Source organism: Selaginella moellendorffii, unplaced genomic scaffold (assembly GCF_000143415.4).
Source record: "Selaginella moellendorffii unplaced genomic scaffold, v1.0 SELMOscaffold_29, whole genome shotgun sequence".
NCBI classification, from domain to species: domain Eukaryota; kingdom Viridiplantae; phylum Streptophyta; class Lycopodiopsida; order Selaginellales; family Selaginellaceae; genus Selaginella; species Selaginella moellendorffii.
The window spans coordinates 1,630,166-1,757,222 of NW_003314290.1; the positions used below are offsets into that span (position 1 = coordinate 1,630,166).

The window sequence follows — 127,057 nt, forward strand, 5'->3', positions numbered from 1 at the left end:
GAGCCCGGTCTCGTCGAGAACACCAGCTCCGCCGGACGCGTAGTTGACACCTTTGAGGATGGCAGTCCCGTTGGTGCTTGGATCCAGATACGGCGGTGCTAGTGGAAGTCCAAGCTCCTGGGCTGTTGAGAAAGGAGACAAGGCAGCACAGGGTGGAAGTTAGGAGGATGGTAGCGCTGACGATACTATTTAGTGCTACTCGGCGCTTACCAACAACGTCGGTCACGGTGAGGCCATTGCAGAAGCGCCCGGTTGCAACGCTGCCCTGGAAGTCGATGCCGTTGTGGGAGTGATTGGCCTGGGAGAGCGACTGGAGGAACTTGTTATTGCCAGAGTCGACCAGGGAATCGCCAAAGACGAAGAATGCTGGGACTTGAGGAGCTTCGGCTGCGCGGATGGTCTCGAGGGACGCGAGAAACAAGAGAAGGAGCGAAGTGGAAAGGGCGGCGAGAGTGATTGTCGCCTCCTCCATGGCAGCGAAGTGGCGGGGCGGCGAGCTTCCACTCCTCTCCAGCACCGGCGTTTTACTTATATGTACATTTGGAGCGGTGTAGATTAATTAGGTGAAGACTAGCGACTAACCGGAAACTAAGGGTAAAGATTTATTGATTTATTACCAAGGTATTACTATTTTCTCTAGAGATAGGGCATAATTATAACTTTATATCCTTTTAAATTTGTCATATGAAAGTAGTGGGATGCTAAATTAATTAATTTGTCAAGTGGTAAAAATTATGAAGAGAGGATTTGCAGTGCATCAGATATATATATATATATACATATATACATACATATATATGTTTATATGTTTAATTCAGATTACTATATATTAGTGATATTGTAGTTGAAATCAAGAATAATAATATTATTTCTAAACCATGACCAAAATAATTTGATACTTATGGTGCATAATACAAACATGAAATTTCAGTATAAAAACTCTTTTATTGCTTCAAGTATAAATGATAAACCTGATTTATTAAAGTAATTACTTTATATATTATATTTAGTTTTATAAATATATTAATATTTTATTCTGTTAAGAAAGGCTATAGTGTTAATCCATAAGGACAATAGATTTCATACATAATTAATTATTAATTATTTTTATTTTGTGTTGTAATATTTTATTTCAAATTGGTGTGATATCTCAAGTTGTTATCTACTAATAATATTATTAGTTTCATAAAATCTAAATTGCTAGATATTGCCAATATTATTAACTCCATTATTTAATTTTACTTATATAAATATGTTAATTCTTCTTTTTTTTTGAGATGAGAAAGGTTATGATTTTTTTTTTCATAAACACAACTTTAGCACCACTCTATTTATATAAGCTAATTATTTTTTTTAGTTTTCTTAAAAAGTATTTTATTTTTAAAAAATAATATTTTTCATTATAAAAAAACAACTCTACCTTCTCATGTTTAAATTGTCATCTAGGTTTTTCCTACAAACAAGTGGAATAAAAGATATTGGGATGAATACTTCATAAAACTTTAGCTCTACACTTGCATGATCCATTAGTCAAAGTTTGTAATCCATGATTGTTCATTATCATTTGTGGCATATGTAAAACTTTATTTAAGTCAAAGAATTGACTTCTTTACTTTTAGTGTTACTCATAGCATTTATATAATAGGGATATAATCATCTTATAGTTAATCACTTGATGGATAATTATATTGTGATTATGATTTAAAGAAAAAATTAATCACATAATTACATATTAGTTTTATATGTGCATTAATTGCCAAGTATGATTATAAAAGAAGGCACTCTCAAGTTTCACACCCATCTATATATTTTCTATAAACATTTATACTTATATAAATAAATAAATGAATAAATAAAAATTATAATGTATCCACTTTTATAGCTCATTTTAAATAATTAAAGTGAAGAGCTTGAAAGATAGTCTTCTAGATTTTTTTTAATATATATATATATAATCCCATGAATAAATAATGTACCATTTTTATATTTATTGGTTAAAGGTTTTGAAATACATGAAGTAAACTATTTTTTAGGTTTAAGTAGTGTTAGTCCACAAAGTTTAAATACAACAGTTTACACTCTTTGAATTCATGATGATAAAATGTTAGTATTCTGATAATTATCATATTATTCTTTACTTTGGTGATTATCATAATTAATGCACTAAATGTTTTGTGATACTGTAGTCTATAATTTCTAAATATAATAGTAAAAATCTTAAAATAAAATTTATTATAATACACTTATATTTTGCTATTAATGTTGAAGGGCATAAATATATTAACTTAAAACCTAACTATATATGTGTGTGTTTTATAATGTATTTAAATTAAATTATTGTATGTTAGTGATTTTGTAGCTCTATGTGATTTAAATTGCTTTAAGTTAGGGACATTGTCATATTCATTTGCAAAACTTGATACATGATCTATATCAAGGAATGTTTTTTTTTTTATTTTTTTATATATAAATTGATTATTATTTTTCTTCATTTGAGAAAATCAATAGTTTTTATACATCCATAGTTATTTATTAATCTTAACATTTTTCAAGTATATTTTATTTCTTATTGATATGAATTTCAAGGTTATAATATACTTTCAGTTAAGATCCATGTTGTTGCATGTTAGTAACATTATTAAACTTATTACCTCTACTTGTTTCATGATTATTTTTAGGTGAATTTTTTTTTCTTTATTTTACTCTTATAAATATGTTGATTGTTCAGCTAATTTAGCTAAGAAAGACCATAGCTTTTATGCATAAGCTTAAAATTAACATCACTTTATCTATATGAGGTAATTGCTAGATTTTTCAGTTTAAGATATTTTATTTTAAAAAACTTCTTCTTTATTCTTAAATTAAAATTTGTTTTTGAATGTTATGTTATTAACAATCATGATAAATGTAGCAAGCTGATATGGTTGAATATTGAAGGTATAAAGATTAGTAATAGTGGTAGTGCTGATGGCATTGAAAATATAAATTCTAAAGTTTATTTTAATTCTTTATTTGTAAGCTTTCACTACTATTGCAAAATATTTATTCAATCATTCATTTATATATTGCTTACAAGGTCTTGCAACACCTCTGAAGAAACATGAGATGGATGGGTTCAAATATGCCACAGTGACAATTACTGTGATTGTTTGTCATCCAATAAAGATATGTATAAAGAAATTTAGATGGGATAAAGGTGCTTTAAATCCCACTTGATAGCAACTTGTGCATTGGGGATACCTTAATTGTGAGATATATACAAATAGATTATGATAAGTAGACAAAGTTAATCTTATATGTTAATATGATTATATTTTATGTATTAGCTCAGTTACATTACTTTGGAGGTCATTATCAATTCGAGTTTTGAACTTACACATGGCTGCTGGTTTAAGCTGGACACGACCAGCCCTTTGACCAAACGAATTAGAGAAAGTTTAAACCATAATAAAGGTTAGATTGAGCTATATCCTAGAATATATTTGAATATTCATGATTTAATCTTTATAACGATCAATATTGACAAGGGAAGGGCGATTTAAAACATATACGCCAGAAAGGAGGTCAAGCCGAGCGGCTCGATTAAAAAATACCAACACTTGGCTCTTCCTTGATCAGCCACGTGGACGTAATTAGGGTTCTTGCGTGATGTTCCCATCTTTTTACCTTATAAGGCCCTAGCGCATCGCATTTATAACTCTTCAGGATGGTCTTTATGGTGGTATTGATCTTGGCCGTGGGATTGCAGATTCTCTCCGACTGGGAGATATAAATGCTGGCCCTTGGTAATTTGTTTTGAATAGGATCCCATAGCTTGGGAGTGAGAGAGAGAGAGAGAGAGGAAATCCAAAGCTATGGTGGAACTAGGATCCCTGCTGTGGTGTGTTGCTCTGCTGGGCTTGGTTGTATACAAGGGAATTTGCATCCATCTGAGGCGCCAGCGAGCAGAGTTTATAGCATCTCTAGATCCCGTACGAGATGCGCACAAGATCGTGTGGTATCTCTATGCGGTGGAGTTCCCATTTCTCTCCCAGAAAGCTCTCGAGTTTGGCACCATCCAAACCCTGGGCATTCCCTCCATCACCAAGCTCCTGTACAAGACCAAGTATGGGCTCAAGGATCCCCAGAAGCGCGCCGCCGAGACCAACATCTTGGTGAGCGAGTTCCTCCACCACCACGTCGATAGCGACCGTGGATCCTACGCGCTGAGGAGATTGAATGGCATCCACGCCCAATTCAAGATCCCAAATCACGAGTTTGTCTATGTGCTCTGCTTGAACGTCGTCAAGCCCATGGATTTTTGCCGCGAGTAAGTGACTAAGTGGTAGTGGTTCTTTCGATGTGTTCTTCCGGTGTTCTTGGAATAGATCTCACACAATGTATGTATATGTTGTTTGATCAATGCAGGTTTGGATTCCGGGCGTGGACGCCCCGCGAGGAGCTCGCGTCCTACACGCTCTGGCACGACATTGGGCTCCGGATGGGACTGAAAGACATCCCGGAGAACATCCAGGCGATGCGCGACTACATCGACGAATTCGAGGAGAAGTACGCCAAATTCGACGAGAAGAACAAGTCCATCGTCCAGGAGCTCAAGCACCTGGTGCTCGACTCCTTCCCGCGCCGCGTCCAGCCGGTGGTGGAGACGGGCATCTGCGCGCTCATCGGCGAGCGCATCCGGATCGCCACCGGGCTGCCAAAGCCACGCGCGATCGTCGAGTGGGCGGTGCTGTCGGCGCTCAAGCTCCTGTCGGGCACGATGGTGTCGATCTTCATGCCGCCCAGGACCGTCGCGGGGGCCAAGGGGAGCATCGACGTGGACTGGAGCCCCAACCCGGAAGCTCGCCCGGAGGAGCTCCGCCCGCTCAACGTCAATGTGTATCGCCCGCCGAGCTTCGAGAAGGGGTACAAGCTCGCGGAGCTGGGAGCGCTCAAGCCGGGGAAGATCGGGCCGCGCTATGGCGATGGAGCTCTGCTGTGCCCATTGTTTCGCGCCTAGAAATTTCACATGGTTTCTTACAATCATAAACTATGTGATGATTTTTCCAGCGATTAAAATTCGTGGAGGGGGGAGTCCCACATGTATCACGGTACCATGGATTTGTCTGTACTACATCAGGAAATCCTGCCACCCATGTTCACGTAAATAAATTTGTAAGCTTTCCTCATATGTATTTCTTGCTTGAATCAGAGATAATTTAAGCCCGATCTTCCGAGTGGAGGCTTTTTCGACGATTTTTTTTTGTGTGGATCTTATGTGGAGGATCTTCTCTAAGTCGTATGATTCTAATGTGATCGCCTTCAATGGCCAGGATTTATTTTCATAGCAATGATGTCAAGTATAAGTATTCCATCAGCTTATCTTGGAGCCACGAGCTCGATGTTGTTCGTCGAGAGTACGTCGAGCTCGTCGATCCTGGCGGACGACGACGATCCAGCCACGGCATCACCCTCGGACACATCAAACCCGCCCGACTTGGCTTTGGTCCCCAGTGGCTGGCTGTGATCGTCGTCGAACGAGTAAGCCCAGCTCGCCATTGCCTTCCATATGTCTTCCAAGTTTCGGACCACCCCCCGGATGGAAGGCCGCTCGTCTGGATTGTCCGCGCAGCATGTCAGCGCTAGCCTCACGAATGGCTCCATGGCTTCCGACGGATATGGTCCCATGAGCGGATCCACGATTGACAAGGCTACTCCAGCTTCATAAGCACCTCGAACCTGACGAAAAGAAAAGAAATGCAAGCCGGCTCAATGCAACAAGGAAACCAAAGAGAGATCTTGGCTTACCTCTCTGACTAAGTTTTTCCCGTGCGAGATTGCTTGCCTTCCCGTGACCAGCTCCAGCATGACAACTCCAAAGCTGTAGATGTCACTCTTGTCGCTCAGTTTCCGTGTCAGGAAGTATTCAGGATCCAGGTACCCCTGCATGCATGAAACAAAAAGGGAGCTGTCTTTCCTCCTTTCTCACGCGAAGAAGCACAACCTACCGGAGTTCCCTTCACTACGGTTGAGAGCTGGCCAAAAACGCCATCGCCGTCCTCCTCCGGAGCAAGCTTTGACAAGCCAAAGTCGGCCACTTTCGCATTGTCCCTGTCTCCGATGAGAATGTTTGTGCCTTTGATGTCCCTGTGAATTATCCGGGGCTCAGCTTCAGTGTGCAAATACATGATGCCCCTCGCAGCTCCCAGCGCTATGTACACACGCCTTTTGAAGTTCAATGGAGGTTTTTCTGAAAGAAGCAAGAAGAAGTTAATCTCTGCAAACAAACACGTCAAACTTACCAACGAGGCGAGAAGAAAGATTCCCTCCTCCGATATACTCATACACAAGCATCTGTATACAGAGGAACTAAGTATGAAAAACTACTAGAACGTGACATACGAACCTGTTCTTGGCCATCGAGACAGAAGCCGACGAGAGAGACGAGGTTTCGATGGTGGATGCGCGATAAAAGCTCGATTTCCGTGAAGAACTCGGTCTCCCCTTGATGAGACTCCTCGTCCGCCCGTTTTATAGCAACCACTTGCTTGTCGTCCAAAATTCCCTTGTAAACTTTGCCGTAGCCACCTTTGCCAATTTGTCGTGCTTCACTGAATGAATCCGTTGCCACTCCCATCTCATGAAAAGTAAAGGCCTTCACATTGTCAATCTTGACAGATGTTGTGCCTCTGCTAACTGTGCCAAATACAAAAGAGAGGGAGAAGCACCATCAGTCGAACCTACTCGAGGATTTAAATCGTACTCACGCTTACGAAGGCTTTTCTTCGATGGTGATACCAGGAACCGACGCCTCGAAGCACACTTAAAGGCACTGAATCCCACGACTAGTGCAGTGGCTAGGACAGCACCAACCAAAACTCCAGCGAGGACAGCCTTGGAAAAGTGTTTCTTTTTGCCTCCAGAGCTAGATCCAAAAATGTCTGATCGGAAACAACCCAGGCTTTAGCAGGAGAACACTTTAAAAAATGGTTCGTACCTATGTTGCCAGGGGCAATGAATGCAATCAGCTCGCGAGGGCCAAAAATCGGACTGTCTCTGATCTTCCACCCGGCGAACCTCTCATAAACTCGTAGAACTTCCGAAGAGTTTAACTCCCTGTCTCTAGGTGCATCGGTGGTCGCCGGAGGAAATATTTTCACGAGAATGAAGAGCCTCGGGCCGGGTTCCCATAGAGATTGGTCGACGAACACCTGGCTCGGTAGCAAACTTAGATTGCTTGCCAAGTAATCCGAGAAAAGTTGACGGTACAATGAGAAGAAAGTGAAGCCAGGACTCTTCAAGCGGCATTGCACCTGAATTGGAGCAGCACACCTGCACTTGCCGTCATAAGCCAAGGCCGGAATCATCTCGCTTCCGGTACTACAAGTCTGCGATGTGCAAACGTTCGTAACATTGTCTCGAACCGTGTCAATCTGCTGCAGAGCAGGAGGTTCTGGGGAACAGAGCGTTGGCAGGCTGTTTCGAGTACAAACTCGCGAGTTTCCGCTCAGGCTGAGAAAGAAGAAAAGCTAGCATTTTAGATATAAGCGTTTTGTGCGGAGATATTGACCTGATAGACATATTAGCATCGACGTTGCCATCAAAATCCCCGTCAAACCCAGTAAGCAAGTTGTTCCTGAGATCTCTGCGAAAGAACCGCGCAAGGAAGTGTGAGACGCAAAGATATCTTGTAAGCCCAATACTTACAAGATAAACTTTTGAGAAGTAACGTTACGATTGACGAAGTCAATAGGAATTAAACCGCTCAGCTGATTGTTTTGCAGCAGCCTAAAGACCGTCAAAAAGTTTAAGAATTAAAATGTAAGGGACTACTGTGGCTTACAAGGCTTGGAGCTTGGAACCGTGAGCTAGCGACGAAGGAAGCTGTCCGCCAAAATTGTTGTTTGCCAGGTTTCTAACCAAGGAAAAAAAAAAAGCAATCAAGGATAAGCAAGGAGATTAGAGAACGTACATCGTTGTTACATTCGGAGGTAGAACCGACTGTGAAATATTGCCCCCCATGCTGTTACCACTCACGTCACTGCAGAATAAACGAGAAAACATGGTGAGCTCCTTACAGAGATAAAACAGAAACTGACAGATATTCCAAACTTTCAAATCCACGGATGTCAGGAAGCATTCCTCCAAGGTTGCAATTTCTCATACTCCTGCAAAATGCGTGGCCGGGTAACTGAAGCAATAAAAATCACGAGACATACAATTTCAAAAGCTTTTTCATCTGGACATATGATGGAGGAACTGATGCATTGCCAAAGTTGTTGTTGTCAAGCTGACTGAGTCGAGAACAAGGCATCAGCTCCGATAAAACATCGAGAAACTCACATGATTTGCATGCTCGCGACGTTTGACAGTTCCGCAGGCAGCGGTCCGCTGAGATTGTTATTGTCTGCGAGACTGCAGAGAGAACAATATACAAGATGAATACACACACACACAAAAGAAAACAAGAATTACATGTGGAAGAGAGTTGGAAGCCGGCCTAGTTCAGGAGGAATGATACCGGTCAAAGAGTTATTGTTCATATGCCTGGTAAAGATGATCTTTTCAGAACTTAGAAGCACAAGAGACTCCCTTACAGGTGCTTTATGGAAACAAGATTGCCAAACGTAGAGGGTATACTCCCTGAGATTTGGTTCTCGTCAATCTGGAACCGGTTCAATTTCATCAGATTGCCAATTTCTTCAGGAATTGTCCCGGTTAACTTGTTGCCATTCAACAATCTGTCCAGCAAACATGTTCAAGAGAGAAGAGTAATGATTCAACCGCTAAGCTTACAGCAACTCGAGGTTTCCAGCATTGCCAAGATTGGCGGGTATGGTTCCAGTTATACCGTTCCACATGAGGTTTCTGCTCGAGAAAACAACCAGATTATAATTAAGAAACGTAACAGCAAGCATACAAGATTTGAAGGTTGGCCATGTCGCCGACTTCCGGAGCTATAGTTCCCGTTAGATTACAGTTCATCAAGTGACTGACGCAGAAGAAAAGAAAAAGAGAAAAAGTTAAAACTATTAACAAGAAAGCAAAGCACTTTTTACATTTCAAGCACCGATCGACTCGTCCTGTTTGAGAGATCCGAATCGCTGCATATGATGCCTTCCCAGTAGTCATTGCAAGGGTCTCCATTATTCCAGGACTGCAGCCTTCCAGCGGTGTCTTTAAGACTCTTATGTAACGCGTTTAACGCTCGGACTTGGACACAGAGAAGCGACAACAGTCAGCAAATTACTATAGCGTCAATCGTAATCTGCTTACCATCTCCTGGATCTGTATTAGCTGCAGCGGCAGAGGGCATTAATGCCGCAAGAGCAAAGGGCAGCAGGAAAATCTTGAAGAACGTTTCAGCTGCCATGACGTCGAACTAGTTCTTGCCGTGCTTGAGCTTCAATTGAGGAAGTAGGAGCAAAATCTCAGCTGCCAAGACATAATTTTCTTTGAGAAGAGTAAACTGTGAATTGCAAATTTGATGCTGAAGGCATACCTGTAGGCGCGTCTTTGAGCTCTTCCATACCGCCTGGCGCCCTTGCGGCCTAGTGCTTGACTTCACCAGTGAATATGCGGGATAAGATCCTGTTAGAAATTGTCAGAACAGTCGGTTTCTTTTCTGGGACCTCCCGAGCCCAAAGATTTTCTGTCAAAGAGGCTAAAGGCAGAAAGAAAGAACTGTAGCGAAAACAGTGTTTAGCCAGAAGATTCTGGACAAATCAGCCATTTTGTCGCATCTTACTTCATGCAGTGCAAAGTACAAAACTTCCGTATGAGAGATTATTCCAATTTATCACCTGAAAAGCCGTTGGAGCGTGAGCTGAAAGAAGCTATCAACTTGAAAAGCTTACTATCTAGGAAGAACCACTCCGATGCACTGCGAGTCATCGTTCTCCGCCAGCTTCTCCGACAGCACGATACTGCTGTCCAATCTCCTGAAAGAACTTCCTGGCTCGCTATCAGCTAGGGAGTCAGGCCTGGTTGCAGCGAGACGAAGGGCCTCTAGATCGCGTACGACGTCGGACATTGAAGGACGAGCCTGTGGCTCGTCGCTCGAGCAGGCCAACGCTAGCCGCACGAACCGTTCTAGCAGCTCGGAAGCGAGTGGTCCCATGCGGGAATCTACCACGTTCAGAATCATTCCCGCCTCGAATGCCAATCTCACCTGCATTAAACAAAGAAAAGTCAATCTCCCAAACAGAAACACGGTCTTTCACCTCTCGGACAATGTTTTTTCCATGAGAGATTGGTGGCATTCCCGTTAGGAGCTCCAGCAGCACCACACCAAAGCTGTAAACGTCGCTCTTGTCTGTCAGCTTATGGGTCAGAAAGTATTCTGGATCCAGGTACCCCTGCTCAAACCATGGAAATGGCTCGTAAAAGACAGCCTGAGTTTGAAAATTAATACTTACCGGTGTGCCTCTCACAACTGTTGAAACGTGTCCTGACAGTCCGTCAGCGTCTGAAACAGGTGCAAGCTTGGAAAGGCCAAAATCAGCAACCTTCGGATTGTTCTTCTCGTCCAAAAGAATGTTGGTCGATTTAATATCGCGATGAAAAATGGGAGGGTTAGCTTCCGTGTGAAGATACAGTATGCCTCTTGCCGCGCCCAAAGCTATAACCAAGCGAGACCTGACATTCAGCGGTCTTGTAAATGTCGCTGTAAGAGCAGACAATGTCAAAAAAGGATAGAAGTCAAGCCAATTGCAGAAAAACGTACGTGATAGATGATCCCGTAAAGTTCCTCCACTCATGAATTCATACACGAGCATCTGTCGCAATGAAGACCCAGTGATCGAGCCGTCAGTTCTAGATTTCCGGCCTACCTGTTCGTCGTCGTCCACATAGTAGCCAATAAGCGAAACCAGATTTCGATGATGAAGTCTCGACAGCAACTGTATTTCATTGTGAAACTCATTGGTTCCGTTTCGAGAGGCCTCCTCAGCACGCTTGATAGCAACAACAGTCCCGTCGTCCAGAACTCCTCTGTAAACTTTTCCATAGCCACCCTGACCAATCTGGTTAGATTCGTGAAAGGATTCTGTGGCTCTATCCATCTCCTCCCATGTGAAGCTTGTGACGCCTTCAACTTTGAAAGATAGGTTCCTTCTCTTCTTCCACGCTGCAAGCAATGGTACACATCTCAGAGCTAAAACATAGAAGATGCAGAAGACTTACAGTTATTTTGGTCGTCCTTGAGTTTCTGAACAAAACAGATTAGAACGGTAGCAACGAAGCCTACAACTCCAACAAGAACACCAACAAAGACGGGAATAGCACTGGCGAAAAATTTCTTTCTCGAAGGTAAAATTCCACTCGTAAAAAGTTCTGTAAGAAAACAAAACAAACAAACTAAGTGTTACAGCAAAGAAAGAAAGAAACAGAACACTTACCAATCCCATAAGGAGGATCGAAGCTGAGGAGCTCTCTTGGCCCAAATAAGGCATTATCAGGGATTGACCACTCCGTGAAAGCAAGAAAGATTCTTTTCACCTCTGGTTGATTGAACCTTCGATCATCACCTAGCATTGAAGGAAATATACTCAGCTTCACGAGGAGTCTCTGCCCGGCCCAGGAATACGAGGTCACCGAAAGATGCGACACTCCCAATCCAGCAGCCATGTACTTCTCGTAAGCTCGAAGATGCGGTTCAAAGAAGCGGAAGCCCGGACTCTTCAAACGAACAAGGACCCGAATCGGAGAAGCACACTTGCAATTACCATCGGCTGCCAAACCGGGGACAAGTTCGTCAATGTCAGGATTACAGATGTCCTTCGCGCAGTTATTGATGTTGCTGCTATCAGATGGCCCGTGGTCAGGTACATTATCGAGGCTCTGATGCTCGCAAAACTTGAATGCGGCCTGCCAGACGCACACTTGCGCGTTTCCAAAGACCCTGCAACAAGTATAAACTGTAGGTAAGTAGATCCGCACGGCCAACATGGCACAGTACCAAAGTTTGATATTGCTGGAGAAACTAAAACTCGGGAACGATGATACAGTCAGCGAGTTCCCTTGGAGATCCCTGTCGTGATTACAGTAGACGATTAGACGAGTTGGATAGCAAAAACTGAAGTACATACAGCACAAGTAATTTGTCGCTCGTTCTACCACGGAGGGTGATTAAAAGCTGATCCAGAGAACCATTCAAGAGATTGCTCTGTAAAGACCTGGATTTTCCACGAAGTGTAAGCTACCAAGAGAACGCAGTGACTCACATCAATTCTAGAGTCTCGATGCCCGCAGCTTCGACTGGAATGTCGCCAGTAAACTGATTATTTGAGAGATCTCTGTCAACCAAACTGTTAAAGGGCGGATTTTCCAGTGCATCTTACATCGTTATTAGCGAGGGCAAACTCATGTTCGGAAAGACTCCGTCCATTTGATTTTTGCTCAAATCCCTGCCGGAAAAAGGACGAATCTGTAAAAAGAACTGCATGCTTAATTCTGCCACTCACAGAGACTGTAGCTTGGTGAGTGCAGAGAGATCGGGCATCGATCCTCGCAAGTTGCAGTTTTTCATGCTCCTGTAAGGTAAGACTTGAATCGAGCACAACACCATCGTTCATCAACTTACAGCTTGATAAGCTGTACAAGCGACGTCGTATACGTGCTCGGAATCTCCTGTGCATCAAAAGGATTGTTGTCCAACTGCCTGTAACAGAGGAGGATCAGTTTATGACTATGCATCGAGTCTGTATACAGTATCTGGAGTTGCGATATGTTGCCAATGTCGGGTGGAAGCTTCCCAGTTAAATTATTGTTATCTAAAAGTCTTCGCTACCAAAATATCAGTTCGACTTAAACAGGAAAATCAGGACACGTACATATGGATTGCGGGTATCCTTCCCAAACCAGATGGAATACTGCCGTCAAAGGCATTGTCGTTCATGTGCCTGAAAAGTGGAAGGCTTAAAACATTATCCTGGCAGTGTCTGACGCTTACAGGTGCTTTGCATTAACTAGCTTTGTCAAGGTTGATGGAATCGGCCCCGAAAATTTGTTTTGATCAACTTGAAGCCGATCAAGGTTCACAAGGTTTCCAATTTCATCCGGAAGATGACCAGTGAAAGAATTCCCGTTAAGAAGCCTACGAAGAAAAGAAATTTATTCGAGGAACAGCGAAAACGAGGACAACTTACAAAAGCTCCAGCGACAACAGATTCCCGATAGATGGAGGAATGCTTCCACTCAGACTGTTCCACATAAGGTCCCTAGCGAGAAAACACAAAAGCCAGTGAGTGATGTCCAGCAGCACAAGAGGTTGCTTACAATGCTTTGAGAGAGCTCAGGGATCCAATATCAGGAGAAAGAACTCCCGAAAAGTTCGAGTTTAGCAAATGGCTGTTCAAGGAAAAATCAAACAATCAAAGAAAGAACAAACGATCAACGAGCTCTTACATCTCCGTTACGTGATTGACTCCCGCAGCATCTGGAGCACAAATAATCCCCTCCCAGCCCTGTCCACAAGGATCATCGCCTTTCCAGCTCTCAAGCTTAGACAATGGGTCTTGAACACCCCGTTGGAAGCCCCGGAGTGCTTCAGCTGGAACACAACATGGGCATAAGCTCAACAAAGAAAAGAAAGGAAAAGAAAAAACACGAAAACTTACTATCCTTCGCATTCGTGTCAGCTTCCCCGCGATCCAGCAGAAGAAAAACTACACAAATCAACCAGACACTCATTCTCCTCCGAAGGAAGAAATCCTAGCGCAAGAAATCCAAAGCCTAGAAATTCCTAGAGAATGCATCGGCCACGCAAGAAGGAATGAGGACAAAATACCAGCGCCTAGGAAATATGGATCGCATAGCTGGATAATGAAATGCGATGCAAAGATTACCTCAGCTACATCGCCGCAGCGGTCGCTGCCGAAGCACGCAATCGGACAAGCCAAGCATTGCTCGCTCTCCATTTCTCGTCCTCTAGCCAGAAACCCTAAAAGGAAGAACAACAATAATCATCAGGTAAATAAAGTTACTTGAAGTAAAAACCATTTTTACAACAGTATAAAAGTCCTCTCTCACAGCACACTCTTCTCAGTGTAACCTCGTCATCTCCTCTACACGCTTGCAAAGCTCTTCCACGGACACGCTCATGGCCGCCGAGACTTCGTCCATCTTGGCCCGGTTTAAATCCAGGAACGACTCGATGAGATCGCCGTCGAGGAAGTTCTTGGCGTCGGCGTTCTTCCTCTCGCTGCTAAACGATCGCCACTGCTCGTGGCTCAGCCCCCCGACGCCTTTGATCACCTTGGCCAGGCAGTGCTGGAGCCGCTGGAGGAAGTTGAACTGTTCTTGCTGGAGCGAGGCCACCACTCCGATCACTCCGTTGACGGTGCCGAAGATCACAGTCGGGATCTGGCTCGTCTCGTTGTCCGGCAAGCGCATCACCAGCGAGCCATGCCGGAACCGGTTGACAAACTCGCCAAGGTGGTACTCTCCCACCACTTCCAGCCGGCCTCTCTCCTCGTCCGTCGCAGCGTCGCTGTTCTTCCTCACCGTGAAGAGGTTGAAGCTGTTCTCGGCTCCGAGGTAGATGTCGTCGTCCAGGATCTCCACAGCAGTCATCCAGTTTGCGTTGTAATCCCGCGCGCGTTCTTCGATCGCTCCTTCCTCCGGCTGTGAAGTAGTAAACAGTCCATAAGCAAGAAAACACTCTGTACAAAGAGCATACCTTGTAGAGAAGTAGCGATATGCTCTTCATGAGATCGCCCACGACGATGAAATCTCCGCGAGATTGCACGTAGAGTGCTAGGATGTGGCCGTGGTGACCGCACTCCGACTGAAGCTCCCGAGTGCTATCCCGCTGTGTCCATTTGTAGAGCTGGATTTTCTGGTTGATGCCCGCTAGGAGCTTCCCGTTGAAGGCGTTTAGATTGTACACAGCTCCTTTCGTTTCCTTCTCAGTAACGAGTTGGAACTTGCCATCTTCTACAGTGAAGATCAATATACGTCCCTAGAGAAGCAAAGAAGAAGCTCAGCAGAGACCTTTAGGAAAAGCATTTGCTTCGTACCTTGCTTGGTTCGTTTTCCTCGGGTAGAGCATAGGCTGTTCCAACGCAGTAATACGTAGCCGGGTCATCAGTGAAGCTGCACGTAATGATCGTGCAGCCGTTCTCGAATGTGTCCAGGTTATACGAGCCTAAAACTTCGAAGGTCTGGTCGTCCAGCAACTTTACGAAATGGCTTTCGTGATCCTCCCCGTTTGGGTTGCTATAAAACCTTGCGGTGCAAAGGCCAAACGTCCGAGTCTGCTCCTGGTGACAGATCCTGCGAGGGTGTTCCCCAAGTGCCACCGTGCGTATATGTAGCTTCTGGATATCATCAATCGTTCCGATTGTGAGCTCTCCCTCCTTTCCAATTGCCAGGCTGATTACGACAAACAAAAGCTTGTTAATAGAGCTCACAAAAGAGAACTAGAAACAGACCTGTCGGGAAAAGATGCAGAGTTGAAAGGACACATGTGATTCACCTCCTTCAGATTCACGTTGCTGTAAAGCAGCTTCTTGTTGCTACTGTAAATGACCGTAGGCCGATCCGACGCCGCAAACACATGAGTTGCATTCTTAGATCTGAAAGTCCGGAGCATGATCGGCTGTGTGCCCAAGGAAATCTTTTTTCTGTCGGAAAGTTGACCGGTACTGGTGTCGATCAGAAAATTGAAAAGATGGCCGTCTCCTAAAGCGCAAAGCAAATATGAGACCTGCCAGAGAGAGTTAGTGTCTGGTTTGCAAGAAAAGTCCTGTGAACTTACTCCTTCAAATGCACATATTAAAACCGAGCGTGGTATAATTTCACCGCCGAGACTTTCTTTCGCCAAAACCTCAAGGTTGGGTAAAGAAAAAACTTGCACACTGATATCCGTCCACATTCCCACCGCTGCTATATTGCTACGATCGGGATCGGTACCAATCGGATTTATATCCAGACACGATATCTCATTCTGGAGTTGTACGTGCTTCACTTCCGTCAGAGACCCGCGACCGATTTCAATATAAACAAGATTTCCACCACCAGTCGCGAGAAGAACCTGTTAAACAAAGCTGGTTGTACATACATGGATTAACTGCACAATACCTGCGAAGCATTGGCTGTGGCCACGTTTATTGCAACTCCAGACGGAGTTCTCCACTCCGTCAATTGCCGTCGAGAAGTGGCATCAACCAGCCTCAAAGAAGTCGAAGTTACCTGCATAAAAAATCCCAGTAAATTCCATCCAGCGGTGTCTAGAATCTCGTACCTGAATAATCTGGTCGTGAATAGCGTTATGGCAGAAGAGAGTTTGTGCTTCGGAATCAAAACCTTCAATCTCAGTTTCCTCGAGTTCATCATCCATATTCATGGCCAGGATTCTTGTCTCGCTGATGAAACTGACCACCAGGAATATGTCAAAGACATCCTTGGACGTGGCTCGTAAAGACCACATGCCTTTAATACCTTGAAGCTCAGCAGAGGCCTATGATATCAGCAAGGTTAGAACAGGGAACCATAGCGGAAAGCATTACCTGCTCGTTGATGCCGATACCATTTCTGACAATACGCAAGGATCCATCCTTGTATGCACCAGAGCACGTCACTACTTGCCCTTGACCTTGCCTCTCCAGGTCCACTACGCAGAGATCGACAATTGGCCCAAGATTGACAAAACTCTCTAGAACCTCCACATAAGAGTTTCTTGAGTCTACTTGCGCGTTCAGTTTTATGAGCTGCAGCATCACAACCACTTCAGAATTTTTAAAACGAGAAAAATCCTGTCGACTCACCTGTGAATCCCCGTAGCTGGAGCCAACATAAACAACCCCGTTGTCAAGGTAGGAAAGACTTGATGCAGCGGAGGTCTCCCCGAGCAGTTCAACTTTCAAACCCAGTACCCTGTATCAAGAAATTTGATACCATAAGAAAATCTAGCTCGTCTTCAAACCTGTCCCTCTCGTGAGTGATCACAAGCAAATGTAGCGATCCAGTATGATCACTGAGCAAATACCGTGATCCATCAGCATCCACTTTCCCATATGCTTTCGTGATTGACTGCAACATACAATATCAGTTGCTGTAAACCTTGCTCGCTTTACAACTTACAGGCCGGATGGGAATAGCCTTGAATGCTGAACCGCTGTAGTAAACGATGGTTTGCTCACCAATTATTATAACGCCACCAAGGGGTGTTGGCACGGGAATAAGCATACCGGCTCCATTGTCGAGGTTATTCTGCAACCATGGCCCCTCACCAAAATCCTTCTCTTTCAGTTGTATCTCGTATGTTTTGACGTGACGAGCATCTTTGTTGTCCTGTCAAATGAAGCAAACATTCGCCAAGTTTTTTCCTAAAAGGATATTGAAGGAAACCGAACCTGGTAAAGGACAGCAATTGTTGGTTTCGAGCAGCCATACAGGAACTTTATGTCCAGCACTTGCAGTTCTTCCAGCCTAAGATTGACAATCCTAAGCGTTGCACACAGGAAAAACATTCTTACCTGATGTTAAACGCCTCTTTCAGCTGTCCTTTGTTGTCGATCGGTATTACCTTTATCCAGGCAACCACAATCACGGTCAGCTATCAGAAGTAGCGCTGAAACAAGTTTACTTTGAACAAGCCATCGTAGAGGTGAAGACCAATCAGCCTACACTCTGGATCAACAATGCCGATCTGAAAGACAAAAAAAAAAAAAAAAAACACGATGCGTCATATAGAACTCAGAGAGTTACACTGCAACCTGTCCATTATCCGTCGGCCGACCAATTCGATCTGAAACGTCACCCATTGCCCTGTCCAAACAGGAAACAAAAATGAGACTTGCTCTTGAAAAACTCAAGGTAACCTCGTGACAAGTTCCGTCGTCTCCGAATCCCATTGTAAGACACAAAACTTGTATCTCTCCGTGGAGACGAACAGGACATCCTGGGTCTCTCCCTGTGGTGCGAGAAAATGAGAAAAGATCCGAGACGAGAAAGATTCATACCGGAGGCCTGAAGAGCTCCAAGGTTGCAATCCGGCCATAGATTGGCACGTCCAAAAGAGGCTGGAGGAGAACGAGAGACACTTAGAACTAAACGAAAAACAAAGAGCAGGCGTGAAAGAGTACCTGGAGACCTTGAGCTGTGAGCAAGTGAAATTCAATCCGTGTACATTTTCTGGAGGAAATGATTGAGTGAGAGGAGAAGCGCAAGAGGAGCTAAACAGGGACTTACGCGATGATGAGATTGAGCTCGTGGGGGCTCGTGAAATTTCCAACGCACGAGTGCGTCACATTGGTTGGCTTGTGCGCAGTGACGACGTAATTCCAGACGCTCATCGCTGCCCTTCCACGCCCAGGCGGAGCCTTTGATGCCCTACCTAGCTCCCCAAAAACCCTAGACTCGAAGATTAAAAATAAAAGTTCAATAAAAAAGCGTGAGTAATTGAGAACTTTTAGGTTATTTTATGTAAAACTAAAAAATTAAAGATTATTAGTTTTATTTGATAGAAATTAAGAATTTGTAAGTATTTTAATGATATAAAAGAGTTTAAATATTTAAAAATCTATTTCATAATTTAAATATAAAGATGTGTGATAAGGAGATTTGTGATTGCAAAATTAAATGATTAAGTGTGTGAGGACCATTTGCTTTATATAAGCTAAGGTTTTTAAGTTAATTATATTTCTGTATCTTATGCACTCACATTAATGAAGTACATCTCCATTATTAAATAGCAAAACGCTTATAATTGTTACTTCTTCACCAATACTTTCAACTAGGGTTTATATAAGTGAATACATGTTAAAAGAGGAAACATTATAGAATTTTTTTTTTTATAATTCACCCCATTAGAAAATAACAACAATGCATATGAATAGAAGAAGAAGATTTCAAAAAGGCCATTAAATGATGGGCTAAATAAAAAGGTTACATTTAAAAAATATAACATTTTAAAGTCATTGTTATCAGCTTAGAGAGATGGAATTCAAAAGAAAAAATTTAAAAATTTAAAATTATGCTTATACTTGAAAATGCAATCCTTGAAAAACTCTTTATAATTTGCCAAAAAATTAAGTAACTAATGTGGAAAATCAGTGTTATAAAAGTAATAGTTTTTTTTAGCTCCCACGAAGAACCAAACCCATTCTCCCATAGAATACTTGAAAGATTGTGATAAAGTGGATTTTTAAAACACCATCTAAAACTCATATATAAAATTGTAAAATCATTAGGAATTAACTGCATAAAGTTTATAAACAAGTCTGTCATAGATGCAACCTACCAAAACTTAAAGAGTATATACACCATTACAAGATACATACTAGAGAGAATATAGAACTATGATGAAGTTGTAATATTTATTAGTCAAATTCAAGGTGTGAAGGTGTTAACTCTATAAAGTTTTAAATTGTTTTACATAATCACTCTAAATAATATTGAGTATCTCACTACACTGACATATTGCAATGCAGGAGATAAATAATTCTAAATATATACATCTTCCAAACAGATTAAAGAATGGCTAACTAGATAATAGGTTGTTAGTCAAGTGTATTAACTATTAGTGAAAAAGCATGGATCAATAATGTTTTATATCTTAGTTGTTTTGACTACTTTGTAAAATTTATAGACTGTACACTTACACATTTTTATAGTAGATGGTCATAAAAGCTATTGCAACTTTGTGGCTTTGGTGAAAATAGCATCCCTAGGCATTAACATAACACTAATCCCACCTATACATCACAAAAACTATATGTTTTTAGATCATTCAAAATTAGTTTTTAAGAATTTTGTTATCGATAAAGATGGATGATGAATATAATACTTACAAAAAAGGATATTGCTTAATTGGTTTCAAAAGTGTCACTTATTGCACTTAAAGAGTAACATCAAAGCTAGGTTCATACATTATCTATTAAACAACATAAGAATGAATAATGAGTATAGAGTGAATGCATTATACACAACCACCTTGGAAGAAATTTAATGTAAGAAATTAAAGAGAATAACTCAAGAGACACTCTATAAGGGTTTAAATATAGAAGAAAAAGGCTTATGAACAAAAATGCACCCTTTTTTTCAATTAATTAATGATTTTAAAATATTTAGAGTTAAATGTCCTTAAGTTTGAATACTACTAGGCTAGATGACTTTTTGGGAAGCTTAAATTTATAAGCTTATATTCAAGTAGTAAAGGACTTAATGATGATGACTGAAGACTATAACAATGAAAGAAATAACAAAAAAACCATAAAGGAAATCAAGATAACAAAGCAAAACTAGCAAAACTAGTATTCAAAACTTGCAATGTTTCATCACCAAGACTTCTAAGCTTGCTTATTATAATAGGCATTGCAATTAACTTAAAGAAATTTTATGTTAAGCTTACAAAAAAAATTGAAAAGAAGGCACATATAGACGAAGAGAAAAAGTAAAGAAAGAACACTAAGAAACAACAACTCAAACAAAAGGCTCACAAACAAAACAAAGCTAAAAGAAAAAAAAAAAGGGAGAAATACATGTTGGAATTTACAACTTAATTAAGACACATCTTTTATATACTTGGAAAGAATGAGTAAAGATCACCACCACCTCCAAAAAATGAGTTAAGCAAACTTCAATCTCAAGCTACAAGAAGCTGTAAGATCTACATGAGGAGGCTAGAGAGAGAATCACAATATAGACAATAATGAAATCTATATTCCTACTCAAACACAAGAACTTGCAAAACCAAACAAAAGAAATGAATCAATCATCAAGTTAAAGGTAAAAACGCTTAAAACTAATGTTTACTTCTAACTTTTACTATGTTAAACTAAGGCACTTCAAGATCATTCAATCATAGGCACTTTGAGCTCAGCCAATCATAGATGTTTCAAAACATTAAACTTCTAAATAAAAGCTAGAAATGAAATAAAATCTTAAAGCTCTTTATAGATTTAAGAATCTTAGAGACCCTTAAGGATTTCAAACAAGATCTTGGAACTCCACAAACCTAAAGATTTAGAGATTGTTTCAAGATTTAGGAACTTTGAGACTTTATTTTTCTAAGATCCTTGCAATGCAAAGATCAAATAAAAAACATGCACAAAAGAAGAAGGAAACAAAAGGTCAAACCATCTCTCACAAAAGTCCCAAATAGCCCAAAGTCAAAGCATGACCAACATCTTAGCAAAAGAAAAGATTGATAATGATGGCTTGAAGAGGGAGAGATGTAGCCATGCAAGTGGAAAGAAAATGGCAGCCCAAGTACAAGGAGATGGTGAAAGAAGCAAAAGAGATGGTAGGCCAAGTATAATAAGATTGTGAGGGAAAGGAGATGGCTACAAAGTGTGAAAGAAATGGCTATGATTGGGAGAGGAGATGGTTATCCACATGTTGCCCAATGGTGGAAGAAGGTGTATCAACCAAAAACCCAAGCTCAAGGGACTCCGACCTTGAACCCAAGGTTGCATCGGAGCCATAGATTGGATCATGCACAACATATACCATTTATTAGCATATGCTGGCAGTTAGAACTGCCAGCCTTTCAAAGGGGGGAATCCGAATTGTGGATCCCCATCTCCACTCATCATTTTCATATCAATACACAGCATTCATTCACTCGTCTAACTCTGACAAACTAGTCTCGGACATCCATGAAGAATATGACAACTACACAACACCACCAGACACACCACCAGCAGGACCCTCAACAGCACCCATTGAAGTGCCCGAGCCTGACCAAACATTTGAGCAGTTGACACAAACTACGCTCGAGCAACAAAACATTTTTCAAGCAGCATACAACCACTTCAAAGGTACATTCACCAACCCCATCTACAGTGACAACGAACGACCAAGTTTCCTGCCCAGCTTTACAGACTTCACCAGACTGGTACCATTTTCACCATACCAACCAATCTTCACAACACCGATATATCCCATATTTGCATCCAACTTCTACTGAAGCCTGCTATCAGCCAAACCTTTCGAACACGCTTTCAACTTTAACACACTGACAAGACAACAACTTGACTTCACCCACTATAGTCGCACTCCGATATACCTAGTCAATAGCGGTAAAGACGAACAACCTGAATCATCCAATAGTCAAGCACTCGACGAAGAAGTCGACCACTCACACTGAGTTGATGAACAACTATAATCATCCAACAACAATGAGGTTGACGAACCAATCGTCGACGACAATAATCTTCAACAGCAACCACAATCATCACACAACTATACACTCGAAGAACTCTTCGACAATCTAGAAGAACCACCACAACCAACACAACATAACTCTGACAAGTACTTTGACAACAAGTTCAACTAGCATCTTCCGAAAATCAACATTGACAAGCAACCAAACACTGACGACACACTCGATAAAAGTCCCAAGAAAGAAGAAAAAACAGAGGAGAGTCCACTAAACAACAACAACAATTCACCAGCTCCCTCCTACACCAACTTTGCTGTCGACCCCGACAACCCCTTGCTCCAAATCACCTTCGGACTCCATGGTGAGAACCCAATAAAACAACCTTGACAATACCGACATTACTACCAACAGCAAATGGCAGTCACTACTGCCGTAGCCAACATACCCGTCAGAAGACATGTCTCCTATCCACTATTTCATGGTCTGAAGTTGGAAGACACCAAGAAACATGTTGAACAGTTCTAAGAAGCAATCTGTATCAACGGCCACACAACCGAACTCCCATACTACTTCCGATGTACCCTTCGAAAGTGAGCCAACGAATGGGCTCAAATGCTTCCTCAAAATACAAGTTTCGATGACCTCACACTCAAGCTCATTGACCGATTCAAGTCTTCCCTCACTCAAAGCCAACAACTTCACAAGATCCCAAAACTCAAGTAGAAGTCTGGTCAATCCATTGATGACTACACTCAAACCTTCACTCGACATGCCAGCAAATGCAGCAACAGTGCCACTGAAACTTTACTTTACCAATGGTACATGCAAGGCCTCCAATAATCCTTCCAAAAAGCTGCAATACACATCAATGTCACCACTTACCTCAAACTCGCAAGAGCCCTTCAAGATGTTCAAGCTCGACAAATGACAGCACAAGTCGACGACATAGACAACTCAGATTCTGACAGCAGTTCTGACGATGACTCCAATGATGAACTTGGAGAGAGCGCCAAGTCAAAACTTTGGAAACTCAGGAAAACAATCGACAAGATCAAGGGAAAAGCCAAGGCTGACATCAAAGAATTTCAATCTGGAATTTGGTGTACTAGCAAGAATGAAGGACATCTGGCAAGTGACTGCAAACTCCAAATCTCCAAATGCCAGATCTGTGCCAAAGGTGGTCATGACGCCAAGACTTGCAGATTTCAAAATTCTCCGAAAGTTTGATAAATCTTGAACTATCCCTGACAGCAATTTCAACAACCATATCCAAATCAATACTTTGACAACTACTTGACACCACCTTTGATAAATTGGAGAACACCAAGAAACAACTTCCAACAGTAGAGTCAACAATGGAAAGATCAACCTTGCTACAACAACTACAACAACAATTACAACAACGACTACAACAACAACTACAATGATTGACAATACCCGCCAAACCGAAACTATGCAGCAAACCAAGACAACTACAACCTAGGATACCAACAATACTCAAGATACCAGAACCGACAATACCAAGGTCAAGGTTATCAAAACCAAGGCTACCAAGGCAACTACAACAACCGGCCATGGCAACCTCAACTTCAAAACCAAGGAGGTCCGTCGAGACTTGGTCCACCACCTCCTTGACAACAAGATCAAAACCAGCAGCGACCACCAACAACAAGGATGGTCAAGACTGACAAACTACCTTATGCTGATAATTACAACTCCGATCCTCAAGTCATGGCAGTACAAACTCGAGAGCAAAAAAACAACAACAACCGAATAGAGATTCTGAAGATAGTGAAGAGAAGGGCCCACAAAACTCCGGGAATGGAAAAAGAAGTAGAAGATAGCCGCCAAGATACAATGGCAACTCACTCTACAACCATCCAAATTAGTGATTTTACACTCCGACAATGAAGCTCAACCATCACTAGCTAAACAACAATGCCAAGACTCAATATCAGAAAACCGACAGACAAATTGTTTGACATTGACACTAACACCGACACTGGCACACAATTCAACAAACTTCAAGGAAATACAAGAAGTAGCAGAGACTATCCTTCACCAAAATATTTAGATCACCATTGGCCAACTGCTGAAGATTGCACCCTACCTCACTAAACAACTCACCGATCTGACATCTGCATTGAACAACGCTCTAACAGACTCACCCAAACTCAACCCGACATGGACAGTTGTCAACACTCGAACCGAGATTCAACCAGGCAATTGCAATAATGATGTTCCGACAATCGACCTACAACTTGATAAACACCTTGTTTCCAGAGCCATAATTGATGGCGGCTCCAATGTCAATATTATTGAAGAGAGTCTTGTTCACCAACTCAACATCAGCCTAGTCCACCGAACACCTTTCAACATCCGAATGGCCAACCACCAATCTGTTCAACCCAAAGGCATCATCCAAAAAGTCAACACTAGCATTCAAGGCATTGAAATACTAGTTAACTATGTTGTCCTCAAACTACTGGAGCAGAGTGATGGATACTCGATTCTCCTTGGTCGACCTTGGCTCTAAAGTGCCCAAGTTTATCAAGACTGGCCCAACAACAATCTTATCCTTCGAGGACCAGACGGACCGACAACCATGTCGACAAAAGCAACCAAATCACTATCCAATCACAACCGACTTATCAACTTGGAAGAATATAATATCTCAAAGATGGCCTCAACGACTATGAAGAACAACAAATCCTCAAAGCCTACCCTGATTTTGAACCTTTGGCTAAGATTGACCTTTTCCGAATCGTCACCGACTTCCATCGAGAATGACTACCAATTACATTAGCACTGAAAAATCCAGTCACTCAAAAATACAAAACTCAAAGCGCCACCAGCATTCATAGTCGACAACCAAAACAAAGTTGCCTACATTCTGACAATTCCAGCCAATCAAAAACTCGAAAAAGTCAGCCTTGCTGATGATGGCAACAAACACTTTGTACTTGCCACTGACATCTCAGCAAGTTTTCGAGACAAAGGCATCAAACTTCTCCAAAAGAAGAAACACTTGTTCACTTAGAGTTACCAAGACCTTAAGGGAGTTTCACCGAAACTCAACCTTCACACCATTAACCTTCTTCCGAACTCAAAACTGAGAAGACAAGCAGCCTACCGGATGAATCTGAATCTGATGGAACAAGTCAAGAAAGAACTCAACAAGCTTCTCCAAGTTGAGTACATCTACCCAATTCAGAATCCAATTTGGCTTTCACCACTGGTGGTTGTGCCGAAGAAAAACGGCAAACTTCAAATCTATGTCAACTATAAACATCTCAATGACGCCACCAAAAAATATGTCTTCCCGATACCATTTACCAACGAAGTTCTTGACGCAGTCACCGGACACGAGATGTACTCCTTCCTCCGGCTACAACCAAATCCACATTGCTGAAGAAGATCAGCACAAGACAGCATTTATCAGTCCATGGGGAGCCTATGCTTACCGATGAATGCTTTTTGGACTCTGCAACGCCCCGTTTACCTTCCAAAGACTCGTCACCAACACGTTCCGAGACTACCTCACCGACTTCATGAGAGTCTTCATGGACGACTTCAGCATCTTCAGTTTAGAAGATTGACATCTTGAATGCCTCGAGAAATGTCTCGACAAGTGCAAGGAGCACAACATAGCACTCAACCCCGACAAATGTGCTTTCTTTGTCAAATCTGGAGTACTTCTCAGCCATGTTGTCTGCAAAGATGGCATTCTCATCGACAAGGACAAAGTTGACGTCATCTCCAAACTCAAACCGCCGAAGAATCAGAAAGAACTTCGACGCTTCCTCGGCAAAGTCGGATATCACTGACGCTTCATCCACAAGTATGCTCACTTTGCCAACCACTCACAGACGGACCGAAGCAAGATACCCAATGGACATGGACAATTGAACAGCAACAAGCATTCAACAATCTCCGACTCAAACTCACAACAGCACCGATCCTTGCCAAACCCGACTGGACACAAGAGTTCCACATTCATGTCGACACTTCCGATGTTGCCACTGGCGCAATTCTTAGCCAAACTCAGCATGACAACCAAGATCAACCAATCTACTACACCAGCCAACTACTCAACCCAGCTGAACGAAACTACACTACCATCGAGAAAGAAGCTCTCAGCATGGTCTACTCACTCCAGAAGTTCCGACACTACATACTATCAACCAAAGTTGTCCTTTTTGTCGACCACAAGGCACTCCTTTACCTCATCAACAAGCCGATACTATCTAGTCAAATATCAAGATGGTTCCTTTTACTACAAGAATACAACTTCAAAATTGTCCACAAACCCAGAAAAAATCATGAGCAAGCAGACTATCTCAGCCAGATCACCATTGGCAACAAACCCAAAAGACTCACCGATGACTTACTCGACTCAAACCTATTCCAAATTTCAATACCAACAACCTAGCTCAAAGACGTCTTCAGTTACCTGAACTTAGCAAAAGTTCCAGATCAGTACACCACATCTGACCAAAAGAAGCTTTTGTCGCTAAGACCCGTCGATACTCAATCATCAGGGGCAGTCTCTACAAACTTGGCATCAACAACATTCTTCGCTGATGCATCCAATTGCCAAGCACAACTCAAATCATCAAGGAAGCTCACGCTGGACCTTCTGGCGGACACTTCACTGCCGACACCACAACTCGGAAGATTCTTCAAGCCGACCTTTGGTGGCTGACACTCTGGCACGACACCAAAGAATTCTGCAAACGCTGTGACACATGTCAATGACACTGATTACTGCCGAAAACTCAGACTCAACAACTCAACTCAACATTCTCGATGGCACCATTTCAGAAATGGGGACCCAACTTTGTCAGACCCCAAGTCAGTACCCGTCAACGAAATCAGTACATCGTTGTTGCCACTAATTACACTACCAAGTGGGCTGAAGCAATTCCTCTCCAATACACCATAGCGAAAGCAACAGCAACCTTCATCTACGAAAATATCATCATTCATTTCGGCACACCACTCAAACTCGTCACCAATAGAGGTACCCACTTCATCAACAAAACAATTGAACATCTCGCCACCGAGTTCAAAATCCGACACAAAACGTCGACACCATACTATCCTCAAGGTAATGGTCAAGCAGAAGCAACGAACAAAACACTGAAGCATCCTCAAAAAAGTCATCAACGATTCAGACAAAGACTGGGATGAAAAACTTCTTAACGTACTTTGGGCCTATCGAACTGTGTATAAAGTCACCACCGACATGATGCCATTCAAACTCACCTTTGGAACAGAAGCCAATTGAATTCATCGTCCCAAGCATGCGAGTCACCATCAAGTATAATCTCAATACCCAACATGCAATTTGAGAAAGGCTTCAGCAACTCAAATGTCTCAACGAACTTTGACTCAACGCCCTCTAGACACTTCACGCCATCCAAAAACAGAGAAAAGCTCGGCACGAATGACAAGCATCCCGAAACAACATTCCGAAATACAGCGTTGATGATCATGTTCTCTGGTACCAGGGACCCATTGGCAAACTTGGCTGAAAACTCCACACCAACTGGCAAGGACCTTTCAAAATCATTACACTCTACCCCAACGGCACTACCAAAGTCAGCACACTTGCCAAAGACTTCACTGAGATAGTAAACCTGTAGCGCACGTGGTTTTGACCCTTTATCCTATGGTGATTTACCATAGGATAACACCACGAAGCGGAACCTAAACCCTCTTTGTGCCACGTGACAGATGCCACGTGTCACATGCCACGTGTCCATGCCACGTGTCCACAGGAACCCAAGGTTCAGGGCCTTGGGCCACTGAACGAAGGAACGGTGCCAAACTCCCAAGCACGAAGCCAAGGAGTGACGGAACCGAACCACGGAACAACTCCCGAGCATAAAGCCCAAGGAGCGAAGGGACAGGAGCCCGGAGCAACTTGGAACAGTCTTGGAGCAACCAACATCCCAATGCCAGGACCAGCACACAAAACGGAGCCAAACAGAGTCTGGCGCTATTTCGGCATACCGGTGGCCTAACGTGAGGACATGGGTACTCCACCAACTAGCATGGAATGGAACTTGGGCTTAGACCCAAGCCGGACGCAGAACAAGGACAGGCACGCAAGCGGGAGCTAGACTATGCCTCAGGTTGGTCGGCCATGCCCGACCTACCCACTATCCCTACTATACATTTGGAACCCCCCACAGCCCCCCCCCCCTTGAGGAACACACGCTTTGGGCTTTCACCCCAAGCCTCCCTTAGTATCAGGAGTTAGTCTCTGGGACAAGCTCGAAACTTACTAAATATGGAATGTCCTTAGATTGCGAATTTGGACACGGGACGAACACCATTGTGTTCAGGCCGATCTCTACATTCCGTAGATATGCCAAATGAGCAAATCTGGACACTTTCCATAAATAGCATTTGGGACCGAAATGAGACTAACACAAAGGGCATGATAGCGAGGGTGTTTGGCAGACACGGTAAGCTATCATCCAGCGATATTGAGGGACCAATCTCAATACGCGAGGGTTCTTGTCAAGCCAGTGCAAGACAGAGCAAAAGAGAACTAACAAGCCGGGCCAAGTATGCTCAGCTAAATAGACACTTAGGAATTCCTTCCTTATGCTCATCCGGCCAAGTACAGATGCAAAGTCCAGTTTACTAACACTTGAACAAGAAGGGCCAATAAAGGGAACCAGCAGTACCGACCTCCTGCCATCGTGGCAGTAAGGTAAGGGTGTCCGTAAGGACTAGTCGACAGGTAACTTTCGATACCCGAAGTCACATGCGCGACAAAACCTCAACAAGCTTCGACCATATCACGTCCACATGTTCAGCATCACCACCTCAGCAAGTTTCCAACCCAAACCAACAAACACCCCGAAACCAACAGTAGACAATCACCCCAACAGACAAACTTCAACTCAACTCAGTTCAACACACCTCAACTCGACTGAACATGAACTTGCCCACCAACTTCAGCAACAAACCGCAGCAAAAATCTCTAAGTCCAAAGCTACCATTGGATCAACGCCACCTCATCAGATCTCAACAGTTGAACTTAAGTTAACTTCATCACCAATCTCCACCATTGATCTTTCATTAAGACAAGTCAAACAAGCTCAATTCAATCAACAAATCTAGACCATTCATCACCAGCAATTGAGTGCCACACAATTAGCCAACCAACTTAACAGGGAAAACACTTTGATCACAGAAAATGAAGAGAAAGATGCAAGTTTATCCACCTTGCCGTCACAGGACCATGGATTCGAGCTCCTCCACAAGGCCTTTTCGACACACTCTGACCAAGAGCTGGCGAGGAAGTTGGCTGCCTCCTTCAACCCCAAGAACAGCACCATAACCGACGGCACCAACAAGATCACCCTCAACCCAGCAAGAATCGCTTCTGTTTTCAAAATCTCCAACAAGGGTTTGCTCCAATTCTTAGGAGAAGTTCCACAGCAAATCATCAAGGCGAATCGAGAGACTACATTCACACCGAGGACGGTGTCTAGTTCTGTCAGGGGAGTAGAGTGTATCAACCAAAAACCCAGGCTCATGGGACTCCAACCCTTAGTGAGAAAAACAAAGGAGAAAAGGGCCCAATTTCCAAGGGCTGAGAAGAAAGACGAGTGAATGAATGTTGTGTATTGATATGAAAATGATGAATGGAAATGGGGATCCACAATTCAGATTCCCCCCCTTGGCAGTTCAAACTGCCAGCATATGCTAATGAATAGTATATGCTGTGCATGATCCAATCTATGGCTCCAATGCAGCCTTGGGTTCGCCGTAGATATCCAGCGAAGAGGAGTTTTCACACCTCTTCAGAAGGAGAGGAGATGGCCACAAAGTGCGAGAGAAGTGGTTGTGAGTGGGAGAGGAGTGGCCACAAGTGAAAGAGGAGATGGTTGCCCATATGCTACACAATAGTGAAAGAGGGAAAGAAGATGGATGTTGAAGTGGGAGAGGAGTGGTTGCAAAAGAGAGAGGAGATGGCCATTGTAAATGGAGAGGAGTAGTTGTGTTTGGAAGAGGAATGGCTATATGAATGGGAGGAGTGGCTTGCAACACACATACAAAAGGCCAAAAAGGGAAATGAAAATGCTAGCAATTAGAACTCAATCAAATAGTCATTCCCAAAACCTTACCCTAAAGCATGTTGGTGTTGTCTTGTGCCTAATTTTGATTAAAAATTCTAATCACATTATTAATCATTTATTAGTATTGTTATATAAAATTTATATAAATATAAATATATAGTATTTGTACAATGTCACAAAACTTTATATAAAGTAGTATTCAACCATATTGGAGGTGGAGAATAACATATTTTTCAAGCTTGGTATGCATCACAACATTCATTTCTAGCTAAGTTTCTAAGCTCAAATGTGAACCATCACTTAACCAACTTATGTTGTTGGAAAGAAGATGTCTGTGGTGATCACATATCTAGATTGGCTACTAAATTAATTCCCATAGCACATTGTATTCAAAGTGTTTAAAATTAATCCTCTCTCTCTCTAATATCAATTACAGTATTCTATTCTATTCTTTAACACCTCCTTTAAACAAGTGGTATATTCATAAATGTTTTATTTGAGCTCAAATCTTCAAACCAAATTTGCTTCCACTGCCTGTTAATCCATTCCATGAGTTTATACCACCTCATTGGCTTTAACAATCCTATGTATAGTTTGTCATCCCAGGCTTTAATAGAGTACTTCAATTTACTAGCGTTAGTAATATCATCTATTCCTCCCAAGCATGCAATCTCTTCCTCTCCATCCCCCATCACTTTGTAAAGCCTGAGAAGCCCAGGATCATACCTAGCAACTACAAAGCCATCATGCCAGCTCTCAAGTTTAACATGTTCTGGTGCACAATGGATAATTTCATTGCAGACCCTTGAAACGTCCACAAACCTTCCATCATCTTTATACATGACCACTCCTGATCCAGACTTCAATGCATAGCATTCCCCTCCATGGGAAATTGAACTGTTAATGTAATATTTTTCAGCAAAATCAACCTCCTCCCATTTGTAAGTACCAGAGTCAAACACAAAAACGGAATTACATATACAAAACCCAGCTGTTGAAATCATTGGTACAACAATTCTGTAATGCCGTAAGTCATCCCTATCAATCAGTATGGAGATCCCTCCCGGACATTGCTTCCGAGTTTCAAAAGTTGGCAAGGCCTTTATGTGCTCTACTATGGGATCACATAAGACTACCATCCATTCTGCCTGGGATCCTTCCCATCTTGCAAATATGAAGCAACCCAGATTAATATCGTGATCGTATGCAGCACAGTTTTCAAAAGTAAAACGATTCTGCTTAAGTATGGTGGAAGTTTGATGTTCTGGGGCAGCGCTTTGTCTTGATGCAAAATCCACCACAAACTCTAGTGATATATTCTTTTGAGATAAATTCCCATGATCTGATGTAACAAGACAAAGATGAATGGAATTTTTGAGTTCTTGCTTTGAGATACGGAGATCATAATACATTTCAGAGTATGTGAGGCTCCCTTGGATCTGGCACAACCCTTTTTTAAGAGATTCACGCCTTTCTCTTCGAATTACACGTACACATGCAGCCCATTCTCTTGAAACTAGATTAGCCGCAGTCAAATCTTGACCTGAAAGCTTTGAAACTATCTGCTTCAGTACATCCCCAAACATATCCATCGTCAAGATACCTAGCTCACTAATGTCTATATATAGATGTTTCTAAAGGGCTTTGAGAATATTCAATCTTTTATGCTTTTTTCTTAAAATCGTTGTTCGTTTACGCTACATACCAGACAACGATGATCTTTGGAAAGTAGTGGCCTCTTTCCCACAAGAAGCTCCAGCATAATTGCATTAGCATTGTATTTCTGGGTGGTGTTATTGTTAGCTAAATACAATTTCCCATCGCTTCTCAGGTTATGCTGATGGGTGATAGCGTGATAGCAAGACGAAATTCTCTAGCCACTGGTTTCTGGCAGTTGATACCGCATAAAACCGTTATGCACGTATTAGCTTGAGCCAGCCAGGTTTAATCATCACGCCTTTAGGACAACGTGAAACGTAGAGTTCTCCTCGCGCTCCCTCTCCGCCTCTCGCAAGCCCTCCATTCCTTCTCCATGGCAGCAATTTTTCTCAAGCAAGGCACCAAGAACGACGTGTATGCAGTCCCGGCAATCCATGTCGCGATCAAGATTCCCACGAACAGCCACGGGAATCTGCAGGAGGAGTTCGAGATCCATACCAGGGTCAGGGTGTAGCACACAAGGCAGCAAGAAAGAGAGAGGGAGGAGAGCTAGAGGGAGAGGGCCTTCGAGTTGTCAAGCCGAAAGTATTTGTGGCGATCATCGGTGAGCCAGCGGCTGGGCAGAATGAAATCTCGGCTCCTCTCATCGCCCTCAACCCAGCGCTGGCTGCCAAACCGGCGTTCGTGATCGAGCTTCTCCACCCGCCCAAGTCGTCTCCTTGCCTCATCAAAGTGCGCATGACGGACAAGGGATTCCGTCGACTCGAAGGCCAGGGACACAACACGCATGCGATCTGTACCGAGATCGGCTTCTTTTACGCCGTCTTGCTGCTCAGCCTGGGCCTGAACGGTAAAGACTGTGAATTTTTTGTGACAAGCCAGGGGTTGCGAGTGATCGATTTGGATCTCGTTGCTCCTCACGATGGCAAGCATTCTTGCCATGGTAAATGCGATCACCAATCAGAAAATGGGTTTCGCCGCTCGGAGGGACTTATGGGAGGGTTTCACGTCCGGGTTTCTTCTTACTGGGCGATAGCCAATTCAGCCATAGAGGCCACCCAGAAGGCCTTTGGGTTTTAACGATCGGGTGTTTTAGAGCTACATTTCAAATGCTTTATACCTTTGAGTAATTCGCTCTTCTGGTTCTAAATCTTCCAATCTCCGTTGTTTAGACTAGCGCACAAAATGGTGTCGTTGCTTCTCGTAAGTTAGAGGAAATGTACGCCAGGCCTGGAACGTAGAGATTCATGCGGGGCTTGCAAGGCTTGAATCGATTGACTTGCGGCACCAAACACTATTAAATCGTGGTCAACAATTGGTTCATCTTTTTCAGAGATAACAGTGGGAGAAGAAGAATCGAAACATAGAAAAATTACGATAATAAGTTACTTTTCCAAGTTAACCCTATTTTGAGTAAAGGTGAAAAGAGTTTTAGGGTTCTTGGCAGCCGATGAAGAAGGTACGACCGGGTCTCTACATTGGCAACCAGTTTGACGCATTCTACTTCCTTACTGGTAAGCACAGGGGCGTCACTCACATCCTTTCGGTGGTGCCCCTATGCCCAGGCCACGAATTCTCCACGCCCCTGGGGCCTCCAAGGGATAACGCCATCCTCTACAAGATCGCCGCTGAGCTTGACACCAAGCGCGCCGAGTTTGATGGAGCTATCGTCAGGAAAGTGATCCCAGTGGAGGATAGCCACGACGAAAATCTGCTGGAGCACCTCGAGGACGCGCTCAAGTTCATCGACGAGGGCGTGAACAAGGGGATCGTGCTGGTACACTGTGGTGGTGGTATCTCCCGCAGGTAACTCCAAACTTCTCTCTCTCTCTCCCTCTCAGTTTTTTTAATTTTTGCGCTTTCGGTTCTTGCAGTGCATCCGTGGTGATTGCGTACCTTATGTGGAAAGAGAAGCTCTCGGCCAGTGGTTAGTTTTCGTGAGCCCATACTTAAGTTTTGAGATCTATGCTGTTTGTAGAGGCGTTGGCGTCGCTCAGGAAGTGCAGCCCGACTGTGAAGCCAAACAGTGGATTCATGAAGCAGGTGAAAAAATATAAAAAATAAAAAATCTCGGCAATGTTTTGCTTACTTGTTATTTATTTTATTTTTTTGCAGTTGCAGGTGTTTGAGTCGTCTGGTTGCGTGGTCCGGGTGCATGGCAAAAAGGAGCACAAGCGAAGGACAAAGGCGATGAAAACCTGCAGGATATGCAATCGAGTGGCACCAAGTGAAGAGTTCCTTATATGCCCCTAGTGGTTTTCTCCAGCGTTAGCTTTGGAGTATCAACGCTTTGCAGATAACGTTTGCTCGCTCCAGTTCTCGTAGCTCTAGTAATCGTTGGCGTGAATGAACAAATACTCTCGAGCGAGCTCCCCTAGACATTTTGAAAAAACTTCAAACTCATTCCAAAACTTCGCACCGCGTCTGTACACTTGCAAGGACGTGCTAAGCAGCAAACAAGAGGTTTCTGCCAAGGCAGTCACCCACGCGGTTAGAAGGCTCTAGAAAAGAAGTGTGCCAAACTCACTTCGAGTAATCGAGGTGATAGCTCACCACGCCGCTGAACAGGAACTCCGTCGAATAAATCTTAATCCCTGAAGTACCACCAGGCATAACTACACTCTCAAAACAAATCTTACTATATAATCGTACCCTTCTTGATAAGTGGTAAGCAATACTTTCGATCCTCCTCGCAAGAGATCACTAGACAACCCCCAGTGGCTTCGTTCTTCTTGACAATCTGCGTAACAGCAGTCAATACTTCCAATTCACACACATACACACACCTTTCCTCCCGCAGCTTTTACAACGGACTCCACCATGTCCAGTGGCTTCGTATTTGGAGTTATGTGCACTGGGATTCCCTGTTGATTTTGTCAAGCTTCATCGGTTCTGAGAGAAAAAGACGTGTGACTATACCTCCAACAGTAGCCTTTGCTGAGCAGAAATATACGTTGAATGCATAGAAAACCCGAGCTCCTTCTCCTTCTTAGAGTCATCCACGATGAATTTCTTCTCGTCCACCGCGCACCCTGCCACGCTGCAGCTCTCTATCCACGCCAAATCCACAACGGGCTTTCCCGCAGCCAGGACTTCCAGCATATTGGCTGTTCTCAAGAACCTGTCCGTGATGAAGTGTGTGCATTCCGCAGCTTTTTCCACGACCTGGAACTTGAGCTTCTTCAGCACCTAGCAGAACGTAACCGGTTACAAAAACTTGACAGGACCAGCTACAAACATGCTTACTTTCTTCTGCTCCTCGATCGTATCCTTGCCGAGGGAGTGACTAAACAGAACTTTAACTGGCCGTCGTCTGCTCCTTCTCGGTGTGTCGTCGGCTATGATCAGCTTCTCCGCCTCACTTTTTCGCTTCCTAGCCGTCGACTTGCTGCCCTTCGTTACAGCTTCAGCAGAAACGGCATCGTTACTCGTGCTTTTAGGAGTCTGTGGATCTACTTGCGGTGCTGTAAAAACTACCTGATCAGCGCGCCTTGGGGAAGCCTTTCTACGCCTTTTACCTCTAGCGGTACTGCGTGGAGGCGCGGTTTTCCGTTTGTTCGTGCTCGGCTTACTTCCCGTCGCCACCGAAAGAGGCGTTTTACCCTGTTCTTCAAGCGCCTCAGAGACTTTTTCTTCATCCAAAACCTGCGCTGGCTGGTCACCTTCTGCTGCTAGCACCCCGGCTTTCATGAGCGGATCCTCCTGGCTCGTTACGAAATCATATACTGAAGAAGGGTCGTCCCGCTGGAGCTGTACGATGCGAGAGGCGAGCACGTTCATCTTCTTGTTTTCCACGTCAAAGTCACCGAGTTGAGCCTCTTGAGAGAAATCGCCGTTTGTGGACACCAACCGTTCCAGCGCCTCAAGAGCAATGGCCTGCGACTCCTCTCCCGGATCCTGAGAATTAAGATAGCTGAGCTCCCTCACGGGAGCTACGATCGCACTCAGAGGTTGCGCAGGGTGACGGTGATCTTCGCCTGGAACACTCTTCCCATCGAACAAGACCTTTCGAATTTTGTCCAGAGAATTCTCCTGCTGAGGACTAGCCGAGTCCGACTTTTTGTCCCGGTTCTCTGTCGACTTCTTGTTGTTCGAGCACAATGCCGGGACAAGGCTGATGTTCTTGAGAGTTTGAGAGACGGGAGTTGACGCTGAGCAACTGGCTCCACCGTTCGAAGTCACCAGATTCTCTTCCACAAGCGATGGCGCTGGCTTGAAGACGTCGAAAGCAATCGTGGAAGTCTTGGCCTGCTTAATACCCCATTGCAAGACAAACTTGGCCGAATCGTCCACTTCAACTTTTTCCTGTGGATCCTTCTCTAGCTCTAGCTTGGATACCAACCTCTCGTAAGCCGCCATGGCTGATCCACGCAGCGACTGCACACGTATCGACGCCAAGCTCTTTGCTTTTTTCTCTTCCACCGGATTTTCCAGCCCTGCGTGCTCCATGCCAAAAATTTGGGTGCTCTCGTACTGGGGACTCTCCAGCAGCTGCGTCCCAAGAATCAGGGTCGGTTGGACTGCCAAGAAACCAAGAATCTCTCTCAATCGCATGCCGCGAGAAGCACAGCCATACCTTCATCGTCGTGCTCCTGAATCTTGGACGAGGCCGTGTCCTGGACGCCTCCAGCTCCAGCTTCTTCGTCATCCACAGTGGTGGCATCGGACAGCGCCTTCTCGACGCCATCGCCCCGGGCATCGACAACGCAATCGCCGCCGCCGCCGCCGCCGCCATCGCTGTGCGCCTCCTGCTGGGTGTCGTTGCCAAGAATCAGGGTTGGCTGGAAGTCGTCGTCACAGCTCTCGTCCCCGCCCATGGCAAAAGGCCCAGAAACAAATATTCCGTCGCCTCGTTTTTGCAGGAAGCATATTCTGTTAGGGCGTTGGCAAATTCCGTTAGTTTTGAAAAGCATTTGGCGCCAATTTGAAAATGCTCCATAAGGAAAACTCTAAGCCAGTAGTAAATTTTATGGCGCTTGCCAAGTAATATAATTCGTTTTAAGAGACTTTTGATTGTCTGCTAGCATCCCATGAATGAATTATGAATGAGTTCTCTTGGCAAATGCAAACATCATTATTGCATCGGCAAGCCCTAATGTTTCCAAATTGTCAATGGTTTTTCTAGCTATTGGTTGTGATAGAGAAAACTACATAGCAGCATTCTCAAATTAATTTAATTTGCACCTCTCATAGCCAAGGTTTGTTTGAAAGGCGAAAACAATAAAAAACTATCTTGAGAAGGCACTCGGGACTGAATATCACTAAATAATATCTTTTTCCTTATATATCGCTGTTGTAACATCATCTTTCACCAGTTTCTTCCCATCCTCTAGCGCTAGCAGCAGCTTGTGCTGCATCAAGAGAACCCTTACTTTCAAGCCCCTTCAGGAACAAGTCTGTTTGGCCAGGATTGATTCGGTATGGAGTGTATGCATGACAAGGAAAAGCACCACTGGAGACCTCTGCGCGATATTTGGCGAGGCCTTCTTGAATAACATCTCCCACTTTAGCAAATTGTTTACAAAACTTGGGTGCAACCTATCACAAGAATGCAATTAAGCCAAAAGAAAATATGAGATATTGTTTTACCTTTGTGTGCTGAGGATGCATCATTCCTAGAAGATCATGATAAACTAGGACCTGGTATTGTATGTTTTTAATATACGACTTGTAAATAAACCATAAGTTTACCTGGCCACTGCAAAAGGGTCCGGCTCCTATTCCAATTGTTGGTATTTTCAGTGATGAAGTTATCGCAGCGCCAACGGGCGAAGGTACACACTCGAGAACAATAGCGAAGCACCCAGCAGCTTCCAAGAGTAATGCTTGCTCCAGCAACTAAAGTCACAGAAACACAATCAGAATATAGTTGAGAAGAGATTTCATTTACCTTCGTAGCATCTTCAGAAGTCAGCCCTTGTGGTCGGAAGCCACCAAGAACACCGATTGACTGTGGTGTGAGACCAATGTGTCCCATGACAGCAATTCCAGCATCGTGAATTGCCTTCACTGCTGTGATTCGAGATGCACTACCACCCTCTAGCTTAATTGCATCCATTCCTCCTTCCTTGACAAGGCTCACTGCGCTCTCTACGGCCTGATAGATCAAACAAACGATAAGGCAAAACAACATTTGATATATAGCATGGAATCAAAGCAAACCTGCTGGGGTGCCTGTTCGTAGCTCCCGAAAGGAAGATCCCCAACAAGGAACGATTTGTTGGCTCCTCGTTTAACAGCCTTACAGTGTGACAACATCTCTGTCATGGTTACTGGTAGTGTTGTATCATAGCCATGGGCAACCATTCCTATAGAAAAAAAAAAGGAGTACACTTCAGAAAATACTGTGACCTTACCTGCAGAATCCCCAACTAAACACATATCTATGCCTGCCTGATTTACGTGAACTGCACTAGGATAATCATATGCTGTAACCATAGTGATTGGTTCCTTTCTTGCGTACTTCGATTGCAAGTACCTCATAGTCACCTTTTGAGCCATGACACAAACTTTAAAACCTAAAAAGTTTATACGAAAAGGGTTGAATTTATAACCGTGGATTTAGACACATGACAGATTCAATCTGGAGCGTCGGATACGGTGCATCGACGGCTGAGAGCCAACAATCTTATTAGGGTTTCTCTGCTCTTTGAGTTAGTTTAATTTTAGTTTTACGCTTTTAAACTTTTAAAGTTAATTTAAGATTCCCATCGATAGAATTGTCAATGCTTCCAAAAAGGCGAATCTTGACGCTTTCGGTCCCGGGCACTCCAAGCAAATCCCTCTCCCACGTTCTCTTTGTTCAATGCTGGTTTCCAGTAGTTTATAGATTTCTATCTTGAACATTTCTTCCATATCGAAGCTAGCGCTAGTAGCTCGCAGCAGCTTCCCCAAGTCTTTTGATCCCCCACCGCAAGAACTCCTCTTGCTCCTGCCGGTTCTTGGTGCTCCTGGAGCTCATCTGGAACGACCAGCGCACCAGAGTGGTGGTGGTTCCGGCCCGCGAGAGCTCGAGCGTGGCATCGTACTCCTCCAATCCCATGTTTCCTTCCACCATCTCGTAGGACAGGCAGTGATTCTCATCATCCAGCCTCACCATCCTCTCCTTGACCCAGGTCACTTGCCCATCGGGCCGCGGAAACGATCTCACGAGCCTCACGCCCTCTTCGATCCGGAGGCACTCCTCCACCGTCGGCACCCATCGCCCAAGCTCGTAGAAGTCCGCCGCGATCCGCCACACCGTCTCCACCGGCGCCGCAATGCTTCCAAGCACCATTCCTTGCGCTCTATATGCTCCACACTGGCAGTCCATGGTATGGAGAATGGAGGAGAAAAAAGAAATCGAGCGAGCGAGCTAGAGAGAAATCCAGAGATCTTGATTCTTGATCGCGAGAAAACCCCAGCAACTGGGAGAAACGCAGAGTTTATGGATAGATAACTGTTTATGAGACAAACACCCGAGAGAGGTGCATTTAAACCAGATACTGCGGGACCAGATACTAGCAACGTGGCCACATTCCAGCCATCCACAACGCCAGCCACGTGGTACAATCGCCTTCGTTGCATCGCTGGCCGTTTTGACACATCTGGGCCGTCCGGCGGGGCCAGATCGTGTATCGCATGACACACGTGGCCAGTGGTCACTAATCCACTTGTGCCACGTGGATGATAGAGAAGTTCTTGCGTCACTGCTTAGTGTGAATGAAAGATCCAGCCAAACAATGTGCGTATTCTAATTGCAGTGGAACACAAATTTTAATAGCGACAGCGCAATTACCCCCAGAGGTCCCGGCGGCCAAAGCGCTTGCCGGATCTTCCGTGTTCATCCCAGCTTCTTCCAAGTTTCTTCCAAATTTTGTTCTTCCAGGACTTTTTTCCTCCAGAGACTTGTTCTTCGCATGGAGCTCGCGAATCGCAATGCTAGCCCTTCTCCCAGGAATCGCAAGCACCACCACAAGAGAGTTCACGGATTGGTAGCCGCGACGATCTCAGTCCCACTCCACAAAGCCTGGAAGATCGTGTCGGATTTTTACGACCTCGCGTCCTGGGTGCCAACGATTCGAAAGTGTTACGAGATCAAACCGGGAGTCCGCTACGCTGAGTCTGTTCCAAGCAGCAATGGTAAGTTCCGGTGGGTGGAGGAGGAACTCACGGCCTTCTCCGCCGCCAGGTACAGCATGAGCTACAAGATAATTGCAGGGAACTTTGGCCTCCAAGACTACTCCGCCACTGTCAAGCTCGCCAAGAGCTGCGATGGGAGCAAAACGATCGTCCGCTGGTCTTTTGGAATGAGCATCATGAGTGAGAAAACGAAGGAGCAGCAAGAGCTTTACCTCAGGCAGGGAATCCGGAGCCTCGAGAGAGCGGCGACGAAGATCTCGTAAAATCCTGCCTGTCCTGTGATGCTTTTATATCTCTGACGATATTTGTCTGGTTGTCTGGTTGTTGATCACGGGATCGAAGAAATAAATTTCATGGGAAAGTTTTTAGTTTATACTTGTTTGTTTCGAGATCTCCTGGCCAAGGAATCAAACAACGAAAGAGAAAGCACGAGCGTAGAAGTTTTAAAGAAAGTTTAACAGCGAAGTGGAGCTGGAGTGCCAAATTTCATGGCGTGCGCGGCATCAAACGCTGGCCGGAGCTCGCTGATAACTTGAGCATCCAGGTAACTATCGCAAGCGAAACACCATACGGACAAATCCCTGCCAGATTCGCAAGAGAAAAACAAGGAAGCTCATGAGCGAACAAGGCAAAAAACCAAGAGAGAAAGACACAGAAATTCCACCTGTAGCTTAAAGCCGATGGATGACCAAACTCTTGGAAGTGTGACAACATATGTCCATTGATGAATCGTCCACACAAGACTTTTCGGCAGCTCAAGCACACCCAATTCTCGCGATGATCGCCGCAGCTGCGGACGAAAGGAAAAAAACAAATCAAGGAAAACAACAAACAAGCGATGGGAGAGAAAAGAGAAAGATCAGTCAAGCACTCAATCCCGAGGGATTGTCAGGAAATGGAGATCCCACCCACATACATTGCACAGGGCGCATCAAATCGAGGCAAGAGAGGCGCGTTGCAAACTCGATCGAGATGCGGACAGCTCGTCCTGGCCTCCACCCAGCCAGAGTCCTCGCCGCATCCTGACAAAGCCTACACAAAATCGAGCTAGAGCAAGAAAATTTCTCTGGCGGACAGACCTCAAGGCCTCCCTGGCTGCCGCTAGTAGAGCCTGCCATAGCCACAGCCCGCACAACCCTAAACCCCTAAAGCAAGACGAAGTGTTCCGGTTGACGTGGCAAACGGCCCACTCCGCTTTTTCCCACGTGTGATGAACAGTGTACAGGTAAAGAGCTGCCCCATTGTAGCTATATAGTTTATTGATAGTATTTTTCGTTTTTGATGTCCAGAATGGAAATCAGAATGCAACAGTTGGAGGCGGATCTGGAGGCAGAAACAACCAATTTCCAAGAAGCACGAAGAAGATTCAACTGGCAATTTACGAGGAGATTGCAAAAGTTTTCCTCTTCAACTAATTAACAAGCTTTGGAGCAGTTGGTTCAAAGCTTAAGTGAGAAGGGAGACGATGGAACCTTACACCCAATTCAGAACAGTTTTGGAAATTCTCTGAAGAGGACAATTCCTCTGGTTGAGAAAATATGCAACGCAAAACTGGAGTGCAAAAAAGTCTCTAACACTAAGCTTGAATTTTGTTTTTGTTGGGCTTATTTCAAGTGAGCTGTTAAGTGTTTTGTGACACCAAGTCGATTGCCTTGGCACCGCCGGTCACTGTAGAGATTTGTGAAGGGATACAGCAGAGTAGGCAGAGTGTTGCATCAAACTATCTGAGCTTCTTAGGGCTATGATAAAAACGATCGCATCGTGCAAACGTGTAGCCTACATCACCAAGAGCGTGGAATTCAGCCTCTACCACAGGAATGCTGGCGAAGTAGCGTGGCTGCGTGGTAGTCTCGCTAATGGGTTGTCATTTCCAATAGTTTAAGTATGAAGAAATTATATAATTAGGTTTGGTTGCCGCTTCACCTTAAAAATCTTATAAACCTTATCTTTCTCCCCTTTGTTCTGGGGTCAGTCCACCTTTGCCACATCTTGGGCAGCTCACATATCCAAAGCCTTGGCAATCAAAGCATCTGGAGAGTAGAATTTAGTGCTTCCATGAGGGATTCGCAAGGAATTGTGCCAAAGTTCTTACTTCCATCGCTCGAAAACATTGCCATTCTTCTTGTTCTTGCCAGTTCCCTGCAACCCAATTCGATTGCCACATTGTTTTGTCAAGGGGGTTTTTGGAGTCGAGTTCTCACCTTGCATCCCTTGCACTCCATGGCGCCTTTGCCTTTGCAAGTCGCGCAATTTCCCCCCTGGAATGTATGGCAATCGCAGCACTCGCATAAAATCATCCGGGGGAACTTACCTTGTCGAGCGCTGCTCGAGAGATTACTCCATCGCGTTTCCTCCCTCCCAATTTCGCGTTCCAGGGGAGGGAGACGCTCGGAGAACAAAACGAAAGCATCGCCATAGCCACTTTAAAACTTTTGGCGCCAGAAATTTAAAAATGTCGTGGATAGGGGCTGATGTGGGCACATGTCGACGCGCCAAGTGGATAGGTTTTAAGTCTTGCGTGGCAATCCGGCGAGAATGCCGCCCTGCTCCGGAGCTCGATTGCGATGGCGGCCGCCTCCTCCAGCCCCAGCCCTACGCCCAATGCCAACGCCAGCGTCGGCGCATTTGAGGCGCTCCACGACTGCACTGCCGTCGACTCGCCCGATCGATGGCTCACTTGCAACATGGAGTATGGAAATTTCTACAAGCTCTCCCGCCCAGCGTCGGCGGCGGTGGCCAGGCGCGCCGAGGTACGCTTCCAGCCCTAGGCTAGATCCCCCAGAGTGATCGATCATGGGTCGCCAGGGTTTTTGAGTAGCCGTGATTTCAATGGGCGCAAGCAAGCGACTAAACGAAACGATGGAAATTTTTTGTTTCTTGGTTTCTTGTTCTAGGCGCTGGCGGAGAAGCAAAAGCAGCAGCAGCAGCAGCGGCCACAGACCGTGCCCAATCTAAATCTCGAGGCGCTGCACGAGAAATGCGAGAAGAAATGGGAGTTGCTTACCAAGCAGCTGGAGGAGTGCCGGAGCGAGGTGGAGCAACTCCGGCTACAAAAACGCGATCAAAAGCCTGGTGATCTCTTGTGATCTCTCTTCCAACATCCCAAGTTCGGTAAAAAATAAAAAGTCAATTGATCGAAGTTGCTGATTGTTTCTTCTTCTTTTTATTTCAGAGAGTCCTAGAATCAGTCCTCGCAGCAATAAAAGCAGCCCTCGCGGAAACAAGACGTGTCGTGGAGAGTACTACGACGACGAGACCCCGCTTACAACCTCTCGCTGCGAGCACGACCGGGCTCAAAGCTCTCCCGGAAGATCTTCGTATGGCGACCGAAAAGCGTACGAAGGCAAGATCTACGTAGGGAAGAAGGACGACACTGGAAGAAGCTCGCCGGCACACAAAGTCTTTAACATTTACATCAGGTATCCAAGAGAGTCTTCTCGTTTTTCTCCTTTTTCTCACGGCACGATCGAATCCACAGGAGAAGTCCATCGCCAAGTCGAGACAATGAAGAAGATACCCAGCGATACGAAGATAAACGCCAGCGCTACGAAAACAAACACCAGCAACGTTACGAAGACGAACACCAGCAACGCTACGAAGACAAACAATCGCAACGCTACCGCCAGGAAGAAGATCTCGACGACGACGAGTTTTGCGACAAGTGCAAGATGATGGAGCGCCCCGGGAGCTCGCAGACGCAGCTCGACGATGTCATCCCTCCGCCGCGGCCGAGGCGAGTCAAGAAGAAGTGGCGAAAGCAGCGGCAGGACAGGGATCAAGCTTCCGACTCATCGGTTCATCCGGCAACTTCAAAGTACAATTACTACAAGTACTACGGTATTTCTACAAGCTTTCAGGGGATGGAGGTTTTCTCACCGATACTGTGCGTTTCCATGTCTGCTGCTGCGCAGGTTTTGCAGGCCATGGTGCTAAGACGAGCTGGGGACATAACTTTCCTCTGGGATTGGTTCCACCGCATTCCGTGAGAGCTCCACCAGAGTTGTAAGCTTCTTTTTAACTCGCTTTTCCTTTCGATTTCTCTCGAGCTTATCAGCGTGATTCCAGAGTTGTTCCCGAGGATATCATGTTTCGAAGGAATGTGTAGTAAGAAGTTTTTCTCGTGTTTTTTCTTCTTCGTTTCTTTTGTTCTTCTCTCCTCGTGATCTTAGTTGTATAGATCTTCCAGGTGAAAATTGCTATGGTTCTTCTAGCGTTCTCCACCGCGAGCTGGATCGAAAAGCATTTCTCCGGAGGATGTGATGGGCTTGCCAAGAAATTTTCAGCGAGAATGTGGTCCTTGGCTCTAGCCGCTTGGCTAGGGCATGGATGTTCTTGTGTGAGCGGTGCTCTCGCGATCGTCTCGTCCTTGCGCGGTATGTTCTCGGGCTCTCCTCGATCGCAGTAGCTCAATCTCGTTCGACCCATCTCCGCCATGCCTCCCAGCCTAGCATCGCCCAAGAACACCACGACTTCCATCTCCTCCTCCCGGCGCTCCAGGCATGTACCGCCCTGCGCGATCTCGAGATGGGCGACGCCATTGCCAATCTCGCCTCCAGCAGCAGCAGCAACGTCTTCGTCGCGAGCTCGATCGTCACCATGTACGCGCGATGCGCACGCATGGATCTTGCGAAGCGAGCTTTCGAGGAGATGGGGCCTCGCCGGGACGTGGTTGCGTGGAACTCGCTGCTCATCGGCTATGCCCGCAATGGGCATCCAGAGCTCGCGCTCGAGCTCTTCTCGAGGATGGAAGAGACCAACGCCGGGAGCTTCGTCGCGGCGATCAAGGCTTGCAGCGGTGGAATCGATCGAGATAGTGGCGGATCATCCGCGTTCCTGGATCGAGGGATCGCGATCCATCGCCAGGCGAGGAGAGCCGGCTGTGACGCCAACGTCTTCGTCGCCAACGCGATCGTGGATTTCTACTGCAAGGCTGGGCGGTTGATCGAAGCTCGCGGGGTGTTTGATGCAATGCCCCAGCGCAGCGCCTCGTCCTGGAACGCGCTCATGCTGGGATTCGCCGAGAATGGGTCGCCGGAGGTGGCGATCGAGCTCTTCCATCGCTGCTGCGCGGTGGATTCCCGGGGTTTCGTCGCGGCGATCAAGGCGTGCTCCATGCTCGCTACACGGATCGATCGCGAGGAGGGCCGGGAGAGCTCGCTCGAGGCGATGGAGATTGGGAGGATCGCAGGGGAGAGTGGCATGGATCGCGAGAGCTTCGTGGCCAACGGGCTGGTGGATATGTATGCCAAGTGTGGCGCCATGGCGATGGCTCGCCGGATCTTCGACGCTATGGAGGAGAAGGACGTGGTCTCCTGGACGGCGCTCATCTCCGGCTATGGCGAGAATGGAGAGGAGGCGATCGCCCTCGACGCTTTCGATCGATTCCACTCGCCAAACGAGCTCACGCTCGTGGCGGCGGTCAAGGCGTGCTCGCGGCTCTCGATCAAGGAGGAAGAATCGAGCTCCATAGCCGGGATGAAGATGAAGATGGATTCCCTGGCGAGGGCGATGAGGATCCACGCTCGAGCGTGGAGATCCGGGCTTGGAACAAACACCCTTGTCGCGACCACGCTCATCGATCTCTACGCGCGGTGTGGCAGCCTGCTCGACGCGAGGATTGCGTTCGATCGCATGGAGCTCCACTCCGCCGCGTCGTGGAACGCGATGATGCTCGGCTACGTCGATCACGGCCAGGCCCACGTAGCGCTGGAGCTCTTTTCCAGCACTGGAGGAGCTGCCGACGCTCGCGGCTCGATCGTGGCGGCGATCAAGGCGTGCGGGGAGCTCGGGCTGCTCGATCGCGGCGTGGAGATCCACGCGCGAGCGGCGGAGCTGGGCCTCGCCTTGGATGGCTTTGTGGCGAGCGCGCTGGTGGAGATGTATGCCAAGTGTGGTGGCGGAGGAGTGGCGGAGCATCGCGGCGGCGGGCTGGCGGAGGCTCGCAAACTTTGCGACGCTCTACCGGTGGGAGAGTTCGTGCCGTGGACGCGCCTGATGGTCGGCTACGCCGAGAGCGGCGAGGCGGAGGCGGCGCTGGAGATCTTCGCCCGCCTCCGCCTCCAGCGACCGCCGGATCCACAGCTCTTCCTGGCGGCGCTCTCGGCGTGTGGCGCGGCGGCGGCGCTGGACGCCGCGCGGGCCATCCACGCGGATTTGTCGCGTTCCGGGCTCGAGAGCTACGCGCCCCTGGCAAACTCTTTGATCGACGTTCATGGGAAGTGTGGCGATCTCGCGGCTGCCCAGCGGCTCTTCGATTCCTCGCGCTCGAGCTCCGAGGATCTGATGGCCTGGACGGCCTTGCTCGGCGCGTATGGCCGGGAGGGGGAGAGCCGGCGTGTTCTTGAGCTCTTTGGAGAGATGGTGGACGAGGGCGTCAAGCCCGACGGTGTGGCGCTTCTTTGCGTTCTCGCGGCGTGCAGCCATGCCGGGCTCGTCCACTCGGGCGAGCGGTGCTTCCACGCCATGGCTTCCAAGTTTGGGATCGTCCCGGGGATGGAGCACTACGTGTGCATGGTGGACATGCTTTGCCGCGCGAACCAGGTGGAGGCGGCGGTGGAGATGGCGAGGTCGATGACTCTCAAGCCGGGAGTTTTGATCTGGAGGACCATCTTGGGAGCTTGCCAGAGGTGGAAGAATGCCGAGCTTGGGAAGCTAGCTTTTGACGCGCTCGTGGAACTGGATCGCGACCAGGCCGTGGCTTATGTGTTTATGCGAAACATGTACCAGACAACATTGGATTGACGATCTTCTTGAGAAAATGGTCGATAGAGAAGATCTTCTTGAGAAAAAAAGAAAGTAAATACACCATGTTTACAACAAACTTGGAATACACAAAACTATTCTTAGAGATCGATCGAGCGCAGTTAACTTAAGCTTACAACAAACTTCAAAGCTGTCTTAGAAGGAGGGCGATCTTCCATTCCTCGGGAACGTCCAGAACTCTCTCTCCTGATCCTCCAGGGCCCAAGGATCCATCTCCTCTTTCTCCCGCCGAGAGTTCCTCCGCTTGCTTCGTTTTCGATCTTCCTCCGGTTCCGGTTGCGAGCCTCTCCTCCGCTTCTTACTCATGGCCAGTTGGTCGACCCTCTGATCATCGTCACACACCCTCTGGCAAAAAATGGTGGCAACCCTTTGATTAGCGTCAGACACCCTCTTGCGCTTCGGCACCTTGACCAAGATGGCCTCGAGTACGTTGGCCATTTCTAGCGTTTGTTGATCAACCTCGATCTTTAGGGCTTCTCGATTTTCCACAAAGTTACGATGGTCTTGCGGGTGTCGGACCACGCGAGCAGCCCTGGCTTGAAAATCTTCGGGCTGGACTGGCCGAGCCAGCGGTCTCGGCGCGAGATCGGCATTGCAGCGATACTTACACTGGATCGAGCAGTAGAGCGAGACCGTGGTGAGGAGCACCCTATTGCAATGGCGGCACTGGTTCTTGTTTGCCAAGGTTGCATTTCGCGGCCTCCCGTGCAGGAAGTGGATGTAGTTGCCGTTGATCTTGAACGTCTCCAGGCCGGAGGTGTCGATCAGGGGCGCGATGTCGTCGACCTTCAACGCCGCAAACCTGGACGCGCTGAGGACCTGCAGGATGTTTGGCTTGCAGGCCTTGTGATCGCGCTGGTCGCACTCCTTGCAAAGGGCTTTCTCGCAGGCACGGCAAAACGAGGCGAGCTTTCGATTACCCGGACCGACGTCTGGATGGGTCGGGCAACCCTTGAAGAAGTTCGTCTCACCCATCAGCGCAAGCAGCCATGAGGAAGACGAAGAAGCTTGAATGTCGTCGCTCGCACGCTCCTCCATAACTTCGATCTCTAGACTATATACCAGCCCTAAATTTCTAAACCCCTGATCTCATCGGAAAGCACCTTTAGCCAAAAATAACAACATTGCCATCATGCTACAAAATAATAAAATAACAAATCATTTGAAACAAAATTATGAATTAAACTAAACTATATATATTAATTTTTATTATATGTTAATTTATATAAAATTGATCTATACAATCAGAAGTCTTAATTTAAATTTAGAAAAAATAGTATATATGTAATTCCAATAATGCATGTGACAATGAAATTTCTATAATACTAATTATTGCATTTCACAATATTCAATAATTTCTAAATGTATATTTAGTGGTATAAAACATTAAATTTTTTATATTTAAACTTAAATTTATTTATTTATAAATACTTATAGGGAAGTAAAAAGTTTACTTCTCAATATAAAACATACCACTATCTATACTAAAACATAAACTTCATTAAGACTTAAATTTCTTTTCATCTTAAGACCTTGTAATGTAATTAACCTTTTTTCTGTACTATCAAATTTTAAAAATTATAAATAATTGAATAAATACTTTATAAACTAAAATTTAATATTATTTTGTGAGAAATAAAATACCAAAATGACTATATTTGATTAACAAGAAAACCCTAGCTCATATATAAAACTAAATGGTCTTGATTAAAACAAATGCAATAGCTCTTCGTTAATAATAGTATATCGCATCATAACTGTACACTTGGACCTCATATCATTCTTTCCTCTCAGAAGGATGGAAGGCAATTAAGATTTTTGGTTCATAAGTTAGGATCTAAAGGAATATTAAGAAAAGGTACTAATGGATTTATGAATGATGCAAATTGTTCCTGATCCCTTTGTATTAAACACTTTAATTGGTGAATATGCATAATTTATAGAGGATCAACTTATTGAATGTTATGCCGAATTTTATAAATTTACAATCTAACTTGCCACAATACTCAATATAGTCCTTTACACTAAGTAAAGAGCCCCTTAGACAAAACATATGCTATAAAATTAAGAAAAAAAATTAACATCATATCATTCACTTTATACTCTACAAATAAATAATCATGGGAGTTATAGTTTGTTGTTGTCCCACTTATATACAGCCTAAATATTCAATAGACTTCACTGAAATCAGTGGAAGAATAATCAGTAAATACTAATCCTAAGACCTAGTATCCATAGTTTTTGGCAATTGCAAAGGTAAACTCAACTCCGATGATAGTATCAAATCATAACTATATAAGAGTTTATATGGTGAAACACTAATAGAACTTTGTACTTTTATGACATATATATACCACAGAGATGGCAAATAACCATCCCAATTCAAATATTGAAAGTTTACAAACTTTGCAATTATCTTTCTAAAGGTCTGAAAAAATCATTTTGCCAAACCATCTGACTGTGGATGATAAACACTCGTGAAAATGTGGTGTATCCCCAGCCAAGAGATTAAAGTGTGAAATGCCTTATCCATAAATATAGAACCATTATCCTAAAGAATTCACTCAAGATAGAAATGTTGGAACATTACTCAATTTAAGAGGAAGTATTCAACAATAGTTGTAAGCACACTAGCAAGAACACCAACTTCCACTTAGCGAGTCAAATAGTCATAAACAATAATAATATATTCATTGCTAGTAGTTAACCGTGGAAAAGGCTCTATTACATCAAATGCCACCAACTTAAACAGATGGAAAATTACAAATGACTTTAACTATTTTTCCATAAAATGAGGGGAAGTATTACAAGCTTGGCACCAAATGCAATTACACACATACTGAATAATATCATATTGCATCTCTAACCAATAGAAAGATCTATTTAGTTTCTTAGTCACATAATATGCTTATTTAGAATAAGAGAGTTATTGTAAATGTAGAGAAAGTATGGAATAAATATCAAAGGCACCACTAGCCATAATTTATCATTAAGATTAATTTCCATAAAATAAAGATCTCTTTTGATCTTCTTTGATGACCGATAGTCAAATAGGAACTTGATTAGATTAGCATTTTCATTTGGAATAGAATGATGTATTGTAATCTTAACCCTAAACAACAAGTCATAGTTGAAAAAAGTAGCATAATTCTTCTTGAGTTAGTCAACTGTTACAACACAAAGATTGTCAAAGGGATAGAGAGAGTATGGAGGAGCAAGATAACAATACAGAAGAAAGTAATAAAAAAATAAAAGTGATGGAAGTAGAAGTAAAAGCAGAAGGACGAAGTAAAACAAAAGTGAAAGGAATTGAAAAAAAATGAGGAAGTATAAAACAAGGGGGAAAAGCCTTAAATTAATACTTAGCATAATTGCATTGCAACTAATCTATCCTATAATTAAAGTAAAAAAATTAATTTGGCACCATTTGCAACAATGAATCATAAGCTCAAAATCACCCACATGCATAACTAGATTTACTTTATCTTATATATATACATGTGTATGACCATTGCTATAAAGAATAAAAACTAGCTCTACCACATGATATAACTATAGATGGCAATATGTGGCAACATGCCAAGCAATAAAAGATAACCTTGAGCTTGTATTAACTAACACAGAGAAAATAATAAAAGATAAAAATGAGTTTGAAAAGAAAATATTAGATGAATTAGTGTTGAATGCACTCCTTAATAGTACTCCTAAAAGAATAATGGAAGGGTCATTAACTTATTTGTACAAAGACCCTTCATTACTCATGCAATTTTTCATTTCCCAAAAAATCATTATATCAAGACTTTTTATTGTAATAGCCTTAATAGAATGTTGTTGATGAGACTCCACTCAAGAAATAGAAAATGCTAATCTGGAAAACGCCGATAATGCTAATATGTGTGGCCACTCTCATCACACACCCAACACTAAACATCACAATGCCAATATATATGCCCAACTTTATCACACGACCAGCAGTGGATATCATGGCCAACAATAAATAGAAAAGGTGATGGCTCATAGTATTTTGCCCGTTGAAAAACATTGTCAATGGTGGTAGGAGCAAATGCATACACAAGTTTTACAAAATCTTGACGAAACATTAGTCACAACATTCTCAACTTGATTCACTTTAATATAGTTAGCTTTGCGTAAAGCAAAAGGCTCTAAAGGCAACCCTTAATGGAGATGATGCAATTTTTGGAAAGAATCATTAAAATTGTCAAATATTTAAATATGCCTTAAAGAAGGTTTCAATTTGCATAAGTGGTTGTGTTTAAACCATTGTACCATTGCAACATTATCTCTTAGAGATATATGGTAAACTTGTATAAATGCCAAGCATCATTTTAAAAATGATAAAGGGCAATCACTTTAAAGTGATTGAACTAATGGTATATATCATCTTTAAGATTTTCATAGAAGAACTCTGGCTAAACACAAAGATTGATAGTAAGAGCAAAAGGAGCTGCACCACACACTATAAATATTGCCATCAATTAAGTCTAATTGTTCAATTGCAACTATAAACCATCAAGCAATTGTATCAATTGCTACTCTAAATTCAAAGGAGGAAGCTATTACTCTACCATAGAGATGAACAAAAAGAAGAAAAAACAAAGGAGAAGAAATTAAAAAGGTATAAAACAAAAGAGATTTAAATAATGCAAAAAAATAGATCTAAACAAAAATTATAAATCCATACACTCTTCAAGGACAATTAGAGCTGGCCCTCATCCTCACTAATATGAAGCATGAAGTATAAAAATGAAATACAGAAATATGCATATTCGATTAGGCTGGAAACTCTAAGTTATATATAAAAACAAGTGGTCTAAATTGAAATTAATCTAATAACTACCAAAATCCCACTACATTAATAATAGTATACATTATCATAGTCATCCACCTAGACCTCACAAATTATATTATAGTTTTCTTTTATTCATATATTTTAATTTATGTTCTTGTTAAAAAATATAATTTGCAATGGTGCAAGAAATAATATGAGTAGCTAAATTTAATAAATGGCACCTAAATTCTAAGATAATCATCGATATAATAACATACACTTTAAATCATTTATGAATTTAAAGTAGTTAATTGTTTAAATAATATACTATGTTTCTCTTAAAATATCTAGCAAATATTAAATTAGGATAATGCCTTTAATTTAATGTTTTAATACTTACCTATTATGATCCTTCACTTCTTCACAAAAAGGGTATCACCTTGTTTCTCTGCTTACCTTTTTAAATTTACATTACATTAAGTTTTATCAACTTAATATAATGTTCAAATTTTGTTTCAAGTTCTTCACACTAAGAATTAAACATTAAATTAGTTTAATATTTGTAGTTTTTGGTTAAAGTTAATGTTATCATTTCTTATTGTTGTGAGAATCATTTAAAACAAACAAGCACAACACAAATGAGTAGGTTGTGGCATAAGCCATGTCTCAACTTTGAAGAATAACTCATTTTTTCTTTTGAAGGGTTTGTTTGAGATTTACTTTTCACTTATAAATATAAAATACAATCAAGTTCAATGATGTTTTATAAGCATAAATACCTCATAGCTCAAAACATGGGAAATAATCTGTCCATTTACCTAGTACTTTATATGTGTAACTCTTTATTAACAGTATTTTATGGTTAAAAATCATACTAAATTTATAATTGTTCATAAAGTTTTTATAAAAATTACCATTCTATAAATGGTAAAACACCTTTTGAAGGATATAAAAACCATCAAAGTTGGAGCATGGTGCATGTGCTTCAAGAGGAGGCCTACAACTAACACAGGAAGGTCAGTAGAGTTAGAAGTTAAATTTTGTAGCTAGAGTTTGTCAGCAAGGTTTTTGAATTTGTTGGTTGAAATGCTTAGTGTTAAATTAGTCTAATTAAACTAATTTATAAAGTCCTAATTTAGCATATTTTCCAGTTTTAGCATATTCTTGTTTTTATGCTGTTTGTATGGTTCAGATTCTTATTTGATGGTTGTGACAGCCTCCATCATACCTATTATCCTGACTTAGTGCCTTGCAGACTGACGAAAACGATCACGAGGAAGAAGATATCGGCCACCAACTGTGATTTATTTCTTTTTTTATGTTTTAAAAATCGTAATCACCATACGCTGTTCAATGTCACGGTCTTGATTAATTCCTTACCATCAGCAACTTGGCCACCAGGAATGAGGACTTCGCGAGCTCACTGCTCCCCAGATCATCGACTAAACTTCGTACTGTTGCCAACGATATGATCATGAGTGGCTCCTTATTGTAGCTTTGATCCGGCCAACAAGCTGTAGGCTTGCTGCGGGTCGGTTAGCACATAGAGATTAATCCCTGTCACGGTTTTGATGGACAGATCTGAATTTGAAGAGAAGTCATCGAGAAGCGTCTTTCTGCTAGCAAACTCTGATCTCAAACACAATGCTCACATAAGGGCTGCAAGGTGCCATGCATTTTCTTTCTCCTCCCTCTTCGACTTTGATCATGATCTTCTTGTGGATCACTTGCTATGTGGAAGAAGCTAGCACAGCCTCTATGCGAAGTCAAGGACACTAAGGTTGGTGTTCTACACTCAGTATGGAACCTCTTTTCCATTGAAGAGCCAGACTTAGGCAATGTGGTGGCTTATACTCACAACAAGAGGATGGAAGAAGCAAAAGACCTTTTGCGCATGGCACCGCTTCCTTCTTTGCATGGAACTCACTTATCATGAGCATGGGGCATACAATAAAAAATGCTATGCCAAAATGCTTTGAGAATGTTTTGAATAAACCAAGAGCTCTAGACACTTCGTGGCAAAACATACATGATAGTTCAGCTAAAAAGGAAATATTTCTAATGAGCCACAGTGCACTTCTTTACATTATTATTATTTGAGCCAAATGATGTTAAAAGGCGGATTTTCGAGTTCCCCCAAGTTGCTTGTAGATGTTTGAGAGGAGGATGAATGGACCGCTAGTCTGGGGCTCGAGCTCGATTATCCGGCGAGCAGACACGATCCCACCTGTGGTGTCACCGTGGTTACTGCAAGCGGAGAGGAGCGTCATCCATGCGATAACGTCGGGCTCAAACGGCATGGAATCCAGCAGCTCCCGGGCTTGTTTCAATCGCCCGGATCGACCCAGCATGTCAACCATGCACAGGTAGTGATCCATCGTGACTCCCGAGTGATAGTCCCCCGGGATGGACGAGAAGTAGCTCCTGGCGTGCTCTATCATCCCGGCGTGGCTGCAAGCCGAGAGAATCCTCACGAACGAGATGTGGTCCGGCTCAAGGCCGTGCTGGTCCAGCGTCTGGAATATCTCCAGCGCCTCGGCTCCAGAGCCGGCGGTGGAGCAAGCAGCCATGAACGAGTTCCACGCCGCGATGTCGACAGAGTTCTTCGAGGATTTATCGAAGAGGGCTCTCGCGTCGTCCAGGCTACCACACTTTGCGTACATGTTGATGAGGCTCTCGCCAACTGCATCGTCGAACAAGATGCCCGCCTCGACAACGCTCATATGGACTGCCTTGCCATCTTCCGCCACACCCAAGCTCGTACAAGCATCGAAGATCCCAATAAGCGTATACTTGTCTGTGGGATATCCCTCCAGATCTTTCCTCACGACCAACGCAATCGCCTTCTTCGCTTGCCCCTTCTCGGCAAATGCTGCGATCAGGATGTTCCAGGACACCGCGTTTTTATCCCTCATTCTCTCAAACATCAACTCGGCATCTTGTAATCGATCGTTGAATGCGTAGGACGTGAGCATGGTGTTCCAGGAAATTGGATTCGGGCATGGAATCTCGGCAAACAGGGCCTCGGCTTGAGAAACATGCCCATGCAAAGCATATGCTCCAAGCAACGTGTTCCAGGACACGGTATCTTTCTCTGGGATTTGATCGAACAGATCTTTAGCCTCCACAACAACACCGCTGTGAGAGTACGCCCCAAGCATCGCGTTCCACGAGACAAGATCTTTTGTTCCCATCTTATCAAAGAGTTCCTTCGCTGCTCGCAAGTTCTTGCTTTGGGCATATGCTGTTAGCATGGTCGTCCAGGAGACGGTATCTTTAATCGGCATTTTCTGAAACAAATACCAAGCTTCTCTCAAGAATCCCGTTTGTGTATATCCAGTGATCATCGCATTCCACGAAACAACATTCCTCTCATTCATGTCATCAAATACTTGCCTCGCTTCATACAGATGCCCAGACCGGGCATATGCTACAAGCATCGAGGTTCTAGACACCACATCAGGATCTGGCAGAGAATCAAATATATCCTTCGCTCGATCCATGAAACCCCTCTTGCAGAGTGCAGCGATTAGAACATTGCAAGCATAGGTTTTGGGTTCCGGCATTCTATCGAGCAGCTCTTTCGCCTCCTCCAAATGCCCGTTTTGGGAATAAGCTGTGATCATGCTCGTCCAAGAGACTACATTGGGATCACGGATTTTATCAAAGACGGCTCTCGATTCCTCCACGCTGCCGCATCTCGCGTACATCGTGATGAGCCCATTTGCCACAACTTCGTTAGATTCGTGCCCAGCTTCCAGGATTTTGGAGTGGATCTCTCTTCCCAGCTCCAGATCCCAGCAAACACCCAGAACTGTGGCATACGTATGTGCGTTGAGCTGGAGAGTCCCGTCGCGTTGCATCCGCGCATAGATTTCCAGTGCCTCCCGCGGGAATCCATTGCCGGCGTAGACCTTGATCAGTATGTTCCACGAGAAGAGATTGGGGCGGTCGATGGAATCAAACACCAGGCGCGCGCTCGGGACGCTGCCGCAGCTGCCATACGCCTCGACGAGGAGATTGCGCAGGAACTTGTTGCGGTGGAAGGAGCTCTCCAAGATCTCCGCGTGAATTGCACGGCATTGCGACAGATCCCCGGCATCTCTGCACGATCGCAGGCGCGCAGCGAGCAAAGCAATCTCGCCATCGCCATCCCCATCGCCGTGCTTCGTCTCCTTCCATTGCAAGCCAATGGACGGCTGAAATTGCATGTGATCCAAGTGGACGGCTGAAATTGCATGTGATCCAAATGGACGGCTGAAATTTCGTGTGATCCAAAATCCAAAATCCAGTCAGCCATTGACTTTCATTGACATTTTTTGACTCTCGAATGAGCGCGAGATTTCATAGATAAGGGAGGACGAAAGATCAGCAAAATTTTAAGAGAGAGAGAGAAACAAACCAAGGCTCTTCCACTCTAAGCCTTGACCTTTCCAAAAACCTTGGCCTTCTCCAGCGATGTCTGGAAGCGGCCGTGTCCAAACTTGGAGGAGGTGTCCACGAACTTGAGCTTGATATCCTCCAGAGCATTGCGAGAGGTCTGTTTCCACAAAGACTGGCGGAGAGTGATGACGCGCTTCCTCACGCCCATGCAGCACCCCTTGATCATGATATAATCCTCGTTGACAACACCGTAGTGTGCAAAGCCACCCATCGGCGTGATATCTTTGTCGGTCGTGTCGAACTCCGTGCTTGCCTTGTGAGACTCCTGCCCCTGCTTGCCGATCTTGTAGATCTTCTTGTTCATCTCGGTACGGTGATGGTATCTGCGAGAATATAGAACAAAATTTAGTACAATCCGAGAGAACCAACTGTGAAAACTTACCCGTTCTGACCGGCCCTGGCAACCGTGAACGAAACGCGAGCTGGATGCCACGCTCCGATACAAGCAACCTTTCGCAGACCCCTGTGAGTCTTCCGGGGCAACCTGGTAACCCCCCATCTCGTCACCACACCCTCGTAGCCGTGACCCTTGGTGACTCCGATCACGTCAATCATCTCATCCTTGCGGAAGACACTGTCGATCGGCACGGCCTTCTCGAAGAAGTTATACGCAAAGTCAACCTTCTCCGCGGTCGTGCCTCCGTTCACCTGAATCTCCATGAGATGGGCCTTCTTCTGCTTGATGCCCTTGAGGTTGCGAACCTGGGGATAGTTCTCAAACATTAGCACGAGTCAATTGTTTCTGGATCGAGAGTTTTCATACCTTGGTGTGAGCGAGGACTCGGATCACAGAGCCGTACTTCTTCATACGCTCCAGTTCGTGTTCGATGCCCTTCTTTCCTTCGTCGGTGTCATACTTCTTCGCGTACTTGGTGAACGCCTTCTTCTTCGACTTGTAGAAGTTCTTGTAGAACCTCCTCTTGAGATCGTCGCTCAAGTGCTGAGCCCAGACCGTGTTGAGAGAGCGCAGGCCGCGAGGAGTCTTAATGTACGCCACCACTCCGACGATAATGAGCGGTGGTGTCTCGATGATGGTCACAGCCTCGCAGGTCTCCTTCTTGTGGAGCTCTGGACAAATGAACGCGAAATTTAGCTCTCGAAATGGGAAGAACAGCGGACTTACTAGATCCTGGCTTCTCGACCTCCCGGACGATATGAGTCATACCGGCCTTGTATCCCATGAAGGCTGTCAAATGGGGCTTCTTCGTAGGATCATCCCGAGGGAAGGATTTCACTACCAAGAGAAAATGTATGAAATTCGGGAGAAGAGAAATCGAGAAAACGAGCACACATACCTTTGCCGCGATGGCGCTGGGCACGCTTCCTGGGAAGGAAGCCCAGAGATCCATGCCGGGGATGCTCGAACTTCCGGTGGCTCATGGCGGCGCCGCGCTCCTCCGCCCCTGTCCAAAATCCCTCTAAACCCTAGCCGTCGAGCAAAATCCCGACCTAGCAAACACACCAGCCGTCGATCGCATCTAGCGGCCACGATTCATGATTCTTAGCATATTCTCTTAGGGCTTATTTTTTACATTTCTTCTATTTCCGGTTACATTCTAAGGAAGGTTCGCTGGAATCGAAACCTGGCCGCCAAAAAATAATAGGGTTCAAGTAAGCGAAAATAGCTGCATGCCACGTATGTTACGTGGCAGGCCTTAGAAATGAGCGCGTGGCCTTCTAGGTTTTTACTGATCAGCTAAAAGTTCTCCCACCTCGTCTCACTCGCGATCGTCATATTCTCCTTCCTCTTGCAATGGGTATGGAATTTCTCTGCCCCGATCCAGTGCTAGGCCAGCCGCTGACGATCGATCTTCTCTGCTTTTCTCTCTTCCAGGTTCCGAAGGCAACAAGGTGAAGCTTGGAATCAATGGTACGCCGTCACGATCGATCGATTGATCGATCCTCACTGGATCGCTGTTTCCTTGCAGGATTTGGCCGGATTGGCAGGCTTGTGGCCCGCGTCGCGCTCTTTCGCGACGACATCGAGCTCGTGGCAGTCAACGATCCATTCATCAGCACGGATTACATGGTAATATCGCTGTTCTTGGTGGATTTCCCTCTCCAATCGCTTGGATTTCTTTCTCCCAGGCCTACATGTTTAAGTATGATAGCGTCCATGGAAAGTGGAAGAGGGAGGATGTGGAGGTCAAGGACTCCGAGACGCTCTCCTTTGGCGGCAAGCCCGTGAAGGCTTTTGCTTGCAAGTAAGAAGAACACGTCTCCCTCTCTCATTGACTCTCTTTCTTTTCCTACAGGGATCCCGCAGATATTCCATGGGGGAAATTGGGTGCCGACTTCGTGGTGGAATCCACTGGCGTGTTCACTGAGAAGGAAAAGGCCTCGGCCCATCTCAAGGTAAGCTTTAGAAACTTTCACCAAGCTTTTCGATGGAGATGAGTTTTCACGCTTGGTTTTTCTTTCATAGGGTGGAGCGAAGAAAGTGGTGATCTCCGCTCCTAGCAAGGATGCGCCAATGTTCGTCGTGGGTGTGAACGAGAGCGAATACAAAGACGATATGGACATCGTTTCCAACGCGAGTTGCACTACCAATTGTCTTGCACCTCTTGCGAAGGTGTGTTGCGAGCTTCCATTGTCTTTCCGTCACAGTTTCTCGACTGTTCGATGTTTCTGATAATCTTCTCCAGGTCATCCATGACAAGTTCGGCATCGTGGAGGGCCTCATGACCACTGTGCACTCGCTAACTGGTTAGTATTTTATGCTTTTGTTACAATCACTTGGTTGACGCTTGTGGAAACAGCAACCCAAAAGACTGTTGATGGGCCATCGTCCAAGGATTGGCGTGGTGGAAGGGGTGCTGGCTTCAACATCATCCCGAGCTCAACCGGAGCTGCCAAGGTAATCTTCCTGTTCTATAAAGTTCCCGTTGGAATGACTGTTTTGTTTCTCTAGGCCGTGGGCAAGGTTTTGCCTGCTCTGAATGGAAAGCTCACTGGAATGGCCTTCCGGGTCCCAACCCCAGACGTTTCCGTCGTGGATCTTACTGTCCGCTTGGAGAAGGGCGCCTCTTACGAGGAGATCAAGCAGGCAATGAAGTGAGTTCGTGCAAGGAAAAGCTTAGTTTCTCCAACTAAAACCTTTGACAGGGCCGAGTCTGAGGGGAATCTCAAGGGCATTCTCGGCTACACGGAGGAGGCTCTAGTGTCGACCGATTTCATTGGTGACAGCCGGTCGAGCATCTTCGACGCCAGCGCTGGAATCGCCTTGAACGACCACTTTTTAAAGGTGGTTGCGTGGTATGACAACGAATGGGGCTACAGGTGGGAGAATTTTCTCGCAGTTTCTCGGAGCTTCGTGGTATTGATCTTCACTTTTTTTCTGTTTTGCAGCAACCGTGTCGTCGATCTTGTACTCCATATGGCCAAAGCTATGGCCAAAGCTACTTAACTTCGGATTCTGTGCGTAGAAGTTTAGAGATGCAATAAAACCGATTCATTTCTTTTCTATCTGAGCTATTATCATACAAGTTAAAAGCGAGATTCATATTGGCTATGGCTGCTCAAGCTTGTACCGGCTCTCAGCTTGGAGCTCTTTTGAGAAAGCGAAGCTGCGTTGGAAAGCCATGGGAAGGAAATCGAATCAACACGAGGCGCCGTGGTGTGGCTTGTGCTGCGGTGATTCTCTCTCTCTCTTGTTTTTTCTCTCCTTGGCTCTTCTGGATCAATCGATTGGTTTCCAGGTGGGTTGTAGCGATTTGATCCAATTGGCTCCAGCGCTGGTAGCCGACGCATCGTCCTGGAGTGCTGGGGATTGGCTCAGTGGTTTGCTCTTCAACGCGGGCCAGGACGCAAACAGTGCGGTGCAAGGGGAACTATCGGCCCTCTCTCTTGCCAGGTAGAAAACTTTTTCGCGAGAAATCTATAAGCTTTTTGGATTGATTTTCCAGCGTCGCAACCATCTTTGGAGCGGGTCTTGTGACGAGCCTCTCGCCATGCACGCTCAGCGTTCTGCCATTGACGCTCGGCTACATTGGTAACTTTCGTGAGTTTCTTGACAAGAAAAATTGGTTTTTTTTTTCTTTCTCTATCACTACTCTAGGATCATCGGGGTCAGGGAAGAGTCAGGCGCAGGTAAGAAACTCTCGCTCTCTCTTTGATCTTCTTTTTTTTTTCTCGTGGAAAGTTTAGATCGCGGTGGATGCTTTTGCATTCTCGATGGGATTGGCGACAACGCTCGCGGTGCTGGGGATCGTGGCATCGCTCGCTGGAAAAGCTTACGGGCAGATCGGGCAAGGCCTTCCAATCGGTGTCTCCTGCTTGGCCATGCTTATGGGACTCAACCTTCTCGAGGTGATCAAACTTTTGCTTATAAACCTGCAATAGCTAATATAGCTTTCCATGATCAACAGATTATTGAGCTGCAACTCCCATCGTTCTTCGGAAACTTCGATCCTCGCTCTGCTGCTGCCAATCTTCCCACAAGTTCGTGCTGCTTTAAGCATAGAATAAACTTTCACTGATTTCTTCCATCTCTCCAGGTGTTCAGGCCTATCTAGCCGGTTTAACGTTTGCTCTCGCGGCCTCTCCGTGCAGCACACCTGTTCTTGCGACTCTACTCGGCTATGTCGCAGCTTCCCAGGTGTGACTTGGTTGTTTGCTTTAGTTCCTAGAGTTCTATAGGAGCATAATTCTTTCGTTTCTCTTTTCCAGGACCCGGTGACTGGTGGTGCATTGCTGCTTGTCTATACAAGCGGCTATGTCTCACCACTGCTACTCGCAGCATCGTTTGCTGGTGCTCTTCAGGTTTTTTCGATTTCGTTCATTTCAATCAGGCTTGCTTTGCTAACACAGAGTTTGCAGCAACTTTTAGCGCTTCGGAAGTTTTCTGCATGGATCAATCCTACCAGGTACGGAATTTTTTTTATATGTATTTACACCTTTTTCGTGCTGGTTTTGTAGTGGAGCCTTGCTTCTGGGAGGAGGGCTGTATACGTTTCTCGACAAAACATTTCCATCATCATCTATGTCCTCAATGATGATGATGTAGCTTTTCTATGGAAAAGAGATAGATCATTTAAAATTAATGTTAATGCTGGAACAAACCATTATAGCCAATAAGATTCCGCCACGGTCTTAAAGTTCTCACTTGAAAGCTATAAGTCTTGAGGATGGTTTCATCGCTCGATCACTGTTGAATGGGTGGAACATGATTGCTAGAAGATAATCAATCCAAAGTAATCAGTCAACGACGACCAAACTTCAGTAGTGTAGCCCACTGGATTGCTGAGACTTTTATTTCCCCATCTATTCCATACCATAACCACGATGTTTTTTGCATGACATCGATTGCTCCTTTGATATGCTTCTGGATTTCCTGATCACAAGGAACTTCCGTGTGGTGGGAATGAACTTTTTAAGTACTCTCTCCCAGATACCCAAACGTGATCTTCAACCTGAAGCAAGTTTTGCGGAACGAGAAACAACGAGAAAATTGGAATGTGTGAAACAAATCTGAGACTCAGATAGGCTCCAGTGCTACTAACGCTAGAAGATCCACGGCGCCTTCGAGCATTTTCACCAGAGGCATCGTTGGTCGTTCCAAGGGGTCCTCCTGGGCACACCATAGCCCGATCGGGTTGAAGACACTCTAGCTTTGCATTCAGGCATGGGTTTTTGTGATCTTCTCGAGCAATCTACAATGAATGTCTAGCTCTCGGGAATTCTCTAGCAAAGCATCGTTTCGATTTTCGAGCATTACAGCTTCACTGATTGATCCGCAAACATGATAGCACTTATTAAAACATAGTTAGATGTACACACTCAAGGTGTGTTCCACCCGTTTAGCATCGCTCGGCCCATGAAATCTACCGTTTCTTCAATTGCTTGGGGCACTGCATCGTCCACCGTGCACAGAGGGATCATGACCTTGGGACGTTTCCACTCTTTTAGACGCTTGTACTCGTCATCCGACAGAAAAGCTGGCTTGGATGGCCACTCGCTTGGAGTCCAGTAGTAGAGCTTGTGGCGTGGAAGCTACATGAACTAGATCAAATCAAATGTCAGGACCAGAAAGGAAAATTACCTCGTTATATCCCCATTCTCCCTGAAGAGGTTTCGTGAGCTCCGGACCGTCGTAGGGGAGGCGAAATCCAGACCTATCCAAATTGTATAACTCCAACTCGATTTCCTGCGCAGTTCGTCGAACAGGGCCCTGGCTGCGCGTCCTCGGCCTCTTGCTTTGCCTGTTAAAGCCGCGCCTCTTAGAGCTCGACATTGAAAAGCCTTAAGCCTAGATTAGTTTTATTTTTAATATAACTTAATAAATAGTTAAAATTTAATAAAACATAAAATTAAAAATATGCTAGATGCCGATTTTCAGCATCCTCAAACCTCTTTTGGACTTCTTCAATTCCTCGATTGCGCTGGCGGGCACTTTCACGAGCTTTGCGATTCAGATTCTCCAGGATCTAAGAATGGGACGGAGCTTTTTAGAGATCGACGACCATCCTGAGCCTGGAGCTGCACCAGGTTTCGCCCCTTGAGAAATGAGATCCGGCTGAGCTAAGAAATTCCCCATATTTCCTGAGCTTGCCTGCCCTCTGGAGCGAGCGATGGTATACTCCGACTCTCCTGGCCAGCAGCATTTTCTTCGCTCTGATTTGCCGCATCGCAAACGACAGCGTCAATCCCCGATTGACCTTCTTGCACGATCATAAATCAAAGTAGTTCTTTCGGAAATATTACCATAGTAACCAAACAGACTGGAACGTTAAAATCCGTAACCATATCAAAATGCGATGGTGTGGATCGAATAACATATCATCTGTCATGCTTGTTCGAAAAACTTGAGACCTTATACTCGTTAGAAATCCAAATTCCACGCCAATATAAGATCGAACGAAATCGTTCTCATGAAACGAAATGCTTGGAATCCGCAACACACTCATGGTAGTTCAACCAAAGAGAAACAAAGAGGAGATGAACGTACCATTTGAACATGGTTGTACCAGACCTTTACCACGTCCTTGAGATCACATTTCCTGCTACCAACAGTCGCCCTGTGAACTCACATCACAAGCTCCTCGTCGAGAAGCCCAGCCTCGAATCCATTGCCATGCTCCACGCCCCTCAGGGTGGGAGTTTTGCTGCCATCGGGTCGTGGCCTTCCTGAGGCTCGAGGACTTCCAGCACGCTCTGGCGGATTCAATAACGCGCTCAAGATCGATGGCGGCCTGTCAAGAGCACAAGTCGAAAGGCCCGAGCGCTGGAAGGCTTGCAAGAGTTTGAGAAGGCTGTGCACTGGCTCGAGAAGGAATTCCAAGGAACACATCAAAACTTCGTTTAAAACCCCTATGGTTTAAGGGAATATACCGCTGCTGACATTAGCCCGAGATAAAAAAGAGAAGATGAGACCTGTGTACTGTTTCTTCCGCGAGCGCGATCAACAGCTCTAACGCTAGAGATATCGCTGCCTCGTTTGTCATGTCGATTGCATCTGGCACCAGCTAGAAAATGAAAGATCAAAGATCAAAATGAAAGAAGAAAGAAAGAAAAGAACCTGGGATCCTCCAGCAACAGCAGCAGCAGCCTCGAAACGACTCTATCTCCTTATAGATTTATAGCTATTGCTTCCTGTTTCAAGGTAAGGTTAGTGTATGTTTCTGAATATTTACTACAAGCCTTGTTGGCAGCACGCGGAATTCTATCCGTATGCAGTTTCTTGTCTACGATATCAGTTTTGTCCTTCACTCGCTTTGTTCTTTCAGTGTTACAGCGAAGGCATTTGGTGCTGAATCCTTACGTGAACTTTGCAAAGCATCAGCACCGCATTGAGCCACTGCCCGTGCTCTGTCTCCACTGATGGGAGCTTGCGAGACAGCAATCACTACTTCATTAGGAGAGTGTTAACTTGCAGCCGTTGCCGCTGCATTGCCAATCCATGAACCGGAAGGAACTATACAGGGCTTAACTGGCTAAATCAAACAATGCTCAGTGATGCAAGTAAGTTTTGCTCGCATATATATGTTTTTCACATGAAATCACGTGTGCTGTGTGTTTATTTACACCAAACCTTTGCAAAGTGCCTTGAGAACGATGAAAAAGCTGCCGTGAACTTTGGGAGAGAATCCGAGTTTTTGCGAGATAAACAATCTCGACAGCGCAAAGGCAATGCCTTCGAAGCCTCGGCGGCAGCTGCCTCCAAGACATCCCTCTTCGGTGCCAAAGTTTTTCGGGTGTGCCACTGGTAAGCTTTTAAGTCTCGTCATGTTGTCTTAAGCTTTGGCAGGTGTTCTGCATCGGATCCTGCTGCCAAGTTTATTTCGAGACAGGAGTATGTCAATGAGATTATCTCCATCATGCTTGTTTTAACGGTACTCAATTTCAAGCTGGCTACTCTTTATAGACAGTCGTCAGCTATGTGTCCTATGGACAATTGACCGTGATCTTCAGAGACGCCATAGCAGCATGGAACACCCAGCCAGCACGGCTGAGACGAGCTTTAAAGACTCACCACAGTGTCCTTGTCCAGCGAGTCATGGATTTTTAAGCGAAGTCCTGTTCCAGTACTGAGAAACGCGTCATGACTGCTCTATTGAAGTATCGTCACTGCATGTTTCGGCGATCTCGCTGCTTGTCTCTACAATCGCGTCGCTGGTGCTCAGGAGCTTATTTTCAATTAGCGCTCGGGATTCTTTGCATCAAACTCCACATGATGAGAAGAGCATGGTTTCGACATATCTTCTTTCACTCTTGGTTGAACTTACTAAGACATAAGAGAGCGATTTAAACTGGCGGATGCACAAACTCAAGGTGTGTTCCACCCGTTTAGCATTGCTCGGGCCATGTAATCTACCTTTATGTCAATCGCTTCGATCACTGCGTCGTCCACCGTGCAATAAGGGATCATGACATTGGGATGTTTCCACCCCTCTTTTAGGCGCCTGTACTCGTCATCCGACAGAAAATCTGGCTTGGATGGCCACTCGCTTGGAGTCCAGTAGTAGAGCTTGTGGCGTGGAAGCTGTATAGACTAGATCAAATCAAATGCCAGGACCAGAAGAATTACCTCTTTATATCCCCATTCTCCCTGAAGGGGTCTCGTGAGCTTGGGACCGTCGTAGGGAAGGCGAAATCCAGATCTATCCAAATTGTATTCCTCTAGCTCGATTTCCTGCGCAGTTCGTCGAACAGGACCATGGCTGCGCGTCCTCGGCCTGCTGCTTTGCCTCTCAAATCCTTCGCTTTGCATTTGAGAGGCCCTAATGTGAACAAGCTTTTCGACAATGCCCTAATTGTTTTTATAGTATTCGCGTCTCCAAAATTGCCTTATTCCAGAGAATCTTTTCAGATGCGTTTATCGAACTCGTTTTCTCTCTGATGCAACAAGATCCGATTTTATACGCGCAAGATTGGTAGGAATTCGTTCTGGCTTACGACAGCGCTGTAACATAAGCACAAACTCATGCCAACAATGAGAAAACAGACGAGCAAAAGACAGCTTTTGCGATCAAAGCGTGTCACCTTGACCACAGTCCACTCGCTCTTCCTAGAAGTAATCACCTGGAAGGCGAGCACAAGTTACGAAGAAACGAAAAAGGCAAAAAGAAAACTTTCAAGCTTTACCAGTCAACCGAATAGAATTTAGCCTGGAGTTGTGCATGGCCAGACATCATTAGAGATTAGAATCGGATGTAATAGATATTAGGAGGCACCGGTTTTTCAAGATTTAGAGAGGACTTATCCCCGATGGTACAAATTCTGGATGAGCATTGCAACTCTTACCAGCAATGCTATGGTGAACTTGCTCTACCATGTTTGCTGGCCGGTTGAGCTTCTTCTCGTATGTTACTGTTACAGGCGACATGGTACAGCTGATCAACTGTGACAATGCTACTGGCTGTTGTTGCTTTACTGCCGGTGCCCCTCCGGAAGAGTGACAACGTGGTAAAATGGCACTGTTCGCTTTGGTAGAAATCCATCCTCGTCGTCGTCATCGAATTCTAGAATATAGCTGGAACAAGAAAGCAAACGACGTCTCGGTTAACACGATACAAGAGATAGAGAAAAAAAACTTACTCGTCCGTTTTTTTCTGATGCATCAAAATTCGTTTTTTGGCACGCGCAAGACAAGTTTCGATCAGCGCAAAACCAGTGCTAGGAATTCTTTCTGGCTTACTTTTCTATGAGGACCGACGACAGTAGCTTTGTACAGTGCGGTGGTGCCTGGATACACCGCAAGAACTTGAGATCCCGTTGGAAAATCCAGCGCTGTCGCTGGTTTTGGGAATTGGATGATTGCGGAGGGAGATAACTTGTACTTCCTGGAGGGCGATGAGAGAAGATTAGCGATGTTAAAGTCGCGGTTGCTTTACCTCGGTCCACCGGTTCCACCATTTTCTTCTTCGTCCCCAGGCTCTTCGTCTATCACTTCATATCTGGAGAGACAAAGCACTGTGAAAAAAGACGAGCAAAAAGATCGACTTAACTTGTTTGTTTCGCGATCAAAGCGCGTCACCTTGACGACAATCCACTCGCTCTTCTCTGAATCTTCAGGAGTAATCCTCGCGGCGACCTGGAAGGCGAGCAAAAATCACTAAGAAACAAGGAAAATGAAAACTTTCAAGCTCGACCTGGTCTCCAACAGCTTTACCAATTGAATCAGCCGACCGAGAAACGTTCGGAGAATTCAGCCTGGAAGAGTCTGCATCGGCCTTGGCTCTCTTCCGCTTTTGATCGCCAGTCTCTGGCATTCCATCAAGAAAAACATCAGCTAGCAAAAAAGAGAACAGGAGAGAAGAGAGCCAACCAGTTTTACGTCGATGAGCAGCAGCAGCTTGTGAAGGTATCGAGAGAGTGTCCAGATTGCTTAGACAAGCATTTGACGCACTAGTTCGACCGAAAAAAAAATTAGCACCATCATCCTCGAAAAGAAGAAAGAAAAAAAAAACCTTTCTTCGGCGTCCGCAAGTGCTTTAGCTTGACTGTACAAATCCCGTAGCTTGCTCCAGAACTTATCTTCGAACTTCTCGGCTTGCTCTGGTTCTGCAAACTAAAGCTCAATCACATCCTTCCTCGAGAAGAAAAAAAGGTCCTAGAGAAAATGTAATTTTTTTGCCGAAAGTGGAAAGAAGAAAAGAAATCTACTTACGGGTCTCTGCGAGCTTGGCGTGGATCTTATTGATCTTCTTGATCAGACCATCTTGTTCTCTCCTCAATCGATCCAGCTCCTTGAGCCCTTGCGACGCGGCCTCCACGCTCGCCGCGCTCAATGCATTGCTCGCCATAGCCCACACTCACAACCCACAAATCAAAACAAACCACAGGCACCAGGTCGCCCGTTCGATCCTCTAGACTTCCCAGGTGGAACTCTTCTTGATCCTCTTGCAAATAGGACTTTTTGATTGAAAAAAATTCGTCAGGCTTGGAAAACTGGGAGCCCCATGCTCGCCATATTTTGGAGCATCCATTTCTTCCCTTGCTGCTTAATCTCGCCCCCCAAATCTTGTACCACTGCCGCCCCCGTGCAGCAGCCAAGCTTGCAGCAATGATCCAGCGAGAGGCCGTTTATCATCCCATATAAGAATCCACTCGCGAACAAGTCGCCAGCGCCGGTTGTGTCCACCACGGACCCGCCTTCCACAGCTTTTGCTCGGACCACCTAAGATAAAAATCAGTTGTTTTAGATTGTAGAGCCAAAGTTTGTTTCTTCTAGCTGTTTTTACCTCGTCTCCACTTCGAGCAATGCAGCCCTTTGATCCCAGCATAACGACTGCGTTGTTGCAGTACTGCGACAGGAACTTTAATGCCGATTCTGGAGTGGACTCTGGCTCTCCGCTGCAAGAACGAACGGGTAAAAACGAGAGTATATGGCAATGGAAAACAACTACCCCATGAGTTCACGAGCTTCGTCTTCGTTTGCGAAGCAAAGATCTACTTTTCTCGACTGAAGGAGCTTTAAGAGGCGCGGCCGGAAGTTCCTCACTACCTACACAAGCAAACAGAGACAGTTAGTCGAATTTGAGGCGACAAAGCTTCTTTCCCTATAGAGATTGTTTGTTGTGTTGACAGAACCTCAAAGCTAGCGAGATCCATCGAAACAAGAGCACCTTCCAGTTTGGCGAGATGCGCTGCGCTTTCAACAAGCTCTTCTCCATAGAACCCGTAGCCATTTAGCACAAGCCACTGCAAAGACAACCCAAAAAAAAAAAAAAAACACGGAAATTTGCGTATCAAAACACAAGCTTTCCAAATATCACCTTGATCCCCTTGAAATCCTCGCGAGTCAATTCGCTTGCCTATGGCAACAAGACACACTTTTAACAACTTGCGAAAACCGAAAAAGGAAAATCAATTTACCTGAAGCCTCACTGCATCAGATAAACAAGGCCGCATTGTGCGATTGCCAAGAGCATCCACAAGGCACACGCACTAAAACAATGACAAGCAGTAAGAACACCCAGAGAAAGAAAAAGAAGGAATTTTTAGTCACCTGGCCTGTTGGTCCAGACTTTACTCTCAGGCACGAAAGATCCACCTGAAAGCTTCGCATGCTCGTAGCGAACATTTTCCCTTGCTCGTCATTGCCTCTAGCACCGACCATCTTACATCTCACGCCCAGCCCCCCCGCCAAGCCTCGGAGCGTATTCGCTACACTACCTCCAGCTAGCGTGCGAATTGGACTGGAGAAATCACCATTGGGCAGAACATGCTTGTTCACTTGAGCTAGAATGTCTTCTAGCTCCGTGGCCGTGACCTGAGGGAAGCGAGCAAGAGCTTTGAGGATTTCGAGGAGGGAGACTAAATATCTTACCCGAATTGAGCCGCCGCGCTCGCCCGGAACAGATTCCAGCATCGCCCAGTCGACGCGGGCGACGTGATCAACGAGCGCCACGGGCTGGAGGCCGACGACGACGGCATTGCGCTCGCCATCGCCGTCGCAAGAAGCCGCTCCCATTGGCGCCCTAGATCCTAAATCCGACCGTTGGATTAAAGGTTTAATCCGACGGCCAGCAGCGCTAGGGCACTTGAGGCGGGAAGTCGATGATTTAAAATCCACGCCATTGTTGAGCATTGGATGAATGGACAGATAGAAGATCGAACTAGGAGACCGAGCTACTATCGAGGAATTGTTCTTTGCGTCTAATAGTAGGAATTTCCTTTGTCTAGTTTCTGGGATTCAGGGTTCGAAAGATAACTGTAAGTAATGGCGATTATGAGTTTAACTTGAGCTCCTTGGTTACCATCTCCGTCTTGGTGAAGAATCCAGTGACGGGAAACTCTACTTTTGGGTGGTAAAAGAACAGCCAATCGAAGGTTTTTCCAGTGCCTAACATGATTTAGATTGTAGTCTTTTTCATATTACGAAATGGTTTCTTGTTCTCAGGAATTGATCGCTTTCAAGAAAGGAACATCGACAGTCCCTTTGAGCATATCCAGGTTTCATGGAAGGTCAAAGAGCTGGCTCGGTGTGAATGCACCAAATCCAATTGGATGACGAAAACCGCCCAGGAACTTGAAACTCTGGAGTTTGCCTGGAGGTGATGAGCTCATCAGAAGTTCAGTTCTTCACAAGTTAGATGAATTAGTTTTACTAAATACTTTATTTCTGGAAACTAAGCCAAGATAAATAAAAGAATTAGAATCATGGACCTCAGAAGCTGAGGACCGGGCCGGCCCTGATCCACAAACTGCTGAAGAAATACAGCTAAAGCACAATTTAGGATTCCGTGTGCAAAGCTGCTCGCAAAGTGGATGATGGAAATTTCACTATGTGGATTCCCAGGAATATACCTCATATAAAAAAGACGAGAGACAAAAGAATAAAGAGTCGCAAAAGAAGTGTCGAGAAAGATTGCCCTGGAGCGTGTGATGAGTGGCTTGCGTTGAGAGGCAAGGGAACATCATGCATCTATAGGTGTATCTTGTCTCCATTGTGGGTTTTTTATTGGTGCATTGCCTGGGAATATGTACTGGACAGTATACAACCATATAATGTGGTTAAGGTACACGCATAACACACTTGCCCTCTTTAAGGCAAGAAATATTCTCAGGATTCAATACAAATTCAATATCATTGCAACTAAGAGAGGAACAACTCTCTGGAGTCCCAAATAGGTAGCTGAGCCTTGATCTCAGACTAGTGCCAACTTTAGATGCTGAGGGTGCATGGCAACCTCTCATCTAGATTTATGGAAGATCCCTGGTCAATTGCAGGGAATAAGATGATGAGAATGCTCTTTGTCTTGGGAAAGAAGAACAAGTCTATCCAGCACTATCAATAGAGTTTGTTCCTGCGTGGAAAGGGTGAGCCGAGCATTAGCCCAGTGGGCACATTCTGAGCTCATGCTTGTGAACTGCCTTAACATGCATGTGGCAAGCCTATTGAGGTGGTATATATGGCATCTTGTAATGTTGGTCGAATTGAAAATTGCCATGTGGTATGGCTCAGATTTCTGTAGTGGATTTCCTCCATGACAGCAACAGCAAATCAAAGGCAAGAGTTTGGTGTTGTGTTGCTCTAATGCAGTTCTCTAGAATTACAATAGCACTCTACCTAGATTTCTTAGAGTTGCCTGATGATTGTGAAATCCACCATTCTCCCAGACCATCAACCATGAAGTGGATCTCTTAGTGATGGTGAGGAGAGTGATTAGGAGCTTAACTCACTCTAGTAGGTAGTACATGTTCTCGAGAACATAAGTGCCATATGGGTGGCTTGATCACCTTAATAGGTGAGTTATTGCCTATTAAAAACTTAAAATGATCAAAGTTGTTTTTTTTTTCATACTTTCCCTCTTTTTAGATGGTTCTAAATTAAGGTAGATAAGGAATATAAAGTGTTGTATATGGTGTGAAAATCTAACATGTGTATTCATCCATAGCCCACTTGCTATCAACAATGTAAGGAATATATTAAAAAACAACAACAAACTCAAAAGTTTTTTCCTTTGATAATGTTCATGTTTGATGGCTAATAGTGGAGATTGGTTAGTAGACATGTTCAAACTAGAATTTACCATGTTTTTGAAAATCTACAAGCATGAAGTTCATTTTTATCTATCTAGATTTGAAATCATTGCCACCTATTTTCCCAAGTGAGCATGAGCATGATTGAGATTTACTATTGAACCTATTAAAGATCCCAATTACAATATTGCCATACATTGAAAATCAAAATGAAAAAGATAACTAACCTTGATCAACCCATAATCTATGCTCTAAATGAGTCAACCTATAATTTATGGTCCAAATGAGTCTTTAAATGAGTCAACCTATAATTTATGGTCCAAATGAGTCTTTAAATGAGTCAACCTATAATTTATGGTCCAAATGAGTCTTTAGGCTTGTATGCAATTAATCAAATTTTTTTCTAAGCATAGGATAAAAGAAAAAAGAATAAATAAATTGCACAAAAGAAATCTTATAGTAGCATATAAAGAAAAAATGAGAGAGAGAGTACTTAGCTAAAGATTTACTTATTGCCTCATATTGGCTGATCTCTTTGTATGAGTAAAATCAATGAGTTGCTTTGACAAACTCAAGAAAAAACATAAAAAATCACAATGCCATGTAATATGAAAATCACACAAAAAATCTCAAAAATCTAGATAAAGAGAAAATGTAAGCACCAAAACCTGGGCAATTAAGATGCAAATGAGGAAGATCCCTCAATCTAAGGATATTGTTATATTAATTTCTAGGATGCTAAAACTTTAGAGGTAGAAATTTTTTTCATATTACTTCTTAATTGCTTTCTAGAATGTTTGAGCTTTCTTGCCCTAAAAGTCACTATCAAAACTTTTATGAAGAATATGTAGTAGTCTAACAAAAATTAATTTTTATTCATACACGTGTGCAAAAAAACTAAAGAAACTAAAGTGATTTTCACTTACAGATTTAAGAAAGCAATACAAACACTTCACTCACTAATAATCAGTGCTTATTGCTTATCTTCTTTATCCTTTTAGCATGAACTAAAAACGCTTACCCCATACTCAATTTCAAAGTCAGTATGTAGTTAGAGTCCATTTAAATTAGATATTGTTATCACAAATGTCACTCTAGCGTATTATATATATAATGGTCTTTCCCCTATTAAAACTTGTACAATTAATTCTTCTCAACTTATGCACTAACAATAATATAGATCACCATACTTTATCAAGCAATAAAACTTATAAATAACATGTTTCCCTTATTTCTTTAAATTAATATGTATAAACTTATTCTCTCCATTTACATTTTCATATACATCACATTCATAGTATCAAAATACTCCAAGCTAATTCAACAACATAATCACACTATTTTGTTTTTGTCCAAATCCAAAGATGTTTAGGAAACCACACCCCCTCAAGGCATCTAATAAAAAAAACTCCTTAAAGTGTTTTTAAAGTTGTTATGGTTAATGTTTTTGACCATAAATATGTTTGAATCACATTTTTTCTTCTTAATTTGAAAATGAATAAAACTTAATCTTTCTAAACACTTGATCTTTCTCACCTCCACTGAACTAGCATATGCCATAAGTTTAACCATAAAGAATTAAGGATCCCCAAATATCTTTTAAGATGTCATTAAATGATTAAAAAGTTTCAATCGTAGTGTTATTTCTCCACTTTCCAAAATGAGCCCAAAATCAAAGACATTTAAGTCACATTATTATAGAAACCCATTTTGTCAAAAACTCCTTTTATATCCTTTATACTCCTACATTTAGAAGTAACCAAATTTATCAGTTTTAAAGTGGCAACAAGTGTTGCTCCTCATTTACTCCCTTCTCTTCCCTCTTGAGCACTTTCATGATATTAATTATCTCCTTATTATCAATTTTGAGATCTTTCAAATCCTCCACTTGGATCACTATTGCAACTTCATGGCTCTATTGACCACTTTGTTTTTTGTTAACAACCCACACTTAATTATTATTGACTGACAAACCTTTTTTAGTCTCATTTTGAACTAAAGTGCATTTGAGCTTCTTGTTTTGATGAGCCATGTCAAGTTCTTAAATGTTGCTTGATTATACCCATTTTATATAGGTGGGTCTTGTTTTTCCACTATAGGTGAAATTTTTCTCAAAGATGCTTTATTGGCTAATCTTGTTATTGTTGAAGTAGTTAAACTTGCCCCACCCACTATAATTGCATTTTATACAAGTTGGATGCTACTCTTTTAGGTATATTTTCAAATCTTTAAATTGTCCACACTTTGGAGGATGAAGACTCAAACAATGGTTCTCAAGCTCTTTATACACCTTGCTACTCTTCTTTGGCATCACTACTTTTTTAGTGAAAGGATAAATGAAAATCTAAAATATTTCACTATTTTAGAAGTTAAAGGGGGTTGAGTGGGTTTAAAGTTAGCTTTGGGTAAAGGGAGTTTGGGTAAATTATTAAATATATTTAATGTTATAAAGGTTTTATTGTGGAGTTGTGAGAATATTATCACATTACATGTTAGAAAGAAATATTCCAAATTTTGAATGCTTCATTAGAAATAAACTTGAAAAGAACCTTAAAATAATCTAATTGTATGGTAGAGATAATGGGTAGATTAGGCATAGCCGATCAACCTGAGGCATAGTTTAGCTCCTTGCTTGTGTATTTGTCCTTGTCTTATATCTAGCTTGGGTCTAAACCCAAGTTCCATACTATAGTAGTTAGTGGAATATCTATATCCTCATATTAGATTATCAGTATGTTGAAATAACATTAGACTTTATTTAGCTCTGTTTTGCGTGTTAGTTCTATTATAAAGATGCTAGATGCTCTAAAATAGCTCAAATATCGCTTTATACTCTTGTCTTTTTTACTCATCAAACTGTATGCTCAAAAGTCATTCTGTACTCCTCTCATTTCACTCCTTGGGCTATATGCTTAGGAGTTGTTCCATGCTTTAGTTTCTTAAACTCCTTAGGTATATGCTTGAGTGTTTAATTCTATCTCTTCGTTTAGTGGCCTAAGGCCCTAAACTCAAGTTCTGCTCCACTGTCCTTGGCCCACGTGTCCAAGGGTAAAGATTTCACTTCGTGGTTATCCTATAGTAAAACATTATAAGATAAGAGGTGAAAACCATATGCACTATATATTTGTATTAGGCATAATGTGTTTTAGTAGGGCAGAAGGATTGGCAAATAAATGAAACAAGAACAAAAAAGGACTAATAAATTCTTATTTGTTTTAAATCTTTAGTATGAAAGTACTTATTGGAAAGTATATAGTAGTCATGATTACTTTACAAATCAAACTCATTCATCAAGGCATCTAAAATGAGCTTGAGAACAAAATGTATTTTAATCTCAACATGCATATTTTTGTTTTCCAACCTCCACAACTCATTCTGGACTAATGGCATCTATACCACTCAAACTTTGCACTTGGTCCAAGAGCTTCACGTGTCCGATTCCATGACTAACACCCAAAGGTACCACTGACATATCAATGTTACACTAAGGCCATGCCCATTCACCTTTGTCACACTAGTGATCCAACACCACCTACATCACAGTCCCATCTCTTAAAAATTAGGCCATCCGTCCATGAGTGATTATCCTAAATCCACTCCTTAGCATCCTTAGGATGCCGGCAGACATGGGAAACAACTTTCCTCAATATCCCTTTTTCGGTCCTCACTAAGTTTCTTTCTGTCCCCACCAAGTTTCTTTTTGTCCATGGCCGTGTTCACCAACATTGCCAGTGGGTCAATGCCCACAGGCTCAACCACTAAGTCCCATTATCCTCTAGGATTTCCTTACCATATAATTATATCCTTGGTCACTACACCAGAGGATTGCTCCTCTTCCTTTTCATCGTCTAGGATTTTGGGACGACATTTCGGAACATTGTGGCTTTATGCGAGCCTTGTGGGTACTCTTCCCACCTTTTGCCTTTGGGTACTCTATCCATTAGGCTAGAGCAGGTTTCTGCTGAGCTATGCCAAGTATCTAAGTAGGTAATGCCACCCATACTTGGATTGAGAGCATCGACCATTCGATCTCCTAGAAGAGCTAGAGGCAGCTCTTGAACACTTTACCAAGCTACCCTACTTATTTATTCGTATTCACTCTAGCCTTGGATATATCATCAACCAACACATGGGTATGGCCTTCCTTGGTCACATTGGCCTTTTCTGGCCAAATTAGTTTTACTAGAGTTCAACCCCCACACTCTCTCTATTATACTTTTGGAACCCTTTGCATCCCCCTCCCCCCCCCCTTCTTGCCCTGGGGGATGATTGCTTTGGGCTTTCACCCAAGTCCATCTCAGGTTCATCTTAGACTCCATCTCAAACTCTATCTTGGGTCCATCTTGACAATTCCACGTGTCATATATTGGTCCTCTTGTGTCCTTTTTCTAAAAACTCACTTATTACTCGCTTTGTGCTCATTCCTTGAGCACTTTGTTGAGAGTTCCACTCATGCTCTCGACCTTTCAAGTTGGAGCTTTTACTCTCAACATGTTACACTTGTTTGGCTTCTACTGCAGCCACTACCACGTGGCACCAATTCGGCTCCACTTTTAGGGCTTTGGGATTTGTGTCTTACAGGTACTTGGGTTAAATGTCCTTGGGTTTGAGTAATATTGGGTTGTGTGACTTTTCAAGAAGTTCAAATTCAAAACTTTACATTTAGTATCAAAAGTGGTTTCAAATCCAACTTTGTTGGTTGGGTACGGGAATCATAACATGCTGAAATTGATATTTGGTAAGTTTAATTTGCCTTTAATTGCCTTTAGGTGTCAAAGGAACAAGGCTACATAAGCATTTTCATTTCCTTTTATCTTTTAGTAAACCCTCTTATTCTACAATTGAATGTCAAAATAAATCAACTAAAATTGCCTCCTAGTATTTGTAGAGTTCTTTTGAGAATCATTTATTTCAGTTATTACACATCAATGCAAAATAAACTTACTAGGAATCCTTGCAAATATATAAAAAAAAAACCTTAAAGTTAGAGATATGAGGCTTAAAAGATCTACAACAATATTGTTTGTGGATACCATTGAAAGTAATTATTTGTTAAGTAGCATCTTGGCTGCCAATTGCAAATACTACAAAGTATTTCATGAGTTTTTATTGTTTATTGTTTTTGTTTTTAAGATCAAAGCCATATCTCCTAATAACCAAATTTTGCTGAGGGAGAAAAAAAACTCTAAGGTAGTGTATTAATTTTAGGAAATTCTAAAGATGGGAAAAGGAAGAATGAAAATAAAAGATTTATACTTTTCTTTATATAGTAGATTGTCAATTTTTCAATTTCTTTTATATTATTTAATAGAACTCAAGCAAGTCCTTTTAGATCTCCTCTTAGCCCTTTTATTTTATCTAACTTGCTTGTTATTTTCTTATAGAAACATGAAATTGTTTTAAAATTCAATTACTTTTTATCTAACAAAAGTAAAAGTATTGTGATGATTAATTTTGATTCAATTAACAAATAAAGCTAATGTGGTGATGTGAAGTTGAAAATAACACTATCAAATTTTTCAAATTCACTCCTCCACAACATCATTACTTTCTTTTCTTGCTTCTCTTTTTCAACTTAAAAACCTTACTCAAGTTAAAAAAAAATTTAATATCTCTCTTCATTGCTTTTGGATGTTCCTTCTATGAATTCAACAAAAGATCTATCATCTCTTCATTGCCTATATTTTAAAGAATTTAACTTATTTCCTCGTTACTTGTTTAAATTTTTATCAATCCCTCCTTAACAAGTGTTACTCCTCCTCATTCATTCCCTTCTTTTCCCTCTTGAGCACTTTTATGATATTGACTATTTCCTCATTATTAATTTTGAAATCTTTCAAGTCTTCAATTTGGATTACTATTGCAACTTCATGGCTTTTTATTTTTAGTTAATAACCCTCATTTAACTGTTGTTGACAAACAAACCTTTTCTAGTCTCATCTTGAACTAGAGTATATTTAAGCTTCTTGTTTTGATAAGCCATGTCATTTTTTTTAATTGTTGCTTGATCATACCTACTTTATATAAGTGGGTCTTGTTTTTCCACTATAAATGAAATTTTTCTTACATTAACTGCAAAGGTACTTTATTGGCCAATTTTATTATTATTGAAGTAGTTAAATTTGCCCCACTCACCATGATTGCACTTTATACAAATTAAGTGCTACTCTTTTAGATATGTTTTCAAGTTTTTAAGTTGTCCACACTTTTAAATTGAAAGTTACTCTATTAGGAGGATGAGGACTTAAAAAATGGTCCTGGAACTCCTTATACACTTTACTACTTTTCTTTGGCATTACTACTTCTTTAGTGAAAGGATAAATGGAAACCTAAAATATTTCACTATTTTAGAAGTTAAAAGAGGTTGAGTGGGTTTAAAATTAATTTTGGGTAAAGGGAGTTTGGGTAAATTATCAAATATATTTAATGTCATAAAGGTTTTATTGTGGGGTTATGAGAACATTGTCACATTGCATGTTAGAAAGAAACATTCCAAATTCTGAATGCTCCATTAAAAACAAACTTGAAAAGGACCTCAAAATAAAGCTAAATTTTAAGGAGTGAGTTATAAGAGAACTGTATCATAAAATGAGCAAAAGCACACCTTCCAGTCTTGGAAGCCAGAGAGAGGGGGAGCATTAGAGTGCAAGTGAGCAATCATTTAGAATGTAACAATCAGGCCTATGAAAATGGCAGAACTTTGAGCCTCAGGAACATTTTGTAGTTCAAAATGTTCTCAGTAGGAGAGTTGAATTGGTCTAAGAGGGTTGTAAGATGAGATTGATGATTAGCTCTACATCAATGAGTCTGCTGAGACAATTGACAGGATGATCTTGAGACTCCATTCACGCTTTGTGCATCTGTTCTTCTCCTTCCCTAAGAGTTAAAAGTCAATACCTGTTGGGAGGCTGACCTTGCCACTGCCAATGGAGAAATAGAAAAATGGAGGTAGGGGAGAGCCAATTCTACCAAAAAACTCAGCTTCAGGTCTATCAACTTACCATGGTGTTTGCGTACTGTTCTTATATGTATGTTGTTGTTAGATCCTCGGCTGGTCTTGGATCATATAAAATCTCTCCAAGCATCTGAAGCTTGCTTGAAAGACTAGGTTTGCAAGTTTGGCGTTGCGAGTTGTGTATTTTCCTTATTCTTTTTGTTTCTGATTGAGTCTTCTTTGTCATTTCACAGCTCGCTATGCTGATCCATTTGTCAAACAAGGAGCAAGAATTTGCAGAATTGAAGGCAAGTCTCTCTTCAATGTTTCTTTGTTTTTTTCGTTATAAACACAATAGCACTTTAGACTCTTGTTCACGATTTGAAACTTTCGTTAAGGCCTCCAACACTTCAGGTACTTGTGTATTTTCCAGGTTAACTAGTGACGACATGAGACTGTGACCTAACAAAATTGTAAGATCGTCTTTTGCTGAATCATGTAGTTACACATATGAAGGTTAGTCTTTTCCAGGTCTGAGGTTGTGACTTCCAAAGTCTAGGAGCTGGAATTGCGGAAAAGAAGGCCAAAGACCTGACTGACGATACTCCGCACAGTAAAAACGGCAAAATGCTCATGACAAAGTGTCATACGCTGCAAGAGGGGGAGGGAGGCTTGGGAGGGGAAGGTTCATTTCTTTCCAGTATCTTCGACTTGTTTCAAGCAAAACGTTACAGATACATGATCTGGAAACAAGGCTGGCTGTTCAAAAGTCTTGAGCTCTAAATTGAAACGCAGCTATCAAGGTTTGTAATCTTACAACGAATCTCCTGAACGTTCTAAAGGTTTAAAATGTTGTGCCAGAGTTGTTTCGGTATGTCCATGATCTCAATGAAGAGGCTGAGAGCTGTAGCAAATGGTACAAGCTGGGAGGTTTATTTTGACATGTTTGTCTTGGACACAGGTGCGTATACTGCAGAATCAAGTGGAGCAAAAGGACCGGCAAACGGATGACACAAGAACAAAAAGGGACTCTAGTAAGTTCTCGTTTGTCTATAATCCTTGTATCAAAGCGCTTGTGGTGTTTTTCAATGATGCAATGGTCCCATCACGCTCTAAAGCTATATACTTGATAGAAACTTACCTGCCGAGAAGATTGAGTATAATAGTAGTCGCGTGATCACTTCCCGCGGCCACTGCCGATCCATAAATCTACACGCAAGATACAAGCTTTTCCTTCACATTTGCAAGTTTCTAAGCCAAAGGAAAGAAAGAAAATGCAGTACCTCCTTCGAGGGAAAAAGATGGTCATCGTCCTAGAGCTCACCAAAACGTTCAAGCCTCAGCCGAGAAATAGACGCCATAGCCAAGCGTGGAAAATCCTAAAATGGATTTATTTCTTCTCGAACACGCTTGACCTTTGCCTACCATCACCTTTTCAGCAATGGAAGTGAAGAACACAGCTGCTTGTACTTGACAATGTTCTCGTAGAAATCCTTGAGTTTCTTTTGCTTCCGTCACCCAAGACGGAGATGGTAATCACATGATTTAGATGCAATGGAACTGATCCGCTTTCAATAGAAACAGAATCACAAGCTAAAAACTGGAGCTAGAAGCTATGAAAAGCCCTAATTGTTTTGTTTATCTTGAGTTTCCAACTCCAGGCAAACTTGCATTCAAACCGAGCCAGTGCTTTGACCTTCCATGAAAACCTGGACATGCTCGAATGTTCCTGACTTTTTTCAAGACGCTGGCTCAGGAGAGCTTGTGGCGGTCAAGAGGATTGGTGCTGGATCGCAGCAGGGGGACAAGGTGATGTCCATCAGCAGCATCCATCACCTCAATCTCGTCAAGCTGTCGGGATTTTGCCTCCATTCATCACTCAGCTTGTTCGTCTACGAGTTCCTCCCCAAGGGCTGGATAGCTTGGATTAGATAGTTTCTCCGTGTGTGATGGTGAAAATGCTCGAGGGTGCCATGGATCTTGTTGTATTTCCTGGAGAGACCACCTTTTTCTCACTGGTAGTGAGTAGCAGTCTGAAGTGTTCCATCCCGGTCTCGGATTTGGCACGCTAGAGGATTTGCAAAGTCAAGAATAAAAGTCAATGTATTCAAAGACTCTCTTATCGTCCGAAAACTTTAATGTTTTTAAGGGGGTTAAAGGTAGTTGCCCTAATAAATTTTAGGGTTGTTACAATGGCGGGGGGCAGAGGCAGCGCCTATTTCGTGGATCCGCTCCTGCTGCCTCGGATCGAGCAATACGCGCACAACAACAACATCAATCACATCGACAACACGGTAGATTATCTCCGGCGATCTTACAGGGAGTACCAGCGGAAGCAGCTGCTGCCATTCCGGAAATCCGTGGAGCAAGCGGTGCGCATCGTAAATCAGAGCGGGGAGAGCTCTGAAGAGAGCGAAGGGGAGGAAGCGGCGGCATCATCGCAAAAGAGCTCGCAGAATCACAGGCCTATGATCTTCCTGGACACTCCAGTAAGTGGTGGAGTGTCCGGTCCTTTGACAGTTGCTAGAACACCGAATAGCAGGAAGAGAGAGCGAGAGAAAGAGGAGGAAAATGCCGATAAGAAGCGGAGCAGTGTGGTTCCTCCCGAGAAAAAGGATGGAAGGCAGCCAAAGTTCGCAGGGGCGACAATGCCGCAAAATGTGAGCTTCAAAGATTTTGGAGGCCTTGGCGATGCCATGGACGTGATCGTGGAGTTCATATTCCCGGTGGTAAATCCCGACGTGGTTGATGCGGTGGGGATGGAGCATATGAAAGCTTTGCTTCTTCATGGACCTCCTGGCTGTGGAAAATCTCTGCTGGCCGAGGCCATTGCGAATGAAGCGAGCGTTCCCTTCTTCAAGGTGTCAGCTCCAGAAGTTGTGTCTGGAACATCAGGTAGGAACTTTTTCTTTCGTTCTTTCGGTGAGAGTTTTGTTTTTATTTTTATCTTTTCTTTCTCTTTCGTGGTTGCAGGTGAATCGGAAGCAAAGCTAAGAACACTGTTTTCCGAGGCTTTTAGAGTCGCCCCAGCCATCATATTCATCGACGAGGTCGACGCTATTTGCTCCAAGAGAGAGTCTGCTCAAAGAGAGATGGAGCGGCGGATTGTGACGCAGTTGATGGTCTGCATGGACGAGATTGATTACGCTCCACGAGGCTCCGAAAGTGAAGGTGGTGACAGTAACAAGCTGAGGCGCTTGCTCGTGATAGCAGCTACAAACCGGCCTGAAGCTCTGGATCAGGCTCTCAGACGACGTTTCGATCGCGAGATCTGTTTGAAGGTGCCTGATGAGAAAGCTAGGCTGCAAATATTGACAGTCCTCGCCAGCAAACTTCGCCTTGATGGAGAGTTCGACTTCAAGGCCATTGCAAGGCGGACGCCGGGTTTTGTCGGTGCGGATCTGAAAGTTCTTACAAAAGAAGCTGGAGTTGCGGCTATCAGGAGGATTGCTGCAAAGAGGAAGGCAGCGCCAGCGGAAAACGAGGCTGAAAATGTGTGGTGGAGACGTGCTTGGACTCCCGAAGAGCTCCAAGAACTGCGGGTTACAATGGACGACTTCGAGGTAATGTTTTTCTGTTCGGTTCACTCGCATTTGTTTCTTCATGCAAATGTCAATGCAGGTTGCTATAAAGAAGGTAGTGCCATCCACAAAACGAGAGGGGTTCACGGAGATTCCAAATGTGAGCTGGGAGGATGTGGGAGCTTTGGAAACTGTGCGTGAAGAGCTCGAGTTTTTAATCTGCAGCCGTGTGAAGCATCCTGAGGACTACGAGGTTTGTCGGTAGTTTTTCTTTTTTGCAGTACCATGGCACTGTGTAACATGGTCGCCCTGTGCAGACTTTAAATTTCTCGGACAGTGGATTTCTTTTGTATGGGCCGCCTGGATGCGGCAAGACTTTGGTTGCAAAGGCCGTGGCCAACGCTGCTGGAGCCAACTTCATCTATATCAAGGTAACAAGTCGTCAAGAACTCTCCTTTGCGCTCTAAAAAATCAGCTTTTTGACGCAGGCGGGCGAGCTTTTTAACAAATACGTTGGTGAGAGTGAGCGAGCGGTTCGGCAGCTGTTTTCTCGTGCCAGAGATTGCTCGCCTTGCCTCATATTTTTTGACGAAGTACATCTTTGATGTTGAAGTTTTTGTCTAACGTGTTCTTACAGATAGATGCATTGGCACCAGGCCGTGGAAGCGAAGCAAATGCGGCGACTGACAGGGTAGTGAATCAGGTAAGCTCGTGAATGTCTGCTCTCTGTTTGTTTGTTTATGTTTTAAAGTTTTGCAGCTTTTAGTCGAGATGGATGGTCTGGAGCAGCGAAAGTGTGTATTCGTGATTGGAGCGACAAATAGGTGAACAAGAAAAACGGAATTTTTTCGCTCTTTTGTAAACGGGTGCTGTTTTCCAGGCCAAACATGATCGATACTGCGTTGCTCAGGCCGGGTCGTCTCGGCAAACGCATCTACATCCCTCTCCCAGATGCTCAAGGACGAGAATCAATTCTCAGAGCTTTGTTGCGATGCTTGCCTCTAGCGGCGGACGTAGACATGGCCGCTATCGCGCAGCACGAGCTTTGCGAAGGCTTCACAGGAGCCGATCTCCATGGCCTTGTCAGTTGTCGCTCGTCGTTTTCCTCGTTTGTTTTTTCGGCAAGCTTTTTCCTAACTCTTCCTCCTTGTTTTCTTCTTTCCCTCGCAGGTCCAGGAGGCATGCGGCGTCGCTCTGCGCGAGAGGATACCACTGTGGCGTGCGAGCAACGGACAAGCTCCGCAAAGCGGGGTTACACTCACCCAAAAGCACTTCGCGGAGGCTCTCAATCGAGTGGAGCCTTCCGTATCGGCCGGGGTACGCATCAAAGTCACGATTTTTTCCCTCCTCCGCGTCATAACACACCTGTGATTTGATTGCCAGGACTACTCCAAAAATTTTCCAAGCTCCAGCCAAGCCGAGTCGCCGAAAACCAAGAGAAGAAAAAAGAAGAAGACGACGAAGGGAACAGTCCGGCTAGTAACACACTGTTAAACTAGAACTTTCCTGGGAGCCGTTAGATCAACGGCCAGATGTGATGGACGGCCACGATTCGCGATGCTGTTAAAATACGAAAGGGCTGGACTTTTTCTCCGCCATAGCCTACCAGTGATTAGGGCTAGATCTAGCGCCGGGATGGGGAGCCGCGACCGATTCTCCGCGGCGCGCGTCTGATCTGGGAGCTCCGGCGCCACTCCGAGGGATTCCAGGGGCCAGCGGCCTGAGGGATTAGCGCGGCGGCGTGGGGGCGGAAATCCATCGCAATGGCGGGCAGCGACGCCAATCTGGTAAGAAAGGTCGTGCTGAGCTACATCTACGTCGCGATCTGGATCTTCCTGAGCTTCACGGTCATCATCTACAACAAGTACATCCTCGACAAGAAGATGTACAATTGGCCCTTCCCGATCAGCCTCACCATGATCCATATGGCCTTTTGCTCGACGCTGGCCTTCCTCCTGGTGCGCGTGGCCAAGGTCGTGGAGCCGCTGGGCATGACGCGCGAGATTTACATGTCGTCGATCGTCCCCATCGGCGCGCTCTACTCCTTGAGCCTCTGGTTTTCCAACTCGGCCTACATCTATCTCTCCGTCTCCTTCATCCAGATGCTCAAGGCGCTCATGCCGGTGGCGGTCTACTCCATCGGCGTGCTGCTCAAGAAGGAGATCTACAAGCCCGAGACGATGGGAAACATGGTGCTCATCTCCATCGGCGTGGGCATCGCGGCCTACGGCGAGGCCAAGTTCAACACCTTTGGAGTGATCCTCCAGCTCGCGGCCGTGGCGTTTGAGGCGACGAGGCTGGTGATGATCCAGATCCTCCTCAGCTCCAAGGGGATCACGCTCAACTCCATCACCGCGCTCTACTACGTGGCTCCCTGCTGCTTCGTCTTCCTGTGCGTGCCGTGGGTGTTCGTGGAGCTGCCGGTTCTGCGCGAGAGCTCCAGCTTCAGCTTCGATCTGCCAACCTTTGGGCTCAACTCGGGCTGCGCGTTTGCGCTCAACTTGGCGGTGTTCTTGCTCATCGGGAAGACGTCCGCGCTGACGATGAACGTTGCGGGGGTGGTGAAGGATTGGCTGCTCATCGCCTTCTCCTGGTCGGTGATCATGGACAGGGTGACGACGCTCAATCTGGTGGGATATGGGCTGGCGTTCCTGGGGGTGTGCTACTACAACCACGCCAAGCTCCAGACGATGAAGGCCAAGGAGGGATTGAAGAAGTCGCAGCAGGAGGAGCGGGACGACGAGGAGCAGGGCATGGTTTTGGTGGAGCACGCTAACACCAAGGATGATGATGGGGGAAATTCGTGAAAGCTCTTGGGGCTTGCTTGCGCTGGCTATGGCGACGCGGAGAAGAGGCAGAAGAAGAAGAAGAAGAAGAAGAAGAAGAGAAAGAGAAGGGAGAGAGATCATCTTAGATGATGGTAGGACTATTTAATTTCCATTCAAAAGAAATCAGTGTGAAGAACAAACTCATCTCTTTCTTTATTGATTGTGATTGATAATAACGAGAATAGCTTCGTTTTCCAACAAACCCATAGCGGTACAAACGTTAAGAGTTTGTTGAAAATCTTCTAAAGAACAAAGTCGAAGAACAGCATTAATAACTGTTGGAGCATATTCGCCCAAATTATTTCACATCTACAACCCAACCAAGCGTTGGAATCGAGAGCGATTTGCATCTTGGGATTGCAAAACCTGTGACACTTGGGTTCTAGGTCGATCCCAATGCCGGGTTGTAGGCCCCGGGTTGAAAGAAAGGGTTTCAAAGAAGAGCTCTCTCCAAGGAGCCTGAGAGGAGCTCAAGCTCAATCTTGGGAGAGCTCCCCCAAGCTTGAAAGCCCTTCTCTCCTATTTGGAAAAAAGAGGGAAAAATCCAGAGATTTCTTACTCCATTGCCAACTTTTCAATGGCGAAAGAGAGGAAGTAGATTTCTCAGGCCTAGTGGAGCGGATCAGATGGAGTCATCATTGGAGCTCCTCTAACCATAGCTTCTCCAGCTCCTCACTGGCTAATCTCGCATCAGTCTGGCAAGGGTCATGGAAAGTTACCTGATCAGACTGTTGATGACCCTTATATCTTGATCATATGATTTTATATATTGTCCAGCTCACTCAAGCTGAGATCGCTTTCCGGGTCTAAATCCACTAGCCAGGGATTATGGTTTCGAGGACAGGGAGAGCACAAATAAAAGGGAAATGCGTAAATAGACTCACAAACGTCCACTCCAATTGCGACCAGAATCCTTCTCCATCTTCTAGATTGAATCCCAACATACCATAAGACACTGATGCTTGATTCATTCAAAGTAAGCAAATAAAGCAAGTCCCAGCAAACATTCAAGGCCAAAACTCCAAAAAAGAAGCTCAAGATATATTATGGCATTCTTGAGCGAAATACTGGTGTCTTTCCAGCTGAAAAGTCTAAACTCGTCAGTCTTGCTTTCATGGATTTTGACAGAACAGTAACAACTAGGTTACCATGTCATAGATGAAAGATATGAAAAGGTAATTATTCATAAGAACATAACATAAATACATACATACATCTTGACAAGCAAAGTGGCTCAGGTAAGCATGTAAAGCAAGTAATATCTACTATAGTTACAAATCAAAGAGTACCTTGACATGACTGAGTGTCTCAAAGCAAGAGAAGGTCATTGTGCAGCTTCTAGAGGTGGTACAGTGCAAAACCAAGACTTTTATTTTATAACTGAAAGTCAAACTTACCAGCACAATAATACTAGCCACCTAACTCATAATTAAGATTGTGGATACAAAACCATGTGTGATGTAAACATCTGAAATATTATGACACAAGGAAAACTAAAAATGACAATCTTATAGAGGTGATAGCTGTGTGTGTGGCAGCAAACTCCCTTGAGATGACATAAGTTCCCATGTCACAGTGTGATGCAAAACTGGGAACTCCTTTGTTCAAGAGGAATTCTGCTCAAGTTGATCATTAGGTGGTCAAGTGTCAACAACTTTGTGAGGTTCTATGAGTGTTGGAAATCATGGTTTCCAACTCCTTCAATCATGACTACACTTTGGGCCATTTGAGCGAAAGGACAGAGTTGAACTCTTAACTAAGAAACATAAAAATAAAAGCATAGAATAACTTTTAAATATACAACCAAGAAGCAAAAGAATAGGAGTTTAGGGCAATTTTCAAACATACAATTAAGGAGAAAAAAAAGGAGCATAGAACTAAAACCAACAAGCCTAACACTATTTTAGGCTTAACAGATATTGAAGAAGAAGAATAAAGTAAAGACGTTGCCATTGAAGTCATTAAATATCAAGGCAAAAGGTACCCTAAAAGTGCCCAAGTTAAGATGCCTACTTGGCTCCTATGGAGTGTGGAGCACATCTCTCTTTCCTGTGCTTTGTTGAGGACTTGAGACAGTTGTTTAATTTAAGAAACTTTGTGGTTGGGGTGTCTTGGCATAAAAAGTCAACTACATGAATCCTTGATTAACTGTCGCTTGGTGCACTACCATTGAAAAGGTAACCAAACACTTCTTACTTCCATTTCTCTTCTAGAACTGAGGCTTGGATCGCAGGTTTTCACTTTGCTGGCCAAATTCGCGTTGGGAATGAACATAGAGCCCAACTTCAGATATTGTGAGGCGGACAATGACCGTTGATTCTTTGAAATATATACCGTCTCCGGGTATGCCTCCTTATTCCCGCTGGCTAGAAGCAGAGAGAAGATCATGGATCATCGAGACCGAGATAGGAGGCTCACAAGTGTTGACGGTATATAGGCAGTTTTTCTTTCACTGTGAGAGCTGGAGCTTCCAGGTAGTTGCAAGCTGAGCTCCAAACCTGCAGCTTGCGACAACATTGAAGTGATCAATTGATCAAGAATTCCTTGCTGCCTCAGGCTGGATGGACCACAGTCCGATTTTCACGTACCTCTCACTCCAAGCCACTGCTAGCGCTGCGAGTTCGTCGTACGAGGAAGATGGAGGATGAAACCGACAGTGCGCTTCGAGCTGACGGTCTTGTCCGTGACTCTTGTGTGGAGCCACTTGGCCACGTATCCTGGAGTTCTCGTCCTGGAGCGGCTTGATGTCCAGATTTGCTGATCCGCCTTCGCTAGATTGTGATGACGATCCAGGATTTCCTTCGTCTACCACCCACGATCCCCTATCAGGTGGCTTTCTGCTTCATCTGTAGCCCAGCGACTGGTTTCTATAGCAAGAGGGAGGGACGAGGACCAGACCTATTTTGATTTCGAACCCGAATGGCCAGGAGGTTTAGAGAACAATCTAGATATTCGAAATAACAGTCAGAGAATATTCGTCCCCCACGAAAGTATTCCAGTGGAGTTTTGTGTCAAAGCCGCGGCGACGCTTGGGTTGCTGCGCCAATGGAGTCATCCGGGACTCCAACAGCGGGAGTTCCAGCAGATATTGGAGCTCCAGCTCCAGCAAGAGATCCAATTCCATCTCCATCTCCAGCAAGAGATCTAGTTCTAGCTCCAGCTTCTCCTGTGATCACTTTAGCAGGGGTTATGCCGGCCCCTATGGAAGTAGATGATGTAAGTTTTTTTCTGCTGCTGTTGCGCTTTCCTCCAGCCCCTGTCTTCTCCAGTATGGTATGATCAAGAGGCTGCTCCAGAAAAAGAAGCCCGGACTCAAGATCAATAGGAGAATTTTTCGCTCTTGTCACACATTTCATTTCATGTCTTCTCATCTCACATGGATTTAAAAAATCTCTCCCAGCCGCGCGAAAAAAATTCTAATTAGGGTTTAAGGTTTTTGGTCCGGCTCGGCCCTAACTGCCGTTCGCTTGATGGCGGCGGTAGCTCCGGCACCACCGGTGCGATGGCGAGCCGAGTCCAAGGAGATTGGAGGCTTCTACACGTTTCTCAAGTCGGAGGTACGCTGTGGATTGCCTGCATTGCGATTGAGCTCTGCAAAACATGGATCGTTTTCTTCTCCTCGATCGCTTCTTCTCCGTCGGTTTTCCCCCAGGTGGACAAGCTCAAGGCGGCCGAGGGCAAGATGAGAACCCACGCGATGAAGCAGTGCAACGTGCTGCTCAAGGAGTACGTGAGCTTCAATCCTTACATCCAGCGCCTCTACTTTGAGCACATCCGGAGCAAAAAGTATGGCGATTCTAGATATCCTCAAGCGTACCGCTGCTCCATGCGACAGCTGAGGTCCCCATCGGGTAAGAAGATCCTCCTTCCACTCTCTAAAGTTCTTGGAACTCAGCCTGGTTTGATCCAGTTCTTCGTCTCTTCTTCTTCTGCCAGTGTGGGACTCGTCTCCTCCGGCTATTTTCCGAAGAGAGAGCACGGTGAATCCAAACCACATCATGTCCGAGTCGTCCTCCATGTCGGGCTACGAGAGCTCCGACCACGCAAGCGCTCGGATACTGGCCAAGACTCCAAAGCCAGAGCAGGGCCGAAAGAAATCTCCGGAGGGATCTCATCATAGAGGGGCCGAGACTTCTCGAAACCCGGAGCGAGAGAATGGCAAGAACAGGTCTCCGGTTCTCATAAGATACAGGTCTCCGGACTCAAATCCGGAGAGGCCGAGCCAGGGAAGTCCTTACAGAATCTCCGAGGGGAGTCCCTTCAAGTATCGCAAAGCAGCAGGCCAACGAGTGAACGAAGACGTTGTGGACAGTTCTGTGTATCGTCAGCCGCCACCACCTCACCGGCAAGTTCAGCTGGATCATCCTACGTTTGCGAGGGTCATGGCGACGAGCGGCTCGGAAGTCGTCTCGGAAGTGTCCCGGTTTTTGACGCCGCAAGAGACGAGAGCTGCTGGTTCGAGATACGATCTCCCGACGCGGCTCTCGAGCGGCAGCAGCAGCGATCAGTCGACTCCGACAGCGGTGTTTGAGTCTTTGAACAGACGCACGGCGAGAGCGTCGGAACTTTCGACTTTGCAGTCGCGGTACTCGTCCCCGACGAAAACCATGGACGGCAGCAACGTCCTTTCAGGTGTCACAACCGAACCTCGGACGTCGTCGACGACTTCTTCGTCCACCGCAGGGATACCAGCAAGTAGCGATCTCCAGCATCGACACCAGGCTTTGTTTTCCTCATCGAGTAGAACCACGACGACGACAACATCTTTGTCGAGAGCTTTTGACACAAGCTCAAGAACTCTGGACACTAGCTCACAGGTTGGACTGCAGCAGCCGAGAACCGCATCCAGTGATGCCGTCACCAGCAGCTCTGCGAGGGGTTTGGATCGTGTTCCCGGCACTCCGTCCACGAAAGAAGTTTCTTTCGACGACGGTTTGCCTTACAAACTCGAGCAGGGAGGAGTCTCTTACCAGGACGAAGGCACTCAGACTTACTCGGACAGGATACCGGGAGCTCATGCATTGCGATATGGCATCGTCCAAGGTGGAGTTTCTCCTCCTCACAGGTCGGATCCAGATTTTCCCACTGCTGCTACCATGACTACTGCTACGACTACTGCTACCATCACTACTGCGACGACTACTACTCCCACGACGACGACAAATGCTACTAGGAACGAAGTATCCAATCAACAACACCCCGCCGCTAGCTCTTCGACTCACACCCGAAACGCGAGTCCCAGCAAACTCCCTGGAGGTGGAATTTACACTTACAAGATGCCGGCGGGAGGCTCATACAGAATGCTTGATCACTCAGCCAGGCTGCCGGAGGCCAAGCTCGTCGAGGGCTCTAGCAACATTTATGTCATCGAAGACGCGACTCAGTACAAGGTGTCCGAGAGCCGGACGTCGGAGCACGTCACAGTCGGGCATTTGCTCTACGGTAGCGAGACGAGGACGCTCGACACCGAGAAGAGAAGCCGGACGAAAAGTGGTGACAACGCTCTCCGACTTAAGAGGTTCTCTTCCATGTTCGTCTGCCTCGTCCATGATCTAAAGCTTGCTCTTTTCTTGTTCTATCCTCCAGGAAAAAGAAGAAGTTTGCTGCTCACCGATGCGATGTGAATGATCTAGTCCCCGAGCAGCGGAGAGTGAGGCGGAGATCCATCCAGAATCGAGTTCCAGAGACGAGGAAATACATGTTCTACAAGTACTACGGTATGACACCAAAAATTCTTTTTTTGCCTTGAAGGTTTTGTGAGGGTTTTTTCTCCAAGGATTTGCTGGTCAAGGAGCTAAAACGAGCTGGGGTCACAATCGCCCTCTTGGAATTTCTCCTCCTCACGCACAAAAAGCTCCTCCTCCTCCGGTGGTGGAAGGTGAAAGGCCCGACGCCGTGTAGAAATCTCCAGTAAAAATTCGCTCGTCACTGTAACTTTCCTCGTAGTTTTACCGCTATAGGCAGTTTGTCAATGTGTGTGGAGTCTGTGAGGAGGGATCATATAATTTCATCCTTGGAAGCAAATTTTCCTTTGGAATAGGGTTAGGGCTCTCGCGATGGATTCCTCCTCCGAGGACGACGTGCCGCTCGCGGCGCGCTTCAAGAAGGCAAATCCAGCCAAGGATTCGGACGACGAGGACGACGTCCCCCTCGCCCGGCGCATCTTTTCCGCGAGAGCGCGCAATCCCGGAGCGGAGCAGCACGCCAGCTCCTCCAAGGATGGATCGGTGGCGGCGGCGCCGGCTTCCGCCGATTCCAACGCAAGCGGGAGGAAGAGGCCCGCGCCAGCGTCCGCCAATGGCAGTTCCAAGAAATCCAAGGTCGAGGTGAGCTCCAGCGATGAGGAGAGTGAGGAGGAGGATGACGAAGACGAGGACGAGGACGTTCCCATTGGAAAGCGTTTTGGGGGCGATAGTGCAAAGCCAGGGAAGAAGGGAGCGACGAAGGGGAAGGCTGGGAGCAAGAAACCCAGAAAGGGGAGTGTTGCTGAGCCAAAATGGACGACGCTGGAGCACAATGGCGTGCTCTTCCCCCCGCCGTATAGCCCGCATGGAGTGAAGATGCTCTACAATGGTCGGCCAGTCGATCTTACACCAGAAGAAGAGGAGGTTTGTAGCTCTTTGTTTCGCTTTCTTCGTTTAATTGTAGCTGGTCTTGCAGATCGCGACGATGTTTGCCGTGATGAAAGACACTGACTACGCAACCAAGCCCGTCTTTGTCAAGAACTTTTGGGAGGACTGGAAGAAAGTTCTTGGTCCAAAGCACGTCATCCAGAAGTTTGAGCTGTGCGACTTCACTCCTATTTTCGACTGGCATGCCGCGGAGAAAGAGAAGAAGAAGCAAATGAGTGCAGAGGTGTGTTCGTCCGTGGATTATGTGTTTGTCTCACTTCTTTTTGCAGGAGAAAAAGCAACTGAAAGAGGAGAAGGCGAAAGCAGAAGAACGTTATGCATGGGTTCTGATCGATGGTGTCAAAGAGAAGGCGGGGTTACTTCTTTTCTTTCCACCCCATGGCAGTTTTCTTACTGTAACTCGTGCCAACAGGTTGGAAATTTTAGAGTGGAGCCTCCTGGCCTTTTCCGGGGCCGCGGCGAGCATCCCAAGGTACTTAAGCTTCAGTTTGTTTGTAAGCTTCACACCATTGTCGTTTAGATGGGAAAGCTGAAACGGCGCATTTTTCCTGAAGACATTGTACTCAACATTGGAAAAGAAGCACCAGTTCCAGAGTGTCCGCTTCCTGGTCACAAGTAAGTGTGCATTACATGATTCTTATCTTGTTAGGCTAACTTTGCTTACCGCAGGTGGAAGGAAGTCAGACACGATAACACCGTTACCTGGCTTGCGTTTTGGAACGACCCGATCAATGTGAAGGAGTTTAAGTACGTGTTTTTGCATCAAAGTAGTAGTTTGAAGGGCAAGAGCGATGAGGAGAAATACGATAAGGCTAGGAAGCTTACGTCAAAAGTAAGCAGGCGTTTTCTTTTCTTTTCTAATCTTCATTTCTTGTCAGATTGATAGCATACGGGAATCTTACACAAAGGATTTTAAAGCGAAGGATGTGGAAGCACGGCAGATTGCGGTGGCCACGTATCTTATTGATAGGCTTGCTCTGAGAGCAGGAAACGAAAAGGTGGAAAGTGTGTCATTTTCGTGCCTGTGAATTGACATTTTGATTTCAGGATGACGATGAAGCTGATACGGTTGGCTGCTGCTCGTTGAAAGTGGAGCACGTCTCTCTTTCCCCTCCGAGCTCGCTTGAGGTGCTTTGTTGAGGACTTGAGACTGTTGTTTTGTGATCTATGGTTCGCATATTTACAGTTCGATTTTCTGGGTAAAGACTCCATCAGGTACCAAAACTCTGTGGTTGTAAACGAAGAGGTATACGACGCTATACACGACTTCAAGAAAGGTATGTTGTGACTTGTGTTGTCCTCGTTGAGATGAGCTGTTTGTTACACAGGGAAAAAGGAAGGGGTTGACCTCTTTGATAGGTTAGATACTTCTAAGCTTAATGCCCATCTGAAGAAGTACATGCAAGGTCTAACAGCGAAGGTGTTTCGAACGTATAATGCGTCATATACTTTGGAGACGCAGGTTTGCGACTTTTGCTTTGTCAAGGCCAAAATGATCTGACGCATTACTTGTTACAGTTGAAGGAGACGCTTGGTGCGACTCTTAACGAGAAAACTGCAGAATACTCCCGAGCAAATAAGGAGGTAAGAGAACGTTCTGTTTGGTTAGCACTCATGAATCTTGTTGACAGGTCGCGATTCTATGTAATCATCAACGGACAGTATCCAAGGGCCATAGTGCTCAGATGGAAAGATTGGAGGCAAAGATTTCAGAGTTAAAGGTCTGTTTTTCTTTATGGTTTGTTTGAGGCTGACGCTTTGCTATTGGCAGACATTGCGTGAGGAACTTGCAACAGACTTGGGGAAAGTTAAAAAGGGCAAACCCCCAGTCCACAGCACCGCTAAAAGGCCTCCAACCGCAGAACAGTAAGTGGATGATTTTTATGTTTCCACTTTTATGATACTGACTATTCATGTAAATACCAGGTTGGAAAAGAAGTTGGCTCAAACTGATGCAAGGATAGCGAAGATGACCTTGGATCTGTCCGTCAAAGAAGATCTCAAAACCGTAGCGCTGGGAACGTCCAAGATCAACTACATGGATCCTCGAATAACAGTCGCTTGGTGCAAGCGACACGAAATCCCCATTGAGAAGGTGACCAGGCACTCCTTACTTTCATTTCTTTTATTTCTTTTACTGAGGCAGGAGATTTGGATCACAGGTTTTTAATAAGTCATTGCTGGCCAAATTCGCGTGGGCAATGAACGTAGAGCCCAACTTCAGATTTTGTGAGGCTGATGGTGGTGCAGACGAAGACCTTTGATTCTTTGAAATATATATCGTCTCCTCATTCCCGCTGGCTAGAAGTAGAGAGAAAAACTTGGAAGAAGGGAGTGACTCCCCTCTGCCAATATAACGTCAACACTTGCGAGACTCTATCTCGGTCTCGATGATCATGGTCATAGACGAGTGGATCCAGGTAGTCGGAAGCTGAGGCTTCTGGAGCTACCATCACTTGAAGGTGGTGGCAAGTCAAGAACGTCTATGTTACCTTCGAGCATATCCAGGACGTTTCTCATAGAGGGGCGGATTGCTGCCTCGGGTTGGATGCACCACAGTCCGATTTTCACGTACCTCTCGGCATCCTTGAGCTCCAAGCCACTGCTAGTGCTGGCGAAATCGTCGTCCAGGAGCTTCTCGTCAATAAGCTCGACGACGTTGCCACTGTGAAACATGCTCAGCGCGGTTTCGCCCAGGAAGCGCGGTTGTGAGGAGGATGAGGAGGAAGAGGAGGATGGAGGATGGAACTGGACGGTGCGCTTGGAGCTGACGAGCTCGAGCAGCACGATTCCAAAGCTGTAGACATCGGTCTTGTCCGTGACTTTGGTGTGGAGCCACTCGGGTGCCATGTATCCGGGAGTTCCTCGCATGACAGTCACCACCTGGCTCTTTCCCCGCTCGGCGAGCTTGCTCAGGCCAAAGTCGGAAATTCTGGCTCGTAAGTTCTCGTCCAGGAGGATATTTTGAGGCTTGATATCCAGGTGAAGAACTTGCTCCCGGCATCCTTCGTGGAGGTATGTGAGTCCTCGAGCAACATCTAACGCGATTAAGTGTCTCTGGTTCCAGTTTAACAGCAGATTTGCTGATCCGCCACCTTTGTCATCATCGTTCTTGGTGAAGATCCACTTGTCCAGTGATCCATTGGGCATGAACTCGTAGACAAGCAATGCGGCTGGTCCCTGAATGCAAAATCCTCGAAGCTTTACCAGGTTGAAGTGGTGAATGCTGCCAATGGACATAACCTCGGCCTTGAACTGCGAGTGTCCTTTCGACGCGCCTTGGATCTCTACGTCCATCTTCTTCACAGCAACGAGGCTCCCATCCACAAGCTCTCCTTTGAAGACAGATCCAAATCCTCCAGCTCCAAGTATGAGCTCGGGATCAAAGTTTCTAGTTGCCATCTTCAAGTCGTGATAGCTAAACTGGTGCGGAAGTATCTCATCGAGCCTCATTCCTTCGATGAGCACTTGCTTTTCCATGCGCCTCCTCCGAGATCTTCTCCACTTTCTGGTTGCAACGAAGATTACGACGCTAAGCACCACCCCGGCCACAGCGCTTGCTACCCCAGCGATCACTCCCAGATAACTCTTTTTGCTTCGAATGAACTGTGGAAGATTACTATCAGTGACACTCCAAGTGACATTTCTCAAGATTCCAATGCCTGGATCATACCCAAGCTGCCTCCACACTTGCTCGTTCCCAGCCACAGCGTTTGGAGCACAGGGCTCCGTGAACGAATGATCGCTGAGACACCCGTCTGGGGAGTAGCATTGAGCCACCATCCTGGCCACCGCAGTCCGTCCATTTGGAGCTAAAACTTGGATGTTTGTCGAGCACAAGCTCCGGTCTTGGCTATACCATCCAGTGGCCAGCGCTGCCATGGGTTCCATATTCCATTGCGAGGACGTGCACGGCCTGAGAGACCCCGGATTTGAGAGGTTGAAGCTTGTGACATAGAGGACGGCATTGTTGGTCCCTTGCAAAGTTGGAGAGCAAGTGAAAGTCCTGTAAGCTAGGCCTGGGACGCAGCAATTCGGGCAGTCTGGAGCGATGGTGGCATTCAAAATGACGCTGGAGAAGGGCTTGCAAGCTTCGGAATCGCTGAGATATGGCTCGGATTGATTGCTCGATTGGTAGCAGGATGAATTGCGGAGTGAACGGTTGCCGCTGAGCATGGGCTCCGGGAAACAAAGATATCCATTCGGGCAGTCGCTTGATGAAGAACATACCTGTTGTTGGGCTTGCAAGTGGAAACTCCTGGTGCTACATAACACTATCATGAAGCACATGAGAAGCGACACCTCCATAGTTTAGTAAATACCACTGTTCTTGGGCACCTGGAAACCACAGAAAATCACGAGATCGTGTCTCTCTTGTTGTTTCGGCCCACAGACTTAAAGTTTGGCAGCTGGCTGCAGGTATCTTTCAGTGTCATGGGCTGGCAGACGAAAAGAGGAATTCCTTCCAGGACCCGCAATGCTTTAACAAGCAAAAGCTTCGATCTTGACAAGTCTAGCTCCGCATGAGACCGCAAAAGACTTCGACTTTTTCTAGAGCTTTAAACCAGTTTACCCGCGAGAGGTTTGCAATTCCAGCCATGGATCATCGCAGCACTTTCTTCGCGCTCGCGATGATCTCACTCGCCAGCGCCACCGCGCAGCATTTCTCCTCCTCTTGCGGCGCCAGATGCGACGATTGTTCTGGCGGTCTCGTTTGCAATCCTGTTAGCAAGACCTGCGATGGTGATCCAGGAGCTAACACCCTTTCCTGCCCAATTCCCGGCTGCGAGCCCGCGCAGACCTTCGTCTACTCGAATGCCACCGCCCTCAATCCCGAGTACTGCGTCGGCAACTACACCTATCAGCTCTTCAATTGCTCGCCTAAAGAGCAGTCTCTCAACTTCGCGGCTTTATACTACATCGAGCTGGAGGGGCTTCCCACGGCATGCAATCGGTCCACGCCCTACAAGAACTCGGAGCTCCTGGCAAATATGGCCACCGGATGGTTTGCCAGTGGATCCTCGTGCTTCAAAGAGATTGCAATCACGGCAGAGAATGGATGAGCGTCACGGCGACGGTGGCGGACATTTGTGCATCGACGATGGGGTGTAGCCCAGCGACTGGATACTACGAGCCGTGCACGCCCAGATCGCTGAGAGGGACGAGAGGTGTGTGGAAAGCGACGTATTTTGATAATGTGTTGCAAGTCACTTGGAAGTGGATTCGAAAAAACGCACTCTTTTCATTGCACTGGTTTCTAGTGGAGCACTCGTTGCCTTGCGGCGCTCTTAAGGATTTTCTGGTGGAAGGTCGTGAGACTGTCCAATGCCGCCAAGAAGAAGCTCCATCTGGGGGATCGCACGGATGCCCCGCGGCAAATCAGGTACCAAGAGCTGTATCGAGCGACCAAGGGATTCCAGAGCAAGTGGGAGAGGGAGGGCTTGGGACTGTGTTCAAGGGGACGCTGCCCAGCGGAGAGATTGTAGCGGTCAAGAGGATTGGCGGTGGATCGCGGCAGGAGGACAAGCAATTTAAGGCGGAGGTGATGTCGATTGGCAGCATCCATCACCTCAATCTCGTCAAGCTGGATTTTGCCTGCATTCTCCCCACAACTTACTCGTCTACAAGTTCCTCGCCAATAGCTCGCTGGATAGATGGGATTTTGCCAAGGACAAGTACCTGCCCTGGGCAACCAGGCTTTCCATCGCGCTCGACGTCGCTTGAGGGCTTGCGTATCTCCACGATGGATGCCGCGAGAAGGTACTCCGTCTAGACATCAAGCCACAGAACATCCTCCTGGACGAGAAGATGAATGCCAAAATTGCCGACTTTGGATTCTCAAAGTTCATTGACAAGGACAAAACGCATGTCGTGACAGTCATGCGGGGCACGGTGGGATACATGGCTCCCGAGTGGCTCCACTCTCGTGTCACGGACAAGACGGAAGTCTATAGCTTTGGAATCGTCCTCCTGGAGCTTGTTTGTAGCATAAAGGCCGTGGAGTGTTCCTTGTACTCGGACTCGCAGATGGACGTTGTGTTCCTCACCCAGACCGCTTTTAACAAGCTCCACAGTGGAAACGCCAAGGACTTGGTGGACGATCGGCTGCTCAAAGCCGAGGACGGTGGTGGTTTTTTCTTGAGTGGCTTTGAGAACATCCTCCTGATCGGGTTATGGTGTACGCAGGAGGATCCCTTGCGGCGACCAACGATGTCTGTGGTGGTGAAGATGCTCGAGGGTGCCATGGATGTGTTGGCGCTCCCTCAGCTGGAGAGACCCGCTGCACAGGATTCATCGCTCTTGGTGAGCAGCAGCGAGAGCTCGGGAGTGCAGATCTCCATCTCGGTTTTGGACTTGGCTCGCTAAGTAGATTGCTTAATAAGTTAATCAAAAGGAATGAACTTTCATTTAAGTATATATTTAGAATCCTAATGAGAAACCGGAAGGTCTGGAGGCGGAAGATCTGGAGGAGTTCAGGAAATGGCTGAAGAGATCATCAAAACGGCACTTATAAACATGAATGAAACCACTATTTGGGTGATAAAGTTTTTGGCAAAGCGTGAAAGTTTGTACGTCTTTTTATGTGCTGAGTCTTTTGGTATACACACACCACACGGCACGGGACGGTAGTTTGAGCACTTCAGTGTTGCTTTGGCAGTCCCTTTCAATGCCAATGGTTTTCTTGGCTTGGCCTAGAACAGAAAAATTCTTGCAAGAAAGGATGATAGCGATTTGCTTTTGCCAGTCAAAAGCTTTAAGTCTAGCTCGCTTCGCCTGGTCAAAAACGTCTCTTTATTATTCCAGACGACTCGTACAAGAAAGACCAATGCTCAGGTTGGAAAACCATTTGCTGAGCTTTTTTGTTATGACAACAGACGCGTTATACACACATCACACGGCATGGCGATGCGTGGCTCCTATAAAAGGTAGAGCTCCGAGGTCATGCAAGAATTATACAGCGAGCAGCGCTGCGTTCATTCATGGCTAAAAATCATCGATCTTCCGCTTCTCTTGTGCTCTTTCTCTCTTGCATGGCTCTGGGATTCTCAGTGGAGGCAGCCAGAGAGAGTTTCACGTACTACTGGACTCCAGAGGAGAGTGATCTATGCGCCAACGAGGCCTCAAACACAGAAATCAAGGATTGCAATGACAACACGATAGCTTCCGTCTGTGGCAGTTTCAGTTCAAAAATCCATGAGGAGGGTGCTGGAAAGTTGAAGGACGGGCACTACGTGAATTGTCAAGAGAATTGCAACTGCTACTCCGTGACTGATGGTCCCAAGGGCAGCCGAGATAACGATTTGCATCTTTACGTGTCTATCGCGGTTCCAGATGAAGTGAAGTATCCCTTTGGATCAAAGCTCCAGATAGATCTGCTCCAAAACTTAGCGCTTCCCAACGGCAGGCAACACAATGGATGTGTTCGGGTGGATGACACGTGTTATGGATGCAACATGGACTTCTACGTGGGATCTGAGAGTAACTACCATAATATTGATGATGAGGAGCTACATGATGCTACATTCTGGGATGTCAAGACTGATAACTGCGAGATCCTAGACTATGGCAGCTAGATTGGAAATGCTTGCACTTGGTTTGCTATTAAGAATAAATCGCACTAATAAATAGCTCATCTATCTTTTTATCTTTTTAGTTGCAAGTCTACGGGCGATTTAAATTTATTGCTGGCGTCAGGGCTTTCCTGTCCAATTCCAGCCCGCCCAGGCTATTGTGTACGTGACTGGAGGGCTTGCAGACAAAACCGCTTTGGGATCGTATACTCCTGAGCTCGTACGCTATAGTTTCATTGCTAGTGGAGCGGTGGTCGCACTGGTGCTCTTATCAGGGCTTTTGTGCTGGAACCTCTTGCATCGATCCAATGTCACCACCGAGCAACAGCAGCAGCAGCAGGAGGAGCTCCTCATGAATGTGCCCCGGCAATTCAGTTACCAGGAGGTGTATCAAGGGATTCCAGAGCAAGGTGGGTGAAAGAGGGTTTGGGTGCTGCTGGTGGAGAGATTGTGGCAGGAGATGGAGATGAACATCGTTTGCTAGTAGGTCAATTGTCGACAAAGAACAGAGGACTACATCAACAGGATGACAGAGTTGGGAAATAGGCTGTAGTCATCCTTTAAAGACGAAGCCACTTCCTTGAATCAAGCACAACATCTTCCAAAAGCAGACACGTTCCTTAAGGGGGAGTGACATCAGCTTGTCCAGTGACACATCCAAACGATTCTATAATGATGTAACCGACATGCTATGAAGTTAATTGAGCAAAATTCTTACAGGTTGAAACAATCCAATGGCCAATCTGAACTGGCACAGAAGAAACGAGGAGAGGGCACAAGCGCTCACAACACTTGCACGAGTTACAAGAGGCGGGATGAGATGCAGTGATACCCTTGCTGCTCTAGGATATGTGGCCAAACCATCCCTAGGAAAGACTAGTCTCCACCACCACCTCATTACTAGATTTGTTCTAGATTCTAATGGGTCTCCACCTCCTGCGTCTCCTGGAAACTGGGACAGTTGGGAGAAGATGCTTAACAAATTCACATGAATAAACTTTGTGACATGGTGTTCCAAAGCCAACTCATCCTCATTGTTAAGGACTGCTGGGGTATCATGGGCAGAACAGAGCGAGTTGCAATTGCAAGGCGCTATCTATGATTGGAATTGGATTGGGTGATGAGTACATACACTCGCTTGATTGTGAAGGATGCACATGCAAACTGGGATGCTCTTCTAGTTGTTTTCTCAGCCAAAGCTGAGAATGCTGAAATGACACTTACCTAGAAATTCCTAAACATATGGATGGACCTGAAAAACTGTTGCGACCTATCTGCAAGTTTTGTGGACCGGGGTGACAAAGCAGAGAATCACCGCCTTGGCTTGTTCTTTAGAGGTAGGAGACTCAGCCTCTTTGAGTTCAGCCACATTCCAGGTCAAACGCTTGAGTTGGCTTTGCTGGAAGAAGAGTTCAAGAACATAATCAGGCCTCTTGGGATGCTTCTTGTGAGCAGGCCCTATACATCAGTAGCAAACCCTCTAGAGACAAGAAGAAAGGGGCATTCTCATAGAAACCCAACACCTCTTCTTCTCAATCTGGCACAAACATTACCAAGAAAAGAGTGGCAAGATAGAGTTAGGGTAGGTTTTGAGTTCATCAGTTCACAACTTTTAAAACACAAGAAAAACATTAGTTTGACTTGAACTAACATTTTTTCATGTTTCAAATTTTGATTTAATAAATATAAATATAAATCCAAACACTAAAAGAAATTTAAAAACACTTCTCAAGCTCTGCAATTTTAAAGCTTGCCTAATGGATATAATGATCAATTTTAAGATTTTGTAATAGATTTGTTTGTAGGCTAAATATACCATTCCTTTGTTCTCCCTTTGTTGAATGGGGATTTCATATTTATCCTCCAAAAAACCATAGATATCTGGTTTTGACATGCTTGAAATCAGGAAAGAGTATATTGGGGGGTAATAACGAATGAAGGATCAATGGAATTAAAGTCTGATTCTGTGCAATTCAAATTAAGGAAACAAGAGTCTGGTTTTGTGTAGCCTGCCACTCACTCCACAAACACATGCTCCCAATCCTTAGTGGTTTTGAACTTTATGCTTTATCCATGGTCCCCAGTCTCATCTCTCCTATATCGACTATGCCTACCAATGTGAGGGACTTGAGTTCGTCATGAAATTAGTGGAGGTACACTGCCCTTGCTTAATCTCCATCTGTATGGCATCTATAGTTTCCCAGAGATATAAAAAGCCCTTGAAGATGTACAATCCTAGATCCTATAGTGTAGTGAATTGAGGAAGAGTGTATAATCTTTAGTAATGGTGATGTTGCTGTTGCCTGGAAGTCTTCTCGTTGCTACTATGTTGTAAGCCACAAAATTTTCTTTCCAATTTGCTAGTTTACCTCATCTATCCAACCAACACTGCTTTAGCTTTAGCTAAATTCCCCCGCCAAGGTTCCTGCCTATGGTACTAGCTCCTACTTGGTCCTACTTGGTTTTAACTACTCACTACACGAGCAACAGAACATTAGTCATTCATCCATGGATTCCCAAATCTCTCCCAATCCCCCTCCTCGGGTTAGATTGAACTTAAGGTTTGGCTACACTCCCCGTAAGCACAAGCAGCCAAGCACACCAAGCCTCCAGATTCCTAACATCCCTTGGTACCAGAAGACTTGATCATGGGACCCTCTAAATCCCAAGTCTTGGGTGCAACACATGCTTTGGGATGCTAGGGTGAAACACCGTGGCTTAACAGGCCAATATGGGTACCTCTACCCCCCCACTTCCATCCCAAAGGGAAAGTCCAAGCCCCTAGGAAGGGCGAGGACTAATGAGTTGCAAGGTACTCAAGTGGGGCACCACTCCACATGAGCCAGGAGCACCATAGTCGGTTTCCCTTTCGGGAATGGGAGCTACTTTTGAGCACTTCCTTAGGTGGCCCCTCCAGCACTACCCGAGTCCATGCTCACTCCCACCCAAGGCCCCTCGGCCCCAGTCTTAACCTCAAGTCAGTTTAGAAGCACCACTGAAGAGTTCTTTCAAGACTGATTCCTGAACCTCACTATCTCTACTATACTTTTGGAACCCCTTGTAGCCCCCCCCCCCACCCCTGACCTATATTAGTACTTGGACTCGGTTTCGGACTCGATCTTAGACCCGACTTCAGACTCGGTCTCATACTCGATCTCGGACCTGATCTCAGACTCGACTTTGGACTCGACCTCGGACCCGGTCTCGGACCCGATCTCGGATCTCAGACTCTGTCTCGAACTCGGTCTCGAACTCGGTCTCTAAGTCGGCCTCGGACTCGATCCCGAACTCTATCTCGAACTTGGTTTCAGAGTCGGTCTTGGACTCGATCTCAAACTCGGTCCCATCTGATGAACTCTTTGTCATTTTGGTCATGCTTTTGGGGATCCTTTAGCTTACAACACCTCGGGGAGTTGGTTCCTTACAACTCCACCACCCATAGAAGAAGTTCAATGCCCACATCGAATATCTCTTTTTATTCTACGACTTGTTGACCATGTCTCCGAGGGCATCCCTCCATTTAGCAGTGTGCCTAAGTTAGCTTCCCTGGCCAAGAGCCCATGACAACAGAATATAAGTGTCTCTATACCCCTCACCCCACCATGCCCTAGTATGGGGTTGGGACTTGAACCTAACCTTGCTTTACTAGGGGGTTGAGACTCGAACCCAACCTTTGTAGAATACGTCTACGGATTTGACATCCCTGTGGAGAGTTGGGCGTAGTTCTCTATACTTGGTCGACTTAGTTAACCCATGCTAATTAGCTTACCTTCGGCGTGCCTTCAGGTCCCAACCTATGCCATTGCTCAACTTCACAAATGGATGCTTTTAATTGAACTTTGCATAAGTATATAAGGTTTTACTTTGCAGAAATTCCTCCACTAGATCTCGCGCATTTGTTAAGTTCTTCTCCGGTTCCCATGTTATTTCGCAGTGTGGAAATACTTTCCACTTCACATGGAACTCTCTCACCTCGTGTTCTTATCGTTTATTCTTGTGCGCATTGAGGATAACCTCCACTTCGTATTCCTCTTCCCCTTGGATAACCTCAGGTAAAGGTCTCACTTGGATCCTTGTCATCCTCATGTTGTAAAGTTTGCAACTTTTTAATATTTGACTTACTGTCAATAGAAGATTAGCTATTCTTTTTGCCCTACTACTTATTCTTTAGCTGTGGATAATCAACATTGTAGTGTCTCAACTTGCTGCAATGATGACAACCCTGTTTATAATTCTTCACAAAAAACTTTTACTTCTTTAACCCCTTTGCATCCAAAGTAGCCACCATAAACTTTAGCTTGTGATGCTTGTTCCCTCATCACAATGATTTTCAATAGAAGGATTGGCACTAAAAGATAAAGATTTAATATCCCTAAACTATGTTATCTTCTTCTTGAGGTTCTTCACCACCCAACCACCTTTGAACTACCTCAAAAGCTCATTACACTACTGCTTCATTATGAGCCCTAGGATAGACCATGTGGTCAAAGCTAGTGCCTAACAAGTCCCATCTATGAGTGTGTATGCTCCTCCAGGGGTGGCAGACTTGACGAAGAAAGGACCAAGCCACTATGGAGAGAACTTAGTAGCAAGGGTATGATCCTTGAGAAGAACAAACTGTCCATTGGTATTTGCTGCCTGGCCTTGAGTTGACACTTTTCAGTGTGAAGGTGCTCAATAGAATGTCGTCACTGTTCATCAAAGCTAGGAGATCCCAGGCTCTAGCCTGAAGCTTGTCATCGTCAGAGAGCTGGAACTCAGCAGCATGTTGCAAAGAGAATTGGAGTGAAGGGACTTGTAGCTCCACTAAAAGCACAGCTTCAGTCCCATAGACCAATGAGAATGGTGTGGCTTAGATATCTATCTTGTACATCATCTAGAATGCCCACAGTGCTGTTTGTAAATGCTTGTGCCATTTCCTTGGATACTCATCCACCAACTTGGAGAGGACAGCCTTGAGGATCTTGTTGCTGGACTCAGCTTGCCTATTGAATTGTGGAAAGTAGCTACTTCTCTTGACATGTTGGATGTGAAGTTTCTGCAAGAGATACTCCACAACTCATCCAAGAAAAGCACCACCATGATCAGAAAAGAGAATAGCTAGAACCCTGAAGCAGCACATAATAAACTCATATAGGAACTTTGTTGTAGATGTCTCACCTAAGAGGAACTACCTCAATATACTTTGTGAAATAGTCCACTGCCATCAAAATATAGCAATGTCCATCTGAGCTTGGGGGAGAAATAGGGCCGATGGAGTCTAAACCCCATTTGAAGAAAGGCTTAGTGGAGACCACAAACTGAAATGGAAGACGTGGAATACTGTTGTGGGGGTTGAATTGCTGGCACTGGAAACACATACTTGGCTGTGTTGTGGTGAATGGAAGGCCAGTAGAAACCATTTCATAAAAGAAGCTAAGCTGTTGTTTTGCCTGCAAAGTGTCTAGAGCACGAGTGAAAAGCTTGCAAGAGCTTGGGATTTCAGCCTCGGTGACATAGTGAAGCAAGACCCCATGTGTGGTGTGGTGATAGAGGGAACCTCCCAAGACACAATAATACCATGCTTGGATCCCCAAAGCTTGCTGCTGTGTCTTGGACATGTGGTCCAAAAGAGAGCTAGTGTCCAAGTGCTTTGCCACCTTAATCAGAGATGCTGGGACTGCAAACTCCTAAGCCATAGCCACTGTCAACTGGCTAGGGTCGAGAATACGCTTCTTCTTCAGCCCAAAACAAGGCTTGAACTCTTGAATCACAAATATCCACAATAAATTCCATGGAGCATGAGTGTTTTGCTGTAAAAGAAATGTTAGAACATTGTTAGAAACTTGGAAAAAGATATCACTCCCCAGTAGAATGTGTTTGAAACCTTGGAGAGTATAAACCACTTCCACAGCCTCTTTTTCCACCTCAAGAAACTTGCTCTCGGACTTCCTGAATGAGTGAGATGCAAAGTTTGTTGCATGTGGTTGCTAAAGGCAAATCCCAAATGCCTCATCCCCAACCGTGACAAAGATCTCAAATGGTTAGCCCAATACCAGTGGTGAGAGAATGGGTGGCAACCTCAATGCTACTTTCAAATGATAAAAAATGTGTTGCTGAGTGTGTCCCCAAGAGAAAGAGGTGTCATGCTTGAGTACGGCCACCAGAGGACAAGTCAGAGCAGCATAATCCTGGATGAACCTCTTGAAGAATCCCGTCTTGCCAAGAAAACTTCACAACTATTTCACTGTGGAAGGAGGAGGTTGCTGGATGATGTCCTAGCACTTGGATGCATGTGGAGAAATGCCTTGAGCAAAGACATCAAATCCCAACCTTTGGTGACCCCAAACTTGCACTTTGCTGGGTTGAGTGAGAAATAGTGTCGTCAGCACTGACTAAAGACCTGTTCCAAATGTTGGAGATGATCCTGGAACATCTAGGAAGCTGTGCATAAGTCATCCATGTACACACATAGAGCTCCTCCCAAGAGATCATGGAAAGAGTGTGTCATGAATCATTGAAACAGCATTGCACAAACCAAAAGGGAGCACATTATAAGTGAAAACTCCCCAAGTTCTGCAAAAAGCAGTGAGTGCACGATCAGAAGGATGAATCTGAAGCTGGTTCAGAATCCATCCATAAAAGAATAAAACTGGTGGTAGGCCATTTCGTCCACAATCTCATCAAGGAACGGTGTAGGAAAATGGTTGCAGGCTGTGACCTGGTTGAGCACTCTAAATTCTATGCAAAGGTGGAGCTTGCTGTTCACTTTGCATGCTGGGATGACATTGGAGATCCATTGAGAGTGTTCTACTGGGTAAATAAAATCTGCAGCAAGCAACTTCTTGATTTCAATCTTGATGTCCGGCAAAAGGGAGTTGTTGAATCGTCGCATCTTTTGCTTCATAGGGTACCAGTCCCCATTGAGACACACTTCATGGCAATGATCATCAGGTTCGTCAAAGACTGCAGCAAAGTTGGGCTCTATGATGGTGTTTTGCCATGAAGGTGAACTTGCTTGAGTCTGTATGAGTGTGTTTTGAGTAGCGTTGTCTTGTTTGGGTTTGGACTCGGGCGCCAAGGAGCAAGGCTCTGGTGGACGGGATTCTCAGCGTGCTGTCGCGCGGGCGGTATGCTAGTTCTTCCCGTGTCCACGGCAATGCATGGCTCCTATAAAAGCTACGTCATATGCTTAGGAAAAAGGTAACAAATATTATGAAATTACCGAATCATTTCTAAAGTCGTATTCCTCAAGCATCAGATAGGTTAAAGCACTTGGCAGGCACCTCTGCTTCACATGTTCTACCTGAAAAGTTCATGTGTACTTAACCAATACATGAATAGTTACTTGAGCAGGATCAATTTCAAAACACATCACATCCTCAGCAGTGACTTCATCCCCGGCAAGCAATTCTTGTTCTATTGGACAATGACTTGTTGATCATAAAACCGTGCTCTGCACTTGCCTAGAAGATTTTGCAGTGAGAAAGCTAGACAGGATTTGAAAGAAAAGCTTTCAAATGCCTCCGATAAAATTCTGGCTCGAGAGATGACATCATCCTTTAAAACCCTCTCCAGAATCTGCATGACAGAGTAAGTTTCACCAATCAAAGTTGCACCATACCTCTAGATAAGAAGATTCTACAAAATAACGATTCTTTTTCAGAACTAGTTTTACTTTGCCATAGTTGAGAGTCGACTCTTTGATGAAATTCACAATCTTCTGCCGGAGCCTTGCTTTCGACAGCCATTCCATCACCGTAATGACTATCTGAGTCTCAAGACCAATGGAGACAGCCGGATACAAAGGATGTGGTGTGAGATTGTACTCATGCATATGTTCTGGCCTGGAACAATGTTTCAAAGAAAATACTTGAGTGTAAGAACTTCTCATATCAGCAAGACCTGAAGCTTACTGACACACAGGCTCGGCAGTCACAATGAGAAAGCCGTATGCTTGCTTGTGTAGCGGAGAAAACGTCTTGAGAAAGATATGGCCATCAGGTCCAACCCAGAGTGGTCTCTTCTTGTGGTCTGGCTTTAGCTCGAGCTTGCTAAATCCATTTTCCCTGCGGTTTCATGCTTGTCGACTACATACAACATTCTAGTGCCAGTATGGGGATAAAGAAGAGGAGGAAGAGCAACACAATGATAAAGTATCACAACAAATCCCATCCTTCTTAAGGTTAGAAGGAACTAGAAAGAGAAAAAGAGGGGTAGAGAGATGAACATAGTCTTCTTCTATGTCGTGAGCAGTAGGAATTTTGGGGTGGGTGGGGGCTTGATAAAAAATTTATTAAGGAAGAGATCTATGTAGCCTTCTTTCACCTACAGAAAGATTGAGCTCCCAGAACCCCCCTCTCCCGCTAAATTGATGGCCCAAAGTGATAAAGAAGAAGAATATATCTTTCATAATGCTATGGAAGTGAGTGATTGTTAAATCAAATTTTTTTACTTCAATTAAAACTGTTATACATTACGACTGAATCAAAGAGTTAAGTTCAAAGCCTTGAAAATTTTTATTGACTTACAAAATATTTCACAAATAGGGTTTAAGGGTTTTGAAATGGAGTCTAAAGGGAAAAGAAAAGTGTTTAGTATGAAAAAGCAGAAATGTAAATAACAAGAATGATAAGGCAGCATTAAGAGCAACAATAGCGAGAATGGTAGCAGCTAAAGGAACATCAATCAATTGAAGAAAAGGAAGAAGAGTGTTTGAAATTTGATTAGCAAAGTCATTTAAGTTGCATAATAAAATTTTAAAGACCTTTTTGAAAGGGTGTGCTCTATTAGGATTTATATGGAAGTTACACTAAAATTAATATCATTTCAGTGGTGACAGTTTTAAAAAGAAAATCTAAAAGATGGGTGGCTACTCTTTTGGGTTATGTTTGAATGGTTCAATTTCCCATGCAGAAAGGAACTAATTACTTATAAATTTCAAGTGATTCTAAATCCTTCCCCAATCCAGTTCTAAGAAAGAATAAAAAAAAGAAAATAAGTGAATTGATGGAAACTTACCTGTCCAAACATCCTCCATGCCAGATCAAGTAAAGCAGCCTCGATTCTCTCTCAAACCCCTCTGGTGGCGGCAGTCAGCTTGCTCTTTAAGATCTAGCTTTTCTTCTGGCATTGCATTCGCAATGTCAAAATTCATAAGATCTGCTTCTCCTTGTTCGGCCGAGTTGTGAAGTTCAATTGAACGCTAGTCAGTCGTCACGATTAATGCTAAAATGTCTGAGCCCAAGTTCACACCTGGAACATCTAGTGCCCGACTGTTCAATAAAACCAGGCAGCAGAAAATTACCATTTGACAGTTAAGATTATAGAAACAGCTTTTGTGTGAGGAAACGCAAAACTGTGGCATCTGGGAACGTCAAAGTTCAACTACAGTTGCTTTGGTGCAAGCGACCGAGAAGGTAACCAGACTTCCAGTGAGGCTGATAGGGGTGTGGACGAAGAGCCTTGATTCTTTGAAATACCTCTTGTTTATCCGTTGGCTAGAAGTAGAGAGTCCGGAAAACTTGGAAGAAGCGAGGAGGTTTTTCTGGCTTAGCAGAAGAAAAGAAGAATTCCTCCAAAAGCTTCAATCTGACAAATCTAGCTCCTCACCAGACGCAAGAGACTTTGGACTTCTTCTAGAGCTTTTAAACCACTTTACACGTTTCTGCCATGGATCATCGCAGCATTTCCCTCGGGCTCGTGGTGGTGTTGATCACTTCATTTGCCAGCTCCACCGCACAGCAATTCTCTTCCTTCTGCAACAAGAGATGTGACTTTGCGCTTGTTTTGGCAGCTGTAGGAATAATGATGAACATGACAAGCAAGACGATTCATATCAGAAGCAGTCCGAATCGTGATCAGATCTCTAGTGATTTCCAATTTGATTGAAGTTGTATATATATACAGCCATATATGAATCAACGCGTGTGTTGAAGTGAAATCCGTTGTTCTTGCTCCGCTTTTCTTTCATGGTATCGGAGCTCAGTTTCTGAACTCTTTCTTCTCCTTTCTTTGTGCCTCACATCATGAGCTGCAGCAAAGTTGGATTGATCTTGCTTCAGGGAGTCACTGCCTTTGATGGGAGGAGAGGGTTGAACACCTGGTCCGAGAAAATGATGCGCGTGCTGCAGATGGAAGAACTCTGGGAAATCGTTTCACCACTGACAATTGCTGCAGATGCTTGTACGCGGCAAGCCCCTGCTGCGTTGGGAGCTTCAACTTTGGTGGAAGGAGAAGTCATGGATGAAGAGGCAATTCGTGCCTCTGTTGCAGCAGCTCGACAACAGCTTGATCCAGGGGAACAAGCTGCGCTGGAGAAGAAGGAATCTTGAGCAAAAGGATTGATTCTTTCTAAGCTTGCAGATTATGATGCGTTTGCATCATAAGAGTGCTTGTGAGATCTGGGCTCATCTCCACAACAAGTATGCTGTTCTTTCCCTCTCCAAGATCAGCATGGTTGAGACTTGCATTCATGAGACCCGTTTTCATCCAGGCGAGAACTTTGAAGAGTTCCTCGCCAAGATGCAAGATCTGTGGATGGAGCTTGACTTGAAGGCAGTCCAGCGGCATTCAACAAAAGCAAAAAAGTTCTGGCACTTTGCGAGGCCATGCAAGATTCTTCTTTTAGTTCTTTTGTCCCTACCGTTCGCATGATGTCGCTCAACTTTGAACAAGCTGAGCAAACTTTATGCTCGGAGCTGGCTGCGAGAGGTTTGATTATGGACTTTGATCAGAGGCCTTCCCATGTTTTGATCTCACAGTCTACATCAAATGTTTCTGCATCAAGCAATCAGTCAGGGACTGATTCAGCTTTATGGGCTGGAAATCATCTAGGCAGAGGAGGTCGCGGAAGAGGAGGACGAGGCAGAGGTCGCAGGTTTAGGGGAAATCCACAGCAGCAGCAGAATTCAAGGAATTCTGGTAAAGAAGCAGCAGTTTGGGATTGTTTTGTGGGCAAGAACAAACAGGAATGCTGGACCTGTGGGATGCCAGGACACTACTCCAAGGATTGCCCAGTTGCAGCTTGGCTGTAGCGCATGAACATAAGGCTCGCAGCAAATTCTCAGGAAGGGGAAACACAGGAACTTGCGGCATCATTTGAGGTAGTAGTTCCAAATGTTTCTGAAAAACTGACCATTGATTTAGGTTCAGAGAGACACCTGATGCAAAGCGGGTCAAACTTTGTGTAGTTGCGTGCTGCAAAAGGGAAGTGCATTGGTGTGGGAGATGGAAGCATTTTACCTATTCGCACAACTAGGGATGTGTGAGTTCCACTAGGAAGAAAGTCTCTGCTCTTGAAGAATGCGTGGTATGTTCCAAAGATAGTGAAGAATCTGGTTTCTGTAGCCAGGCTTATGGATGAAGGTTTGGATGTCAATTTCTCCAAACATCAATGTCAAGTTCTTGCAAATGGTCGTCCATTACTGCATTTTCCCAGATGTGGTAACCTGTTTGAGAAGGAGATAGCTTCTGGAGAAAAATCGAACGCTCCTGAGATATGCATGACTGTAGATAGTTCTCTCTGGCATTCTCGACTTGCACATGCCAATCCCTCTCTCATGAGGTGTATGCAGAAGCAGGAGCTTGTGGATGGCTTCAACGACCACATTTTTCAAAGTTCAGCAAAATGTCACACTTGCATTCTTGGCAAGCAAACCTGTCATACTTTCAAACCTACTATGATCAGAAGCACTCATCCCTTGCAGCTCATTCACTCAGATGTTTGTGGACCCATGCGACTGTTTGCTCAGAATGGTGCAAAGTATTTTGTGATGTTTACAAATGATTTCTCCAGGCACACGAACGTCTTCTTTCTTCATCACAAAGATGAAGTCTTCAGCAAATTCAAGCAATTCGTAGCAGAAGCCGAAATGAAAACTGGTTAGAGGGTTGGTTGTTTATGTACTGATTTAGGAGGGGAATACGTCAACAAGTCCTTTCAGCAGTTTTGTGTTGAACAAGGAATTCTTCATCAGCACTCTTGCTCTTATACCCCTCAATAGAATGGAGTCTCTGAGCGCAAGAACAAGACAATCATGAACGCAGTTCGGTGCTTCCTTCAAGAATCAGGACTACCAAAATTCCTCTGGGCTGAAGCAGTTGGATCAGTTGTGCACATTCAAAACCTTCTCCCTCATTCTTGCAATCCCAACAAGATCCTAGAAGAGCTTTGGACTGGTCAAAGACAATCAGTGGTGCATCTCAAGTGTTTTGGTTGTTTAAGCTTTGCAAAAAGGGTGGATGAGCATCTCGGCAAGTTGGAGAGCAGAAGCAAGCCAGCCTTTCTTATTGGATATGATTCCAATTCAAAAGGATATCGCCTGTACCAGCCTGGTAATCATCAAATTTTTGTAAGCACTGACGTTCGTTTTGATGAAGGAACACTCTACAAAGATCGTGTTCAAGAAGTAGGAAGCTTAGATCAAAACATGAACTAGACTCCAAAAGAATGGAGTTGGGATGGTGTTGAAGACAATGATGAAGATGACGATGATTTGACAATCATCTATCCCTCATCTCCTTCAGCAGACAACCATCCAACACCAGTCTCTGGATCTTTTTTCCTAAAGAACAGGGCGCTGCTACTCATTGTGCATGAACTGGAGAAGTCGACAGGCTCACACGTGATCTACTATTCAACATGGAGAACTATGGGCAGAAATCATTTGGACGATCAAGCAGAGCACCTCATCCTAAGTAGTGGTCTTTTGCAGCAACAGAAATAGCTTCTAAACCAATCAACTTTGAGCAGGTGATTCAAGCTCCTGATGTAGATAAGTGGATTTCAGCAATGCAAGATGAGTTGAATTCTCTTGATGAGAACCAGACTTATGACTTGGTGGAAACTCCTGAAGGACATGAAGTTGTTGGATCATGCTGGGTGTTCAAGCTTCACAGAAATCCTGATGGATCAGTATAGCGCTACAAAGTAAGACTTGTTACTCAAGGATATTCACAAGTTCCTGGAGTGGATTTTGATGAGACGTTCTCACCAATTGTGAAGCAAACAAGTATTAGAACGCTTCTGGCTTTTTCAACGGAGTTTGGTTTGTGCGCACATCACATGGACATAAAAACAGCCTTCCTTAATGGGAACTTGAAGGAGGAGATATTTATGCGGCAACCCCCAGGCTTTGAGCTTTTCGGATCACGGTGCTCCAAACTCGTCAGTGTAGCGCATGTGATCATGGGATGAGATTTGGATATACTGTCACCGTGGATCCTTGGAACCTTGGGGGATAAGTGGGGATAAAATAACCACTAAGGGCTCTCTCATCAAGCAATTGCCCCTTTTCCAGTTGGCTTAAGGGGAGAGAGATAAGGTGTGCTACAGTTGGTATCAGAGCAAATGGCACGGGTTCAATTCCCATTGATTAGTGGCTACTTAAAATATAATATACCCTTGAGCAAGGTATATTCCTACCCCTAAATTTGAAATCGTACGTATTGGGCATCCATGCGTACGTCCTTCCTCTTGTGTGGAGTATCCACAGACGAAGGTATCCACCGTGGGACTGCGGTACGGGTGGATGACTAGTTGCCTCACATGGAATAACTGGTCTACACCCTCACATGGAATAACTGGTCTACACAATGGAAGGATTGGTAGATTGAGTGCGGAAATGGAGGTGCTGGTTCCCCTTGGCTCAGTAGGGGTTGCTAGTCAATAGTCAATGAGGACATTGACATCTCTGAAGAGGGTACAACCCCTAGTCAATAGTCAATGAGGACATTGACATCTCTGAAGGGGGGGTGAGTGTATGGGATGAGATTTGGATATACTATCACTGTGGATCCTTGGAACCTTGGGGGATAAGTGGGGATAAAATAGCCACTAAGGGCTCTCTCATCAAGCAATTGCCCCTTTTCCAGTTGGCTTAAGGGGAGAGAGATAAGGTGCGCTATAGTCTGCAAGCTTTGCAAGGCTCTTTATGGCCTTAAGCAGGCTTCCTGTCAATGGTATGAATGTTTGGATTCTTTTCTTATGGATCTCGGTATGCAGAGGTTGAACAGCAATGGAAATCTATATCTTCTTCAGCAGGGTGATCACTTTGTTGTGATAGCAGTTTATATGGACGACTGTTTGATTGTCAGCAACAATGACACTGTTTTGAAGGATGTGAAGATCAAGCTTATGGACAGGTTTGTGATGAAGGACTTAGGAGCTGTGCGGCAGCTGTTAGGGATGGAAGTTGACAAGGATGAAGCAAACAGGACAATCACCCTCACACAGTGCTAATATGTGAAGAAGCTTCTCAACCAGTTCAACATGACAAGTTGCAAATCCGTGGCTACGCCAGTCATCATTGGCATCAAGTTCACAAGCAAGATGGATGATTTATTTGATTAGCCCTTAGTCTACCAATTGCTTGTTGGAGGACTACTCTACCTCGCCAACATAACTCACCCCAACATCTCCTTTGCCGTTGGTCTCCTCAGCCGATACATGCAGTCTCCAAGTTGTTATCATTGGTAGATGGCGAAGAGAGTTTTGAGGTATTTGAAAGGAATAGCTGCTCATGGACTGGTTTACAAATGCTCAGGTCAGTCCAAACTTGTTCTTCAAGCTTACTGCGATGCAGATTGGGCTGGCAACTTGGATACACGACATTCAACCTCCGGAATTTGCTGCATAATTGCTGGTGCTCCGGTTTCATGGGGAAGCAAGAAGCAAACGACGGTTGCTCTTTCCAGTGCAAAAGCAGAGTACGTAGCTGCCAGTACAGCAGCAAAGGAGATCATTTGGCTTCGTCAATTACTTGGAGAACTCAATCAACAATAATCAGATGTGACCATTCTGCATTGCGACAGTAGAAGTGCAATTGCCATGTCAAAGAATCCTGTGTTTCATGCTCGTACAAAACATATAGACGTGCAGCATCACTTCATTCGCAAACGTGTAGCAGCTGGAGATCTTCACCTGGAATACATTCCTTCACAGTATCAATTGGCAGACCTTCTAACCAAGCCACTTTCGGAGCTCACATTCATCAAGCTAAGGAATCAACTTGGAGTGTCAAGCACCCTCAGCTTGAAGGGGGAGTGTAAGAATAATGATGAACACAACAAGCAAGACGATTCATATCAAAAGTAGTCTTCATATCCAAGTCTTGTGATTTCCGATTTGATTGAAGTTGTATATATATATATAGCCATATATGAATCAATGCGTGTGTTGAAGTGAAATCCATTGTTCTTGCTCCGCTTTTCTTTCAGTGGCCCCATTTGCAACCCTGTTAACCAGACTTGTGATGGCGATCTAGGAGATACCACCCTTTCTTGCCCAATTCCCGATTGTGAGCCCGCCCAAGAGCGGGTAAAATGCACAATTCAGCACCCCCGTTTATTTAGGGTGGCACTATTTGCTTATTTAGATTTACATGCCACTTCATTACTTACACTTCATTATTATAAATTAAAGATTCTCAATAAGATAAGAAATACTATCTGAGCATGATTTATATATTCAGAATGCCACCGCCCACAACCAGGTATCAGTACTTCACTTGCTCGCTGCAAGAGCAACCTCTTAGTTTCACGGCTTTCTAAGAAGATGGGCACCACATGGGCGCCCGCGGACTTTGGATTCTCAAAGCTCATCGACAAGGACAAGACTCACGTTGTGACGGTGGGATACATGGCTCCAAGTGGCTCCATTCTCGTGTCACGGACAAGACCGACGTGTTCCAAAACCCCTCCGGAGATCATGGGGGTATGGTGGAATCTTTGGTTCCAACCTGAAGTGTGCCGGGATTCGCGACAAGCGGCACCCCACGATGCTATAGCTATGGAATCGGCCTCCTGGTGTTTGCAGCATAAAGGCCGTGGAGTGTTCCTTGGACTCGGACTCGCAGATGGACGTCGTGTTGCTCGCCCAGACCGCTTTCAACAAGCTCCACAATGGAAACTCCGTAGTCTACAACCAACTGCTCAAAGCCGAGGATGGTTTCTTTGAGTGGCTTTTGAGTACATCGTCCAGATCGGGCTATGATCAGGAGGATCCCTTGCAGCGACCAGTTGTGATGAAGCTTCTCGAGGGTGCCATGGATGTGTTGGCGTTCCCTCAGCTGGAGAGACCTGCTGCACAGGCTTCGTCCCTCCTCATGAGCAGCAGTGCAAGTTCAGGAGTATAAATCTCTATCTCAGACTTGGCTCGCTAAAAAGGCGTTTTTACAAACAAGGAAACTTTGCAAGAAGAATTTATTCCATAGCAGGTGGTAGAAATGCTTGTGCAAGATAAAAAATACTTATTTTCTTTTTAGTAAAGCATATATAAGAGAATTTGTTTCCAACCAAATACTGTTTTAATTACCCACCGTATTTGTTCTTGTAGTCAGTCCACAAATCCTGTACGCTCTTTCCAAGCAAATCACTGAACACAGACTCACTCCACGCACCATTTGCAAGCCTCGCATTTATCTGCCACACAAAATCTCCCCGGAGGCTATTGCAGTAATCAAAGAAATAGGCAGTAACATCGTAGCCCTGGTCCCAGCGATCACCACCGCCCGGCTTCACCCAGTGAGATGGAGCGAGCCCGGCTTTGAGCCGGACATAATCAGCCACTCCTTCAGTCACTCCACTGGGAGTTCCTTGCCCAAAGTACTGCCAGACGTGAGCCATCTCGTGGTATATTACCCCTTTGATCCCCTCGTAGTTATCGGCAGATGGAGCATTAAATTGGATCTGGAACTCGCCGGGACTGCCCGTCCCAAATGTGATAGCAACCGCACCCTGCTGGAGCTGCTTCTCGACCGTGAAGACAACCTTTGTCACTAGTTTTGTGGGAACACCGTCGAGACCATAGTGCAACAGCGACGGGATGAAGTTGATTGCATCGCCCAGGACTTTGAAGGCCCCGGAGATCCCCATCACCGAGTTGAAGCGCTTGCCACCGTCGGTGTCCTCGGCATTGTTTGCTCCGACGAGGGCAATGTCTGCATGGACACGGGACGTGATAACGAGAACAAGGGACAAGCAGCTCAAAAGACGTGCAGTGGAAACTCTCAGACAAGTTTGCGTCATTGTTGATCGCAAAAATCAATATCGTATGACGAACTGAGAGAGTTAGGGGTTTATGTATGAAGTGTTTGTACGCGGTTATGGCTGCGAAGTCAACGTCTTTTTGACTACGCGGATTTGGCTTCGACGCGGCACTATACGACTGCAACATGGAAAAATCCGTGAGCCCGGGTTGACTTCTAGTGTGCGTGATGACCAACTACACCACCCAGACTGTGACACTAAGTTAACTCATTTACAATGCGAAAACAGTTGGAGTCAAGTATTTCTGCTGATTACCTTTATTATTTTAGAAGATATTAATACCAGAATATTAGAGTCACTAAGCTGATTTCTTTTCCAGAGATATTTCTTGTGGGACGTGTTTCAATATGGTGGTGTAAGATTACAGACTGCTGGAGCTGAAGTTAAGGGATTCAGGTGGTCGCAAGCTGAAGTTTCTCAAGCTACCCTCACTTGAAGGTGGTGGCAACTCAAGAACATCTACGCTACCATCGAGCATATCCAATACGTTTCTCATGGAGGGTCGCATTGCTGTTCGGCTTGGATACACCACAATCCAATCTTCAGGTATCTCTCGGCATCCTTGAAATCCAAGCCACTGCTGCTGGCGATATCGTTGTTTAGATTATTGACAAAGAGCTTCTCGTCTATGAGCTCCACAACTTTGCCACTGTAAAACATGCTCAATGCGGCTGTACCTCCTCGCCAAGGACAGGTCCCTGCCTTGGGCATCCAGGCTCTCCATCGCGCTCGACGTTGCCCGGGGGCTCGCCTATCTCCACGAAGGATGCCGCGAGAAGATACTCCATCTAGACATCAAGCCCCAGAACATCCTCCTGGACGAGAAGATGGGGGCCAAGATCGCCGATTTTGGATTCTCCAAGCTCATTGACAAGGAGAAGACTCACATCGTGACCGTCATGAGGGGCACGGTGGGATACATGGCTCCCGAGTGGCTCCACTCTCGTGTCACGGACAAGACGGACGTCTATAGCTTTAAAATCGTCCTCCTGGAGCTTGTTTGCAACATAAAGGCTGTAGAGTGTTCCTTGGACTCGGACTCGCAGATGGACGTTGTGTTCCTCATCCAGACCGCTTTTAACAAGCTCCACAGTGGAAATGCCATGGACTTGGTGGACGATCGGCTGCTCAAAGCCGAGGACGGTGGTGGTTTCTCCTTGAGTGGCTTCGAGAACATCGTCCGGATCGGGCTATGGTGTGCGCAGGAGGATCCCTTGCAGCGACCAACGATGTCTGTGGTGGTGAAGATGCTTGAGGTTGGCATGGATATGTTGGCGTTGCCTCAGCTGAAGAGACCCGGTGCACAGGATTCATCACTTTCGTTTCTATATATTTAGATTCCTCAACGAGAAACCAGAAGGTACTATTTTTTACAAAATTCACAAATATACCATTTTATATAGCTGTATAAATATCAAAACACTCCACACATTGTGTTTATCTACTATTACATGCAAACAAGCTCCATGGATTTCAATCTAAAAACATTAGGATAGCCAAATCCCCATTGAGAATCCCAGAGCCATGCAAGTTAAAAAGAGCACAAGAGAAGTAGGAGATTGGTGACTTTTAGCCATGAATTGAATGCAGTGCTGCTATTGCATGTGATTGGTGATGTTGGAGGAGCTTGTTTCCGCCCATGCTTGGTCTTGTGTGAAAACCATTTGGTGCTAAATGGTTTTCTATCACTCTTGGTGAGCAGCAGCCTTAGTGTCAGACTTGGCTCGCTAGAAATGATTATTGAATTCACCTCCCACAAGCTGGGAAATCACATGCTATCAGATGCATTCTATTACCTCAGCTCCAAAATAAATACTTAGACTAGAATATTTGTATTGACTGGAGTATATTTATGCAGGAGACACTTTTGTGGCTACCATGACTTTCATGAATAGTTATCTATTTAATATGATTGCATGGAATATGGAAATGGAATGCATTAATTAACCCAAAAACTCTAATTTATATATAGGAACGAGTGGTCCAAATTAAAATTAATTCGATAGCTAATATTAGTATACAACATTGACTTCATATCATCCCCTCCTCTTGGAATGATGGAAGACAATCAAAGTTCTATTATGGATAAGCTAGGATCTGGAGGAACATCAAGAGGAGGCATTGGTGCATTTGTAAGTGGTGTTAGTTATTCTTGATCCCTTTGTATAAAGTGTTTTAACTATTACATATGCATAATTTTTGAAGGATCGACCTATTGGATATCATGCTGAACCTCATAAAATTGCCATCTAATTTGCCACAACACCAAATACAGTCCCTTTCACTAAGCAATGATCCTTTTAAACAAATTTTATACTGTAAGATTGGGAAAATGGATTAACATGAAATCATCCACTTTGTATTTTACATATGGATGATGATAGAAGTTGTAGTGCCATTGTTGTCTCATTTGTACATGGCTAAATATTCAATAGACTCTATTTGGATAAGTGGAAGAATGCTCATTAAATCCTTTTAGACAAAACATATACCGTAAGATTAAGAAAACAAACTAATAGGATGCAAAGATTGGTAGCAAGAGTAAGAGTTATACCATATGTCGTGAATGCCACTATAACATTGAGCAATTGCACCAACTGCTATTCCAAAGTCAAAGGAGGAGGAGGTTGTTACTGTACCATGAAGATAAACAAAAAGAAAAAAAGAAAAGAAAAAAATTTGAAAAAGTTATAAGGAAAGGAGGATTTAGACAATGCAAAAGTTAAATCGAAATTAAATTCCCAAATCTAAACACTCCTTAGAGACAATCAAAACTACTTCTCAACTCCACATATGTGAGTGCATAGAATATGGAAATGGAATATAAAAATGTGTATATCAATTAACCCACAAACCCTAGCCTATATACAAAAGTTAATGGTCTAGATTAAAACCAATTCAACAGCTATCAAAACTTTACTTTGATAATATTAGTATACAACATTGTAGCAATACATTGGACCTCATAAAACTAGTATATAAAACACAAAAATCAATAATGATAAATAACCTTTATCAGAAGAGAAAATAGATCCTATACTATTCAAAAACCATTGGAAAAATATTGGTTGACCAAATAAAGCTTAGCATCCATAGCAATGCATGGCTCTTATAAAAGCTTGCTCTGAGGTCATAGAAGAATTCTGTAATCAGCAATACTACATTCAAATTCATGGCTAAAATCACTTATCTTCCGCTCTTTTTAGCTTGCCTGACCAGTGGAGGCACTACTCAATACAATGCTTAGGAAAACATGAAAATCAGGTAACAAATATTATGCACAAAAGAAATTACTGAATCATTTCTAAATTTGTATTCCTTGAGCATCAGATAGTTTAAAGCACTTGGCAGGCACCTCTACTTCATATGTTCTACCTGAAATGTTCCTATATAAGCCAAACTGACTTAACCAATATAATAATAGTTTCTTGAGTAAGATCAATTTCAAAACACATCACATCCTTCTCTTCTCCAGCAGTGACTTCATCCCCAACAAACAAGTCTTGTTCTATGGTAGCATTGGACAATGAATTTTGCAGTTAGAAAGCTAGGTGATACGAACCATAGGAATATTTTGAGAATATTCCATGGCTTGTGGGATTTAAGGCCATAATGCCTTAAGGGTTGGGAGGCTGGGCTAGGGTTTGCTCTCTTGTTCGTTTCATTGGTATCGGAGCAACATGTTCTTTTGGGGATGGCAGGTGAGCAAGACATTGATCCTAATAAGGAGTATGGCGTTAGTAATGATAGCCATAACGATGCAGAAGAGACTCTTAATGATGTCGTTGTGCAGCAAAGATGCCAAATTTCTAAGGTTCAGAGTAACATGAAGGAAGTTAAGGATTCCATCAATCTCATTAAGGATTTCTTGCTCCACATAGACCCTCAAAGGTTGAATCAATCTCATGTTTGTGATTACCATTGGTACATCAAGCATGCCAAGGATTATGGTATTGTGGAATGGAAATCATCACCGGATGTTTGTGATAGTCAAAAGGTTAATTCTTGGTTGGAATTGTGGGAAAGTTGTTGGTCTCACAATCCTTGTAAGGATAAGGTGAAGATAAATTTTTTTGTGATGAAGCTTATGGGCCATGCTTCTTCATGGTGGAAGAACTATATCAAAACTAATCCAAAACCGACTTCTTGGACAAATTTGACGAAGGTTTTCTGCACTTCATTTGTCAAGAAATTTGAAGAGGTTGATCTCATGAACCAGCTATTAGAGATCCGGCAGGGGACATTGTCTTTAGATGTATATGCCCGCAAGTTTGTTTTTTGGCCTCATTACCAACTCCACTCTTCAAACCACAACGGAACAATGGCCGTTTCTTCCCCGAAGGTGAAGTATTGGTTGTTTGGTCATCACGTTGACCTCCCTATAGACCATCCCATTGACTAGAGTTGACCAAGTTAACTAATGGTTTGGGTGAAAATATCTAAGCCTTAGTGATAGCATCAGTCAATGTTGCTGGAAAATCCTTCTTGACCTTCTATTGCACATCCACTAAGCTTAACCCTTTGATAAAACATTGCACCTTTAATAGCTCATTATAAGTGCCCGTGAGACTAAGGTAAAGATCATGATCGTTTAGACTAGCGAGAGAAAGACAAGATGGAGGGCAATTGTTTTCATTGTCACAAGGCTGGATATCACAGCAAGGATTGTCCTCTTATGAAAGGATCAAAGAATGCTAAGGTGAATGTGGTGGAATCCATCGTGGATACAACTTAGGCATTTGCTGTGGTGGCTCTTCCACACCATATGGCAAAAGTTCAAGAATCTAAGTCTCGAGTTCGTATCAACTCTGTAGAGATTGATGGTTCTATGCGCAATCAACTTGTAAAGGCCAAGGGGGACATTCAGGGTAGTGTTGTTAGTATTCTTTTCAATCTAGGTGCTACTCACAATTTTTTGAGCTCCAAGGTGGTGAAGAAACTTTGTTTGCCTGTGGAAAAGAGTTCAGTAATCTACAAAGTGGTTATGGCAGATGGACATAGCACTTTGTTTACGGTGAATAAGCTCCAAATATTCCTTTGACGGTTCAAGGGATTCTCGACCATCCTTCGTTCCAAGTTATGGATCTTGGTCACACCGATGTTATTCTTGAGAAGGATTGGTTTTATGACAGGAAGCTAGGGATTGATTGGGAGCGTAATATTCTGCATATCAAAGTTGGTGGCACTATGAAAGAGATTGTCAGGACAGACAATAGTGATACTCCATTGATTAACGCTTTGGAGTTGGTGACATGCACGTGTAAGCGACTAATTTTTCCATTCTACTTTAGTCACTTAACCACACCTCCGACCACTTGGAGGAGTCTCATTCACAACCTCCATAAGTCCAACTCAGGACTTGGGGCTTGCTAGCCCCGAGAATGGCATCCATGCCACTCAACCTTAGCACTTGGTCCAAGTGCTCCACATGTCCGATCCCATGATCGACACCCCAAGGTACCACCGACGTATCAGCCCGTTACGCTAAGGCCATGCCTAATTACCTTGGTCACACTGGTGGTCCAACACCACCTGCATTCCAATCCCGTCTCTCAAAGACTGGGTCATCCGTCCATGAGGGATCATCCCAGATCCACTCCTTAACATCCTTAGGATGCCTACAGACATGGGGAATAGCCTTCCCTAATATCTCTGTTCCGGTCCCCACCAAGTCCCTTTCTGTCCTTGGCTGTGTTCGCCAACACTGCCACTGGATCAAGGCCCACCGGCCCGACCACTAAGTCCCACTATCCTCGAGGACTTCCTCACTGTGTGACTATGTCCTTGGTCACCCCACCAGAGGGCTACCCCTCTTCCTTTCCACAGTCTGGGACTTTGGGACACCATTTCGGAACACCGTGGCCTTACGCGAGCCACCTGGGTACTCTCCCCACCTTTCGCCTTTAGGTGCTCTAGCCATGGGCTTAGAGCGAGGTTCCGTTGAGCCACGCCTGGTATCCAAGTAGGTAGTGCCACCCACACTTGGACTGGGAGCATCGGCCAGTCGATCTCCCGGGGGAACTAGAGCCGGCTCTTGAACACTTCACCAAGCTACCCCGCTTGTCGGTCCGTGTTCACTCTAGTTTTGGACTTCCCAGTGGGCAGCTCATCACCCAACACTGAGTCCGGCCTTCCTGGGCCAAACTGACCTTTCCTGGCCAAACTGGCTCCATTGCAGTCCTCCCCCCTACTATACTTTTGGAGCTCACCAAACCCCCCAGGGTCTGGGAGACGAACGCTTTGGGCTTTCACCCTCTCAGGCTCTGGACTCGGACTCGGACTCGGACTCGGACTCGGACTTGGGCTCGGCCTCGGTCTCGGTCTCGGCCTCGGTCTCGGTCTCGGTCTCGGTCCTGGTCTCGGTCTCTGGTCTCGGTCTCGACTTTGGACTCCATCTCAGGTCCATCTCGGACTCCAACTCGGACTCCATCTCGGGTCCATCTCGGGTCCATCTCGGACTCCATCTCGGACTCCACCTCGGACTCCGTCTCGGGTCCATCTCGGGTCCATCTCGGACTCCATCTCGGACTCCATCTCGGGTCCATCTCGGACTCCATCTCGGACTCCATTTCGGGTCCATCTCGGGTCCACCTCGGACTCCACCTCGGACTCCATCTCGGGTCCATCTCGGGTCCACCTCGGACTCCACCTCGGACTCCACCTCGGACTCCATCTCGGACTCCATCTCGGACTCCAACTCGGACTCCACTTCGGACTCCAACTCGGGTCCATCTCGGACACTTCCATGTGTCATGTGTTGGTCCCTTTGGGTCCCTTTTTGGAGCCTCGCTTATTGCTCGCTTCGTGCTCGTTCCTCGAACACTTTGTTGGGAGTTCCACTCCCGCTCTCAACCTTTCAAGTCGGAGCTTTTAGTCCAAACGTTTTACGCTCGTTTGGCTTTCGCTTCGGCCACTACCACGTGGCACCTCTCCAGCTCCACTCTGGGGCCTAGGGACTTTATGTCTCACAACTCCACCACCCATAGACGAAGTTCGATGTCCTCATCGAATGGTAAACCATTTTATAAAGTAACACCCGCATGTGTTACCATTTCCATCCTTGGCACCTAGCCAATATTTGTCAAGGGTTTGACATTGAAGGCTCACCATGCCTTTTGCATATTCCTCAATGGTTTGACACCAAAGGCTCACCATGCCTTGCCCATCCTCTAAGGAGGGTAGTCTCTCCAACTTGGAGACTGATTGGACCACATGTAGTGGTTCTCTCCTTTTATTGGTTTCGTTCTCGCTAAACCTCTTAGAGACCCTTCTCTAAGTCAATCCCACTATTCCTTCTCGAGTAGTCTCAATTTCCATCTATGGAACGTTTGCACCTTGGAACTTTTACTCTTTTGACTTTTGGAAGTCAATTTCCTAGGTGTCTCCAAGACCTTGAATTGCACAGATTGTGCAACTCCACTTCCCCATCCTAGGAAGTTCATTACTTGAGGGCACCGTCATCCTCTCTTCTATTTCGTGCCACCTTAGGCACTAAGTTCCATTTATCATACTTTGTGCTAGGGCTGTCCATGGCCCTATCATTTGGCTACCTTACCGCTCCCTCCCTTGGAGCTTCCACTTTTGCCAAATCGGAGCAATTCGGAATCCATCCTTGGAAACACACTTCCTTTCCCGCAATTTGTTAGCGTCCAACACATTAGTGTTCCTTGCCTAACTTTGCCACTTGGATTCCTTCCAAGGGATTCCACGGCCCTATCCTGGCCACTCATCTTTTGCTCTTATCCGTTGATTGTTGCACACAGCAACACCGAAAGTCTACCTCCTTCTCTGAGGTATTCCTTTGATTCCATAGCAAAGGCTTTGCTTTGCCAAGACTAGGGTGTTCACCCCTAGTAAGTCTCTTTAGCACCTTCTGCTATGGGCTTTATCCATGGCCCAACTTGTGACCCTCCCATAGGTCTCTTATAGAGACTACTTTCCTTGCTCACACTATGCCATCGCAATGACATAGCTTACTTCCCTAAGGTGCTTTTCCCACTTGGTCACCTTGATCAAGCCACACCATCATCAATAGTTCAAATCAACACTTTGAACTAGGAACCTTATTCCTTAACCTAAACAAAGACCTTGTCCTTATTTAGCCACAAGATCACTTAGTGATCTCACCTCGGCACCTTAACAGGTTTGCCAATAGGTACTAGGTCTTCTAGACCTTCAAATTGTTGACTATAACCCCGGGGGCATCCCCCACACTTGGCGGTGCACCCAAGCCAGCCCTTACGGCCAAGGGTTCATAGCAACTGAGATTAGGTGTCCCCATCTCACTCACCACGTCCTTGGTGCCACTTGCACCAAAGCGTTCAAGTTAGATATGCTGAGCTTTCACACTAAGCAATCTAACCGTGCATCACGACTCCGAGGCATCCCTCGCTTGGCGGTGTGCCCAAACCAGTCTCCCCACTGAGAGTCCATGACCACCGAAATATGAGTGTCCTCATATTCCAAACCATCACCACGCCCTAGTGATTTGGGACTCGAACCCAAGCACTAGAGGGTCGGGACTCGAACCCAACCTCCGTATATGCATCTACGGACGGCATCACACCGGATGCCTGGCATGACTCCCCACGCCGGTGCACCAACTTATATTTAAAGCGCACTATAGATCACAGCTTAGGAACCTAGTTCCTCCACACTGCCAAGTCCTCTCACTTGACAAGCCTGTGATCATGCATGGACTCCTCCACGCTTGGCCCCATGGCCCACCCTTTTTGAAGTTATCACCTTCAACTAGGGTATTTGTTCCCCTGATTTGCCAATCTCGCTTGGCAAGTCCTCTGACCACTGTAACATGGTTCTTGCACAAGCGTGAAAGTCCTTGACCATCGACTTTCGTTCAAAGCCCTCTCTTTGAACACTCGGGAACTACTTCCCTAACCTTGATAGCCTTGCTTCATGGCAAGCTTTAAGACCCCGCTTTTGCTGCGCCACTCTGATTTCGCGCGTTCTATGAACCATTTACGCTTGGCCTTTCTAGATACTAAGCTACCTAGAATCGTCTTTGGGAACCTTGAAGGAACTCTGTCCCTTAGCTTGCTAAGGCCTCCCTTTTGCAAGCTTTCCAATTGCCACATAGTCTAACATGGACAATTCCATATTTTAGACTCTCCATGGCATCACGGTTGCTAGCGGCAACAACCCTCGAGCCCCCACTTGATTCTCCACTCCCAGCTGGCATAACCAACCTTGGTTATGCCCTTCGATTCCTATGGTTCAGTTCTATCCCCTTACTTCTTGCTTTTGGCTTCGCACCTTTCCTTCGGTCATTCTCCTCCAGACCAGGAGGATAGCTTTGCACTTTCTATCATGCCTTAGCAAGTATTTCTAGGGATGAACCTACCCAATAGCCCAGGGAGTGGTTCCTCAATCCGGGTATGCTCACCTTATAATCCCACACACTGGGATTACATTGTTGCTTATAGGCCTTTACATGCCTGTCACTAGCCTTGCCAAAGTTCCATTTTTTGGCTTTGTCCAACTCGGGTAGACAGTCTTCTCCTGTCTCCGCAACCTTGGACATTTGGATAGCACCTTCTATCCATCATTCGCTAGGGACTTAGTCCTTTGGCCCTTATCCATTGCTCTCGTGACATCAAACACCACCTTCTGGTGTTCTAGAGTGTTCGGGTGTCCCAATGATGGCTTTCTTGACAATGAGTATTTCCTTTTATGACATTGACTTACTATATCGCAACACAAGCAACTTATCCCCCGTAAGGGTATATCCAACTTCCCTATACTATTAAGAAGTCTTGGGTAGCTACCTTCTACCCGTTTAACTAATTATTTTGCACCTCTTGCTTAGTTGCCTCATAGTTGTCAAGTCCTACAACTCATTGCTTGGTGCTTCCACACCTCCATCATTATCTGGGTCACCACACTCCAACTGCATGCTCTGCAGCTTAGGCTATGCCATTCCCATTTCCATTGGGATTCCTTTGGCAAGGGGTTCTCATGAACCCACGAACATAGCCTCAAGGTATCACACCTTGGCACATTTAGTGTCTCCACACCATCGGCTCCACGAGCCTACCTCTATGACACTTCCCCTTTGTGTCTAAGTCTTTGCCAAGACCAACACCGCTCTCTCTCATGCCAACCATCCGTTAGCACTGCATCATAGAGGTCGCACACAACTTTGTGTCAAAGTTGTTTTCTTCTGGGAACACCTTTCCCATAACTTCAGCATGGCACATTTTGCCATTGATGAGATACCCTCTGTTCTCATCCTTGGATCCTATGATCCCCCCCCCATCTTTCATGGGGTACAACACACCTCAGTCCAAATGCTTCCATCAGTTCTTTTTAGGACCATTCCTTGACTCTACTTGAGTCATCCAGCAGTTTTGGACTTGGTTATTCCACAGACCCGTAAAGTCCCACTTGTGAGGCACTAGCTCACTGGAATACACTTCCTGCATTCCTGTCCTACTCAGAAGGACTATTTTCACAAGTGTTACTCTGACACTTGATTTTGTTCTTTGGGGCAACCTCTGCCCCTTAGGACTACTTGTCCATGTGATGAGAATACCAACTCATCTCTAAGTACACCCCCGAACTCCTTGGGTTGTTCCAGCATTTATTAAAGGTAGCGCCGGCTACCATTTCAAGGACTTGAGTCCTCTTCCGTATTTGACCTCCCACGGTCATTACTTTTGGTCTCACATTCATGAGCACCAACCTCAACTATATGAGGATAATCTTGTGACTCCTTTATTGTTTTGGAGTCTTTATCTTTCCCGTCATCCTAACTGTAGTTGTTTACCACAACTACATTAGCCAGTTTGCTAAGTCAAACGCTCATCTAGGTCACATCCTCAACTCTCTGAGGAAAACCATATACTGTTCCCAAGATCCCAAAGTCGTTCCCTTACTGGCCCCTTTTCTATCCACCACATCGCGCCCAAGTTCATGCATGAACTCGAGTGGAGAGCCATGTCCTCTCAACGTGCTACTCCTCAAGGATAGGCCCACTCCTAGGACCTTCCGATGCCAATATCAATGGTGATATACTTGAGCACCAATAAAAGTCAGACTAAGGAACAGCTCCGATACCAAGTTGTAAGCGACTAATTTTTCCATTCTACTTTAGTCACTTAACCACACCTCCGACCACTTGGAGGAGTCTCATTCACAACCTCCATAAGTCCAACTCAGGACTTGGGGCTTGTTAGCCCCGAGAATGGCATCCATGCCACTCAACCTTAGCACTTGGTCCAAGTGCTCCACATGTCCGATCCCATGATCGACACCCCAAGGTACCACTGACGTATCAGCCCGTTACACTAAGGCCATGCCCAATTACCTTGGTCACACTGGTGGTCCAACACCACCTGCATTCCAATCCCGTCTCTCAAAGACTGGGTCATCCGTCCATGAGGGATCATCCCAGATCCACTCCTTAACATCCTTAGGATGCCTACAGACATGGGGAATAGCCTTCCCCAATATCTCTGTTCCGGTCCCCACCAAGTCCCTTTCTGTCCTTGGCTGTGTTCGCCAACACTGCCACTGGATCAAGGCCCACCGGCCCGACCACTAAGTCCCACTATCCTCGAGGACTTCCTCACTGTGTGACTGTGTCCTTGGTCACCCCACCAGAGGGCTACCCCTCTTCCTTTCCACAGTCTG

General features: G+C 44.9%; 27 protein-coding genes and 1 long non-coding RNA gene across 34 annotated transcripts in view; 10 read left to right on the forward strand and 18 right to left on the reverse strand.

Moving 5' to 3' along the window:
- The window catches only part of LOC9645863 (GDSL esterase/lipase At2g23540), a 1,426-nt gene extending 954 nt beyond the window's left edge, over positions 1 to 472 (reverse strand). Inside the window, exons 1-2 of the mRNA XM_024680814.1 lie at positions 211 to 472; positions 1 to 122 (exon numbers count right to left, since the gene is read on the reverse strand). The exon at positions 1 to 122 is cut by the window's left edge and continues 6 nt beyond it. Coding sequence (XP_024536582.1) covers positions 1 to 122; positions 211 to 472 — 384 coding nt within the window. The remainder of the gene's footprint in view (positions 123 to 210) is intronic.
- A 3,329-nt stretch (positions 473 to 3,801) lies between these two features.
- LOC112348478 (mycophenolic acid synthesis protein B-like) lies at positions 3,802 to 5,232 on the forward strand. Its single transcript, XM_024681078.1, has 2 exons — positions 3,802 to 4,309; positions 4,408 to 5,232. Exons 1-2 carry the CDS (start codon positions 3,855 to 3,857, stop codon positions 4,997 to 4,999), a joined length of 1,047 nt encoding a protein of 348 aa, XP_024536846.1. The 5' UTR covers positions 3,802 to 3,854; the 3' UTR covers positions 5,000 to 5,232.
- A 60-nt stretch (positions 5,233 to 5,292) lies between these two features.
- On the reverse strand, positions 5,293 to 9,778 carry LOC9646345 (probable LRR receptor-like serine/threonine-protein kinase At1g06840). 3 transcript variants are annotated; one of them, XM_024681068.1, is made up of 21 exons: positions 9,482 to 9,778; positions 9,256 to 9,414; positions 9,039 to 9,192; positions 8,900 to 8,971; positions 8,776 to 8,847; positions 8,577 to 8,720; positions 8,455 to 8,526; positions 8,323 to 8,394; positions 8,199 to 8,273; positions 8,079 to 8,147; positions 7,952 to 8,020; positions 7,823 to 7,894; positions 7,687 to 7,767; positions 7,550 to 7,624; positions 6,977 to 7,491; positions 6,753 to 6,920; positions 6,386 to 6,675; positions 6,282 to 6,333; positions 5,988 to 6,229; positions 5,788 to 5,922; positions 5,293 to 5,718 (listed from the first exon to the last, which is right to left on the reverse strand). In XM_024681068.1, exons 2-21 carry the CDS (start codon positions 9,350 to 9,352, stop codon positions 5,359 to 5,361), a joined length of 2,886 nt encoding a protein of 961 aa, XP_024536836.1. In that variant the 5' UTR covers positions 9,353 to 9,414; positions 9,482 to 9,778; the 3' UTR covers positions 5,293 to 5,358. The 3 variants fall into 3 exon arrangements, with proteins under 3 accessions (XP_024536836.1, XP_024536834.1, XP_024536835.1); XM_024681066.1 differs by having other exon boundaries at positions 6,747 to 6,920; XM_024681067.1 differs by having other exon boundaries at positions 6,747 to 6,920; positions 9,256 to 9,432.
- Positions 9,531 to 11,928, reverse strand: LOC112348412 (probable LRR receptor-like serine/threonine-protein kinase At1g06840). The gene is made up of 4 exons (XM_024680815.1): positions 11,379 to 11,928; positions 10,266 to 11,107; positions 9,837 to 10,150; positions 9,531 to 9,663 (listed from the first exon to the last, which is right to left on the reverse strand). The coding sequence occupies exons 1-4, from the start codon at positions 11,926 to 11,928 to the stop codon at positions 9,531 to 9,533; spliced, it is 1,839 nt and encodes a 612-aa protein (XP_024536583.1).
- Positions 11,929 to 12,075: 147 nt separating this feature from the next.
- LOC112348479 (probable LRR receptor-like serine/threonine-protein kinase At1g06840) lies at positions 12,076 to 13,424 on the reverse strand. 3 transcript variants are annotated; one of them, XR_002993056.1, is made up of 10 exons: positions 13,387 to 13,424; positions 13,258 to 13,329; positions 13,128 to 13,199; positions 12,932 to 13,075; positions 12,813 to 12,881; positions 12,689 to 12,760; positions 12,444 to 12,636; positions 12,321 to 12,386; positions 12,204 to 12,275; positions 12,076 to 12,155 (listed from the first exon to the last, which is right to left on the reverse strand). XR_002993056.1 is itself a non-coding variant. In XM_024681080.1 (10 exons), exons 3-10 carry the CDS (start codon positions 13,190 to 13,192, stop codon positions 12,200 to 12,202), a joined length of 639 nt encoding a protein of 212 aa, XP_024536848.1. In that variant the 5' UTR covers positions 13,193 to 13,199; positions 13,258 to 13,329; positions 13,387 to 13,424; the 3' UTR covers positions 12,077 to 12,199. The 3 variants fall into 3 exon arrangements, 2 of the variants coding, with proteins under 2 accessions (XP_024536848.1, XP_024536850.1); XM_024681080.1 differs by having other exon boundaries at positions 12,077 to 12,275; positions 12,444 to 12,512; positions 12,563 to 12,640; XM_024681082.1 differs by lacking the exon at positions 12,076 to 12,155 and having other exon boundaries at positions 12,190 to 12,275.
- A 61-nt stretch (positions 13,425 to 13,485) lies between these two features.
- LOC112348480 lies at positions 13,486 to 13,914 on the reverse strand. The gene is made up of 3 exons (XR_002993057.1): positions 13,827 to 13,914; positions 13,599 to 13,646; positions 13,486 to 13,531 (listed from the first exon to the last, which is right to left on the reverse strand). It is a non-coding gene; the product is annotated as an uncharacterized LOC112348480 (long non-coding RNA).
- A 28-nt stretch (positions 13,915 to 13,942) lies between these two features.
- On the reverse strand, positions 13,943 to 18,342 carry LOC9646346 (DNA damage-binding protein 1a). Its single transcript, XM_002976128.2, has 19 exons — positions 18,175 to 18,342; positions 18,069 to 18,117; positions 17,946 to 18,005; positions 17,805 to 17,896; positions 17,700 to 17,751; positions 17,570 to 17,632; positions 17,460 to 17,509; positions 17,337 to 17,412; positions 17,065 to 17,274; positions 16,907 to 17,013; positions 16,749 to 16,857; positions 16,491 to 16,691; positions 16,226 to 16,441; positions 16,063 to 16,173; positions 15,740 to 16,015; positions 15,414 to 15,688; positions 15,000 to 15,354; positions 14,660 to 14,941; positions 13,943 to 14,604 (listed from the first exon to the last, which is right to left on the reverse strand). Exons 1-19 carry the CDS (start codon positions 18,276 to 18,278, stop codon positions 14,023 to 14,025), a joined length of 3,270 nt encoding a protein of 1,089 aa, XP_002976174.1. The 5' UTR covers positions 18,279 to 18,342; the 3' UTR covers positions 13,943 to 14,022.
- A 14,918-nt stretch (positions 18,343 to 33,260) lies between these two features.
- LOC9645864 (dual specificity protein phosphatase 1B) lies at positions 33,261 to 34,129 on the forward strand. Its single transcript, XM_024681083.1, has 4 exons — positions 33,261 to 33,657; positions 33,726 to 33,778; positions 33,830 to 33,894; positions 33,967 to 34,129. Exons 1-4 carry the CDS (start codon positions 33,302 to 33,304, stop codon positions 34,102 to 34,104), a joined length of 612 nt encoding a protein of 203 aa, XP_024536851.1. The 5' UTR covers positions 33,261 to 33,301; the 3' UTR covers positions 34,105 to 34,129.
- Positions 34,055 to 36,668, reverse strand: LOC9645865 (BRCT-containing protein 1). Its single transcript, XM_024680816.1, has 8 exons — positions 36,428 to 36,668; positions 35,370 to 36,371; positions 35,098 to 35,315; positions 34,771 to 35,040; positions 34,638 to 34,715; positions 34,504 to 34,591; positions 34,379 to 34,445; positions 34,055 to 34,318 (listed from the first exon to the last, which is right to left on the reverse strand). Exons 1-8 carry the CDS (start codon positions 36,666 to 36,668, stop codon positions 34,297 to 34,299), a joined length of 1,986 nt encoding a protein of 661 aa, XP_024536584.1. The 3' UTR covers positions 34,055 to 34,296.
- Positions 36,669 to 37,152: 484 nt separating this feature from the next.
- LOC9646348 (3-methyl-2-oxobutanoate hydroxymethyltransferase 1, mitochondrial) lies at positions 37,153 to 47,172 on the reverse strand. The gene is made up of 7 exons (XM_002976130.2): positions 47,101 to 47,172; positions 38,208 to 38,340; positions 38,014 to 38,159; positions 37,742 to 37,948; positions 37,543 to 37,689; positions 37,441 to 37,491; positions 37,153 to 37,389 (listed from the first exon to the last, which is right to left on the reverse strand). The coding sequence occupies exons 1-7, from the start codon at positions 47,170 to 47,172 to the stop codon at positions 37,153 to 37,155; spliced, it is 993 nt and encodes a 330-aa protein (XP_002976176.2).
- Positions 40,389 to 41,127, reverse strand: LOC9646349 (histone deacetylase 6). 2 transcript variants are annotated; one of them, XM_002976131.2, is made up of 4 exons: positions 41,052 to 41,127; positions 40,889 to 41,004; positions 40,637 to 40,762; positions 40,389 to 40,553 (listed from the first exon to the last, which is right to left on the reverse strand). In XM_002976131.2, exons 1-4 carry the CDS (start codon positions 41,088 to 41,090, stop codon positions 40,427 to 40,429), a joined length of 408 nt encoding a protein of 135 aa, XP_002976177.2. In that variant the 5' UTR covers positions 41,091 to 41,127; the 3' UTR covers positions 40,389 to 40,426. The 2 variants fall into 2 exon arrangements, with proteins under 2 accessions (XP_002976177.2, XP_024536816.1); XM_024681048.1 differs by having other exon boundaries at positions 40,885 to 41,004.
- On the reverse strand, positions 41,820 to 42,424 carry LOC9646350 (protein PHOTOSYSTEM I ASSEMBLY 2, chloroplastic). Its single transcript, XM_002976132.2, has 4 exons — positions 42,284 to 42,424; positions 42,174 to 42,230; positions 42,065 to 42,111; positions 41,820 to 42,002 (listed from the first exon to the last, which is right to left on the reverse strand). The coding sequence occupies exons 1-4, from the start codon at positions 42,386 to 42,388 to the stop codon at positions 41,915 to 41,917; spliced, it is 297 nt and encodes a 98-aa protein (XP_002976178.2). The 5' UTR covers positions 42,389 to 42,424; the 3' UTR covers positions 41,820 to 41,914.
- Positions 42,582 to 44,104, forward strand: LOC9646351. The gene is made up of 6 exons (XM_024681047.1): positions 42,582 to 42,722; positions 42,867 to 43,044; positions 43,145 to 43,391; positions 43,451 to 43,809; positions 43,884 to 43,974; positions 44,038 to 44,104. Exons 1-6 carry the CDS (start codon positions 42,657 to 42,659, stop codon positions 44,075 to 44,077), a joined length of 981 nt encoding a protein of 326 aa, XP_024536815.1. The 5' UTR covers positions 42,582 to 42,656; the 3' UTR covers positions 44,078 to 44,104.
- A 6,462-nt stretch (positions 47,173 to 53,634) lies between the features above and the next one.
- Positions 53,635 to 55,734, reverse strand: LOC112348414 (pentatricopeptide repeat-containing protein At4g02750-like). Its single transcript, XM_024680817.1, has one exon. It carries the CDS (start codon positions 55,732 to 55,734, stop codon positions 53,635 to 53,637), a length of 2,100 nt encoding a protein of 699 aa, XP_024536585.1.
- Positions 55,735 to 55,865: 131 nt separating this feature from the next.
- On the reverse strand, positions 55,866 to 57,401 carry LOC9646352 (60S ribosomal protein L3). The gene is made up of 5 exons (XM_002976134.2): positions 57,262 to 57,401; positions 57,090 to 57,200; positions 56,730 to 57,034; positions 56,349 to 56,668; positions 55,866 to 56,289 (listed from the first exon to the last, which is right to left on the reverse strand). The coding sequence occupies exons 1-5, from the start codon at positions 57,344 to 57,346 to the stop codon at positions 55,941 to 55,943; spliced, it is 1,170 nt and encodes a 389-aa protein (XP_002976180.1). The 5' UTR covers positions 57,347 to 57,401; the 3' UTR covers positions 55,866 to 55,940.
- Positions 57,402 to 57,619: 218 nt separating this feature from the next.
- Positions 57,620 to 59,431, forward strand: LOC9646353 (glyceraldehyde-3-phosphate dehydrogenase, cytosolic). Its single transcript, XM_002975933.2, has 11 exons — positions 57,620 to 57,723; positions 57,801 to 57,836; positions 57,895 to 57,995; positions 58,055 to 58,170; positions 58,222 to 58,321; positions 58,392 to 58,538; positions 58,612 to 58,672; positions 58,726 to 58,823; positions 58,878 to 59,020; positions 59,072 to 59,245; positions 59,315 to 59,431. Exons 1-11 carry the CDS (start codon positions 57,720 to 57,722, stop codon positions 59,370 to 59,372), a joined length of 1,038 nt encoding a protein of 345 aa, XP_002975979.1. The 5' UTR covers positions 57,620 to 57,719; the 3' UTR covers positions 59,373 to 59,431.
- A 10-nt stretch (positions 59,432 to 59,441) lies between these two features.
- Positions 59,442 to 61,066, forward strand: LOC9645867 (cytochrome c-type biogenesis ccda-like chloroplastic protein). 2 transcript variants are annotated; one of them, XM_002975934.2, is made up of 10 exons: positions 59,442 to 59,599; positions 59,665 to 59,819; positions 59,872 to 59,957; positions 60,024 to 60,055; positions 60,113 to 60,274; positions 60,334 to 60,406; positions 60,463 to 60,563; positions 60,635 to 60,727; positions 60,785 to 60,831; positions 60,884 to 61,066. In XM_002975934.2, the coding sequence occupies exons 1-10, from the start codon at positions 59,477 to 59,479 to the stop codon at positions 60,969 to 60,971; spliced, it is 960 nt and encodes a 319-aa protein (XP_002975980.1). In that variant the 5' UTR covers positions 59,442 to 59,476; the 3' UTR covers positions 60,972 to 61,066. The 2 variants fall into 2 exon arrangements, with proteins under 2 accessions (XP_002975980.1, XP_024536910.1); XM_024681142.1 differs by having other exon boundaries at positions 59,872 to 60,055.
- A 658-nt stretch (positions 61,067 to 61,724) lies between these two features.
- On the reverse strand, positions 61,725 to 62,638 carry LOC9645868. The gene is made up of 3 exons (XM_024680819.1): positions 62,517 to 62,638; positions 62,007 to 62,166; positions 61,725 to 61,957 (listed from the first exon to the last, which is right to left on the reverse strand). The coding sequence occupies exons 1-3, from the start codon at positions 62,636 to 62,638 to the stop codon at positions 61,745 to 61,747; spliced, it is 495 nt and encodes a 164-aa protein (XP_024536587.1). The 3' UTR covers positions 61,725 to 61,744.
- A 2,022-nt stretch (positions 62,639 to 64,660) lies between these two features.
- LOC112348415 lies at positions 64,661 to 65,789 on the reverse strand. The gene is made up of 4 exons (XM_024680820.1): positions 65,736 to 65,789; positions 65,360 to 65,485; positions 64,992 to 65,213; positions 64,661 to 64,946 (listed from the first exon to the last, which is right to left on the reverse strand). The coding sequence occupies exons 1-4, from the start codon at positions 65,787 to 65,789 to the stop codon at positions 64,731 to 64,733; spliced, it is 618 nt and encodes a 205-aa protein (XP_024536588.1). The 3' UTR covers positions 64,661 to 64,730.
- LOC9646354 (SAGA-associated factor 29 homolog A) lies at positions 65,598 to 67,293 on the reverse strand. The gene is made up of 9 exons (XM_002976136.2): positions 67,074 to 67,293; positions 66,874 to 66,967; positions 66,732 to 66,811; positions 66,556 to 66,668; positions 66,412 to 66,497; positions 66,298 to 66,360; positions 66,102 to 66,246; positions 66,002 to 66,015; positions 65,598 to 65,936 (listed from the first exon to the last, which is right to left on the reverse strand). Exons 1-9 carry the CDS (start codon positions 67,207 to 67,209, stop codon positions 65,834 to 65,836), a joined length of 834 nt encoding a protein of 277 aa, XP_002976182.1. The 5' UTR covers positions 67,210 to 67,293; the 3' UTR covers positions 65,598 to 65,833.
- A 13-nt stretch (positions 67,294 to 67,306) lies between these two features.
- On the reverse strand, positions 67,307 to 68,898 carry LOC9646355 (uncharacterized sugar kinase slr0537). Its single transcript, XM_002976137.2, has 8 exons — positions 68,736 to 68,898; positions 68,415 to 68,678; positions 68,282 to 68,353; positions 68,182 to 68,220; positions 67,997 to 68,107; positions 67,813 to 67,910; positions 67,648 to 67,759; positions 67,307 to 67,583 (listed from the first exon to the last, which is right to left on the reverse strand). Exons 1-8 carry the CDS (start codon positions 68,877 to 68,879, stop codon positions 67,341 to 67,343), a joined length of 1,083 nt encoding a protein of 360 aa, XP_002976183.1. The 5' UTR covers positions 68,880 to 68,898; the 3' UTR covers positions 67,307 to 67,340.
- Positions 68,899 to 80,017: 11,119 nt separating this feature from the next.
- Positions 80,018 to 82,949, forward strand: LOC9645869 (cell division control protein 48 homolog C). The gene is made up of 10 exons (XM_002975936.2): positions 80,018 to 80,720; positions 80,799 to 81,388; positions 81,447 to 81,599; positions 81,664 to 81,777; positions 81,835 to 81,939; positions 81,984 to 82,049; positions 82,106 to 82,170; positions 82,227 to 82,428; positions 82,517 to 82,663; positions 82,730 to 82,949. Exons 1-10 carry the CDS (start codon positions 80,018 to 80,020, stop codon positions 82,838 to 82,840), a joined length of 2,256 nt encoding a protein of 751 aa, XP_002975982.2. The 3' UTR covers positions 82,841 to 82,949.
- Positions 82,950 to 82,962: 13 nt separating this feature from the next.
- Positions 82,963 to 84,376, forward strand: LOC9645870 (probable sugar phosphate/phosphate translocator At4g32390). Its single transcript, XM_002975937.2, has one exon. It carries the CDS (start codon positions 83,110 to 83,112, stop codon positions 84,151 to 84,153), a length of 1,044 nt encoding a protein of 347 aa, XP_002975983.1. The 5' UTR covers positions 82,963 to 83,109; the 3' UTR covers positions 84,154 to 84,376.
- A 5,818-nt stretch (positions 84,377 to 90,194) lies between these two features.
- LOC9645871 (DNA topoisomerase 1 alpha) lies at positions 90,195 to 93,097 on the forward strand. Its single transcript, XM_024680890.1, has 15 exons — positions 90,195 to 90,782; positions 90,835 to 91,029; positions 91,076 to 91,156; positions 91,219 to 91,278; positions 91,327 to 91,421; positions 91,476 to 91,638; positions 91,685 to 91,804; positions 91,854 to 91,934; positions 91,993 to 92,083; positions 92,135 to 92,268; positions 92,325 to 92,390; positions 92,438 to 92,527; positions 92,578 to 92,672; positions 92,733 to 92,901; positions 92,969 to 93,097. Exons 1-15 carry the CDS (start codon positions 90,231 to 90,233, stop codon positions 93,068 to 93,070), a joined length of 2,094 nt encoding a protein of 697 aa, XP_024536658.1. The 5' UTR covers positions 90,195 to 90,230; the 3' UTR covers positions 93,071 to 93,097.
- Positions 93,098 to 93,184: 87 nt separating this feature from the next.
- On the reverse strand, positions 93,185 to 95,141 carry LOC112348431 (G-type lectin S-receptor-like serine/threonine-protein kinase SD2-5). The gene has a single exon (XM_024680891.1). The coding sequence runs from the start codon at positions 95,112 to 95,114 to the stop codon at positions 93,207 to 93,209; it is 1,908 nt and encodes a 635-aa protein (XP_024536659.1). The 5' UTR covers positions 95,115 to 95,141; the 3' UTR covers positions 93,185 to 93,206.
- Positions 95,142 to 95,404: 263 nt separating this feature from the next.
- Positions 95,405 to 95,869, forward strand: LOC9646358 (ripening-related protein grip22). Its single transcript, XM_002975939.1, has one exon. It carries the CDS (start codon positions 95,405 to 95,407, stop codon positions 95,867 to 95,869), a length of 465 nt encoding a protein of 154 aa, XP_002975985.1.
- A 38-nt stretch (positions 95,870 to 95,907) lies between these two features.
- On the forward strand, positions 95,908 to 97,193 carry LOC112348416 (G-type lectin S-receptor-like serine/threonine-protein kinase SD2-5). Its single transcript, XM_024680821.1, has 2 exons — positions 95,908 to 96,433; positions 96,532 to 97,193. The coding sequence occupies exons 1-2, from the start codon at positions 95,908 to 95,910 to the stop codon at positions 97,170 to 97,172; spliced, it is 1,167 nt and encodes a 388-aa protein (XP_024536589.1). The 3' UTR covers positions 97,173 to 97,193.
- A 17,385-nt stretch (positions 97,194 to 114,578) lies between these two features.
- On the reverse strand, positions 114,579 to 115,384 carry LOC9645876. The gene has a single exon (XM_002976141.2). The coding sequence runs from the start codon at positions 115,382 to 115,384 to the stop codon at positions 114,668 to 114,670; it is 717 nt and encodes a 238-aa protein (XP_002976187.1). The 3' UTR covers positions 114,579 to 114,667.
- Between the last annotated feature and the right edge of the window lie 11,673 nt (positions 115,385 to 127,057).

Excerpts from the sequence above, each read along its gene's own strand:
- LOC112348414 (XM_024680817.1), bottom strand. The coding sequence starts at position 55,734 with ATGCAATTTCAGCCGTCCATTGGCTTGCAATGGAAGGAGACGAAGCAC.
- LOC9646352 (XM_002976134.2), bottom strand. The coding sequence starts at position 57,346 with ATGAGCCACCGGAAGTTCGAGCATCCCCGGCATGGATCTCTGGGCTTC. Across the intron at positions 57,201-57,261 it reads CCAGCGCCATCGCGGCAAAG|TGAAATCCTTCCCTCGGGAT; the intron begins GTATGTGTGCTC and ends TTCTCTTGGTAG. Across the intron at positions 57,035-57,089 it reads GGTCGAGAAGCCAGGATCTA|AGCTCCACAAGAAGGAGACC; the intron begins GTAAGTCCGCTG and ends TCATTTGTCCAG.
- LOC9646353 (XM_002975933.2), top strand. Across the intron at positions 59,021-59,071 it reads GAGATCAAGCAGGCAATGAA|GGCCGAGTCTGAGGGGAATC; the intron begins GTGAGTTCGTGC and ends AACCTTTGACAG. Across the intron at positions 59,246-59,314 it reads GACAACGAATGGGGCTACAG|CAACCGTGTCGTCGATCTTG; the intron begins GTGGGAGAATTT and ends TCTGTTTTGCAG.
- LOC9645870 (XM_002975937.2), top strand. The coding sequence starts at position 83,110 with ATGGCGGGCAGCGACGCCAATCTGGTAAGAAAGGTCGTGCTGAGCTAC.
- LOC9646354 (XM_002976136.2), bottom strand. The coding sequence starts at position 67,209 with ATGGCGAGCAATGCATTGAGCGCGGCGAGCGTGGAGGCCGCGTCGCAA. Across the intron at positions 66,968-67,073 it reads CGCCAAGCTCGCAGAGACCC|AACCAGAGCAAGCCGAGAAG; the intron begins GTAAGTAGATTT and ends TTTAGTTTGCAG. Across the intron at positions 66,247-66,297 it reads GGTGGAACCGGTGGACCGAG|GAAGTACAAGTTATCTCCCT; the intron begins GTAAAGCAACCG and ends ATCGCCCTCCAG.
- LOC112348415 (XM_024680820.1), bottom strand. The coding sequence starts at position 65,789 with ATGTCGCCTGTAACAGTAACATACGAGAAGAAGCTCAACCGGCCAGCA. Across the intron at positions 65,214-65,359 it reads GCTTATGTTACAGCGCTGTC|GGCATTGTCGAAAAGCTTGT; the intron begins GTAAGCCAGAAC and ends AAAAACAATTAG. Across the intron at positions 64,947-64,991 it reads GAGAATGGGGATATAAAGAG|CTTCCACGCCACAAGCTCTA; the intron begins GTAATTCTTCTG and ends TAGTCTATACAG.
- LOC9645871 (XM_024680890.1), top strand. The coding sequence starts at position 90,231 with ATGGATTCCTCCTCCGAGGACGACGTGCCGCTCGCGGCGCGCTTCAAG. Across the intron at positions 91,805-91,853 it reads TGAGAGCAGGAAACGAAAAG|GATGACGATGAAGCTGATAC; the intron begins GTGGAAAGTGTG and ends TTTTGATTTCAG. Across the intron at positions 92,902-92,968 it reads ACGAAATCCCCATTGAGAAG|GTTTTTAATAAGTCATTGCT; the intron begins GTGACCAGGCAC and ends TTTGGATCACAG.
- LOC9646351 (XM_024681047.1), top strand. The coding sequence starts at position 42,657 with ATGGAGTATGGAAATTTCTACAAGCTCTCCCGCCCAGCGTCGGCGGCG. Across the intron at positions 43,045-43,144 it reads AAAACGCGATCAAAAGCCTG|AGAGTCCTAGAATCAGTCCT; the intron begins GTGATCTCTTGT and ends TTTTTATTTCAG. Across the intron at positions 43,392-43,450 it reads GTCTTTAACATTTACATCAG|GAGAAGTCCATCGCCAAGTC; the intron begins GTATCCAAGAGA and ends TCGAATCCACAG.
- LOC9646350 (XM_002976132.2), bottom strand. The coding sequence starts at position 42,388 with ATGGCGATGCTTTCGTTTTGTTCTCCGAGCGTCTCCCTCCCCTGGAAC. Across the intron at positions 42,231-42,283 it reads CTCGAGCAGCGCTCGACAAG|GGGGGAAATTGCGCGACTTG; the intron begins GTAAGTTCCCCC and ends CATACATTCCAG. Across the intron at positions 42,003-42,064 it reads AATGTTTTCGAGCGATGGAA|ATGCTTTGATTGCCAAGGCT; the intron begins GTAAGAACTTTG and ends TCTACTCTCCAG.
- LOC9646349 (XM_002976131.2), bottom strand. The coding sequence starts at position 41,090 with ATGGCAGGCTCTACTAGCGGCAGCCAGGGAGGCCTTGAG. Across the intron at positions 40,763-40,888 it reads TTTGATGCGCCCTGTGCAAT|CTGCGGCGATCATCGCGAGA; the intron begins GTATGTGGGTGG and ends TTTCGTCCGCAG. Across the intron at positions 40,554-40,636 it reads CCATCGGCTTTAAGCTACAG|GGATTTGTCCGTATGGTGTT; the intron begins GTGGAATTTCTG and ends CGAATCTGGCAG.
- LOC9646358 (XM_002975939.1), top strand. The coding sequence starts at position 95,405 with ATGGATCATCGCAGCACTTTCTTCGCGCTCGCGATGATCTCACTCGCC.
- LOC112348416 (XM_024680821.1), top strand. The coding sequence starts at position 95,908 with ATGGGGTGTAGCCCAGCGACTGGATACTACGAGCCGTGCACGCCCAGA. Across the intron at positions 96,434-96,531 it reads CACAACTTACTCGTCTACAA|GGCTTGCGTATCTCCACGAT; the intron begins GTTCCTCGCCAA and ends ACGTCGCTTGAG.
- LOC9645864 (XM_024681083.1), top strand. The coding sequence starts at position 33,302 with ATGAAGAAGGTACGACCGGGTCTCTACATTGGCAACCAGTTTGACGCA. Across the intron at positions 33,779-33,829 it reads AGAGAAGCTCTCGGCCAGTG|AGGCGTTGGCGTCGCTCAGG; the intron begins GTTAGTTTTCGT and ends TGCTGTTTGTAG. Across the intron at positions 33,895-33,966 it reads ACAGTGGATTCATGAAGCAG|TTGCAGGTGTTTGAGTCGTC; the intron begins GTGAAAAAATAT and ends ATTTTTTTGCAG.
- LOC9646346 (XM_002976128.2), bottom strand. The coding sequence starts at position 18,278 with ATGAGCGTCTGGAATTACGTCGTCACTGCGCACAAGCCAACCAATGTG. Across the intron at positions 17,752-17,804 it reads ACGACGGAACTTGTCACGAG|GGCAATGGGTGACGTTTCAG; the intron begins GTTACCTTGAGT and ends CTGTTTGGACAG. Across the intron at positions 17,633-17,699 it reads GGCCGACGGATAATGGACAG|ATCGGCATTGTTGATCCAGA; the intron begins GTTGCAGTGTAA and ends TTTGTCTTTCAG.
- LOC9646345 (XM_024681066.1), bottom strand. The coding sequence starts at position 9,352 with ATGGCAGCTGAAACGTTCTTCAAGATTTTCCTGCTGCCCTTTGCTCTT. Across the intron at positions 9,193-9,255 it reads TAATACAGATCCAGGAGATG|TCCGAGCGTTAAACGCGTTA; the intron begins GTAAGCAGATTA and ends TCTGTGTCCAAG. Across the intron at positions 5,719-5,787 it reads GGAAAAACTTAGTCAGAGAG|GTTCGAGGTGCTTATGAAGC; the intron begins GTAAGCCAAGAT and ends TCTTTTCGTCAG.
- LOC9645867 (XM_024681142.1), top strand. The coding sequence starts at position 59,477 with ATGGCTGCTCAAGCTTGTACCGGCTCTCAGCTTGGAGCTCTTTTGAGA. Across the intron at positions 60,056-60,112 it reads CAGGGAAGAGTCAGGCGCAG|ATCGCGGTGGATGCTTTTGC; the intron begins GTAAGAAACTCT and ends TGGAAAGTTTAG. Across the intron at positions 60,832-60,883 it reads GCATGGATCAATCCTACCAG|TGGAGCCTTGCTTCTGGGAG; the intron begins GTACGGAATTTT and ends CTGGTTTTGTAG.
- LOC9646348 (XM_002976130.2), bottom strand. The coding sequence starts at position 47,172 with ATGGCCAACGTACTCGAGGCCATCTTGGTCAAGGTGCCGAAGCGCAAG. Across the intron at positions 37,690-37,741 it reads CTTCTGAAGATGCTACGAAG|TTGCTGGAGCAAGCATTACT; the intron begins GTAAATGAAATC and ends CTGTGACTTTAG. Across the intron at positions 37,390-37,440 it reads TGCATCCTCAGCACACAAAG|GTTGCACCCAAGTTTTGTAA; the intron begins GTAAAACAATAT and ends TTCTTGTGATAG.
- LOC112348412 (XM_024680815.1), bottom strand. The coding sequence starts at position 11,928 with ATGTTGGCCGTGCGGATCTACTTACCTACAGTTTATACTTGTTGCAGG. Across the intron at positions 10,151-10,265 it reads ACGTTTACAGCTTTGGTGTG|GTGAGATTGGCATTCGAGGC; the intron begins GTGCTGCTGGAG and ends TGTTTAATGCAG. Across the intron at positions 9,664-9,836 it reads GGAGTGGTTCTTCCTAGATA|TTCTTTCTTTCTGCCTTTAG; the intron begins GTAAGCTTTTCA and ends TTTTCGCTACAG.
- LOC9645865 (XM_024680816.1), bottom strand. The coding sequence starts at position 36,668 with ATGGGCGGGGACGAGAGCTGTGACGACGACTTCCAGCCAACCCTGATT. Across the intron at positions 34,716-34,770 it reads AGCAAAGGCTACTGTTGGAG|GGAATCCCAGTGCACATAAC; the intron begins GTATAGTCACAC and ends CAAAATCAACAG. Across the intron at positions 34,446-34,503 it reads CTTACCACTTATCAAGAAGG|GGATTAAGATTTATTCGACG; the intron begins GTACGATTATAT and ends GTGGTACTTCAG.
- LOC9646355 (XM_002976137.2), bottom strand. The coding sequence starts at position 68,879 with ATGGGAGCGGCTTCTTGCGACGGCGATGGCGAGCGCAATGCCGTCGTC. Across the intron at positions 68,679-68,735 it reads AGCGCGGCGGCTCAATTCGG|GTCACGGCCACGGAGCTAGA; the intron begins GTAAGATATTTA and ends CGCTTCCCTCAG. Across the intron at positions 67,584-67,647 it reads TTGCTCGAAGTGGAGACGAG|GTGGTCCGAGCAAAAGCTGT; the intron begins GTAAAAACAGCT and ends TTTTTATCTTAG.
- LOC112348478 (XM_024681078.1), top strand. The coding sequence starts at position 3,855 with ATGGTGGAACTAGGATCCCTGCTGTGGTGTGTTGCTCTGCTGGGCTTG. Across the intron at positions 4,310-4,407 it reads CCCATGGATTTTTGCCGCGA|GTTTGGATTCCGGGCGTGGA; the intron begins GTAAGTGACTAA and ends TGATCAATGCAG.
- LOC9645868 (XM_024680819.1), bottom strand. The coding sequence starts at position 62,638 with ATGATCGTGCAAGAAGGTCAATCGGGGATTGACGCTGTCGTTTGCGAT. Across the intron at positions 62,167-62,516 it reads TCGCTCGCTCCAGAGGGCAG|GCAAAGCAAGAGGCCGAGGA; the intron begins GCAAGCTCAGGA and ends CGGCTTTAACAG. Across the intron at positions 61,958-62,006 it reads GAGAATGGGGATATAACGAG|CTTCCACGCCACAAGCTCTA; the intron begins GTAATTTTCCTT and ends TAGTTCATGTAG.
- LOC112348431 (XM_024680891.1), bottom strand. The coding sequence starts at position 95,114 with ATGGAGGTGTCGCTTCTCATGTGCTTCATGATAGTGTTATGTAGCACC.
- LOC9645876 (XM_002976141.2), bottom strand. The coding sequence starts at position 115,384 with ATGACGCAAACTTGTCTGAGAGTTTCCACTGCACGTCTTTTGAGCTGC.
- LOC112348479 (XM_024681080.1), bottom strand. The coding sequence starts at position 13,192 with ATGTGGAACAGTCTGAGTGGAAGCATTCCTCCATCTATCGGGAATCTG. Across the intron at positions 12,761-12,812 it reads AGGATACCCGCAATCCATAT|ACTTTTAGATAACAATAATT; the intron begins GTACGTGTCCTG and ends TTGGTAGCGAAG. Across the intron at positions 12,641-12,688 it reads ATATCGCAACTCCAGATACT|GCAGTTGGACAACAATCCTT; the intron begins GTATACAGACTC and ends CCTCTGTTACAG.
- LOC9645869 (XM_002975936.2), top strand. The coding sequence starts at position 80,018 with ATGGCGGGGGGCAGAGGCAGCGCCTATTTCGTGGATCCGCTCCTGCTG. Across the intron at positions 82,171-82,226 it reads GTGATTGGAGCGACAAATAG|GCCAAACATGATCGATACTG; the intron begins GTGAACAAGAAA and ends GCTGTTTTCCAG. Across the intron at positions 82,664-82,729 it reads AGCCTTCCGTATCGGCCGGG|GACTACTCCAAAAATTTTCC; the intron begins GTACGCATCAAA and ends TTTGATTGCCAG.